The sequence below is a fragment of the Melopsittacus undulatus genome, chromosome 1 (assembly GCF_012275295.1).
Source record: "Melopsittacus undulatus isolate bMelUnd1 chromosome 1, bMelUnd1.mat.Z, whole genome shotgun sequence".
Taxonomy (NCBI): Eukaryota; Metazoa; Chordata; class Aves; order Psittaciformes; family Psittaculidae; genus Melopsittacus; species Melopsittacus undulatus.
In genome coordinates this window covers 23,419,153-23,530,439 of record NC_047527.1, presented here as the reverse complement: position 1 = coordinate 23,530,439, position 111,287 = coordinate 23,419,153, and the positions used below count along the sequence as shown (strand labels likewise).

General features: G+C 42.9%; 1 protein-coding gene across 1 annotated transcript; it reads left to right on the top strand.

Annotated features, from left to right (window-relative positions):
* Positions 1 to 44,576: 44,576 nt before the first annotated feature.
* SDC2 (syndecan 2) lies at positions 44,577 to 106,997 on the top strand. The gene is made up of 5 exons (XM_034063399.1): positions 44,577 to 44,902; positions 95,257 to 95,368; positions 102,431 to 102,564; positions 103,337 to 103,472; positions 104,739 to 106,997. Exons 1-5 carry the CDS (start codon positions 44,843 to 44,845, stop codon positions 104,900 to 104,902), a joined length of 606 nt encoding a protein of 201 aa, XP_033919290.1. The 5' UTR covers positions 44,577 to 44,842; the 3' UTR covers positions 104,903 to 106,997.
* The last annotated feature ends 4,290 nt before the right edge of the window (positions 106,998 to 111,287 follow it).

The window sequence follows — 111,287 nt, the reverse complement described above, 5'->3', positions numbered from 1 at the left end:
GCAGATGCCAGCAATTTTTCTTCATCAGAGCTATAGTTCTTAACAGGCTGGATAGACTCATTCTGAACGTTACTATTTTTCTTGTGTTGTTTTTCTTCCACAGAGGACCTGGTCTGCTCTGCTTGTCTCTGCATATAACATACAAAGCAGTAGGTTTTCAAATTTCCTTAGAGGAAGGATGACTTAGAAAGATGCAGAGGTGTGCATGCCCAGACCACGTGCTCGTCTTGAAATGCAGGAACATAGCAGGGCTACTGCCTGCACCACCAGACATAAATCAGCCTTAAATTATGGGGGTTCACTGAGTGTGCTTGGTCCCGTTTTGTTTGTGCACATGCACGGTGATGCATGTGAGGGGCTGAGGAGCAGGATTTTTAACTGGGTTTACACGCCACCTCTGCCAGCCTGAGAGCTGCCTGAAAGCCAGAGGATGCGGGTTAACAAACTGTGGCAGGACAGACAGACAGAGACTCAAGTGATGGAAGGAGAGAGGAGAGAACTGCAGATACAGGCCGCAGTTAACAGCTCCCTTGCCATGGGCTATAGGCATGGCTGTCATGGGTCAGGTCCATTCATTTCACTTGGCTTTTATAAAGTGCCTTAAAAGAACCTGACAGCACAGGGAAAACAAACCTCAGGAATGATTTGCAGTTATTTGTTGTTCAGATGTTACATGTGAGTGGGTGACTGTGCAGAAGAGCACACAAACAGCGTTTATGATCTGGGTAAGACATAAGGGAAGCTGGAAGATAATGAATGACACAGTGGGGGAAGGGAAAATGTTATTATACCAATGGTGTGTGAGCACTGTAGAGGAAGTGAAACTTTAAAGTGTGAAACCTCCAGCACTTGAAATGATAAGCTGTGCCTACAGAAATCAGCTTGTGGGATCTGTTCCTCTTGCTGAGCTGCCTTTGAAGACTGGGGAGTTGTTTTGCTTTCAGCTCCCCTGGGGAAGTTTTCCCACCTTTCTAGCCTTGCCTGCTGATTGGAGCTACACATCCAGCTCTGTAGGCATCTGTATTCCCATGGCAGGCTATGATAAAGCCCAGTGGTTTATTGCACAGTATAAATGATTGTTCTTCCCTGTAGGTCTCGAGTTCAACAACCACAGGAGACTGAGCCTGTCAGCAAATGAGCCCTTCATGGCTTCTGCTTTCTTAGTGAAGTGTTGGTTTCATGGCTCCTGACAAGTGCATCTCAATATAAAAATCATGTGTACAAGCTGATTTTTTTTTTGCCCTTTTCTTCCATGGAAAACATTTTCTTGCCTTCCTGTATTTACTCTCTTCCTTAGGGATCAAGGATTAAACAGCTGCCTGTCAGCTCCTCAGCTCAGGGCTCCTTCTTCCCTCCAGGAACTGCAAATGTTTTAAGCAACCAGCTGATGTCCAAGTGGCCTTGCCTAGACTAAAGATCACGAGAAGCTGCCACATCACAGCCTGCTTCAGCCTTTCCAGCTGTTAGCAAGATGGAATGAGATGTGAGCAAATGTTGAGGGAGCATTACCAAAGGTGAATCCATCTATCCATTCAGTGAATCTAAGGCCAAGTTACTCAGGTTACCTATTTATGCCCACAATTTACCAGGTTTGATTCAAAAACTGAAATAAAAAATTGACTATCCTGGAAGTAATCTGGGTACCTGACTCTAAAACTGCAGTTTCTCTCTCAGGTGGTGGTTGCTTAATGAGAAGCTGGCTCCTGGCCCCCATGACACTTGGCTGATATCACAGCTCAGTATTTCCATCAACATCAAACTTACTAAGCTCATCAGAGATGGCTACATCAGCTCCCCAGCCTACTGCCACATAAGTGCATTTTTCCTTGTAGAGCAGCCTCTGCCTTCCTGAGTTGGCCTGGCAGGAGCCAGCAATGCCAGGAGAGCATGGGACCTGCTCTTTGTGTGCTGCCGTGGAGCTTGTACACCACCAGCACTGTGGGATGTCACAGCCCAGCTGCCACTCCTGCTCTCAGGTGGCAGCCAGGCACATGTATGGAGCCTTGAAACAACTCAGGCAACATGCACAGGGTTGGAAAGAGGACAAATCCCAGACACATGGCATTCCCCCTCTTTTCTATCCCCTAATCTTTCTTGCAACACCATGTCAGCAGTAGGAAATCCTACCAGGGAGCCCCAAGCCAGACTTGAGTTATTCTCCAAACTTATGGGAAAGAAGCAGGGTCTTGTAACCACCAAGCACAGCACCAGCTACCCCCAGGGGTGGATAATGATGCTGCAAGAGCTGGGCAAGCACAGCTAGGAGCAGCCAAAGCTGCTCCATCAGTAAGGTCTATGTGAACAGCCAGGACAAAGCAGGAATTTGACGCCACATTGCCAGATAAGAAAATCCAGACCTTGAGAGACTGACTCGGAAATGGGATAAAACGTAGCAATTGTGTTTGTTTATCATTGCAAAGATCTGGCTCACCCTCTGACCTCACCCTTCCCGCTTCAGACAGGTCACCCTGACCTGAATTTCAGCCAATATTTTTCCATTTCATGGCCCCATGATGAAGCCTAGATAAGTAAGAGCACAGAGACCTTTGCTGGTAACTTGCAAATGCAGGTGGGCTTGGATTCAGGTCTGGAGAACAATGAGGTGTAAAAAGTCCTGAACTTTATCCCTTTCCCCTGGTCCTGGAGTCTGGTGTTTTCTTTACAGGTCTCTCAGTTACAGAGGTGGCCAGTGACAGGTTGCAGTCTTGTGACCAAAAGGGCCAGTGCAGGAGTGTGTGGGCTACAGCTGGAGAAATCTGACCTGGGGTTTCCCATTTAAGCTAAATCTCTTCCTCTCCAGCAGGGATAAAGGTTAACTCAGCTGTGCAAACTAATTTATATTCAGCCACACGTGGCTGTAAACTGTACTTTTTGTTCCTGACAAATATGAATATGGTATTTGCTCTGAAAATTCACTGTTTCTCACGCAAAACCTTTCCCCTTGCCATTTGTGTGTGAGATGTTGAATTTTGCTTGGCAGATGGACAGTGCAGGAGGGTGGCCAGGCTGTGCGGGAAAGAGTGAGTGCCTGGGACATGGGGTATCCTCTTTTCCTCAGAAAACTTATGCAAGTTTTACTCATTTAATATGGTGAAATGTAAATGTGGAAAAAATTATATATATATATTCTTCCAAACTGTTAAGGGCAAAGGGAAGACATCCTCCAATGAGAGGATGGACAAGGCAGTGGTGGGGACAGGCGTTGACATAAACCTTGTTTCAAGTCATTTTCCAGCTTGGATATTGGATTTAAATAAGGGAGCTGTCAGGACTCAGAGCTGTTACCCAAAGCTATTTTTTCAGCTGCCCTCCCTGTATCGCTGTGTCTTTGCTCTGAATGTAGCAGCCTGGCATACAGCCTTTCCTAACAAACTGGAAGGAAGCGCCCACCTTCACTCTGCTGACGTTTGACACCAAAAAGCATTCATCATGACCAGCGTGTCACAGGACTCATTACACCATTTTTGGTAGTGTTATGACAGGCATATCAGACCCATCTCTCAGTTACCCAGCCAGCTTTGCCACTGATGACAGAGCTACATGAAACGGGTCTGTCTCAGTCTGGAAGTCACTCAATGATTTTTCAAAGACTTGAACATTTAATTTTTAAAAGCTTCCCACTCCCTCAACACTGGTGGATCCGGCACCCTCATTTTCTGGAATTATCATCTCCATCCTGTAAAAACTATGAAATGGCTACATAATATCAGCCAGGCAAATGGTGCTAAGAAAATTCTGCTTGAGCTTGGAAAGCTCTCCGTATGAATACTTCATGTTGCAATGTCAGAAAATGCATATAGATATATATGTGTATGTGTGTGTGTGTGTGTATGGACATTTGCAAATCATTTCCCTTGCTCTTTGAGCTGGGAAAATGATGAAGAAAAATTATTAGATAATATTCTGCTGTTGGCCACAGAGCTGTTTTGAGGTTATTATCCAGCCTGTTGCCCTCGGCACAGAAGAGCTGACTTTACATTCTGCCTGCTCCCAGACCCGTCATGTTAAACACAAGACTAAACCACAGGCACAGAACTGAGGAGCATGGGGGAAATGGAAAAGCTATTCAAGAAGCTGGCAGTTGTCAGCGAGATCTTGAAAAATGATTTCCTTGGATTCAACAGCATTTCTTCTTCCCCCGCTCCAGACAGGGCTCTGCTAGGAGACAGCTTGGTCCTCTGTGGTTGAACCAGTTGTTAAAATCCCAGCCAGCTCCTGAACAAGAGAAAAAATAATGAGAAGCTGGTCTCAGCAAGTTCTGCTTTCCCAAGCACTGCTGTGTGCTGCCCATCACCAGATCAACAGGCAGCTTATTCCAGCCTGGGCCATGAGCACTGCCTCTGCCTTCTGGCCCCATGCTATGCCCTGATTCCAAAGCCCTCACACTTGTTTAGCAGCCCACCAGTACCTCCAAATGTTATTGTTCCTTAGCATGGGGACCTCACCACACTGGTAGAATCACACCTACTGGTTTGACAAGCTGTATTTGAGATGGAATGGTAAAGGGATGTTGAGGGGTTTGTATTAGCATTGTATCAGACTTCAGCCTGTCAACCCTTGAGCTTCCATTGCAGCAGAGCATCTTTAGGATGTGTCTCAGTGCTAAGACACCATTTTCAAAAGCACCACAGACATGAGGGACTCAGCTGGAAAGCTGGAGAAGAAGTCTGATCTGAGGGTGCCTCTCCAACAGTATACTTACTCAACCAGGGAAGCTCTCCTGATAGTGGTACAACTCTATTAGGAAAGCTTGGTGGTCTACTTAGGCTCATAATATGTATGTGAGCCAAGTCATCCACATCAGTGAAAAGTTTCCGATGTTCCTTGGCTTCCCCACTAGATTTCTGCTGGCACAATGCTATTGATCAAGGACCAGGGCTATTTGCAGACCTGAGCAACAGTACACCTTTGACCAAGGGGCCAGAAGGCAGAGCCACCTGCTCCAGGCTTTGATTTGATGATAGGCAACATATTGCCTGGGTGAGGGGAGCAGTGCTCAGGAAAGCAGAGCTTACTGAAGGCAGTTTTTGATTAGTTTTTAGCTCGTTCAACATTTTAGCTGGGATTCCTACAGTAGGTTACAAAGCTATTCAGACAACCTCAATTCTGCCATCCCTATGTCTTCACCTTTAATCAAATGGAAGACATTTCAAGGCAGCTGCACAATAATGTGTGTCCCTCTCTGTGCCATGGCTCACAAGACTGATCTGGATTAAAAGGGACCAACGTTTCCCTGGTTGGCTGTGTGGGTGTCCCTACCATGGCACAACAGGGCACCATGAAGCCACCCCAGCTCTTCCAGATGCACAGAGAGCCAAGCTCAATCTTGCCCTGCCATATGTTTTTGCTGTTAATCCCATGGAAATGGCAGAGATGCTAAGGCTGGACACATGATTTCAGCAGTTTAAACATAAGCCCAGCTATGGTTTATGCTGAAGTCCTGGCCTTGACACAACACCTGATATGAGGACTTTTGTGGCTGGCATACTTGGGGTCCTCTTGCCGCAGAGGTAGCCTCAACTGCAGCCCTCCAGCAGTCCTTCTCACTCACATGTGCTGCAAACTCTTCTCCAATGATTAGATAAGAGGAATTGCCCATTTACTTTCATTTCAGTTGTGCGTGACTGGATCAAAGGAAGTATGTTCTCTTTGCTTCAATTATGCATTTTGGTCTAATGTAGTCCAGATGGCTATTTCATCTCAGCCTTTATATTTATTCATGACCTTTCTATTTAACATTCCCAAAACAAATACTTACTTATAGGTGTATATTAATTCAGGGACAAGAAGTGCCGCAATCAATATGTTGAGGTTAAGTTTCTATACCACAGTAGGTCCTATCTCCATAATTTCTGTTTTTATTACCCCACAGCTAGCCTCAAATATATGAGCCATTTCTTTAAAGAGTTTACTTTGGCTTTTTCCTAAATTTAAACAAATTACATCTTCCCCGATTATTAGATTTACAATATGCAGATATTCTTTCATTGACCTTTCAGTTAAACCCTTCTGCAAACTTCAGCCAAATATTAGTAAATTTACAAAAATACCAAGGATCCCAAATGTTTGCCAACATGATATTGCACCACCTCTGACCACCGCTTGTGTGTCCAGCAGAGGATAAAATCTGTTGCTGAATTCAAGTGCAATGCCACAAACAATGTGTGAAAACAAAGAGTGGAAAAGTTTGAGACACCAACCAGATAAAACACACAAACTTTTCAGTTTGCACCCACATTGTCTTTTAAACTGGAGCTGGAGGTTGGGTGCTGTGAATTGACTCAGATGCTACTGGTGGAGAGCTGAAGGCAGCACCCAGCAGGATGTGTCCAAAGAGGAGCAGTGGCCAGTTTGGGGCTCAGCAGCAAGACAAGCAGGTGCAGTGGAAGGGACATGGGAAGTCACTGTTTAATCTGTCTGGCATTTGATTCGGGCTTTTGGTCCTTGTTTGGATAACGGGATTGCAATTCCTCCCGGAACACTTACAATGAGAACATCTGAAACTCGGTTGCAGCCAGGCAACAGACTTTCATTTTGGGTAATCTGATTTTAGCTTCAGTGATTAGCTGCTCCATTGTCGATGCCCAAATCTAATTGTCATTGTAGTTTCTCTTCTGGAGCCAATACATGCTAATGTCTTACAAGCTGGGTTTTGCTTCACCCCTTCTTTCACAGGTAATGCCTCCCAAGGCATTGGGAAGCAAACAGGAGGTGGGTTCGGACCTAAATTTGATGAAGCCAGTAAAAATCACTGGTCAGTTTTTCTATTGCAAAAAAAAGGACATAGTGAGCCATCTTTTGACATTCTGTTCACTAATATTGGCCTGAAAATCTCATGTGTATATAAATATATATATATTTATCACTCCTCATATAAACACACTTTTCATGACATATATCAGGTGAAGTTTTCCAGAACCAGATTCTTTGCAGCATTTTTCACCCATATTTTTATGTGTGACTGCTCTGGAAATCAGTGTGAAACGGGGACTGGATGGGTTTCCAACTTTAATTGGAGATTATTTCTTGTTTGTAAAATAGTTTCCTCCAGAGTTTTTTTGATTAAAAATGAAATAAAAATGGGGAAACAATTTATGGCAGCTTTTCCCTCCCCTGCCAACCCTGTTAAATCAAAAAGCCAGTTAGAACTGTAGAGTTAACTTAAGTACAAATCTTTAGCCTGGGAGGAAAAGGAGACAGCAATTGTATCAGGATAAGTTTCTTCTAATGCCACTTTCCTTTTGGTTGGACTTCTGCACTGAATGAAGCTTCAGGTTTAGATCCATAGCTCAGCTTCCAGGCCCACTGGCTGTACCTGGGAGAAACTATTAAAATTACTTCCTTGGCTAAAAGCAGAAATTCAATGTCATGATGACTTGGAAGGGCAGATAAAAGACATCCTGCTCTGTTGTGTGTGGTGGGATAACATTGCTAGCACGATGTGTATAAAACAGCATCTGTAGAGTGCAGCTCCACAGCCTTTGGACTCTCCACACATGGAGCTCCCTTTGGGAAACCCTTAAAAGCCAGTTGAAAATCATGCCCAGTCCATGCTTCAAAGAACCCCCCCCCTTCCAAATGCACGTGAGAAAACAAGAGCTTTCCAATGAAATGACCTTGCACTAACTGGAAAGGTGGGAACTGTACACAGTCACCCTCAATACAGCAACCTACAAGTTTGCCCACACAAATTAAAGTCCATCCATCTGTCAATATTTCTCCAGTTTCTAGGCCACCAGCATGCTTGCTTATCCCCAGCTCCAAGCCATGCCAGCCACCACAGGCAAGCACATGCAGCCTGCAGTGCTGGGATGGATGGAGGCAGAATCTCTGGGCTGGATGCCATCCCTACTGGCTAGCTGAGGTTTTCTAGGTACCTAAACTGCTCCTATCCCACTGCTAATTAACATGAAAGAGGCCTTTTGTTGGTTTATAATGGTGTGGGTAAGGCTGGGGCTGGCCTCAGATCCTTGGGCCCAAGCAATATTTTCACCATCAGCTGGGGACTGCTTGCTGCACTCCCATAGATCCCCCACCAACACTGGCAGCCATGGACAAGGGACCAGCAGTCTTAGTAGTAGCATGTGCAGAGATGGTGTGGGAACAAGAGAGAAAAGAAGATATGGGATAAGGATGATGGGGAGGGACTCTTTGTTAGGGACTGTAGTAATAGGACAAGGGCTAACGAGTTAAAACTTAAACAGGAGAAGTTTAGATCGGATATATGGAAGAAATTCTTTACTGTGAGGGTGGTGAGGCACTGGAATAGGTTGCCCAGGAAGTTGTGATTGCTCCATCCCTGACGGTGTTCAAGTCCAGGTTGGACAGAGTCTTGGGTGACATAGTTTAGTGAGAGGTGTCCCTGCCCATGGCAGGAGGGTTGGAATTAGATGATCATAAGGCCCTTTCCAACCCTAACTATTCTATGATTCTATGATTTTGAGGCTTAATGGGATAGTCTTTCCAAAGAAAGGATGGGGAGATTGTTTCACTCCAAACCCCCCATTGGCAAAGTACTCAGCAAAGAGCCTTGGCTAGAAATACAATCTCTGGCTTGGCTTCTGTCTAACTGTGCATACCCTGGGCAGTACAAATCCTTTTAGTTGCTGTGGCTACAAGAAGAACTATTAATTAGTCAATTTTCTGGGTAAACAATAAATACACATGTTACGATAAAGTCCAACCACAAATTTGCTGGTTAGAATTTCTGTCCCTTAAATAACATCTTTATGAGCATGATTTCCAGATCCCTTCCCAGACTTACCCACACCAAACCACCCAGCATTTTGGAGGGTGTAGGCTTGTACAGGGCCAGCAGCACAGGAAGAACAGCCCAACATTTTGGGTTACTCTCCCCAGTCCCTGCATTAACAGCTGAAATCTTCTGCAAGAGCTTGTATTAAAACTGTTTGACGCATCTAATGCACACACACCTGTAATCATCACATAGAAATTTAATAACATTAATGGTGTTGAAAAGAGGAGTCAGGTTTCTTACTATTTGCTGTTATGCATCTTATCCTGGATTGACTTTTCTTTATTGCTGTGATTTTCTTCCCTTTGTTTTAACTAGGCCCCAAGGGCCATCCTTAGCCAGATTGCTGACAACTGATTTAATTGATGTTATAAAGATGAACTCTGAGAGGGTCTGATGGCAAAGCGTGAGCTGTCTGGAGCTGGCAACCATCATAAAGTACCCCACTTAATTTTCCTTTTCTACTTATTTTTGTAGCTTTAAGTGACAATGTTCTTGTAAGTGGATAGGTTTTGGACAGCAACAGGATGCTACACAGTTTTGAGAGGTTGTTACTGTTTTTAATAAATGTCATTGCGATGCCAGATGAGAATTTAACTCATGGTTGGAAATTAAGAGGCCATCAGTTCTATACCCAGCGTGGCCATACAGGCTGAGTCAATTCTTCTTTTGGGTACCTCTATGTGGAATAAGACGGTGTGAGTGCAGTGCTAAGGAGCTGAAGGCAAAATGGGTCATTAGGAACCATGTGTGGGGTGCTGGGGAATGGAATCTGTGCTGGGCCAGTTTGCACGGAGGGCAGGTTTGACTTCTTCTGGCAAGGTGCTGGCTGGAGACAGCAGCATGAGCAGGTGACATTGAGTCAGTGGTGTTACCCACTCCTCTGGCAGATTGGTATCTGGGAAGTGTTAATTTAGCAACCGAAAGTGGCTCTGTGTGAAGGGGAAGTACAAAGAGAGCTTTGAGTAAAAGGCACATGACTACAAAGGAGGGTGATTACTTCCGAATTGTGAAATAAATGAAAGTGGCTCGTGTATTGTCTTGCTGTGGTGGTACTTACAGACTGCAGTTGTAGAGCAGCACTTGAGTTTCCTCTCTGGAAATACGCTGTAGACCACAGGAAATTGCTAAGTCTAAATAAACAGGCTTATTAACTAAATAGGAAAGCTACCAAGTCCGGACTCCTTATGATCACATTTTCCACTGCATTCTGGTAACTGTTTAAAACTTGGGCAAAGATCCTGAAACTCCAAATAGCTGGAGCCGTGTGGACTGTCCCTGACTTGAACACAGTTGCATGAGGACATAAAGAGGGACCGAAGCATTGACTCATGAAGCCTTACTAATAGATATCTTTTCCAACCTTCACAGCGTGTGGGATCTCAGATGGTTCTGACTACCCAAAATTTTGGATTGCTGCTCTCCTATTTCCTTGCCATTTTCTCAATTCCCTTACCTTGCTATGGAGGCTATCTTCACACTGCAGAGATAATTGCTGCTGGCAAGTTGGAATGTGATACTTGTTGTGTGCCAGAAATTGGTGCAGCTAAGCATGCCTGCTTCTGAGATGCCACCAAAGTGACTTGACTCACTCTGGAAATGCTGCAGGTAGTGGCAGAATTGTATTAACTTAATACTGCCATGAGAGAAAAACAAATACCAGGGAGGCAGGCACATTAGACTAGTAATATAAATTGCTGCCCATGAGACATATTGGAAAAATATCCTGCTGAAAAACGTTTTAAAGCCATTTCATTCATTGGTTTCTTCCTTGGAAACGTGAAAGAAGTGGAGAAAAATACCCTAGAAATAAAACAGACCTAGGCAATACGTTCAGGATTAAGAAGGAACCTTTTGCTGCCAGAGTGGGCAAAGATTGACTAAACACCATCTTTTAAAGTTAGTATCTGAAAACAGAACTGGCCAGTTTCTGTAGCTCTGCACAACACTTCAGGAGTTGTCTGCTTGATGCTGCCAGGGATCCTCTGGGAGCACAGCTAGTGCTGTACATATGGAAAAACATAGAGCCTATAGCTTCCTAGGAACCTGGGGCTCCCAGGTAACAGAGAAGTGGTCCAACAACTCGTTAATGTTCTTTATGAACTGGATCAAACTCCATCTTGAAACTCATCAGCTTTTCTTGTGTCCACTGCCCAGACTAGGAATCTGACCCAATGCCTCTATGTCCTAGATGGCTAGAAAAGGACTTAGAGATAGCAGTTGCCCAAGCCTTGCTTTGATAGGCTGAAGGAGCCCGCAGCATGTGGGGCAGCCAGAAAACCAGCAGGGTGGAAACACTCTTCAGGAGGCTCTTGATGTGTCATTTCCCTTCATTACCCAGGACAAGGAGCTGCCCAGCTGTGCCTCATCTCCCCTGACTATGCTCCTAAGTTTCACTCCTCTGAAATCTACAGTGGGGACACGAGGGGTGCACGCTGCCAGCTCCTGCCTCGCAGCAGGTGGGGATGAGCCTGACGCATGCACTAACACACTAAAGTCCTCCTGTTTTGAACAAGTTAGACATGTCCTCCTGCTCCATTCTTGCACTTCTTCCAGTCTTAGTTCATCCTTTCTGACTGCTGGTAGCCAGAATTGAACACATTCCTTTGGGTTACCTCTTACCAGCGGCTTGAAAAACAGCACCGAATATTCCCTTTTCCAATGGAAATGTCTCAGTACTTACTGCACTGTCACATTGCACTGGTGATTTTACAGCCTGGCAATAACTGTGGCACCTACATCTCGCCATTCCTCTATTTCTTTTAATTCCTCATTGATTGTAGAAATCCTCATTTATTATCACTGAAATCACAGATCCTTACTTTTCACTCCACTTCTTTTAAGTCCTGTTACTTGTGCCTTCAGAAAAGTCACCTCATTCTCCTCATCCAATATCTCATTCCAACCTGGCAATATTTGGGAGCTCTTTGTCATGACCAGACTTTTTTAAGCCATTTCTGTGTTTTTCTGTTCTCAGCCTAATCTCTTAGTTCACCATTCACCATTCATACTTTCCTATTACTTATTTCTTTTTCTTTCTCATTGAGGCTTCCTACTGAAACCCCCCTTCCTCATTTCAACACATAATTCCCCTTGTGTCCTCCCATTGGTTAGTTCACTGAAGTTCAGACAGATGAGATCTGTGATCTGTAAAATTCCCATCATCTATGTGATCAGCTCCTTACTAAACAAAAATCTCTATATCTACCATTTTAGTCTATTTTCCAGTTACCTTCATGCTTGTAAATACCTTTCCCCACAAAATGTATTTTAAATAGTACGGAGCCTTCCAGAACTGGATTTTATGGGTGTTTGGGAAATTACCTAGAATGTTTTCCTCTCTGTTTCCTTTTTAAATATAGGACTTTCATTCTTTTAATTCTTATGATGTCCAGTGCTGTTCCTGATGTGAGGATTTACTACAGCTCATCACTATCAAACCTTCACTTTTGCAAAGCAGATCTTAAAGGAAAACTTGAGCAGACTTTGCTCCCAGAGTGTTGCTTCTCCCCTGATACATCACAGTACTTGATGATAATAATGGTGTCTAAATGATGCAAAAGGTGGATTGACTGAGCATCTTGGAAGGGATGACTATATCCTACAGGGAAACGACAAGGCACAGAGTGGGTGGGAAAAGGCATGGCTCTGTCAGGAAGGGGGCCAGAGAAGAGGCTGCCCCAGCTCACCTTCAAGCATCAATCGCTTCTGCTCATCATCCTGTGCTGGAAACATGCACCTAGCTCTGTGCCATCCCATGCATACATGGCTGAGGAGGGCAGTGCTGAGCCCTGTGTTGCTTAACAAGAGCAAGTCTCTGGCTCTGCCAGGGAGGAAATGAGTTCAGGCCTTAAAGAAAACACTGGCAGGTCACTCTCCCTTCGTGGAGAGAAGCTCTGATGTGCAGCTATCCCTCTGTCCAATTAAGCAAGGCTAATGAGGGCTGTCCTGACAGAAGGCTGCTGGCCATTGCCTGAGCTGCCGCACAGCCCAGAAATGCAGCTCTGGGGATGAACCCCATGGGACTTGGCTGACATTCACCTAAACACCCTACAAACCCCTCCAGAGTCAGCCTCTCCAGCATCTCTTTAAAAAGCTAGATCTTGACATTGCTTTCAAAGGGGGCTTGAATTACTTGCAATTTTGTATTACAGCCACGTTACGCTTGAAGGCAGAAGTGTCCACGAGGGTTGTTCAAATGCTATTTTTGCTTTTGCAAACAAAGGAGCCCTTGATACCAAATGAGTGACTGTATCCCCCAAGTATGCTGGCCTGTCTAAATATGGAGATATTAGTAAGCATTTATTTTCATTGTCTGAAAAAAGGAGGAATTACTCTATTTTTTTTCCCCTAAATTTTAATGGGGAGAGAAAAACCAGCCTTTTGGACAAGGACACTTCTATTTTCCCAAGAAAAATCACTCCTCTTTGTGCAATACTGGCCTGGCTTCTGCAACAAAAATATTCTTTCAGGATATTTTGATTATGTCCCTTGGGGGCACATCATCATCAGCTGTTTTCCAGATGTTTTAGTCTTTCTTAATCATACTTTCTCACTAGCTGTGAGATCTGATTCAAACCCAAAGAATGTCATTCCATCCGGCACAGCTTTTCTGCGTCCCCAGGAAGTGTTTGGGTTTTGCAGCTTACAGTCATGAATTTAATTAAAAGATAAACTGAAATAAATCTATTTAGAGTGGACTTACACATAGACATGCTATTGGCATCTAAGGCTTACCGGCATTGCCACTAGGAGTTTCTCTCGTGTGTTATGCATCAGGTTGAACTTTATAACTCTGCCCTGGAGAATGCAAGGTGCTATCCTGAATACCTGCTATCAGCAGAAAATGTTCTCACCCTGTGGTCCACCACTTGCTCTAGGTCATTTACAAGTCTATTGAACAGCAGGTCCCAGAACAAACTGCAAAAGCCTCTCAGTGACCTTCTTTGGTTGCAAAAAGTTATGCTTTGTTTTCATGCTTGTAACCAAGCCTGCAGTTTCCCCAGGGCCCTGCTGAGGAGTTTTGTCAGAAGCCTTTGGTCTGATGGGCAAGGCGGTCTGATTCTCTGCATCTGCCAAGAGTCAGTGCACAGTGGTTCTTCCACCAGCTCCACAATGCAAGGATCTGCCTTTACCACAAACACCAGACTTTGGCTTTTAGACTGAAGTTCTCCACCAAAAAGATTGCTTTCCCCATTGCCCCATTCTCTGGGTAGTCATTTATTCCTGTGTGTAATAGAGGTAAACTGCTCCTTAATCAAAACCGTACCTTCCACATCCATTTCCTATTGTCTAATAATAACAACTACTCTTAAAACTAAATTGGCTGCGCATGTCTCAAAGAGTTTACTCGCGGCCTTGTTCAGTGGGATCCAAGCTGTGAATAAGGCCTTTGGGATCCCTCTGAAAGCCTAATGTGCAGATGACAGCCCTTCTGTGTGACTCAGATTGTGTCTGCTGCACACATTGACATCCTGACATGTACCTTACTCTGCTGAGGGATGTAGTCCCCAACTAGCAAGCAGAATTTTTGCAAAATTGAGCTCTGACTCTTGCTAGAAAAGCAGGTTGGAGATTTTGGGGGAAAGCAAGTTTTTTCCATTATTTTCTGTAAAAATCAAAGTATTTGATTTTCATTGTTCTTACACTATTCCTCCAGAACTCTTTGTTTTGATGCATGTTGAGTTCAATGAATTTCTCTTGTTTTCACTCATAAAGGCCAAAGTCCTACAAACACCTGAACATGGCAGAACTTTATGGGGAGTGGACACACAGATTTATATGCACTCTCTGTTATCTTCCTAGACACATACCAGCCAATATTATTTTTCTTTCAGAAGGGAGGGAAAAAAGAAAAGATGCTGTTTATGTGGACATAGAAAATAAATATTTTTTAAATGGATGCCAAATGTTAAGTTAATAACCTTGAGAGCTGGGGCATGCCTCCCAAAAATGCAGATGAAGGGAAAACTCTCTAAGAAGTTTCTCCATGTTTGACTCTGTATTTTACCAGTTATCAGACTCGTGGGATTTGCAGTTTTGGGAAGAAGGATGTGGTGTGGCCCCTTGGCTTCATAAAGCCTGGGAGTGCAAGAAGTGTCCATTTGCCAGACTGAAGACAAGACCTATCATCTCCTTCCCACTCCGTCACTGCAAGTCAGGCAGAAGTCATGATGCCACCAGCATCCCAGCATGAGCTGAGAAACCATGTGCCTGGGCTCTGGAACTGGCTGGGAAATGTACTTCTGCTGGGCTGGTCTCAGATGATGTGGTTGTCAGGCTTAGTTTCCTCTGCCGTATGCAGATGCACACAAATACCTTCCCAAGGCTCTGCTACCAAGAAGAGTTACCAGCCTGTTCTGAGCACACACACTGTCAGGATTTCGTCCTCCCTGGCTATCTCATTGTTTCTTTCTCTTCACATATATGTTGCCAGCCAGCTGAGATAGTGGGTTCTATGTGTATGTCCATACCTGGGCATTTTGCTACTGCAAAATGGAGGGGTTGTGACCCCATCCACCCTTGTTTTCCCCATGACAGAATCAGAAAGGAGGAAAGAGCCCCAACATCAAAATTCTCAAAAATATAAGGTAGAATAATTATTTTCCTGCCATGTATTTTTGTCTCCAGTCTGCCATTGCCATGGAGGAGAAACACACAAAAGGAGATAGCAAAGTAGGTGAATTATGTGAGCCAATGCACAATTCCCATTATCATTGACTACCTCCAGGGGCTACAGGTTTGGGAAGTGAAGGTTTCCTGGCACAGGATTGTCTGAAATTGTTCAGGCACCTGCTCACAGACTTCCATAAGTCTCAGTTAGGGGAACAAAGAAACAGAAATCACTGGAAGAAAATATACATTAGGAAGAAAGAGTTGCTGGGGCTGTTTATTTTTTGCTTTCGCAAAGGCAGCGGATGCAGGTGAGCAAAGAAAGGATGCAGTTGCTAATTTCTGGAAAAGGATGCAGTTGCTAATCTCTGGACATTTGGTTATTCAAGTGCATAAGTTCAGTAAAAAGCTAACCTGCAGCTTGGCAGTGTACATATTGTTATCCCATAGGAAGTACAGACTGTTCATTTCAGTGCTATCTCTTTCTGATTTATAACTCCCATGTAAACTCTATGCAGACTTTACAGAGCAGAACTGTGGCAGGTTCAAGGATTAAGGTCTTCACTGTACAGTAACATTAAAAGAAACCTCATATTTGCCAGGGGCAGCCTCCAGTTTGTTTTCATAAAGAGGAAGTGCACTGAACTTCTTCATGGAGACTTCACTTACCATCTTCCTCATTTTATTTCTCCTTCATCTTAAAATAGACCTTTTAGGCTGAAAGTTGATGGTTCCACTTTGTACACGGAAAGCATAACAGAACATAACAGACAATGTGAGATGAAATGTAGGAGCTAGTCCAGAATGACGCAAGGAAGAAAACAGCTTCAGCTGCAAATGCTGAACCAGTCAGGATGTGAAAATCATTTCTCTCCTTCAAGCTGAAACAAAAATGTAACTGAAATTATAATTTCTGGGCAGCATGAGCAAAAGTTCTGGGATCAGTTGTAAAGAAAAGGAAATCATTTAAATGTGTGAAGTTTGTGTTAGGAGCTGTTGGAGGCAGACAAGAAGAAATTATTTGCTAATTGTGCCATACATTTTAGAGTTCTCTGTGTTTATTCTAGTCACATATAAACACACTGATTCTTTCACTATGAGGAACTATTTAGTCCACAGAGAACCACATTTCAATGTTCATGCACTGTAAAACTGCTATAGGAAGAGTGTTTAGTGAACAGTTAATGACTTCCTTAAAAGGATAATACAGTTAACAGTTGAGAGGATATACAGCTAAATATGGCCCTTATAAAACTTAACAGATTCCATTAAAAAACAGACGTGCAGGAAGTGTCTAGTTTCTATTAGAAATGATTGTACACAGTTGCATGGGAAGAAATAAATTTAGTGTACAGAATTTTACATCACATCCTTTGAAAGCACTGAAATTCTCTGGTGTCCACAAATCTGTGCATCTGGTCCACATACACACACATACACACAATTAACTGGCGTGCAATTACTTTAAAGGAAAATGTGCATCTAAAATCAGAGTCTACATGTGCTGAAGTGAACAGCAATATTCTACTGACTGCAGCAGGCCTGGGTTGGGTTGCACCCAAATCTGTAAGCTAGGTTCTCCTCTCATTGATATCTCACTCACCTGAGGGGATTCTGTATCTATGCAAAGGAGGGGGAAATCTGTTCCTGTAATTTCTCTGTTAGAGAAGTCATTTAATTCTCTTTGATCTAATTTTCTATTTTGGAAGTTAAAACAGAGCTAGTGCTAAATTTCTTTCATTAGATTGAGCATTTATTATGAACAGCAATTACGCACTCAGTCTTAACTGATTTTATGGGATTCTGAATGTTTATTTTCAAGGTATTATCAGGAAAAAGATCTGGAGCCAGAATCATCTAGCATTGGAATATGTCTGCTCACAGGAGCCTGGAAAACCTTTCTCAACCGTCTTTGAAATGATTTTTTAATTCATTTCATGGAAATCAGGGAATCAATTTGCCTTTAGCCACAGTCCTAGTGCTTGCAGGTAAAGCCAAGGAAATAATCCAAAGAGCATCAATACAAACCCCTGATGAAATCTAATGCAAAATTTCCTACCAGAAACCTAAATAACTGGATTCAGAGGATATTTATGGACCCACGCCCAAGTTTTTTATTTCCCAAAGAAGACTGACTTGCCATCAATACTGAGTGCTGTGAGGATGTCCCAGCTGGGTTAAGGACCTTAGCAGGAAGGAGGTTTCAAGCACTTGGGCTGCCTGTGGACAGTGCAGGTTCTCACCTTTGAGCAGTTGCTTGGACTGCTCTGTGGTCCACAGTGGGGACAAGAATTATGCAGGGCTTCCTTGATTCTCATGATGCCCTGTGGTCCAGAAGCTGAGGAGTCATCAAGGAAAGAAATATATAAAACCAAATAACCTTGAAACCTCTAACTCTGCAGGATCCCGCAAATAATCCCCATCCTTTGATGCCCAGTCTATCAGGAATAGAGGTTAAAAATTCAAATTGACAGAAGAGAGCAGCAGCCCCTGTACCATGGAAAAGTCCTTCCTTGGCAGGTTGGTAACAGCACAACTCTAGTAGTGAATTTTGCTTTTCATATTCTAAGAGGAAAATTAAACCAGTGTGGCAGATCCATCTGGGCTAGCAGTACCAGTATGTAAGAGGGAAGTGATGAGTATCACTACCATGAAGAATAGTGTTTAAAAAACTAAGACAACATTTTCATCGTGAGGTCTGGGTTTTATGTCGTATTTTTATTACTGCAGATGGTTTTGTGTGGAATATGATGGCTATCCTGCTGTGTTGGAAGAATTATGTTCAATTCAAAAGCCTGAATTTCCAGTCTACAGGTTTTGTAGGAAATAAATAAACAGTTTCACACAGGAAATGAACAGAATTCTCTCTGCAGCACACAGCATTTACAAATCATCGATTCATCATCTGATGTTTATTGGGTTACCTTACATCATGAACATGGAGACAAAAAAAGAAATTAAGTGAATGACACTGTCCAATACTTTCTAAAAGGGCAGAATTAGTCTTTACTCTGACCAAAGGTGCCTGTTCCAGCCATGTCTTGGCATTTTAAAGAGCATTAGCCAGCACACAAGGTTGTTTCCCTTGGCATCTGCTGGCTTTGGTACAAGCCTGTGCTGCAAAGCCTCTATCCATAGCATTAGCAGGCATTTCTGTAAAATGATGTTACTTCAAAGTTCTGAGAGCACACTATGTTACAAGAATTCAAAGCAGTAGCAGAACATTACTGAACAGCATGCCTAACTCATTGCTATTATTTACCATGTGGTAAATGTTAACTATTATTAATAAATGTTATTATTTACTGTAGTTTTCAAGAGCCCCTAAAAACCACAGGAAAGGAACTCCAGCAAGTTTTTTGATGTCTTTCATAATAGTTTTCTTACAAAACCTAAACAATTATCCTGTTTAATGCTACCCGAGCAATAGAAACATTCAGTAAAAGGGACATGTATAATTTAGTACAGTGTTTCTTAGACAATTCCTCAATTAAATTTATCAGGCAAGGACAGGTTATTGCCATGTTGCAAGTATGACCTCCCTACATCAGCTAACCCATGTTGCTTCTTGGGACATTGGTAGATCAGACAGAAATTTCAGTTTTACCCATTAACGGCAGCATCAAGCTTATAATGAGCAAGCTTGCCTTCACAAATAGCACTGAATCAGCTTCCTAAGAGCCCTTGCAAAGTGAGTGGAGTCCCCAGCATCTCTTGCCACATCCTCTTTCCAACTCTGTTGAAGCGCTTGGGCTAACAGCTGCTCTACCTGTGACTTTTGCAGCTTGCCCTGAGCTGGAGTGTTCATTTATGTATATATATGTATATATACATATATATATATATATATGTAAAAATATATGTCAGGCTGTAGGGGTGTTGCTTAGAAACCTCTTTTAGCAACTGAATCAGCAGACATCTGCTTCTGCTGAGTCTGGGGTGTAACTCCTTAACAAGGGCTAACACGAGCTGTTGCACAAGACGGCAACTAGCCCTGGTGATACTCTAGTAGGGCTGTAGCCAACCTCTTCCTTGTTTTTCACAGCCTAACCAAAAGAAATTGCTGCTAGAACAACAGAAGTTGTAGCATGCATGATACACCTTGTGATTTGCCATATTTGCCCAAGATGTCAGTGCAAGTTCAGGAGTTTCTTGCCTCATCCACACTAATGCTGGCATTTCTGGTGTGATTCAGGCTCTTGGTCCATGGGTAGACAGCAGTAACTCCAGTCCCATGACAGCATTGCTGCCATCCACAGCCCTCTACCATGGCTTGGATCTACAAGGTTTCCCCACTACCTTCATGGAGGGAGTTCATTAGCTCAGTTCTGTAACATCACATCTCATCGTGTTCATTCTGCATTGAATCATTTCCTTTGCCTGTCACAGGTTAAACCTGGGGCTTGCAGCTTCATATTACAAATGCCTTCAACACACAGGTTCTCTCAAGAGAGATTATCAGAAAAAAAATGGAAGAGGTAGGTTTTATCTTTATAGCAATGACTGAAGAAAGAAATTATAATTGTCGTATCTGAAGTAGCTTTTTCTCACAACTATTTTCATATACGTACTCATTGATGTGTTGAGACCCATGTAGTTACATCACCACACTATTGCATTAACACCATGAAAGAGCTATCAGCCCACGGTTATCTCTGTAGCAGTGGTGGATCAGGGGAAGGTCAGTCTTTCAGGAGATTCCTGTTTCCTGCTGGCAGCAGGAGCTGAGGAAAGCAGCCTGGCAGCTCACATCATCTCATAAGAGCAAACCCTTGGCTGACTGCCTGAATGACCCTCAGGCAAGGCTTAGGATGACCCAAGTGACATAATCCTAGGAAAATCTCAAGTGTATCCTCAGGAGAAGCATATTGTCCAGCAGCTCCTGCAGACAGTGTAGGTGCCCATCCCTCTCCCAGATTAATCCCCCAAGATTTTCCTGAACCCCTCAAAGTTTACCTAGATCCTGAGGCCACCACGCTCTATCTTTAGCATGCTACCACTGTTAGCAGACCTCTTTTGCCTATGGAGATGGGCTATGCCTTTCCAGTTATTGATCTTGTAGTGCTGTGGGACCACAATACACCTTCTAGAGGGCTGTTTCCCTAAGAAAGGCTCTGCCAAAGGAAGGACCTCAGTCAAAGGAAACACATATGCCTGGCAGGGAGGTCCTAGGTAGCAAGCAGACTTGGGAGATCACACCAAGAGCTTGTAGTCTTGCCTGTGACCTCCTTGGAACCAACCATAGTGGGTGAAGATGTTGACTAAAGCAGTTACTACAAAGCCAACATAAAGCAAATAGCCCATATACACCAGTGAAATGGGATGAGGAGTAGAAACTGCTGAGCTGTAGGTGGTAGTCTGTACAGCAGAGCCTGTTGCAGCAACCCATGCTCCAGGGTTTAGCTAAGGAGAAGCTGGTACTGAACCAGGTTCTTGCTCTGTTTTCTGAGGAGATGCAGGAGGAGATTGAGAGGAGCAATGTCTAACGTCTACCCTAGAGACAGGATCTAAAAGCCAGACCTACATGTCATCCTGAGGTTTTGCTGGTGGTTTGGTTGAGAAGGAGATTGGAAACATGGTGCAGCAATAACCACTGACTAACGGCAGGTATGTTGGCTGTGCATAAAGTGCAGTCATTTCTTCTGTCTTCAGCTTACTTTTATATTCACTCTCTCTTGTTTATAATCCCTGAATACAGCCAACCTTTGCTGGACTGGGAATATAAACACATATTTTTGTGCATATAAATTCAAGGACAAAACATATGGCCATGAAATTAGAGGTAAACAGATAAACTGTTGCAAGCAAAGAGATGGGACCTCCACTCAACTCCTCAGAGGGGACTAACCAAGAAGGACATGGCATATCCCTCCAGCAACACTCTGGATGTGTCCCATGACCAGGAATACAGTCAGCTCTCATCCCAGGGTGGCCAGGCACTTTGTCTTTACACTTCAGAGACCAAGCACATAGAAAGTGTCAAAGGTCTCCCTCAGGGAACTGCTAATGGAAGCCTCCAAGTGGAAAATAGCTGCAGCAATGCAAATAGAGGTGGATAAGCCACTCAGGTGCTGCAGCTGTACCTCAGTGGCTTGTCATTCACATTGATCCCTCAGGGAGCACATCAGGTACAGTCCTGGCTAATTTCTAGTGACATCTGTGCTTAACACGGGTCAAGCCCTGGCCCTGCCTTTCTCAAAACAGGCTTAATAATTATTAACTTTGGGCTGGATGAGTGGAAAACGAACGTTAACTAATAACCTTGATTTCCTAGTATACACAAAACCTTTTCTATTTTTTAACATTGGCTCTGCTTGACTCTCTATTTGCCTGGAAAACACCAGTCTAATGCTTTGCCCCCTGCCTGCGGTTTCATACCAAGGGAAGGACAGAAAATCTGGAGTGATAAATCAGTGATGCAAGGTGAAGCTGGAGATGTGTGCGAGTCAGTGGGTACTCCATGATGCCGACAGAACCAGGACTTCTTTTCTTCCCTTTACCTTATGAATTAATTTGCCTTCATGTCAGTTCAATTGTAACTAAACCTGCTTCTTCCTTTTTTTTTTAGGATGCACTTTGCAGCAGTTTGCATAGCCTGAGGTCTCAGTTGGCATGTAAATGGATATTGCTCTGCAAGCTGCATTGAGCCATACAATCGCCATCATCTCCTAACTCTTAAAAGCTAGAGCATGATGTGAATTATAGGCTTTTCTTCTCCATGTGGGGCTTGCAGCTTATAGTCCTGAATTACATTTTGTCAGCCTGTTAAGAAAGCAAGATAGAAGCCCATTAAAAATAAGCTGCAGTTATGTAAGTGTTCATGAGTGTCTAAATATTAATGTCAGGACACTGCATAATGGAAGTGCTCTAAATAATCCTTTTTAGCCTTTGTAGTTTAATCTCTACTCATATTTTATCCATTAGTTACCTCTAAATAGTATGGTTCTTTTGATAAGTTAGAGGCTGTGAATAACATTCACTGAAATTTCAACATTCTTGTCTTTAACTGCTGCAGTTGAACATGACTGTTCCTGGGGCTGCTTGGTCTTTGGTATTTTAATTGCTAATGAACTACACAACCTGAAGCAGTTCAAACAAACAAACAAAATAAGGGCAAACATTCCAGTGTCCAGCTCCTGCCTCCATCTACAGTCTGCAGAGGTATTTGAAATCTCAGCCCACTCACATTATTAGTGCTTAACTCATACCACTTTTCTACATGGTGTTATTTGACGGCTTCCAAATCTTACCAATCAAATGCTGTCTCAATGTCAAAGTGATGAGATAAAATGACAAAAGGCAGGAATTAGAAGCTTTCACACTGTGCCTAACTAGTTGTCAGTGTCCACAACCCATCCATTGTGTCAGTGAATTACTGGGTTTGGTTGGAGGTCCCAGCGGTGGGTACCACATACACTGTAGCATACAGCTGTGGAAGAGGAGAGTTTCATTCATTTTATGTGCTTATGGTACAATCCCTATCCTACCAGGGCTTTCATCTAGGAAAAAATACATGAGCAATACCTGAAGGCAAAGGATGTAATATTTGCATATTCAAAGAAGGACCTGAACTGTTAATTCACCATATCATGGACCTTGTGCAGGGGCAGCCAAAGTACCTGCTGGAGACCAACAGATCCTTCTCCTCTCATCCTCCTTCCCTGTCAGCACATCAATTTACCATATGGCAGCTGCTCTGCTATGGTGAAGTGGCACATGCAGGCTTCATCCTGCTGCATGGGCAAAACACATGGCCTTCAAAGTGGGTTTTCCCCTGCCCACCACACCACCCTGTGCTCACTACCATGGCACCCAGAGTCGTTCCAAGCCCCCTGCTGCTACATAAGGGTTTATGGCTGTAGGCTTGGCAAAGGGGATGCACAGGAAGGTGCAGAGACAAGGCATAGATACAGCCAGGGGATGGGTCTAACAGATGAAAAGCTGAATCAGTTTCATGGCCCAATTTGCAGCTCTTGCTCACAGCCCTGCACAGCGAGGGCAGAATCTGTGGGGCAGCGCTGCAAGCAACTGGCATCAAGTACTAATGGTTTTTGAAAGGCAAAAATAAATGCCACAAATATCCTGGCCCTCCATTTCTCAACAAACACAGCGAGGATCTCATTGCTTCGATATTTTGTAAATAACTGACTATTTCAGGCAGTTTTAGAGGTTTGAACTCTGTTTCCAAAATGCTCAGTAATTTGTTTGTTAATTTAGATTGCACTTCTTTTAATAAAAATAGCCAAGAAAGAGGCCTTGAAAAACTGCAAAAGAACTCCCAGTGGAAGAATTGATGCTGTTTAACTCTCTCCATTATCATTGCTTAGGGCAATAGAATCATAGCCTTTCTCACATCCCCTCAGCACCATGGAAATGTCATGCAGCCAGCTGAGAAATCGTTGTCGTGAAGGAATTCTTCACCATTAGATTTATGGAGAAGGATAATTTCTAGGTTGAGACACAGTCTTGTGTCCGAAGATCCTCTTGTGAAAAGTTTGCCATTGCAGTTGGGTTTCTAAGGAAGTTGTGACAACAATACATGTTGATTAGAAAGCACTACATGCTGGAGCTGAATGATTCACAGTGTCATACTGGAGGATGTTGCAGAAATAGCTACTGGTAGCACAGAGCATCCCAAACTCTAGCCTACAAAGCAGATCCTACAGCATGAATCATGTGGGAGTGATTCTTTCTTCTTACTTCCAGCTGCTCAGTTGATTAAAAGGTTGCTAAAAATATGACTATTGCTTAATATTACCCTTATATGTAGTCTTTCTGCAATATCATCTTGCAAGCTGTATGGGGAAATCCTCCCACCCATGTGACAAATATATTTGATAACTCTTCAGAATCTAAATTTTCCAGTGGACGCATTCACTTTCCCTATTTTAAACACATCCTTCTATTTTGGTCAAATGACTGTGATCACTAGATCATCAATGAGGTGAAAAGGAACTCTCAAAAGAAAACACACCCAAACCCTCACTTTTTGTTAGACCTGAAATGCGCTGGTGGGGGAGGCTGCCAAGCTTTGCTTTTCCACAGCCTCAAAATCCTGTTGCCCAGCCCTTAGTGGGAAGAGTTGTGGTGCTGTGAGGAGGGCACAGTGCATTGCTGCCCTGCCCCAAAATACCTGCGATCACCACCACCCTTTTTGGGGAAATATCCATGTGGATAGCTGGTTTGATGTTATATCAGGGCTTTTGATGTTGGTAATACCTTTAAATGACAGCAGACATTTTCACTCTTATTATCCAGGCTCTCTCAAGCACCCCAATGTCCTGAATTTGAGCAGAAATAATTAGGTACCACTGCAGTGCCTAAATAATTTTTGATTTTGAACACCAGCTCAGTGACAAAAATTGAGCTCTCTCTCTCTCTGTTTCTGTGTTGAGGATTTTGGGCTGCTCACAAAGGGCTAAATCAAGGCAGCTTTCAGAAATCCTGTACGGTAACAGGTGATGCTGAACATTTCTTCAGACATTGCAGAGGGGTTGCAAAATGACTCCTTTTCACAGTAAAAGCCCAGAAACTGTTTGTGCATACAGTATTTGCACAGGGTTAATATTTTCTTTTTCTGTTTGTGTGTCCCCATGTGCCCCTACACAGATGTATGCACATGCACAGAGTGCTGATTGGCAAAAGAAATCTACGTTTCTTAACATATTCTTTAACACCCTGGATTCAGTTTGCTGCGAGTGGTGGAATTACCTTACTGACATTTTGACAGTATTTGGACTGCTGTCAATGCTACAAAAATCCCATGGAAGCTGATGATAAACTGTAGAGGAAATGTGTCTTTGCAGCAGAACGACATTGTTTTCTGTCTGCCCCTCTCGCCTCTTCTCTTTAAAATACTCCAGCTGTCTAATCTGGGATCAGAATTGACACTGTGTCACTTAAATTGTCAATTGCACAAAACGAGTCCTGAATGACTGAAACAAAAAAAGCTTGTGCACAACCTGTAATCTGCAAAGCATCTGTCCAAGCAACTCAGTGACCACTTATGAATAACAAATACATTCGGAGACATGGGTTGGGGCTCACGGACTGACCTGCTAGCCACCATCCAGGATGAAATATTCACAGCCCCAGAAGCAACTACTTTATGATCATGGAAAAATAGGAGTGTAGTACCTAAGAAAATACTTCTAGGGGAGTCTACAGTGCCTTTCTGGTCACCTAATAATTTGAATCGGACAAGGCTGTGGGAGAGAGGATGGCAGCCGCCATGTGCTTCAACACAGCTGAAAGCAGTTGAGGGATGATGCTCACCCCATGTGTTTGGATGTTTCCAGCACTGGGCAGGAAGTTTTGCTGGGAAACGTTGGCAAAAGGTACTGGAGACATTTGTAGGAGGCAGAAGGAGGGATGGAGAGGGAGGAGGGATGCAGGGAGAAGTTCAGCAGCAAGGGCATATGAGTGAGAGCTGTCACCCAAGTATGGGCTGAGGCATTCTGCTTTCTGTGTAACTCTAGTCCACACCCCAGGAGAAGAAACTGCTTCCTTTCTCATCATGACTTACATCTGACCTGCAAAAGACATACATGAAAAAGCATGGAGTAACTTTTTTCATCAACTGCTCTATGCATGCCAGAAATAGTCTTTAGCCCTTTGCTGGCTTCCAGTTCATATTAACAAAATACAGTGAAAGCAATTGCTGAGCAAAGGCAGAACTGGAGTGAGCTGCAAAGGGCTGAGAGACTGTGAAAAATGAATGGCATCCCTGCCCTGCTAACCAGCAGGAGAATGGGCTGCACGGTACTGCTGGGATCCTGCTAAATGCAATCACTGACCAGGCAGAGGGTATTTTCCACCTCCCTAACAAAAAAAAAAATGCTATTTTCTCTTTGAAATCCTTGGAAGCTCTGCTAGAATAAACTCTCCAATCCTGTTTGAACAAGTGTGATTTTATATTCTCACTGTTTGCTTTGCATTGCATTACAAACCCCCATAGCCACTCACTTGGAAAAATGCTTGTGGCTCAAATACATTGAATAGCTAAAAACAAACACTGTTTACTCTTCTGACTGAATTAAAAGCATTTTACTTGAAGTGTTTACAAAATCTTCTACATGTAATAGGAATTCACTGTGAAGCTGGAACAGCGCTTTTAGGACTTTTTAGAATCGTTGCCGAGTAATCATGGTAATTTGATTATATTAGCAAGACTTTTTAAAAATTCAGGAAATTGGGTCTTTATTCAGTCAAATGAAAATAGGTTGTAGGAAAGAGATACTCAGGCATTAAATGCTACAAGGCATTCTGCTGTAAATTGCCAGATGTTCCCATGCAGCATACTGAACGTAGTGAAACGTTTTGATTGAGGATTGCAACACGCTGTACAGAGTAATCAAACCACCCTCAGGCAATGGGATGGAACTCCTCGCACCCCACCGGAATTATCCAGTGCAGCAAGTTCCCATAATCTCCTGGCTCAGTGCATGGAAGCAACTCACACTATCAGCTCAGTGCACACGCTCAGAGTTTGTCACTTTGGGTTTCATCAACCTGTGCATGTGCTTGGCAATAGATATGGGTTCTGGACAAATGTTTCTCATTCAAAGTCGTGTTTATGTGACTGCATGCCCTGTGCCCATTGAGTTCACCTTCTGTACCTGCCCTGCCTGCATGCAGGAGCCATTTAAAATTAAAATTGCCATGAAATAAGTCCTGAGGAATTTGACTTTGTATTGCCTTTTTTCACACTTGGGGTATGTAAAACTGCAGTGGAAATTCATCAGCTGATAGCAACCATGCAACCCCATTATGTAGGTAATTCTCAGGCACTGCAGCTCTGTTGGCTCTGGATACCTATTTCAGCTTGTTTAATGGTCAGAAGGAATGTTGATGGCATTGCTGGGGTTACACATTCAATCTTCATGTTTTAAGGAATTCCACAGGATTGATCTCTGACCTGAAGGGTGATGCAGAGGCAACCTCCACCTCTGACCTCCCTTCCTCCAAAGGACTCAGCTGGGTAATGGTGAGAGCAGCACCCTGCCAGCCCCGGGCTGCTCTGCAAGTGCCATCCTCAAGCACAGGATGTCCTGTGATCTCGAAGCAAATTTTCCCACTTGCCCACGTTTCAGTTTTATTATCAGGCATGCTGAGGCCCTCAGCTCTTTGGCAAGGATGCATCGTCAGAGGAGCAACAGGAGGATTTTTATGCAATAGACACATCTGGAGAGGATATCTCTGCATTGTGCTCCCTGTAGTTTTGAGCCTGTTTCCAGCTGAGACAATAGAGCTTCTGAGATTACTCTGTACCTGTGTGGTGTCTGGAGGGGCAGCACCAAGGGTAGGGGAATGTCCAACAGGAGAGGTGCAATGGTTTCAGTTGATCTCTTGAAGACACTCAAGATCTGGTTTTGGTACTAGAGGGCACGTGGGGACTATCTGAGCTGGAGTGCCACTGAAATCGAGAAATCACTAAGGTCATTCTTCCCTGGGATAGCTGTGGCCACGGGCTGCCTGAGTGTCCTTTGAACCCGTCTTGCTGGTGTCCATTTCCGTGGGAAGTCGAACCTTTCCTCCCTGCAGGTGTACAGATTTCATGCATCACTCTAGGAAAACCTCCAGTTTCCCTTAAGTCAGTGTGGCATCACTTGTACCTTTCCCATGTCCACTATGATGTGAGCAGGCATTTCTGGCTCCAAATGATGCTCGCCCATGATTTCTAATCGCAGTTTCTATCTGTTTATCCCTTACTTTTGGGACACATACTGTGAAGCTGATATAGATGTGAACCTCCACCCACTGGGTCATAGCTCTGATGAAAATCCCTACACCATTTGTGGCCCCAAGGATTTTCTTTAAGCACTGTTTTCAGCAGCATATTTGGGATCCATTTCAGATTTTAATTTAAAAGGCATACGTTTTACTGTCACTATTTGGTAAAACTTCCTGATGCTCTTCAAAGAGCAGGTTCTGACTAGAAATAGGTGATTTTTGTAGGATGTAGAGTAACCTTTAACATTTTCACCATGGAGCTTTATCATGGTAAGGTTACTTTTCTTTATTCCTTTTTGCTATTGCTGTGACCATAAACTCCAGAAAACTCTTGGGAAAAGTACACAGGCAGGGAGGGCACTCCAGAAGAGGAGGCTAGTGGAGAAGGGCAGGAGGCCCAGTCTCCAAGGCTATTACAGTGGACCATGCAACACATCAAAAATCCAGTTACAGAGGCAGCAAAATACAGCAAGGGTTTACAAATACAAGTGTAGCTGTGTGTTGCCATCACAGAGAACGGGGGGGGGGGAGGCGGGGGAGCTGCTCTTGGAAGTTGATGTGGAGGAAAGCATCAATGTGTAGTGTTCATGGAGTTCATCCATCCTCTCTGCTGTCATTGACACCAATCATTCAGCATGTATAAAATCAGTGTTTTGGAGTCTGTCTGCACCTGTAGTAGCCTCTTCTGGAGAAGGACACCCTGCAGGGACTTGCAAGGCCATGGCATGTCAAGTCAGATGCCCAGCCAGCCCAGGTAGGGGGACAAAGTCCATACTGGAATCCCTCCTTTCCTGCAGCCTAAAACCAACACTGATCACAGCAGCAGTTAATTCTTTGCAAATCTCTTCAACTGCCACTACCTGAGGGGGTTTAAAATCAGGCTGAATGTGCTCATTCAGCCTCATCTTCTCCAGGCAGGGCTAACTGCAGGGGCTGGAGTCATGCACCATTGCTACCCAATGCCGTGACATTAAGGACTCAGCACTATACGAAGCCCTTTGAAGGCATGTATGGTGCTCCTTGGGCACAGTGGTGTACACACAGCTTCTTACTGGTGTGATATTGGAACACCAAGAGACAGCAAATTGAATTTAGCTTCTTAATAGCATTTATTTAGATTTGCTTTTGGTAACAGGCAGGAATAAGGACTCCTGAGCCCAGGAGACTAATCCTTTCAGACACTCAAGCTCCCATGCAGAGTGAGATGAATTTCCAAATGTCATATAAAAGACATGAGTGTCTCAAGACTGTGCCCCAGCCATGGGAAAATGAGGGAATCCTTTTGCCTCTGAAGTAGACAAGCAGATAATGGCTCAGAGATGTTTTCTCTCCTGGCTTTTGGGTACTACTGGGCTTATGAACATGGGTCATAAAGACAGGGACTGAACTGGCATGAAGCTATCTCTCCTTTCCAAAAAATTTTGTGAAAAGCAAGGGAGATTTTGCAAAATCCACACCTTGACTCTCTAGACTTGAGGATGCAGCACTCTAAGCTGCTGAAAAGGTATCAAATCCTTCAGCAATGGTTTTATCAAAATGCTTGACAGAATTCTTCATAATGTGAAATGGAGATAGTATCCTTGCTAATATGGTTCCTTACTGAATTAAGTAATAAAGTATAATTTTTGAAGCAAATCAACTCTTGGAGCCTGCTACTGTCACTGTGCTTTTTCATCTCAGGAAATTCTGGGACTGTAAGTGTGAAGATTTATTTCATTGTGTACTTCTGAAGAAAAACTCCTGTTAGAAAACAAGGGCTGGAGCTGTGGCAGATGGTGCTTTCCTGGAGAAGAAATTAGTGTTTAATAAAGATTGTAATAGTGTGAACCAGATGTTCATCTCACATTTTATCTTTGAAAAGATTTGGGATGATGCCAGATAGATACATGTGTGCATCACAGATCTTGAAAAAACACACAACCGTATTCCCAGGGGCTCATTAAGGGAGGAGTAACTTTCTGCAAGCCATCAAACTCAACTGTAAAAGCAAGGTCTGTTTAAGCTGTGACTAAATATCTCCTAGGAACTCCCTTTCACCTTTCACATGGACAGAGCAGCACTCCAGAATAATAAAGGTAAAGTAATACGATTTTCCAAGGAAAATGGTGACCACAGTTTAAAAGTACTTTGGAAAATAATACTTAACTAGGTAAAGAAAGCTCATAATGAAACACTACTCTTATTGGGCTTTGTCTACCTCTCCAGTGGAATGCAGAGGTGAGTCTCTAGCTATACAAGATAATATTTCCAAGTCCCCTACTTACGTGGCTTTTCAGCAAAGCACAGCTGTATTTCTTGTGTCTGAATTGCTCCTGCTATCTGACAGACTCCCAGTCTTCAGTGAGCTGCCCTGGTTTCTTCCCATGCGGTGGAGAAGTGCTCCCACCCCTGCTCTCCCCACCTGCAGGTGAGCTACCTGAAGGCTCAGCCTCATACTACATTGTGCTCCTGGCAGAGCAGAGGTGTGGGGTTAGAGCTTCCAGCCTGGTGCTGAGGTCTTGCAACAAGACTATGTAAAACTCCATGTGTGTCACTCCCCTGCATTGCCATGCATGTGCCATGCAGGGGACAGTCACTCTCCCTGGGGGATATTTCGCCTCTGCTGCCTATGAGCAGCACAACTGCCTGTACTGCTCAGGTATGAGGCCCTCCCTTCATCCATCCCTCAGGGCTCGGTGGCATAAGAATGACTTCGTTGGACATGGCTGTAGAAGATTAGTTACCTTGACATTGTTTCCCTTTTGCACTTAGAGTAAACAAGTCCTTGATACCAAGGTCTCCTGCCTTACTATCTTCACTTAGTAAAAACACACATTGCTGTAGAAAGAGCATCTCCATGCCATGACTGAGCCATTTGCAGTCTTGAGCCGCTGAAGCTGCCACTGGGGTCTCTAGGATGTGGAAGCAATTATTTTAGGAGGAGGGTCATTCCCAAAAGGGCATGAGCAGCAAGTACTGGTGATGCCAGATGTGTTACTGCAATTAGAGGAGATGCCCATCATAGGATGTAGCATTTATTATCAGCTCCTGTTGTTACTGGAAAAGCTGCAAGTTCTATATGTATCTGGGAAAGGTGAGGTTAATCAATGACCTGTAAGGTGGTTATTTAGCATTATCATCTCTGTGTGTGTACATGTGTCCATCCATCTGGGAAAAATCCAATTAAAAATGAAGGTGGCAAATACTGCGGCACAGCCTTGCAGGACAGGACTGGCAGCTCCCTGCAGCACCAGGAGCACTATTCTGGGAGCAGGCAGCACAGGGATAGGGGCACTGACATACCCTCTGAAGTGGTTACTCCTTTGGCTGGGCTGCAGGCCTAGCTCCTTGTTGGTAGGGACAATACAGGGGTTGTCCTGTGTTGGAGGCCCAGCAGCATCCATGGATTCTAACATGGGAGCAGGGAGAGCCAGGAGTGTTGTGAGAAGCTCCAGCAGTGACTGCCAACCTGCTTTGGTCTTTCCTGCCACGGCAGCAAGAGCTATTATTTGTTCCCAGGTTTTTTGGACAAAGGTTTTGTCACAGCACCAAAATAACCAAGGGACTGCATGTTTTAATTAAGCCTACTGTGATCTCTGATGCTTTCCTGTAAACCAACAGGAGAGCCAAGAGATTTGTGCAGGAGGGTCTTCATTATTTTGAGGGGGAATCTCTGAGTTCCTGCTGCCCTCCTTTAGCACATCTCTGCAAATCTGCCTCAGCATCCAAACAAACTCAGAAAGTAAGAATGCTCAAACTAGGTAAGGTTTGGAGAAGCACATGGCAAATTATTTTACCTTAACTCTATGGTGGACATAATTGCCAGGATCATTGCTCTGGGCATGGCATTCATATTCCTGCATACTGCTGGGGGATTCAATGTTACGGCAATTTTTTGCTGTTAGAGCTCACGGTGTACCATCTGAACAGCTTTGCAATATGTTTTCTATAAGCACAAAACCTACATTAATTAATAGGATTTTAATTCAGAGAATGAGCTACATTGTGCACACTTAAACAGCTTTAGAACTCATTTACATCAATTTCTTTGCTATTAGTCAGCTGTAAATCAATTAAATACATCCACATAGAGAACATGACTGGTATAAAATGCAAGACTGATTCACAGATTGCTTATACTTACATTTCAGTTCAAGGTCTCCTCGCAGTGGGGCCAGACATAGCATCCTGTAAACACCATGCTTATCTTTTCCAGCTTACAGTTTTCTTGTGATTCAAATACAAAACTGAACTACTGTCACACCATTGTGGAGGAAATGCTTTAACTTAAAACTCTCCAGTCAGAGTTCATGCTGAGTTGCCTTACCTTGCAATTAGAACAGGTGAGGAGTGCACATAAATTATTATTGACATCTCTGGGAGCTCAGCTGATGCAAGGTTAGTTGCTTAACTCAGTTGTCTGCTGGAGCCCTTGAACCAAAATAAAGGTTATTCTCACTGACAACATCTTTTGTGCATGCAAAAGCACAGGAGAACTCATTAAGGACTTTATTCTTTGAAATTCTTAGAAGTCACACCAAAACCCCATAGCTGCTAAATGCGTCCTTCCAGAGCTAGAAGGTAATGAATTTAAAATGTTGCTCATTACAGAAAAGAAGAAAGAGGGGAAAATCACAAGTGTCAGCCGTTAATATTAGTGAGGAAGTTAGAAGGGAAATAAAGATACTTATATTCAATGTGAAGATATTTGCAAGGTTTTTCATCTTTCCTGTGCTACTAGAGAAGCATTGCGGTTTGTACTGTTAAGCCAATCCCACCCCTGTGAAGAATTTAAGAAAGCAGCTGGGATCTCTGAAGTGAGGTTCACCTGAAAGAGAGAACACCAGTATTCAGAACCCTTTGGAACAGCTTGGGAACACAGGCTCAGTGCTGACCAAGGCACAGTTAGCAGTATGTCTGGAACTCAGGAGCATCCTCTACCTAAACTGTCTGGATATCTCTAAGGCTTAGAAAGGACAAAGTGATTTTCCTTCTTTGTGCCTATTGCTAACTGTTAAATGGGAAAGTCATACCAAATTTAACTGCTCAGGACTGTGTGAACACACCTCTCTGCTCATTCTTGCCATCTGTGATTGTCCGTTATCCCTGACCCTCATTCATGCCACATCTGAACAGAGAACCTTGTGGGACAGAAGCAACAACTTTCTTTGTGCCTAAAGAGCTGTTGTAGAATTTCAGGCAATGTCTAAGCAGATATTTTGAATAGCACATATTTGTTATTTTCTTGGCCACAGAAGACCTCTTCACTTTTGGCCCAGGTTCTGTCCTGAAGAACTGCTACACAATCCAGTGTCCATTACATGTGAATATACTGGCAGGGTCAGCTACTGCAAACCAGTCTACACAGGAAATCACTCACAGAGCAAACCCAATGGCACACACATGGGAATATTCAAGAGACTGCTGTTACTCATATGGGTTTCCATTGACAAAACTGGGCCTTTATGGTAATGTTTATGACTGTGCCTACTGCCCCACATGAAGCAAGAGGGGAAGGAAGAAAGCACCCACGGCCTTTGTCAAGGTGCAGGAGATAATTCCCACTCTAGTGCATGTTACTCTTTTTTCTCCCCATTGCTTGCACCCTTCTCCCTCCTTCCTATCCTCCCATTTCCTTCCGCCACTACAAAGCCCTTCAAAGATCAAAGTCATCATTGACCATGAGTTTGCACAATGTTTCTGCTTCGACACTGGCTGCGAGCCAGCTGGCATGTGTTAAAAACCATCATCAGAATCTGTTTAATTACTGTTCCCAATGCAGTATTTTAACAAAACACTGGAACAGACACAGTTCTAGCAAGCTGATGCCCAGGGATGGGACACTGCAGCAGCACAGCCATGACTTTGGTTGGCTGGTTTAATTCTTTTTTCATTTCATACTATTAATCCACTTTTGGCCCAGTTTGAAAAGATGCCTCTGCAAATGCAGTAAAAGGAGCTCTATAAGATTTTCCCCAATTTAGTATAAATTTGTAACTAAAAGAGGTCCCATGCAGATCTAAATTCAAAATATATCACTTACAAAACCTGTTGCTGGATAAGGACACACACTGTCCTGGCTAGTCTTAGAGCTGAGGGTTAGCGTGATGATCAGCTGTTCCAGGAATTACTTGCAATTAATCCACCTGTTAAATTACACTTACAGTTTCTTCTAAGCCTTTTCCTAACCTTTCATACATGTCTTGACTTCTGGTCCGACCCAAAGACACCATTGGGTGGTTTCTCTGGTTCACACCTTCTCTGGGTTCTCTGGTGCAAGAGCATGCATTCTTACTGCCTCTGAATGTTCACACACAGCACAGAACAGGTCAGACATGCCCCAGGTAGATAGTGGCTGCCTGCACTGAATGACCTTGTGTTGTACATCTCTCTAGCCAAAAAAATCTGAGTGTGTATCATTTGCACTATTGCCCAAAATTATACCTCAGGATTGAGAGTCCCCACACTACAACCAAGTGCAGCTAAACCATGGAAACTCAAGGACAATATGGAGCAGGAGAAGTCTGAACTTTCTGGTATAGCGGAAGAGCATCTAGCCCAACGTGCAAGGGAAAGGTGACAGCCTCCCCGTGCACTCAAGCTGGAAATCAGAACGGTGAGGCTGCAGCACTGTCCACTGAGACACGACATCGGAGCAGCCTCCAGCTGATGCACAAATTGTCCTGTTTTGAGGAGTGAGCCTGTGTTACCACAGCCAGTTTGACAATGACTAGGTACTTGTTATTCTTCTCGTCATCCATGAATCTGAACTGCAGGGTCCCAGGACTGGTTGGGGATGACAAGGCAAGTCCTGCAGCTGAGGACATTGCTGTCCTGGCAGACACATTCTCCTGTGTCAGGGAGCCAGGGAACCACTCCTGCTGCTCTGCAGTGGACGGCCTCTTTGGCAGCTCGGGGGACTGTGAATAATCCTTTTGAGCTCCTGCCACCAGTCCCGAAGTGCGATCAGTACACAATGACGCCAATGACATAGTCTGAACCCTCTCCTGCTTCGAGTGGCTGGGTTTGAACAACAGTGACAAGAAAGAGCCGGGAAATATGGGACATTCAAAAGGACTCTCTCCTTCACACAGATCCTGTGAGATGAATGCAGTCACCCCATCAGATCACAGGACAGTGTTGAACACAGGTCACGTGTTAGGCATATATTGTCCTGGCATCCTCACCTTGCCCCTGGCTCATGTGACAAGTGCATCTTCCTGTCCAGCTTCCTTTATTCCATCACACAGCTGGATGCCAGCCTCAGCTCCAAGGATCCTGACTCTCAACATCTTGCTGCAGAGCTTTTGCCCATGCCCAAAGCAAAAGGCAGATGGGGCAACTAATCACTCTGTTGCTGCTGAAGCCTGGGTCAAAAATGTGCCATACTGCTACACTGGGAGCCTCAGCATCCAGGGTCCCTCAGCAGAACATGGCATGTTTGGTGGCTGGGGCACACAACACTGTCCCCTATGACACAGTCATGTTTTCAGTTCTCACCGATTATACCTTTTATGTTCCTTCTTATATATTAATAGGCTTCATCTCCTCTGTGGTGGCTTTAATGGAGGGTTAACTGCTCAGGGCTGTTGTTCAAAAAGACATTAGAAGTTTCAAATACTTGGTCACCCTATCTCAGCAACCAGGTCTACAAAATTATCTGGGGATTATCCTGAGGATGAGGGTAAAATCTTGCACTTGGAGAGGTCAGATGAGAATTTTGCCACAGATTTTTATCATATCCCTGGAGCTGGGATTTGTCCCAGTGAGATTTCTATCACTTTAACTGGATGTTCAGTTAGAAAGACCCCACGTGGTACTGTCTGACTGGTGTTTAGCTTTTCTGCTTCCAAGCCTGGCTTGACCTATGATGAGAGCTGGGAGTGGAGAGGAGACAGGCTGGGCAGGAAACAGAGTCCAGTAAACTTCTACAAACCTTAAACAACTGCAGCTGGCTGGAATTCAGTGTGTGAGATGGACCAAGGTTCAGGGTGATTTATTTTATCTGGAATTGTTTCACATTGCTGGATGTAATATGTGGGATTGGCTCCCCCTCTGAAAGAAGGTAGGCCTTCTGAAGAAGGCTTTCAAAATGATCACCCATTATCTGTAGTGCAGCATTTGCCTTCTCTGCATTCACAAATTTGGAATTAATTCCCTCTATGACATAGCATTTAATGAGTTTGTCTCCTGACTTCTGCAAAGCATTTAAAATCCTTTTGATGGCATTTTCTCTTTTAGTAATTAATGTCTTATCAGTGAGTTTTGCAGAGAACAATGGCCTGATTCTCCTCTGGTGCCATTTTACATCTTCGTATCTTCACTGACTACAAATGAGTTACTCCTATTTTGCATAGTGGGAGAGGAGAATTAGGACCTTAAGCCTACCACTATTTAATCACATGCTTTGAACTCATTTTGTCTCATTCAGAATTTGTCCTTGGCTTGCAGCCCTGCATAGGTCCCATTTTGTTGTCATTAGGAAGCTGGTCATTATTGAGAGTGTGTGTATTACCCTTTGATTTCAGAAACCCCAAGTGATGGATGCTCCAGCGAGGGGAAACCCCACACTGCATCATCTCACAGTGGTAGGTGGTGGCTCTTCTCCTCACCTGGGTGTCAGGCTTCCCCCTGGGATGGCTCTATAGCACTGAGGGACACTGGTTATGATTTCATTTCACCTCTCCCACATACCTGATGAATTTGCAATTACACTCAGAAAGAAAGAGAATGTCACATGAAAATTAAGTTTTTTCTCTTGAATGAGAAGTCCAGCTGTGTTTTCTCTTAGCAACAGTCAGACCATAGACTCTCTTTGTACTGCAGACTAATTTGTTTTGATGCTCACAGGATGTATATCGTGAGATTGGAATAAATATGCTGTAACATGTACGACCTGGACACATCTTTGTTTTATACTTTTGGCTCTGGATCCATTTCCATCCTGAGAAGGTAAAAACAACTCCAACAGAGAGAGAAACAGAAATGCAAAATAACTAAACAGATGTGATAAGGCTTGACATTGACAGATGCTCACTTGCTGTTGGAATGCATGTTTATTTTAAATATATTTATATATTTATATCTGAACAATCAAGTATGAGCAGGCAAGAGGTAGCAGATATTGTTTAAAATACTTTAATCAATTATACACACAACTGGACTAACTTTAATATGTTCAATGTGCTACATGGGCAAGTCCTGAAGTATCTGTTTACTCCCGTAAGTTAGATGTTAAGTGGTGTCAAATAATTCCAGTGAGTTTTTCATGTGTGCAAGCATTACCCATATGGGTACAGATTTCCAGGGCCAGACAACAGAAATTAGTTAAGCCAAGTGTGACATGTTGTGCACTATATTGTAAGAGTAACATTAAGAAAACCTGCAATATGAAAACATTTAATTGACAAAGAAAAGTGCTTGGAGTTGAGAAACGCCAAAATTAATGTTGTCCTTTCAGCTAATGCCTTATGATACCATCTTTAATTACAGTCACCTTTGTCATTGTCTCCATAGCTTTCAATTTCTGCAACAAAATGTGGCATGGATCTTACTGACAACATTATCTCTCACTACACAGCCTATTCTTTATGCTGATCAGGCAATGCAGAGTGTTGGGGCAGAGAGATATCTTCCCATTGCTATTTGGTGACAGTCAAGGAATGCAGAGCCTTATGTCCATTGGTATAATTTTGAGGTATGGAGGAGAACAGAGCTGTCCCCTGATGGGCAGTTATCATCTTCTCTTCAGCAGGACTGTCTCTATCCTCTTCTTCTCCTGGCCTCCCCAGACATAGCACTGTCCTGCTTTCCTCTCTTGCTGCCCCTGTGGGTACCTGCTGTGGGTCTGATGCCCTGGTGCTCGCCCATCCATGCCAACACCTTCAGCCACCTTTGCTCTTGTTCTTCTCCCACTGTGCTGCTCCCTCCCCACATCCCCCACTTCCTCCTCACTCTCAAACTCTTATTGCCACTGCCCTTCTCTGTATACCTCCATGAGTAAATCAAATTCCCTTCTCTTCCCCCTTGCTGTGCAGGCACACACAGCAGACCTTGTCTCACAAGTGCTGAGAGGAAAGTATAGCCAGCTCTTTTATTTGGAGACCAACCACAGGGAGATTTCTGTGGCTCTGAGCTGGAACATGCCCTGCCTAGATGGAATTTTTAGATGTCAGAATTTAACAAGTCTCTACCAAGCATGTACAAACTGTAAAGACAGTAATGTTTAGACACGGTCCAAATTTGGAAATAATTTCCCAAATGTGTTGAAAATCAAATTTCTAGTGTTTGGTTGTCTCCTTTTGCCAAACCTTTGCTCTTTGCTTCCATGCATGGAGGTAAAACATCTCGGATAAATGAAGGAATTTGGCTTACCATAGACATAATAACATACTTTCTCCTAACCTTGCTCTTGGATACAGATGCACCATTCTTGACAGAACCTGCAAAACAAAAAGAAACCAAAACAAATAAAGTCAGCCGGAGGCTGGTATTCAGTGTAGGAAATTTCAGCTTGATGCATTAAACTTTGGCAAATGTATAAGCAACTGACAACAAGATATAATAATGAAAAAGTGTTGGGCAATCTCTGCACCTATAATTTATAACTCCTACTCATTTTAAGATAATGGAAATTACTCATGTTCATCAGGAATTGAATGGATGCCTCTGTTATTACTTGTATTATTCAGTTAGCAACAGCAGCCAAATGTATGTCTAACTGACTTTCATTAACTTCAGCAGTATACCTGGCAGAATTAAAATCTGTTTCAATTCAGCCCTTCTGTATTTTTCTCCTGATGTACTGCATACAAACCTTAACCACGATATCATCTTTTGGGATAATAAACTAAATCAACAATGCATTTCATTTGCAGTGATCACATATGAGACACTTCCAGGTATGCAAATGTCTCAGGCGAATATTGAGCCACAGTTCTAAATGAAACTTTCAGAGATAAAGAATTATCTTTCTATTTTAAAGGTACATTTTGTCCTAATAAAAAGAAAGCAAGCATAATAGCCTTGGCTAAAATGTCAGAATGGTAAATTTTACCCTGTTCAGGAGGTCAGCACAAAGTGACACTGGATTTCTTAGGGCAGTTAATATCCAGAGCCAAAGCTGGGAGTATAATGCTTGTTTGGCCAACTTTCAGGATTTTTTTGGTGGTCCTAGCTGTCAGTATTGTGTCATTTGCTTTGCTTATGGTGCTTGGAACACATCTCTCCTGGAAAAGAGAGCCTCAAATCAGCCAGGCACTGGAGGCACGTATTTTACATTTAAAAGCTTCAGTGACTTGCTGAATAGCAGGGATGAGACCTGCTGTAGGAACACTGCCAAAGTCAGACTTTAATGCCAGGTGTAAAGGCCATCTTTGAATGTGGATGAGTGACTGATGCTGGTGTCCCTCTCTATGCAGGGGTCATAACTTTCTGAACCTAACTCTTCTGGAAAGCTGGCTAACACCTTCTCAATGAGCAGGAGATGACTCCTGATCCCCCCTGCCTGCTCCACCTGCAGCACCCCCCCCCCCAGCAACCATTGCTTGAGTGAAGCCTCCAGCCTGTGTTTACCATTCTGTCTCTTTGCATTGGTTCTCTATTGTTGAACAATGACAAACACAAACCAGCTCCATTTTCAGGCTGCTCCTGAACTGCTTCACCCAATCCACCACCTCTTAGGAGGTTGCTGAATGTGCTCTGCCTGTAATTCTAGCCTTTTATTTCCTTCTTCATTAGGCCTCCCTACCACTATGCTTTTCCACAGAAAACGAACAAAAAAGTTTTCCTTGATGCAAGTTTTCTCTTGTCAGTTGTTGCCCAGCCAAGTTGCAGGCCAAACTCAAACTCTGTGTTGTATTCATATAAAGCCCAACATTATAAACCACCTTATAAACCACATACAGTCCAAAAGAGTGAACCTGGCCATGTCACAGCAGACACAAGCAGCACTGGCTGCTTTATAGTGCCCTTAGCTCCTGCCGTACTGTTTCAGCAATCAGGGAGCACTCAGTTCTGTGCAGACATAGTTTGTATTTCATATCAACCAAGATAAACAGATAGATTGATTAAAAAATAAATACCCTGTGTAAGTGTATTCTTCAGAAGCTGCACAGCAGGAGAGTTCTTTGAATCAAAGAAACAAAGATGTCCCAGGGTACTTTGGGAATGCTTAGAATAGGTACTCTTAGAACAAAAGCCTGTTGAAGAAGGATACATGTTCATATAATCACACTTCTAAAAACTGATGCAGAAAAGAACCATTCACTGATGTGTTACCAAAATTGCTGCAACCTCTTGTGTGGTTCAATAGTCCTACAAGCACCAGCCTACCACATCCCTAAATTCACATTATAATACAGAAATGAACACAACTGCACTGCAAATATTTAGTGAGACATTTTTGTAAAAAAACAATGGGTAGTTCTATTATTCTTAAATTAGAAGCATGAAATTTGGGAGTTTGTGGATGTAGCAATAAATCTCATTCTGAACTCTCCTACTGATATATTTTAGCAAGTTTATTTCAGATCATTGCCATCAACCAGATTTAATATCATCTGCTCTCTTCCTTTTCACAGATTCTGATCATCTGTAAGTTATTTGGGAAAACTTGCCACCTCTTATGACCTTTGAACATGATGCCAAGGCTACCCCATCATGGGAACAAATACATCTACCAATCATTTATACAACAAACATCAGCTCCAGCCAACGCCACCTCATCACCCACTTGGCTGCAGCGTGAGGCTCAGAGTTTTGCTGTGTTGGCTGACTCTGTGGGCCAAGCGTTCTCAATCATGCCTTGTGTTATTGGCCAAATCTTAATGGAGAAATTGCATGATCAGGAGCTCTCCTCCCCATGTGGATGTCTTTCCTTAGCCCTGCTGGGTGTGCGAGTCACCTGGAGGACTTGGCCATGCAGAAATGAATGCTTGGGAAGCACTCAGGAACTTGTTCAACTCACTTATCTTTAACAGTGCCTTGGCAGCCACTGGCTTGAAATCTTTTTTCTAAGGTTTCCAAACTTGCTTTTTGCACAGCTTTTGTCTCTTTCTAACCATAAGTCTTCCCTAAAATTCCGGTAATTCTATGGCTCATCCCACTAAAAAGGTCCTGCAAAACCCTGCCTGTGCTCTGTGGTACTCCTGGCTTTAGAAATGCTTGCATTTGTGTGAAGTCATTCAGTGCTTTGACTGCATAGTACAAATGAGCCATAGCTGGGAACACAGGCTCCAAATCCAGAAGGTTTGTTTTCCCTTAGGAGAGACTCACAGCTGAATTTTCAAATTTAGTGGCCATTTGGGTTATGGTTGGGTATTTTCGGTAGCTGAAAACCACATTGCGCGTGTTACACGTGAGGTCCTCTTACATCCTTCCAGCATATAACACAGTTTGTAAAAAAAATGTCCTTTGGTAAAGTTTGTCCCTTAATCCCACCTTAATCCCACTCCAGCCTTGTGTGATTCAGCACTGGGGTTGTGGTCAGTGGCTGTTGGAGAGCTGGGGGTCTAGGGATGGCACAAAGGCTGAGCAGTGATTGCCGCCTGAGTCTGCATCAGAAGTGCCCTGGCCTGCAGCTTTATCTTGGCAGCTCTGTCTCATTGCCTGGCTTTGATTACCCTCTCATTGCAGTTCTTATTACATAATTCCTCTGGGTTAAAAACATTTGGTTTCATGCTGGGCTTTCCACTTGTTTCTGTCACTATAAAATCAGGGTGACAAGAGGAGCAGGTACCAGAGCACTTGGCTGTGATGAGGTAGAACAGCTATCCTCCATGGGACCATGCATGGAAATGCTCCTACCTCAGTATGTTGCTCCCAGCCACAGGGCTCAGGAGTGTGGGGAGGAAACAAGTAGGTCCCAAGACAGTATTTTGTTATTTCTGTGACCTGCAAGGATTATTTCTTTTATCTTCTTTCCTCCTCATGCTCATTTCTATCCTTCAAAATAATTCATCTGGCTTCTGCTCCTCAGTTCTGCTCCTTCTAGAATTAGAGCATATGCTTAGCTTTGTGTTTGGCATCAGAAATCTCCGCCCCACCCCAGGTTTAAGAATGTGTGTAGGCATTTGGAAGTTTTCCAGGTCTTAGACCCGACCCCTCCATTGGCACTGCCCATATGGACACTTGTGGTCCATGAGAGGCCCCTTAGCTGCTGTTATCTTTGTCTGAGGAAGGCCTTCCCCTCCCTGATTGCAGATGATACTGGTCTTTGATAGATTCTACTGAGTACATAAATCATAGGATCACAGAACAGTTTGTATTGCAAGGGACCTTAAAGCTCATCCAGTTCCAAACCCCTGCCATGGGAAGGGACATCTTCCACTAGACCAAGTTGCTCCAAGCCCTATCCAACCTGGCCTTGAACACTGACAAGGATGAGGCAGCCACACCTTCTCTGGGCAACTTGTTCCAGTGTCCTCTCACATTAAAAATCCCTGATAATCATGGATTGTAACATGAAAGAAAGGGTGAGTTTGCTTTATTTGTTAAAAGACATGCCTGAAAAGTCTGAATGCCAAAAACACATGCTACTGTAGTAAATCACCTGCTCCTTGGTATCTGGCAACCCTAGGATGCTTCCGATACTCAGCTTCTCTGTCTTCACATTCGCTCTTTTATGTTGTTTGCTTCTAATGTGGCGTTCTGCTTTCCTGCTGTTAAGTATCCTGACAGCACATGGAATGCTACTTCTGGTTTCCGCTTTGACTTGGGGTGAGTTGCAACCTCTTTATCTCTCTCATCCCTGCAGATGGGGGTGCCTGTAAGACCCCTTGCCAATGTGAGGTCCTACAGATTTGGCCCAACTGGAGTCTTCCTCCCTTTTGTTCACTGCACTTCACTCACCCACATCAAACAGCACTGAAATTGTTGCTTAGCTGGATTGCAGTCCTGCTGCCTACCAAGGAAGAGGATACACAGAGTTGGGTCCTAAGTATTTGTGACATACTTTGAAGGAGAAGGATTACATTAAACAATCTGTTTAATATAAGAAATATATTAAACAATCTGTGCGTGACTCTGGCGAGGAGCAGACCACTGAAAATCTGATGAGATTTCAGTGGGGAATGCAGCCTAAAAAATCAATGACACGGCATGTCCGGAAAGTGGATCTAGAAATAGCAAGTGTGGTAACTGTTGAGAGGTATCATGTTCCTGGGACTGGGTCGTGTGCAGCAAGAGCACTCCAGGCACAGCCACCTACCCTTCTGGGACAAGGGTCCTGCTGCTTCCCAGCAGACCGCACAGGCATCTCCAAAGGTGTCTGTTTGCCTGAGAGAGGTTGGGAAAGTGGTGAGTGGGATGAGAGATTGCTTGTGCCAAATCAACTTCATTTTATTTTCTTACATGTTGTTCTAGTTTTGATAGGAGGGCAATCAGAGCGGGAACTAAAGGCGGTTGGGATCTCAACACCACTCATCAGCCAAAGCTCTTCACAAAGTGCAGGGCAAGCAAAGGAAAGGGTGTGGAAAAAAATCTGCCCAGGCAATCTCCCTGGGCTCTTTTTCTCCCCTCCAGGACAGGGGTCCCCTAAGAGGGATAGGTTTTGCTAAAACAAGAGACCATTGCAGACCTTGTGACCATTTGATGCAGCTATAAAACGGTGCCTGTAGCCTTCTGAGTTAAATCACAAGTGGTAGTTTGCAAGTGAGACTGATATATTTTGCTTTCCTGGTTGTTGCTCCTTTCCCGTGTCCAATGACTGATGTAATATATGGACACACTCAGTGGTGGAAACATGCTGGCATAGGCAAGTGGATCAGGCTGAGGCTCCTACCTCAATACCACCATTTTCCCCAGTTGAGAAATACCATGGACTAGTCATAGCAAGACTTCTTGTTTTGGCTTCTGGAGCACACATTCTTGGTGTTGTCAATTCCTGAAATATTTATTTTGAAGACACAGCTCCTGGATCCCTGTAACTGGGTACAAATTGTAGCTGCCTCTTAAACCACCCCCTCGCCCCTAAAAGTGTCTGGGCTTCTTGTCGAGGGAGAAAAGTCAAAACCAAAAAGAATCTTGGTGCAGAAAGCCAAGCGGGGATCCACACTGAGCTGGCATTTTGGGATATCCCCCCTCCCCGTGATTTTTAACCCCTCCGTCCTGTTTTTTTCCGACACCAGGGGCTACCACCGGGGCTGGCTCGGGAGGGTGGCGCGGAGCAGCGATACGAAATCCGACGCTGAAAACACGCGGCAGCCGCCAAAATGTCCCTTGAAAAGAGGGAGCTTTTCCACAGCCCCGCTTTTATACCGGGCCAGCCCTCTCTCGGTCGGCCCGCGGCGCTGCTCATGTTTTCCACTGGGGGGGAGGACGAGAGAGGGGAGACCGGAGAGGAGGAGGAGAAGGAGGGGTTGGGGGGGAAAGTTGCTTGAATTTGCGAGGGGCGAGAGCCGGCGGCAGCGGCGCGCCGCCTCCTTCCACTGGCTGGGGGAGCTGCCAATCTGTGTTGTAATCCTGCAGGAATTTCTGCGGGGTTTAACTGGGAGCCGCGCCGCCGCCGCCGCGCACTCGGGGCGGAGGGAAGGCAACAGAGCCGGCAGCGCGCAGCCTGCGAACCGGGCGCCCCAGCGCCGCGCAGCATCGGGCCCGCCGGGCAGCGCCGGAGCGGAGCGCGGAGTGGAAAGGAAGGAGCGCGGTGGGCAAGAGGGCGCCCGCGGCCCTGCCCCGCGCCCCCCGGGCGCTGCTGAGCGCCGCCGCCCCCCGGTTTCTCCTTTGTGCCCGGCCCCAGGCGGCCGCCGCTTCGGCTCTGCGGGAATAATGCGGGGCGTGTGGCTAGCGCTCACCGTCAGCTTCGTGGCCTGCGCCTCCGGGCAGCCGGTGAGTGCCGGGGAGAAGGGGAGGGGGCGGCCCCGCGGGGCGCGGAGGGACGGGACAGGGATGGGGGCAGCCGGTTCGGCTCCGTCTCCGAGCGCGGGGCGCGCAGCCCCGGCCCTGCCGGCGGCATCGCCGACCGCTGGGCAGGGGGCTGATTCAGGGGGCATCTGTTGATATCTGAGCGCTCTGGAAGCAGCAGATCCCCCTCCTCCAAAAGAGAAGAGATCCCCCGAACTGAAGCGGAGCGGAGCGCCCTGTCGCCCTCCAGCGAGCCGCAGCCCAAGTTTGCCGAGACGACCCGTCCGCCTGCCGGTCCCGGAGCCCCCCCGGTGATTCTTTAGCTGCCGCCCCGGAGCGAGGGGGATGAAGGGGGGGACTTAGTGGCCGTGGGGCACCCGAGGGGCGACGGCGGCGTTAAGGAATCGGGTCCCGAAGCCCTCGGGGCACTGCGACCCGCGGGGGCTCCGTGCCCAGCCCGGCGCTGGGAGCAGCAGCCTGAGGGCAGCGCGCCTTCCCCCGGCTCTGCGGGCGGCGAGGCGGGAGCGTCTCCTTGCAAAGTCAACCCTTCCCGCACGGCTGCTAATACGAGGGGGAAAAAAGCAGTAACGACCCTTGGTTGCGAGGCTCAAGATTCCCCAAAACCTTCGGGTACGCAGCGCTGGTGCGCCTCTTACTTGCACTGGGGCGCAGCGCTACCCACCGCCCAGCTGGCCGCCTGTCCCGGCCGTCCGCCCCGCCAGCCCTTCCCCTGCGGGCTTGCTGCGAGATGCTCGGGATAATGCCGCTGTTTACACTTTTTCCGAGCCATAAGTGTATTTGCTAAGCGAGGCCCTGCACTTAATGCAGTTAACTCGGTTGCCGGGATTTGTGCCTCTGGAAGAGCCACTCTCGGCTAAGCGCTCCCACTCTTCCGCGGCAGGCAGCCGGTTACAGCCGGGCAGAGGGGTTTTAGCCTTTTCCATCGGGGAAGCTCAGATTGTCCTGAGGGAAAGGAGGCGTGCAGATGACACTGTTGCAGTGTTTGGGCAAATATTAGGAAATAATAAATTGAGGTTTCACTATGAAATTAAAAAAACATGACAATTTAATCCAATTAAAATGAGCCGCTCCAGTGAACTAAATAATGTCACTAGCTTGGGCTAACTTTTGAAGTTGTCTAGTTGTATAAATTAGCCCAGTCACAGCCTTCATGAAATCTGGCTCATCGTTAGGGATTTCTAAGGATACAATTGCAAAACGCGTTTCTTAAGAACTAATTAAAAAAGGGCTGTGTAGAACAGCGAGTTCCTTTTCCGCGAAGTATAACAGCGCTGCAGAAACACGCTTGGCTAATGAGGGACAATATACTTTAATTTTATAGAAATGTAGTTATTACGAAGCTCTCTGATGGTGCAGTAACTATTAAACTGCCACAGTAATTAGTAAAGTATTAAGTTTGATGGGTTTTTGCCTTAGGATGAACATGCTGCGGCGGCGTGAGGCGGGTTGTCAGGAGGTTCGGGGGGCAGGGGGAGAGGGAGGCGGGGGGGGGGCAGCTTGTTGCTGGTGCAGCGCCCTCCCTGCTGCCGGAAAGTTGTGGAGAGATGGGGAAAGGGAAGGGAGGTTGTTGTTTTTACTTTTTCTTCCCTTATTCTCCCCGCTTTTTTTTTTCACCTCTCACTATGTCTGGCAGCGGCTACATGGTCCCTTAAGGCAGGATTCTGTAGCTGATCTCTGGGAAAAGATAGATACCAATTCAGTCGTCTCTGCAGAAGGTTGTCCTGGTTGTAAGACGAATTTTGCTTGGATGCTTAAAAAGCCCTTCTGGCTCTCCAGAGCACTCTCAAGTGGTTTAGCTTTATATTTCTTCCCCTTTGATTCTGCTATTTATTGTTGTTGTTATTGTCTAGACAAAGCTGTAAGGTAGAAATCTCATTTGTGATTAAGTAAATTATCCAGGAGCTTTTTAAGCAGATGAGGGTAGGGCAGCAGGAGATTTTGTTTCCTAAAGCAGTGAGTTCCCTGTGTTTACTTCATGTAACCAACAAACCTCTTTACTGGGGTGGGCCATGTAGATGTCAGAGGTGTGTCAAAAATTACTGGACATGAGAACACTCCTGAACCTAGGAGTGGTTTGTCCATGCTGGATGCATGCTCTGTGTGTCCAGAGGTGGGGGGAAGCACTACAGATGCTCTTTGCTGTGCTATGCCAGCTGCCCTGGGGGAGCCAGTGCTTGGAGACATGGCTGGGATAAAGAGGGTGAGCCCAAGCTGCTCGTGCCAACCTGCACATGATGGCAAGCATTGCCCACATCAAAGCTGGTGGTTTGGTGCCATCAGCACAGTGTGCAGTGAGACATCAGAGTAGAGTGGGGTCCAGTAACCCTGATGGGCCTGGAAGAACATGGGGGAATCACCCAGGCTTGTCTGACTGTCGAAAAATGTGCTTTTTAGCTATGTTGAAAGTTTCCTGGTTTGGTTTTAGGAGAGGGAAAGAGAGTGATATGAAACTGCTGGAAAGAAAAGGCAAACTCTGTAAGTGAGAGGCTTAATGTGCCTTTTAAAAGGTTGGGCCCAGTCCTGGAGGTGGTGGGAGTCAGCAGTTGCTGATTTTAGTAGCACCAGAGAGCAGCGCCAAGTATCCAGCTGTACTTGTCAGCTCCCATTCGGAAGAGGCTGATAAACCTGTTTCATCCTGGTTTGCAGCAGTGAAATGCATGGTTTTCCAGAGCTTGTGTGATGGTCTGATCCTCTCCGCAAGCCCAAGCGCATGTTTGGAAACTTTGCTGGCTGGCAGGTTGTGCTGCATACTGCAGTGCTGGAGTGCTGCTTTCCTAACAGAAGGTTAATAGTGGCTCTCCTCGTGAGAGTTCTGGAGTCTGGAGACTTTGCTACATGTCAGCAATACATAGTGGGGTGTTGCATTTTAGTCTTTCAGTAAAACAGAGCACTGAGGCATCAACATCAACTGGGTGGTCTTTCTGTTTCTTCTGAAAGCATCTGAGCGCTGATTTGTTGGCATAAATGTAGTTACTGAAGGATGATCCAAGGGTAATATTTGATATATTTTTCAAAAGTATGTAGTATTTTAGAAGCACGATGCTGTAATTTTCCTGTATTTGTTTTTAATGGTTATTTTGCTTCTCAAATTTGGAAAATGGATCATGTGTTTGAGAGGAGGAATGTTGGCTTTTTTGAAAAGGCAACTAGACTTTGGAAATAGTTATTAGAGGAGAACAGAGAAGAAGGTCTGGAGAGATAGGTGGCATTTCAGATTGATATGCCGTGCATGTCTCTCCTAAGTGTGTTAAAGTCTGCATTGCCAAGGAGGTTCCCAAGAAGGGTAGGAAGCCTTTTTTAGTCTTAATTTATTTCCACCCTTCCCCAGCTCATGTGAGCTTTTTCTTCTCACTGTAGAATTAATAAATATCCATCCTTCGCTTTTTGTGGCTTGGCAGCACCTGGAATCAGGAAGCAGCATCTGCCATGGCTGCTTCCTTTGCTCTGGCTGAACATCTGGATGCTCCAATTCAACAGCTGCCTGCACTGCTGTGCACTGAAAATTCAGGGGAGCTGTGGGTTTTGCCACCAGTCTTGGGAATTACAGTTCTGGTGCTGGAGTGAAGCCACCCTTTAGCTGGATGCTCTCAGGAGCCACTTTCTGGCAATAGGCTTCCCTCCCAGGTTAGCTTATCTTTTACAAATTAAACAGCAGATGATTCTTGACCTGAGATCAAACACTGAAACATTTTCTCTTTTTAATATCTTAGCCCCAAGGTCTGCCTTGGAACTGACTTAATATTCAGGCCTAAAGTGTAGAGATGTTTTCTCCTCATTTCTTTCTAGATCCTTATCAAGGAAGTAGATGAGAGCGTCATCTTCAGGAACAAGTCAGGGCAAATGTGTCAGGGTTTGAAGTAAGGTACTGGGACTGTGGTTCTTGGGCAGATGATGCCTCTGAGGCAATTGCTGCAGCTAATGGAATAAAGATGGTAGACTTTGGAGAATGAGACATAAGGCTTGGGTTTGCTTGAAGTTTTGATGGATCTAAGTCTCTGTGGTCATAATCTTAAATGTAATCTCGGGATGACCATATTGAGGCCTAATTTCTTGACTAGCAGAGGTCAAAGCCTAATGTCTTGGCGAGCAGAGGTATGAGTTCTGAAAAGTCCCGTGTCAAAGACTGAGCCATGATCTAATGCCTCCATGGAGGATGGTGGAGAGCTACCTGCTATCCTTGGTGAGGGATGTCATGTTTTGGCAGGGAGTCCTGAGTCTAGAGAAGAGCTCATTCGTCCCTGCAGCAGCTGAGCTCCCTGCAGAGCATCCGGTCGTTTTCAGAGCTTTCCATTTGCTGTGCTTTTCATGGCCAATTGTCTCTATAAAACAGAGGCATATGGATGGTGTTTATTAATTACATTATCTCACCAAATTGACTTTTGCCATTGACCAGTTTAAACATTTTCTTTATGGTGAAGAATTACAGGCTTTAGTAAAGCCCAGCAGCCAAACAAAGGGCTCTTGTCTACTTACAGAGAAGTACTCTTTTGTCTTCTGAATAGATTTGACTGACTATGATTTTTAACAGAAATGTTGTGTTTGAGACTGGCAAGCTTATTTGAGGCCCATCTAAGACCCTGCTTGAATGTAAGTCATAAAGATGCCCTCTGTGCTGCTGCATTTGTGAGAGCGTGCACAAGTCATGAGCAAGCAATTTGGTTCATGTTCAAGTTGCTTTGCTTTCCATATTGTAGCAGGCATGAGAGAATTGCTGTAGGCTGTTCTGCAAACAGCTTGTTGTTTGGTTATCGTAGAGTCACAGAATGGTTTGGATTGTAAGGGACCTCAAAGCTCATCTAGTTCCAATCCCCTGCCATGGCCAAGGACACCTTCCACTAGACCAGATTCCTCGAAGTCCTGTCCAACCTGGCCTTGAACACTGCCAGAGATGGGGCAGCCACAGCTTCAGTGTAAATCTACCCCTTTAGAGCTTAAAGTCATTACCCCATGTCCTATCCCTAAGTGCCTTGTGAAAAGTCCCTCTCCAGGTTTCTTGTAGGCCCTCTTTAGGTACTGGAAGCTGCTCCAAGGTCTCCCCAGAGCCTTCTCTTTTCCAGGCTGAACAAGTCCAACTTCTCCATAGGAGAGGTTTACCAGCCCTCTGACCATCTTCATGGCTCTTCTCTGGACTCATTCTGAAAGGTCCATATACTTAAGTTGGGGGCCCAGAGCTGGATGCAGTATGTTAGATGGGATCCCATGAGAGTGGAGCAGAGGGAGAGAATCAACTTTCTGGGCTGCACACGCACATTGCTGGCTTATATTGAGCTTCTCGTCAACCAGCACCCCCAAGTCTTTCTCCTCAGGTCTGCACTTCCATTCTCTGCTCAACCTGTAGCTGTGCTTGGAATTGCCCTGAACCAGGTGTAGGACCTTGCACTTGGCTTGGTTGAACTTCATGAGTTTTGCACTGACCCACCTCTCCAGCATGTATACATTCCTATGAAGGGCATCCCTTCCCTCCAGCATGTCAACCACACCACAAAGCTCAGTGTCATCAGCATAGTTGCTGAGGGCATACTCAATCCCAATTGTCTGTGTAGATGACAAAGATATTAAACAGTGCTGGTCCCAGTACCGACCTCTGAGAGCCACCACTCATCACTGGACTCCACTTGGACATTGAGCCATTGACCACAACTCTTTTGAATGCGACCATCCAATCAATTTCTTATCTGCCAAGTGGTCCCTCCATCAGAACCATGTCTCTCCAGTTTAGAGGTCTAAACCACCTATTTTGGTTGGTTCCTCAGTCACTTGGAGACAGAATTTATCATCAACGCATTTCAGGAATCTCCTGGATTACTTGTGCCCTGCTGTGTTGTCCTTCTAACAGCTATCAGGGTGGGTGAAGTCCCCCATGAGGATCAGGGATTGTGAATGTGAGGCTGCTCCTATCTGCCTGTAGGGGGTCTCATCTATCTGCTTTTCCTAGTTGGGTGGCCTATAACAGATCCCAGTGGTAATGTTACCTGTCCCAGGCCTCTCTTTAAACCTGACCCATAAACTCTCTGTTGGCTCCTCATCCATCCCCAGGCAGAGCTCCATGCACTCCATATGGCCACTGACGTTGAGGGCCACACCTTCTCCTCATCTCCCCTGCCTGTCTTCCTTAAAGAGTCTGTATCCTTTCTTTCTAACATTCCAGTCATAGGAGGTATTCCACCACCTCTCCATGATGCCACTCAGATTGTAGCCCTGCACGTGTGCATGTCTCTAACTCCTTCTTTATTCCCCTCTCATCATGTGTTTGCATAGAAGCATTTAAGTTGGGCCTCAAGGAAGACAACTTAGTGGTTAGAATAGCTGGAATTCCTTTGTGCTGCTCTTCAGGTGCTCTCCTGCTGACCTGTGATACCTCTCCAGGCTTTGGGCATCTTCTGCTGGCATCTCCTCCTGCACCAAACTGGTAGGAATGGAATGGATTGAAGTTCCCTTCCTCTGGCAACTTTAGTTTAAAGCCCTTTTCACTAGCTTGGTTGTCTTCAATTCATGCTTACAAGACAATAATAAACTGCTGTCTGCAATCTTTTTAGGACTAGTCCTTTATTCATAGGTTACATGGCACTACTCAGTGATTTGGGAACAAGATTTCTCTTGCTCACATTGAAGTATAATTTGCAATCTCTTGAGTAAAGACTGCATTAGTGTTTGACCCTGTAATAATGACAGTTCTCTGTATGTTGTTTTCTTGATTAGCTCAGCCCCGAGGGATGCTTTCAAAAATGTACTAGGTATTTAGGCAGAAATACAAAATATATGTAATCCTCAGAAGTCCTGGAAAAATTATTGCAGTAGGAAAAAACATAGTGTTTAACAACCATTTGCAACAGGTACTTTTGCGCTGAACAAATTATTTTTGTTGACGTCTCAAGTAGAGGGTTCATTTAAAGTGAAATAATGACTAACAGGGTGGCATGAGTCTGCAGATCTTGGCCTTGTCTGTAGATTGGCTATTAGTGTGTCATGTAAGCTGTGCTTAACTAAAGCCTGAGCTGGACGCTCCATCTAAAATCACTATTTTTAGTTTATATATAAACAACTTCTTCAGAAATCTCCCTTCTAAGCTAAATTGTTCTGTTCCAAAGGTGAATTGATTTGGGAAAGTTCAAATAAAAACCTGTTTGGCCGTGTTTGAGTTGTGAGCATGAAGATAAATACATACTTTGTACTTTTATTAACGGTAAGGAGACAGAGGGACTTTCAGAAGGTCAACTAGCCTATGGTATACACAGCAACTGAATCAAAATGTGCAGAAACCGGCACTGTGATCAACAATCAGAATGCATTGTCTGTAATTAAATATTATGTTATCAGACATACTTTGTTCCTGCTTGATTAACCATAATAAAGCATAATTTTCTCTAGAGGTGCTTCCACACTAATGGAGGTCACTTGTCACCTTTCAGATCAGTGTGGAGTGGCCAATCCTCATGTTTTGAAGTGTATTTCAGAAGTCTGACTGTAATGGTCTTGCAGAGCTGTAGGAAACAGTGCTGCTAATGTAGCTTGGGATGTGAAGTACTTCTCAGGGAGCAGTTAGGTGCATGACTGATATAGCCTGACTAAGAACGTTTTGAGAGAGAATTAAAAATCTAATCTACTTGCTGCCACATGAATGACCTTACTAGGTTTTCCATCTCCTACCTTCCCGAGGACCCTCTCTGGTATGTCTGCTCCTGTCCCTCCATTATTTGTACAAGTAGAAGCAACCTTTCCTCTTTCTCTGGGCTGAGCTGCATTAATTCCAGCTGTGATGACTCTGCACTATCTTCAGGAACAGCTGGCTGGACACAGCAGCTGGAGAGCACAGCTGTGACCAGCCAAGTCTCATGTGCTTGATCATTTTAAGAGCTGAATCTTGTTCAGTTTTCAGACTGGGGTCTTCAGGGGAAGGCTAATGATGGGTTTGAATATCTGATGTATCATGCAGGCTGCAGGAGAGATGTCCAGGAGACAGATTTTTCCCTTGCTGACTTGTTTATCTGTGTTCATACTGGATATGAAGATCCTAGAATTGATGTATCACTTAAACTGACTACCAGGTGAAAGCCTTCACAAACCCTTTCCTTCTGAATACTTTTCCACTGTTGTGCAGTTCCACATTCAAATATGCAGGCATGGAGGTGTGACACTGATGATGCTCTTATTATTTAAAATGAAAACCTGCAAGGGAAGCAAAGCAGAAAGGTGAAGCTAGTTCAAAATAATGGAACTGGGACATCTGAAGATTGACCTTCTATTGAATATAAATTTGTGACATGTCATCAAGAAAAATAGGCATGGCTTAGTCCTACAGATAATAATAATGTATAAATCCTGCAGCAAAGATGTGCATAAAATGGTGTTGCTGAGAAGCAAGATTCTGAGTTTTCCATGGAAGGGGGCTTGCAGAACTTCCAGGTGCTGTCCTGGCTATGGGACTGCATCTCCTTCCATTTGGGAGCTCAGGGGCCCTTGGTACTTGCCGCTGTTGGCAATGGAAGCCAGTGAATGGAAGTGGTTGTGCAGCAAGGAGAAGGAGCATCCATGAACAGGATGTGTGAAATTTGGTTAGGTGTTTAACTAGCTTGTGTAAGTCTCATTGTGAGAAGGTGAAAAGTTCTCAAGAGCTGCTGTGGCAGCATACAATGTTAGAAGATTAATGCTTTAGGATCATTAATGACTTAAGCATCTGTAGCATACGGAACTCACAAATCTCTCCTGGTAGAACAAGAAAGATAACTAGTCCTGAAGATAGATAGGAAAAGTTACTAACGTGACATATGTATCTTCTAAATTCTTATCTTGGGTGGAGTTGCTTATATTTTTCTAGCCATGTGCTCTCTGATTATTTTTCATACACGAAGGCTGATTTTTTAAAATGCAAGATCTAAAATGCCATTAAAATAAACTTCTTGGAGTGTGTTTGAAATTATTTGTTCACAGAGACTGTCTTCTGCAGAGGATTGAGCGCTGAGCTCTGCAACTCTTCTAGCTTGGAATGTATTTGAAACTGGTTTTAACATATATTTTAGAACATATATTTTATATTCTTTTGTGTGTGTGTCTTTTACAAAAGGCAGTGTGTCTTTCAAGTGTCAGGAAAAGAAATGCCCCACAGAACATGAAAAGGACTTCCAGTTAAATAAACAGAACAAAATTGCTCACAAAACTGTCTAAATATAATTCTCTTGGGCTAAATGAGGGTGGGAGGAGCAGCTTCTCTAACCTTACTTACCAGGAAAAAAAGCTTTAAATGAGGGTGGTCTTTACAGATGTTTTTCTTCTTGTTTCTTCACTTGTGGTTTAATATAAGTATGATTTGATTCTCTGTAGCTCCCACAGGTGCTTTTGGTTTGATTCTCCAGCACAGCCTTTCCTCTGCCCTCAAAACTCCGGCAGGGCTCAGGCATAGTTGGCACTGTAAAACGTGAATGAGTTGGAAACATTTTGCTCTAAAGAGAAAAACTGGGAATGGTGGGGAGCATACTGGCTCTCTCCAGTTACGCTGTGTTTAGCCCAAGCAGCTCTGCCCTGTTGAAGAGCAGGGCTATATTAGAGGGGGGAGGGGGGGGGAGGGGAGTTTGCCTCTGGTGAGACTCAGTCTTTCTGCTGGGGTGAGGAGGCAGACATGTGCCCATGCCAGTATTCTGGGGCTCACTGGATGGAGGGAACTTTTGAGTTCCTGATGATGCAAGAACATTGGGTCTAAAATGGTCTGAGACAGTACTCTTAATAGTGTTGCTGTGCTGAAAATGCCGCTTCTCATCTGTTTTGTAACTGTAGGGCATTAGAAAGAGGAAATGACCTTTCTTTACTTTTGTTCCTGTTCTTACTGTGATTCACAACCTGAAAAGCTTATTCTACCCTAGGCTGTTTTGGAGTTCTGTGCTTTCACTAATGCTGCTTTCTTGACTGTATCTCTCCTGCTTAACCAAGAGCTGGTGACTTAGCATCTTGATGTAGGTCTCTTCTTACGGATACCTGTAATTGGTCTTTGCCTGATGGCATAAATTGTCATATACCAAAAGCCGGATAAACTTAATTGTGATGAAGGCTTCCTGATACTTTTTTTTGAGAGCCATGAAACTTGTCTGTGGGTTAAAGAAGTCTTCTGGGCTTGTGAATTTTTAGTGATGCTACTGAGGCCACATGCCAATAATTTTTTTGTTGTTGGGTTTGGTTTTGTTGCTTTTTGTTTGTTTTTCCTTTCATAGCCTCTTTATTTGTACTGGAAAAATTGGGCAGCTTTTGGGTATGACAAAAAAATCTCAGTTTAGGAAAAAACTGTGGTGCTTCTATTGTATACCTGTAGGAGACTGATACGTGACCACGTTACTTCTTGCTGTTTCACATAACATCCAAGTATCTTACTGGTTTAAATGTGTAAAGACTGAGGAGAATATCCTGGCAAATGCTGTCAGCCTCCAAAAAAGTAGGTGGGTTCCCTTGTCATGAAGATTGTGGCTGTACAGATGATCAGGGCTGACAGGGTTCCTGTGTCGTACCATAGCTCACATGGTATTTCTGTATCTGTGATCAGAGATGAAGGGGTCCTAAGGGAGGATTAGCAAGAGTATTTTGGGGATTTCTCTGTGGCTTTCTAGAGATGCACAGAAAAAGCTAATCTCTCTTTCTCATTATTTAATTCAGCTAACCTAATTAGAAAGCCTCCTTAGAGTAGTCTCTAGCAGCTAGCTGCAAGAGCAGCAATTAGTAGTGTCACCTAATGGGAGAGCAAAACAAGGAGCGGTAGGAAACTGGAGGTGGATGTTTCTGTGTATCTTAACAGGCCTCCCAAGGGCCAGGCTTGCTCAGCTGTGAATGTTAACAGCTTAAAAAAATGAAAAGTGAGTTTTGAAAACTTAAAATTCTGAATACCTCAATTTTCTTACTGCCAGTGTTGTTATGCTGTTAAGCTCCACAAAAAGGTTTACCTGACCCCATAGTTATTGTTTTGGCTATATAACCCCCTTTACTCCTTGAAGTAGTTTTGGGGTTTGGGCATTGTTGTAGTTTATTTATGGATTAATTTATTAATGAAATTTTACACAAGCATGATTGGATGGGGACTGGTGGGCTGTAGTGCCCATTCCTCAGGGTGTGAACAGTAAATCTGAGCCGGGAAGAGGTAAGTAATTGACTGCTTTATATATCTGGGGGCAGTTCTTTGGCCTTTGTCCTGGAATGCACATATTCCTTTGCGTATACTGGAATATGCTTTATCTGGGGATAGCCCTGAAGCCAATTAAGAACAGGAGCTGGCATGGAGGGGAGCACCAGCCATGGGCTGAGTGTGGTGAAGCAGGGTGGGAGGTGACAGAGTTCTGCTCCTTGGCCGCACTGTTCAGGGCTGTACCTAGGCACCAGAGGGCAGAGACATATCTGCATTTGAATCACCAACTTGGCATTTCACAGCTTCACATCGTTAATTCCTGTGATGCTAATGTCATTTAGCTGTACATGTATATTCAGGGAGCTTCTAGTTAAGTGTATGTGTGGGACAAGTAATTTCCCAATCCATGCTGAGTTATGTGGTCGTCATGTGTGAAAAGTGTGACTTGCAGTTACAAAGGATGAGTTTTGGAAGTGCTATTAACCGAGTGGCATATGTCAGGGACTGGAAAATGTAAGCTATTTATAGTTATCCACAGGTGGAGAGCGAAGCAGCAATGCACAGCACCAGTAATAATTATCAGCAGTGTAGAAGTTCATCTCTTAAGCCACTGGGTCTAATGCACTCAAAAGTATTTGATCTGAAGTCTGGCACAGCCTTCAGTTGGAGCCGTTCAAAGGCGTCCTGACCTAATTTTGCTGCGGAAGTGTGCAAGCCTTTCTCATTCCCCTAATTTCTTGCAGAAGGTTTCAATGATAAAAGTCTTCATCCCCTACACGTGCATATATTTTACCACAGAGCATTTGAATAAAAGCAGCCATTGCAAGCCAGGTGGTAAATATAGCATACAGCTTAACAGAAAAGACGTTCAATTAAACAGAGGCGGGCCCTTCTCCTGTGCTATGCAGTTGTCAATTAGCTTTCCTTAAGCCTTTTTTTATTTGCTGGGTCTTTTCGTGACTAATTGCAAAGCCTGAAGCACAGTGCTGGCTCTGCATGTACAAGTGGAGAGAGACTTTGAGTTACTCTGAACTCCTGTTTCAGTTAACATCTTTAAAACATGTAGGAGTTTATAAATACAATTTTGCTTTCTTTTCCAAGGAAATAAATCATTAAATTTTAAAACATTGTCCATGGAGCTATATAAATTTATCAATTATTGCATAAAGTGTAAGCATTTTGACTTTCCTTTGGATAAATCAAAGCAAATGTAACAACATTTTGCCTTGATAGGCTTTTGTCTTCAAAAGAAAATTGGGGGTGGGGCAGGTCTATTTTTCAATGGTGGTATGATAGAGTGTACTGCAGGGATGGGTAGTGCTCTGTGTTATTGTCTGTGTAGGTGTAGGCTGTTTCTGTCAGAAGATAAAAACAAACAAAAGAACCTGAACTGACGTCTTCTAAATTCTATCTAACCTGTCACTAGTATGTTTTCTCATGCCATTATTACTGCAGTGATGGTGTAAGACTGATAGTTTCCTACCAGAAATGTCACTTTTTGACCTGTGCTACTGGTATTTCTGAGCAATACTGCACAGTACATGGTATTTGTAGTGCACTTTGTAATTGTAATTTGTACCTTAAGTTCTTTATTTGCTCTTTTACTTTGCAATCTCCTGTGCTTCCAACCTCATTAGACTCATTTTATTTTTTCCCTCCCTGCTGCTTTTGTGCTGTCAGGCAAGCCAGGTAACTGTTAGCATTGGCACCGCTCTTCAGTCTCATGTTGCAAGTACTCGATCCAAGAGCAGAAGAAAAGGTGGATGAAAAACTGGGTCTGCTTTGGTGCTTTGCCCACCCTCAGGAATCCTTCTGCTCACTCAGCTTACTGCAGTGAGAAAGAGGGAGTGGGGAGGAGTGACCAAAATACTGGCAGAGCTGTTGGCAGGGAGGGGCTGCTGGGCTGCTGACATGTTGTGGTTGGACCATAACTCAAGGGAGAACCTGGAGGTGACTGGTCTGGGCTGGAAAAGAGTTGCTGTATCAGGGATACTAGCTCCATCTTTGACTCATCTGCTGTGTCTGACAGCACTGGCGCATGTGAACCAAGCGTTAAAGCAGACGTGGATGACTTGAGCACTGCATCCCCCATCCCCTTTGCTTTTGGGAAAGTGAGCGTATGGAGCCAGACTTTGCACCTTGGCATTTCTCTCTGCTCATCAGGCTTCCTTGGAAGCCTTTGCATTTTCCTTGTGGACTGCGGAAGGATGGGAATGGTGGGTGCAAGGTGCCAATGAAGCTGGTGCTCCTGCTCTGGCCTACGGCATCACTTCAAAACTTATTTTTGTCCAAGTCCCCATCTGCCTGTTGAAGTGATCAGTAACTGTGTTTGCTCAAGGGGAGGGGGAGCTGGCTGAAGTTAGGACTACTTGGAGAAATATCAGGTTACTGAGGGCACTATAATCAAGGTGACAGCTGCTTTCCTTATACTGTCCTGAAACAAAATACCCCAAACTGCTTGACAGAGCCTCACCAAATACATTAACCTCAGTGCTTTTTACTCTTTCCACAAGTTGGTGGAATACTTAGTGCTGTTGGCTAATGAAATATTGCAGTGCTAATCTCTTTCCATGGATACCAGAGGGGAAAATGTTGAGTATTGCTACCCCAAAGTATAAGTTTATGTGTGCACTGTTGAACACTTTCAAGGCAGGCGATGCAGGGAGGGAAGTGTTTTCTCCCTGGGGTGCTCATGTACCCTCTGTTGGTGCCCAGCATGGTGCAGAGGGAAGAGGAAGGGTGGGCTTCATCATGCCTGGGGGGATTATCTGCAGATCAGCAGCTGCTGTCTGTATGCTTGTTTTGCCATACCCTGCATGGTGAGCAACCTATTAACACAGCCCTGTCTTCCTCCCACCCCTTCCAAGGTATTTATGCTTGCCCTTAAGTAACCATTTCTTCCTTTGGCTACCTAAGCTGACATACTTTTAGATACTCAGGAGTGAAAAATGGGAGGTGCTACTTGAAATAGCCTTGATGTGCTGCTCAGAAGTGTGTTTGAGGAGCAAGCTATGAGAGTCCTCTCTCTCTGAGCAATATTTATACCTCCCTTCTAATAATGCCAGTTGATTTTATTTTTATTTTATTTATTTTATTTTATTTTAATCAAGAGCTCCTGGGGTGTTCTTGGCCACAGAAAAACCCACAGAAATACTTTGCTAGGTTTTGGATGCAGTTTGTTTCCAGTGATGAAGGACAAGCATGTGTGGGGAAGAGGCTGATATGAAAAGAATAAGATAAATGAAGACCATGAGAAATTACTAGTCCTGGGCTTTATTGTGGGACTGACTATAATTTTTGTCATTGTCCTCTGGTACAAAGCCTTTTCTTAACAGGCTCCTCTGCAGATAAAACTAGTCTTGGTCTTGGTGTTTGATTTGCTAGAAGCTTGTTCCCAGTCAGAGGGCTGTAAGCCATGTTTTCCATCAAGGCAGAGGGACCTCTTCCCATGCCTCTGCGGAAAGGTCAGCTGCAACAGTCGGCATCAGGAAAAGGGAGTCTGGGAAGCCTGAATCTGTAAAGACAGCAGGGATGTGAGACTTAAAACTTGTGGGGAGGAAAGGCAAGGGTAGTCTTCTGATAGCTGAGCCTCACTGTGTGGGAAGTGTAGCTTTAGCTGTTACGTGATGATTGCCACATCCCCTTTCTGGTTAGGAAAGGCAAGAACAAGGAGTTAAAGGATGCTGAGAAAATAATCTGGGTTAAACTTGATTCACACGGGTCTGATGAAATGCACCAGGAGCTCTGCTGAGTGTATTTTAAGAGTTGGCTGTAAAAGCCCGAGGCCGGTGGAGCTGCTGCAGGAGGAAAGACAGGCAGTCTCCGGCTGCAGAGTTTGCTCCTTCCCTGCTGTGAACTCCCTCCGTGTAGCTCTCCTGTGCCATCAGCAGCCAGTGTGACCGGAAACCTCCCTTTCCCTGGCCACAGAGCCTTCTCCAGCTGATGGAAAAGCACATCCGTATCACTTCATCTATGGTCAGTGACGTGAAATGTTTCCAGAGTTGAGAGTACACTCTGAGCAGTGCTGATACTCCTGAAAGGGCAAAGAAACAGGGTGAGAGTTAAGATATTGGTAGAGCACGAACTGCATATTTCCTGGCTTGCAGCTGCTTGGTTATTTCAAAGCACCTAGTTTATCCTTTAATCTTTTCTCAGTCTCACCTATCTTGGGCAAAGCCTGTGCTGAGCGGGGACTGTGTTGGAAGATGTGTATTTTGAAGTGGAGAAACTGCTCAGTAGCGAGGAAGTATGAAGATCTGAGAAACAGCTTTTGTACCTCACGGTTTTTACTCTTAGAAGCTCTGGAGCATTAGGTGCACCAATAACAAATCTTACGTGAGCAGAAGACTAAGTGATGTAGGCCACAACAGGCAGGGTTGCATCCAGGCTTCCGCAGGGGAGCTAGTTAACCTGGATCCTTGCAGGGGGTGTCCGGGGTGTGATGTGTCCCCACTTGTGCAGCAGAGACTCTGCACACTTCTGTTTTCAAAATGATTGCGATATTTTTCCTTAAAATGCAAGTAGAGGCTGAAACTGTGAGGCTGACCTCTTGCACGAGGTAATGGTTTCTTCCAAGGGAGAAGGAACAAACACCAAGGAAATTAAAGGGAAAGTTGTTCCAATAAGAATTTTTGGGGGGTATTTTGTTTTCTTTTTGCATAATTATTTTTAATCCTCTCCTGCTGGCAGCATAAGAGGCATCAGAAGAAGGCAGTGTGTTCATTAGGTGTGGTGCAGGACTTGTGAAGCCTGACCACAATGAATAGGCTTCACTGGATGGTCATTGAGCACATACGCTGGAAATAACTCCTTAATTTTCTCTTGGGGTTTGGGAGATGAAAGGGCACTTTCTTTCAGCCCTCTTACTTATTTAAAATAATACACTGGCATGCCAAACAGAACAGGATTAATTTTTTTCTAATGCTGGGAGAAGCAGACCACGATTAAGAAGTTCTGGTGGTTTGTGACACTTGGGTTGTTTTCTTGTGTTTTTGATGCATGTGTTTGTATACTGAGGTGTTCATAAAAGCATAAAAAAGTGTATTTTGGGGAAAGTTGTGAAATGGATGACATATTTCTGCAAGGACAGCGTGTCTCTTCTGGCAGCATCATGGTCAAACAAGCAAATATGTATTTTGGTAAGGAGCCCAATTCTGAAAACATCTAGGGATCTGCCCTGTAGTACCCTACTTACTGTGTCTGTAATTCCAGGCAGTCTTGGAAATGCCATGGATGTCAAATCCAAGTAATACTGGTTGTTGTTGGTTGGCTGGGGTTGTTTGGTTTCTGGTGGTTTTGGTTTGGGTTGTTTTTTTTTTCCATATTTCATGAAATTAAAACGACTTTTTAATTGTATGACAACAGTCTGAATTACATTATAATTCCAGCATAGTTAGCACAAGTTAGGATGAAGTAGCCAGGAGCCTGGAACTGCAGTAGAGGTATCTCAGCACTTTCTGTAGAGAAAAAAAGTAGCTGAGTACCAGCTTCTCTTTATTTTTTACCTCTCAGCTGAAACTGTTGCTAACACAGCTTATTCTGGCATTTGTATTTCTGATGTGGAGGGATCTGCCCTCAGCTAATGAAAAATGTCAAACTTTGCTGACAATTTGGTAGAGGGGATGGAGTAATGGTGTGCTCCTGCTGATGAAGATCTCTTGTGGGTACAGAAGGCATCGAGAAAGTCAGATGTAGAGACACAGGTAAAGAAGAGGGAAGAGCCACAGTGTGGCTTTACATGCTGAAAATCATCCTGTGACTGCTCGCAATCAACAAATGCCATTCCAGAAAATTGTGCGTGCTTTGGAAGTGGCTGCAGGAATAGACATGAGAGAGGCAGCTTTCCCTGAAAAGGGGGAAAAACACTCAAGAAAACTCACTTGCTATAACTTTTGATGGTTCTACTTTTGGTTTTGTTGGATTTTAGTTTCCTTTTGTTACAGAGGATGTGACTACAGTCAGTTCCTCTTTGTCCTCTGCCCAAGAGCCAAGACTCACTGATGGAGAGTGAGCCACCCAGCACCATCACTGCTGGCAGAGCTACCAGGAGGTGAAGAAGTTGCCTCATCTCACTAGCCCCTGAGCTGCTCACCTCCTCCAAACTGGTGCTTCATCAAGGGAATTGATAGTGTTGCAAGTAATGTTGTAAGAAATGAGGGCAAAGGTAATGCTGGGTTTATTTGTGGGACTCCAGAAAGATGATCCAGGGAAGTGAAGGTGCTCTTGTGTAGCTCTTGCAAAAGCAGAGGACTGCTTTCACTAGGAGAAGTGGGACAGAATAGCAGGTTGGAGCTGACTGTTCTGGTGCAAAAAAAACCCAAATATCCCTCGTGGTATATCACGTCTGAACTGATGTGAAAATGCACAAACCAATATGGCTCTTATGTCAGTACTTCAGAGTCATGTAAGGCATTTCTAGCTCCTACTGCAATGCCAGCAAATCAGTTACTGCTTTGTAACACTCATGCTAGAAGTAAAGCACCTATATTTTATCAGTTTTATCTTTGGAAACCTGTGTGATTCAGGACTTAGAGCATATGAATTAACCAAGTTAAAGATTATGCTTCACAGTCCATATGCGTATAACATTCTTATATGATGAAAATTAGCTAGTATTTTATATGAACTATTAAACCTTATTTAGCTGTTACCTAATAAATATTTATTAGCTGCTAAATATCAGTCATTCATGCCTGATGAATGAGGTTCTCCAGGAGGCAGCTTCAGCTGGGAAGGCATCTCCCTTCTGCCTTCTCTGCATAGTTCTACATTAAGTGATGTTTTTCCCACCTGCTGCTTTTTGCCCGTGGTTGGAATGTCCCTTTTCAGTGCTTGTCAACGAGTCTGGATGGAGATGTGTGTATCTTGCACTTCCCAGCACTCAGAAAGTGGCCAGTTCTCCAGGACAAATCCTCTTAGAGATGTGAATTCGTTTGCTTGCAGGGAGGATTGAAATGGATCATCTACTCAAGTGATGCTGTGATTTTGCTTTGGGAATTTAGGTGGGTATTATGCATGTCACACAGCTGAGTTTCTGAACACGTTTTTCATTTTAAAATTTGCTTTTAAATGTCAATATAGTCATCTCTGAAGCTTGAGCATCCAGAATTGACAGGTGGTTTTTTTAGGACTAGACAGTCTTTGTGGAGAGGCAAGTAGGAAGGCAGTTTTAAAATAAAGCGCTAGGTTATTTGGGATTGTTGGTTCAGCTTTAGTATCAGGGGATGATGAGTCTGGCCGTGCTACGGATGCCATTTTCCAGGACAAAGTGAGCCATGCAAATGCATATGGAGTTCAAGGGCGGGGGGGACGGACACACAAGATTTTCTACAGGACAGGAAAAAGCAATTAATCTGTATGCATTATGGTTGTTTGATGGAAAGGGCAATCTCCATGTATATATGAAAACATTGCACGTTACAAGGGGGGCGGGAGGGGGTGGGGAAGGCAAGACCAGGAGGAGCTGAAAGGAATTGTTTAGAATGGAGTTGTTTTGTTTGTTAAGAAACAAAAGAACACATCCACCCCACAGTCAAACTGATTTTGCCATGATCAGCAACAGCCTAACTGTCTAGCCTCTAACAGCATCTTGGGATATGCTGCTGGGTCATTTAAAAAGAAATGATTGGTAAGAGGTATTTTGCTGATGCATTAAGTGGCAGTTTGCTGCAGAATTGCCTTGGGGAATCAAACAAGTTAGGGACTTCACTTTTTCAAATGTAAAGTTCCTGTTGCTTAGCAGTTCAGGGACTTCCACACCAGCATGATCTGCCCGGTTATGGAGCCAGAATTAGTTATATGTTTTTACCATTTAAAAAAGTCAACACTTCTTAGCAATTCTGTGTAGGGAGCACTAGGTACTGCGTTAATTTCATTTTCACTCAGTGTGTTCTGTGTGAGGTTTCATTTGTTTTTCTGAGGATTAAAAGTAACTTTCAAGGATGTAATTACAATGTAGTTCTCACTATGTTATACTTGTTTTGTAAACTGTCTCTGTGCAGCTGAATTTATCCTTTGAGTGGTTATGCACCACCAGAGTTAATATTTAAACCACACCACCAGCTTAAAATTGGCTGCCCATTACCCCAGTTCCATTAAATTAGAAACTCTGGCAACAAAGTGAAAAGGTTCTTGTTTTATAGCATGAGCCGCTTTCCCACCCTCAGGCAGCAAACTTATTTTAAGTCTCTTGCTCTGAAGAAAATAGAGTTCAGTCTTCCAGCTGCACATGGCCATCTCAGCACCATGAAAATAGAAACTTCTGCTATCCCAAATGCATAATTCATCCCATAGCTAGCAGGCGTTCGGGCAATAGAGTAAATGGCCATGGCTCCTTTGAGTGTGCAGTGGGTGAGCAGTGGCACTGGGGCTGTGGTGTCTGTGCTTGTGTGCCCATTCCCAGAGCAGCCTCTTCCATCCTGTGCCTGGTGGGAAAGCTGCCCCAAGGACAACACTGGCAGCTTGGCAGGTTCAATGGGCTGTGCAGGGCTCCCTCTGCTTTTGATGAAGTAAGGGCTGACTTTGCAGCCATGTAAGTTATGCAGAAACTTAACCAAAGGTTAATGGTTGAATGCAAAGGAAAGAGTTGTAGAAATTAAATGCAAGGTCCTACACCTGGGTCAGAGCAATCCCAGGCACAGCTACAGGTTGGGCAGAGAAGAGATTCAGAGCAGCCCTGTGGAAAAGGACATGGGGGTATTAGTCAATGATAAAATGAACATGAGCCCGCTTCAGTATGCGCTCACAGCCCAGAAAGCCAATCGTATCCTGGGCTGCATCAAAAGGAGCATGAACAACAGGGTGAAGGAGGTGATCCTGCCCCTCTACTCTGCTCTCGTAGAACATCTACATCTCGTAGATCCTGCCCCTCTACTCTGAGACCTCACTTGGAGTATTGTGTGCAGTTCTGGTGTCCTCAACACAAAAAGGACATGGAACTGTTGGAACAAGTCCAGAGGAGGGCCACGAGGATGATCAGGGGACTGGAGCACCTCCCATATGAAGACAGGCTGAGAAAGTTGGGGCTGTTCACCCTGTAGAAGAGAAGGCTGCATGGAGACCTCATAGCAGCCTTCCAGTATCTGAAGGGGGGCTATAGGGATGCTGGTGAGGGACTCTTCATTAGGGACTGTAGTGACAGGACAAGGGCTAATGGGTTAAAACTTAAACAGGGGAAGTTTAGATTGGATATAAGGAGGAAATTCTTTACTGTAAGGGTGGTGTGGCACTGGAATGGGTTGTCCAGGGAGGTTGTGAATGCTCCATCCCTCGTGGTGTTTAAGGCCAGGTTGGATGAAGCCTTGCATGGCATGGTTTAGTGTGAGATGTCCCTGCCCATGGCAGGGGGGTTGGAACTAGATGATCTTAAGGTCCTTTCCAACCCTAACTGTTCTATGATTCTATGAACAGACCTCAACCTGCTGGTATCCTTTGGATGAAAGCAATTTTTTTCAAGCTTGACAGGACATGATTATGTTCTGAATTTGTATAGGAAAAAGCAGTTTTGTAAACCTGTAACTGCTGTGTGATGTCTTTTTCTTCCTTCCCTCTTTCCTACAAACCAGTATTTGTTTCATTCCCTCCATCATCTCGGTGTTACTAGTTACTGCCATCAAAACTAGGGAGTTGAGATCGAGATGGTGTTCACTGTTGAATGTTCAAGAAGCAGAGCATAACGTAGCTCATATTAATAGTATCCTCTTCCTTGACTGCTTCTGAGCAAAATTTTCTACAGCATTTCTTAATTTCCATTAAGAAATTTGGGATACTCTTGCTTTTACTCTTGGTTGTACTTGAGCAAATGCCACTGACATGAGTAAAGTTTATGTTGTAGTATTTGGAGATCTTACTCCAAAAAACCCCAGGAAACTGTAGCTTTAGAGATGCTGAAGGATGGAATAATCTCAGGGAGAAAGGGGAACACAGAAGTTGATGTTGTTTTTCTCACTACTTTGATTTTTACAGGAATAAACATTGAGCAATGAAAATAAATATGGTATGTCAGAGAAAGGTAAACATTTAGGTGGCTTCTCAGAAAAGAGAGAAAATGTTTTGAATTCTGTCCTGTACAGATGCAGAGTGACAACCACACAAAACTTCTCATTCATTATGATGCCTTTCAAAAGAGATTTTTTAAAATAGGTTTCACTGAAGTGATTCTTAAAAAATAAAAAAAATAGTTCCATTCTTGCTCACAGCTCTCTTCACCCCTCTTCCTAGGGGCCACGGCTTGGCTGTGCGGCCTCAGTAGCTGAAGCCAAGCTAAACCAGGAGGCTTGAGGATTTCTGTCATCAAGGGAGAGAGGCTGAGCTGGCAGCAGCTCCTTATTGCAGGAGCCTACATCTGTTGTTGCATGTGCTTTGTTGAAGGATGGTATTTATTTTGCTGGCTTTTAGGACAGCCCCAGTCATTATGATGCTTATGACTAGATGATGCTGAAGAAAGTGTTTGGTTGTGTAACACTAAATAGTGGTTGATCCATCACCTCCCTTGGCTGTCTTCAGCTTTTGGTGATTGTCAACTGTTAAATAAAACTGTGCAACTGTGATAGGATTTGTGTTGTGACAGGTATAAGCTGGGCTCCAGCTGTGCCTCATGGGTTAGATATGTGCAGTAGATGCTATCTGGGGAGGCTGGTGATGAAGTTCAGGTTAGATGGATCCCACACATTGTTCGTGGTTACTCTAGCATCTCTCATTTTCCAGGACCTCTCAATTGTTAGTGGTGCCATATGGAAATATCGTAGCGGTTTAAAGTACAAGCACATCCCTGAATGGTGTCCTGAAGTATTTTAGAATAGTAAATAAGTAAATTAAACAAAAAAACCAAACAAAACTTGTATTTTCAGAGCAGTCCTTTACAACATGCATTAAACAAAAGAAGCAGCAAATGAGATGCAATCTGTGACTTAAGCATGTGCTCCCAGTTAAGCACACTGAGCAAGCTAAAATGGTGTCCCTGATGGTACCCCTTGTGCATAAAGTGAGGCATGCATTGGAGCATCTGATGGAGGCCCAAGCTCAGAGTTGCAGATCATGGGCAAACCCTAATTCAAAAGCAGTAGCAGGGCACTGGGCCAGAATTGTCTGTGTGTTCCTTGATGGGTTTGATGGCTCCACAAAAATGTTCCATGATGTGGTTTCATGGGTTTGGATTGATCCAAGAGAGGCCAGACCATGCTCTTGTCTGCTGGAGATGTCTTTATTATTTATGAATTTACAAAATAACGTAGTCAGTTTTAGTGCTCTGGGAGGAGAGAATGGTACAAAATTCAGTATAAGCCGTGAATGGCTTGAACACTTACACTGTACAGGTTGCTTTATTCAGTACTGTATCTCAGTGAAAAGATTGTGAGGGAAGCAAAACTCGTCATTTTGCTTTGGGAGGAACAGGCTGAGCAGGAGGAGCTGATGAACACAGAAGAGGCAGCTGGCTGCCTTGCAAGCTTGTCCTAGGAACTGTTGCTTCTTTTAAAACATAAAAATTGAATCAAACATAGACCAAAGGCAGTTCACATACTGTGTTTGGCAATTACAGTTGGGAATGCAGCTGAGAGCAGGGATGCAGATCACTGCAGACAACCATGGAATTGCCTCATTGGAAAAGATGAATAACTCCAGAATAGAGTCCTGTACAAGTAGCTCGCTTGTTTTTGTCAGACTTTCAGAGAGGAAATTGAAATGCCAGAAGTCTGTGAGACCTGACAAGTTTCCACCATGTTAATTGGAAGAAAGGATGTTTCTTCTGTGCCTCACGTGAAGGAAACCAGTGGTTGTCATTGCTGTGTAATTCTGTTACCTGTAGCTGCTGAGTGTGACTGAAGAACAACACATGTGCCCTAAGTTAAGTAATACTTTCCATCCCAAGTTCTTGTTGCAAACCTGTTTGTGAAGCAGTCTTGTTTTTCTTAGTTGATAATCGGCAGTTGCCTGATGACCTCCTCCCCAAACTCAGACTACTAAACTGTGCATGGATAAATCCATGGCATCTTGCCTGTCTGAAGCTGCAACCCAAGCCTGTTTGAAGCCAAAGCTGTTGGATGGCACCACCTTGCTCTTACTTGAGGATACTCTGCACACTACAAGCAGTGGATGTTTGTAAGGGCTGGGAACTCAAAGCAGCTCCTGGGAATCTGGAGCTGTAGGCTTTGGTCTAGTGCTGAGCTGGCCAAATGATACCAGGTATAGGTACTGGTCTAGCAGTGCATGCACTGGTTAAGCGCACGAACTCAGTGATGTTGCAGAGTTGGGTCCTCCAAAGTTGATGCCTCATGTGGCGTATGGGCTGAGGCCTTAGTTCTTCTCTCATATATTCACCATCCCTGGAAGTAATTTGTATTACTGATTCTGTTTTTTGTTTCCACCCAGAGAAGCTTTGGTGTCGTGTCCCGTACAGATGAGGTGTAGTTTATTGGGGTGGAGTACTTTGCTTGAAACTGTGCTCACTCCTGAGTTCCTCCAAAGCTGGTTGCTCTGCCCTTGGACTGCAAACCTGGCAGGATTTGTAGGCACCTACTCTGCAGTGAGTGCAGTATGGTCATACCTTTGAAGGCCATAGTCAGTTCTGCTCAGTTCTGGAGGATTTGGCACAGCTCTGCAGTTAGGCCTGGCAGATGAATGTGATTAAAAATAGATCTGGCTGCTAACTGTTTGAATTCCCAGGTGGCTAAATTTCCATGTAATAGGATTTTCATCATAATTTATCTGCTTGGGGTGTATTAGCGATGAAAAGCTGCCTTTCTGCAATCACAGTTTTATTCATCATGTTTTGTTTCTGCAGTTGCACAACTGTTCTGTCACTCATCACTACTAGGTGGCTTTTGCCACTGTAAACTTAGAGATGCTCTGTTGAAAAAAACCTATACTAGGAAATTACACCTTTATTACACCCTAGTATATCCTTTCCTTTCTTGCTCCATTGTTCTAATACCACTTTAGCCTTATTGTTCAGGTAATGAGACCTCCTCTGCTCTCCTTTAGTGAGACCTTCCTTCCATTTGAAGAGCAGTCAGCAAGCAGCAATCTGCACCCTGATACTCACACATGACATGGCAAACCCAGGCATGGAGCTTGCTATGGTACCTGCTTCTCCTGTGGGCATGCCTGGTTGTGGTGATGGAGAGCTGCTGTCCTCCGAAGGCTGCCTTACCAGCAGCAAATGGCAGGCACTGGCTTGGAAAGTAGAAGGGTGTGAGCTACTGGGCAAAGTTGCTTTTCTTTTCAGTAGCTCTGTGTTGACTGCAATTCCAGCAGCTGTACTTTGTGCATGATTCTTGGAGAAGCAGGTTTCCAAACTGCACTGGTGAATTGGTGACTTGACTGGTGCCAGCAGTCATTATGACCTGTATTTGTCCCTCAAGGTGTGTGACGTCTGCTTGTGTAATATTGATAATAGTAAAATATGCAGAGGAAATTTCTCCCTCTCCCATTTTCCAAGTGTAGCTTCATTTCTGGGTCCCTCTTCACTCAGTTATACCAAGAGAGTACACCTCAAAAAAGGAGGCTTGAAAGCACAGTATCATCTGCAGAGTGGGATTTGTGGTAGCATGCCACCTCACCCTGTTTCACTGGCCTTTCAAAGAACCTGACAAGAGAAGTATGATTTATAGTTTATGACATGTTTATATGGAAACAACAGTCTTTTACCACTGACATATTTTTCACTCTCTTCCCATAACTCACCATCAGCTGCTCAATTTTAGATGGTGTATGCATTATGTAGTTATTTTTTCCTGGTTTTATATCCTTTACTTATATTCTGTGGGAAGTTTTTATGAAATAGACTCTTTTTTATGTTGTTATCTTCCTATGTCATTTTCTTCAGTGTTGTGTGATACTGAACAAGCATTCTTCCTGTTTCATGAAGCATCTTGCCTTTGTTAGTGTGTAATGTTTCTGAAATTCATTAAGCTTTATAAGAGTTTCTTCGTAGTGAATGAAAAGAATTGCAGGTATTTCAGGAATCTATGAATAGCTATTTCATAATAAAAGGCTAATAAGAGGAGAACATTTTTCCCTGTTAATCTGAGTTTCAAGAGAGGTGAGTACTAAGAGCTCAGTGTTAACGGCCTCCTTGCTATAACTTGATACTTTGGCTGTGTAAAAGAAAGCTGTAGTCTTCAATGAGATTGCAGAGAGATAAAAATACAGATCAGCGCTGTGTCACAGTATTTCTTGCCACAGCACTGAGCAAGCACTGAGGTCTCTTTATCTAAACCAGAAGTGACAGTAGTGTTGCCTTCAGCATAGCCAAGAGCAAAGGTAGAAGGAGGGGGACTGGATAACAAGTCCTGTTAGAGTGCCTGTGAAAAGTAAATAACTAAATTACTTGCAAATTCTATAGTATGCTAAAAGTCCGTGTCTGGAAAGGAGCATTAAATAATTTTGATTTGGAAAGACATCTTGAGGTGACCATATTGCCTTTTAGAAAAGTAATTCTGCTAGATTTGCTTTGTTGCATACACTGAATTGTGGTAGCTGCTGTGAGAGCCCTTCAACCTTAATGCCTTCCTTTTAGGAAGTGGTATTGGTAATGGGAAGTTGTACAGATTAGGTTATATCAGTGCCTGGTTTCTATCAAACAGCTTGGCAGGAATTGCTGCATTCCCCGATAATAGATTCGGTCCTCTAATGGTGTATCTTTCTAAATGCAATCTCATTTGAAATGCTATTATACAACTTCTCTTTCATGGCTCTACTTGAGAATATTGCCTTTAAATTTTGGAGGCTTATTGTGCTTCAGTTTACTTATGTTTAATTTTTAAGCAGGGATTCCCTTGAGCTAGGTACTCAGTTTTACTTAAGGCACATAATAAGTAAGTATCAGATGTGAATGATTGTTTAACAGTCATGGATTTTCACAGTATAATTAAGGTTAATGTTTTCCTAAACTTATTTGGTTTTGCATCTTTTCAGTTAGTGCCTAATATAGAAGATAGGTTTGTACATTACCTCTGCTCATTTTTTTTTAATTTATCTAAAGTGATTTAGTTATTTCTGAGGGGGGAAAAACCTCTCTGGTTTGGCTTCAGTATTACAGCAGCCTACAGCCTTACAGGAATACACTAAAGCCTGAATTAGCTAAACTTTTCTCTCATCAGTAATGATCAGGAACAGGTTTCCATACGTTAAGGATGCTTCTTCCAATGGCAGTAATATTACCTGTGCTGTGGGTTCAACCCACACAAGGTGGGCTTCATTACAGATGCTGAATAGGGTACATCTGTCAGTCAGTATAAATGCTGTTGTCAGAAGCAGCCTTAGGGTTTTGCTGTTGGTCAAAGTTGCCTCCAAATAAGTAAGTCTAAATTTATGAGCAGTGCTTATGCTATATCAATTTTGAAAATAATGCTCATTCTTTCCTAAAGTAAAAGACATTTTATTTAATGCTGCTGGTTCAAATGCACAGACAAATTTTGCCTGCAGTAGAAACATTTAGATAATGTCTTGCTTCACACAGGAAAACTTTTAGGCTCAGATAATGGAGTTCCTTGGGCAAGTTTGAACTTGCTACATGTTTTCTGCCTTAAAAGGACAACGTACACAGAGCATGGAGCTTCCAGTTACCTGTGACTGTTGTAGTGCAGCAGCTACGCTTCATGTGAAAAAGAAGGAAATTCAGAAGTGTATGCAAGTTTTCTAAACCAGGTAAAGATTTAAAATCAAAATCCCTGCCCCACCCTGTCCATGCTGTGGTCCTCAAGCTGTTGTGAGGAGTTTGTGTATTGTTTTCTGTTCCTCACAAGGCGTGCTTGTATCTAAAATAAATTAAAAGCCCCTGTGGGAATGCCTGTTCTGTAGGAAGTTGTCAAGGCTTTCTAGCTGTATATGCAGTAAAGCTCAAGTGTTACTTGCACAAAAGTTAATCACTCCTATGTTTAACTTGTTCACAGACCTTTAGCATATAAAGGAATTAAAATTTGGGACTTACCTTTCCCTGGCGGTGGCTGGGTTTTGTGAGTGATTTTTTTTTGTGTGTTTGTGTGTGTGTCTTATATATAGAGCTTTGTATTTTTTCAGAGATTGTCCTTCTATATCCTTTAGAATTATTGCAATAAGGATAAATGCCTATTTTTAATAGAAGTGAGTGCAGTATGGAGTACAGTCATGTACGTATTATTTTTTTTTTGACTGCTTGTACAAATTACATCCTAAATACCATGCTGCAGTGTGTTAGTAGGCAGTCTGATTTATGGTTGTAGAAAAATACCATTGCTAGTGTTTTTGAGAGCCTGGGAAGGAAGGAAATAGGGTAGCCTTTCTGGTTAGCTTTCAGTGGAGTGCTCTGAAATGCTTGGCTTCAGTCAAGAGAACAAAAGCCCTCTTGTTGGTTTATGAGGTTTTAGGGTGTGCCTACACCCTAAAAATGTTGTAGTAGCATTTATTTTGGAAGCCTTATTTGGAGCTTTCATCAACACCTTGATGAGGAGGGCAGAGCTACTATCAACTCCCCTGCCTGGCCAATTTCTGGCCTAATCCAGCCCAGAGGGAATCATCAGTAATAATGCATCAGCCCTTGCAAATCCTGCCTGGACCTGTCTTTCCAGCCTTGAAGAAAGAATGAGATGTTCACCAAGATTTTCTGCCAGTCTTTCAGTCTTTCTGCCGGTATGGCTGGTGATTTGTACAATGAGAAACCTTGGAAGCAGATCTACAGGTGTTTTAACACAAACAGCTTGTAGTGCTTCACTTTGCTGTCTTCAAATGCCCCTCTAAGATAAGATACAGTTCAGGATTGCAGCCTGCAAGTCCTTTTTAGTGTCCTTTGAAGACTTGCTTTGGTTTTTGCAAATGGACCATGTGGCTGACAACTCCTGAAAAGCTGTGTGTAAATCCCTACACATCACTTTGTAGCTGTATGCACTGAAATGATAGTAAAGCTTGCCCCAAATCAGACTACTTTCTGCAGCTCTTAATCTTGTCGTGGTTTAAACCAAGTCCGCACAGCTCGTTCACTCACTCCCCCCCTTGCTACCCCAACTCCCTGAGAGTTAGGAAGGAGAATCCAAAGAATGTAGCCCCCACGGGTTGAGATAAGAACAGTTTAATAGCTAAGGTATAGCACAAATCACTACTGCTACTACTATTACAAACAATAATGATAAAAGAAATAACAAGTGAAGAGAATACAACACCTCACCAGCCACCGACCCATAACTCACCCCACCCTGCCTGACCGAACACTGACCGATACCTCCTCCAACCCCCAGAGTCCTCTAGCCCTTACGGGTAACTCCCCGTCACATCCTGAGCATGACGTGTTGTGGTATGGAATACCCCTTTGGCTAGCCTGGGTCAGGTGTCCTGTCTCTCCTCCCCTCCTTCCCTGGCAGAGCATGAGGCTCAGGAAGTCCTTGGACAAACCAAACACCCAAGCAGTAACTCAAAACATACTTGCTATCAGCAACCGTTCCCAGCCCAAAAGTCAAAACACAGCACTGCACCAGCTACCAAGGAGAAAAAAATGACTGCTACTGTTGAAACCAGGACAAATCTTCAGATATGACTAATACAGCATCTTCTAACCCCATGCCTGTGCCTACAGGCATTAGACTGAAAATGATTTTCTGTGTAGTTGTGGAGCCTGGGGCTGGTGAAAATGCGGATCTCGCTGCAGAACCAGGACAACATAAACTTGGTGAGAAAGATGCCCTCCTCTTTCCCACCATGTTCGCACTAGCTTTTCAGTGTGGCAAAGGGAGGAGGATTGTTCAGCCTGTGCTCCCGCAGCCAACATGTATGTATTGGAGGCAGCAGGGGATTAGGGCAATTTAGTAATCTGTAGGAGAGCTCAGCAGAATACTGCACAGTTTAGACATGTCCCTTCACTGCTGCAGGAGCATCTATTTTTGCCTCTCAGGATCTTTCCCACAGCAGCAAAGGGAACCAGTTTAAGCAGCTCTAAGTTGTGGTGAGGAAGGCAGAGATTGGGATTCTTGGTTTTCTGGTTATTAGAAAAAAATGTCTAATAGATTTGTGTTACAAAGACTTTAGTGTTCTTCCCACTTCTATAAGCAACAGGTTATTTAAATTGGCTTTGAAGGCTTGGAAACCTTCTGTTTCTGTCCTTGGCATTTTTAGCTAAAAAAGGCAATCTGAGAGAAAAAAAGATGCTTGAGTGTAGCCCTTGTACCCTTTATAACTGTCTTGCACACATGGCATACAGAAGTCTCTGTTCATGTCTGTTGTGTGGGGAGCATTGCAGGTTTGGTCTAGGCCTCGTCATCTGAGTTGTTTCTAGATGGTACAGGTGGACTCTAGAAGATCTGTTGGGCAATGCCTGGAGCATTCTCCAAAGCGTGTCCTGCTGTGCAGGAGCTGCTCTCACCGAAGTGTGATAAAACAGGCTTCACTCATGATAGATTCAATACCTGTGGATAGGGAGCATGTATTAAAGTTACAAAGCTGAGCATTCCAGAAGCGCTTCCAACACTTGTGCAAGCTTCATTCAGGATCCTTTGTCTTACATGCCACAGACCAGTCCAGATTCGGAGACAGCCTCCTCCTTCTGCCTGCAACGCCTGCACTCCCAGCTTAGACAGAGAAATTATCTTAACTTTCTGTGCCATTTGAGATACCTTCTGGCACTGAGAAGTCCACACAGTCCTGGAAGGTGTGATAGGACCTGCAGGAGGCACATGCCCATCTGGAGCAGGAGCTGGGGACAAATCAGGGTGCCTGAGGGATCCCAAGCAGTGCTATGTTCAGGAAGCTCAACAGGTCTCCCCTGGCTGCAGTGACAAGATTTCCACTGATTAAAATAGGATTCCGGACACTGAGCTCAAGGCAAATTGCTGCCTAAAAGTAGATGCCTTTGGAGCTGAATCCCTTGCTTTAAGCCTGGCCCTCTGGGGGCTCTCAAGGAATGGATTTTAAATTCTTCATGCCTGTTTGTGCTTTTTCTCTTTTCCTTTTCCCCTATCGCTGGTGAACAGCAATGGTACTTCAGTTTAGGGCCAGGAAGCATGCCGATATCCTGTAATTTCATCTTAGACATTAGCTGGGAAGTTGCTTTTGTATAATTGTCTTGTTTTGTTCTCAGTTTATTTGTTCCCACAGCCTCCTATTACATTAGGACAATATGTCCCTCTTGGAAGGTTTTCTACGCCACTGTAAGGTAATTTCATCTTGCTGGCCAGAACACCATTGTCTGTAAGTGCATTATATGCAGGTATCCTTAGGGGGTTTTCATACTGTGTGGGTATTTATCAATACCCAGTCTCAAAAGAAAAGGAGGTGACCCAGGAATAGGAACTGGAGTGCTGCTTTATGCTGGGGGAATAGGTCCTTATTGTCTGTAGGTAGAGTAGGTGTATAATTACCAGAAATTTCAAGCACTTTTTAACACAAGCACATCTCACATTTACAGGTTGGCCTTAGGTCAAGTTTTCTGCTATTCTGTAATTGATAGGTATACAGTGCTCTTTTACATGGAAAAGAACTGTGAATTTTGAACTGGTTTGTCTGGTTTGTCTCATTGCACGATAAATATGGGATGTTTAATTTTAAGCCTTAATAGATTACACTTCATTCTTATTGTGCATGAGAAAATAAGTACAGAACACAGTCTGCAGGTTTTATAAACCATTACATCCTTCCGAGATAGTGCAAGTCTGAATAGTTGTGTGTCTTGTGGACTTTGATTACTGTATCGCAATGCAGCTACTCCTTTGTTTTCCACTCCTCAAAGTGGCACTTGAAAAGTCTTATTTCTAAAGTATTATGCTCAGTTCAGCATTATGCTTTCTCCTCTACACACTGGTTGGCATTGAGAAAGGATCTGATATATGTTACCATTTGTTTAATAACTGTACAGGGTAGAATTAACAATTGCAGGAGAGTTGCAGAGCTCGAAGCATGCAGCAATGTAACCTTCATAGCAGTCATCAAGTGACAATAAGCAGCATAAGAAGAGGTAAAAAGTTTTCCTGGAAGAAATTTTTTTGGCACCATGTTAATTAGCAAGTAGAATTGATTTTCTGTACAACTAGGTCTGTACATTTAGCTGCATGACAGTGATGTCTGGGTACTTGCATACTTCAGAGCTGAAATAACTGCTGATGTACATGACCAAAGAAATACAGCTTCTTCTTATTGAAAGAACTCTACAGTTAGGAATTATGCTGTGATTACTTTATTTTCCTTCCTTATAAAGCATCCAGAGAAATGAGTACCCGCTGTCCCAGTCCAGGCACGAGTCACCTATTTGGTTGGGTTATACTGTATCATTACAAATAAACAGAGATCTCTTATTGGAATGTCAGCTGCAAAAGTATGGGTCTGCAGCCTGAAGTCATGGGGCTTGGGGTTTATTTGAGTGCGTCTCATGGCAGCACTGAGATACTGAGGTTTCTTTCCGAGTCTCATAAATGTGCTGTTGTCACAGTAATTGTTCCCTTGGAAAATGTAGAAGATCTGCTGGCTTTGCAGTGTGCCTTTCTACTGTTTTATGCCAAAACTCATTCAGACCTACTGGAACCTGACATTATAGGTGCCATTTCAGTCAGAGATTGACTCCTGTTCTTAACTTGTGTTGGGAGGACTGTTCAGCTGTTAACTGAGGAGTCTGAATTCAGACCTAAAATCAGGACTGTGAACAGCCCTCTGGGGAAGTATACCTCTCTCCATTCATCTGTAGAAGGACCTTTTGGTCCTAAATTTAGCTACTTTGGATTGAACTAAAGTTAAGTGCCTGAAATACACAGTGACTTTCTGTCTCCCCATCTCCTTAGTCTCATCTGAGAGTGCCACTGTCTTAAAGCCCTGAAAAGGATAATCCAGTATGAGGCCAGTGGGTTCAAAATTACAAGTGAAGTCTGTTTGCAGTGATTATGCTGATTGCACTTAGATAAAGGAATGTGCATATGACTCTTTGGGCACTTGCTTTGATCCTTTCCTCCCTGTGCCAGGCAGAGGGACAGGGAGAGTAGGAGTAGATGCAGATAATGTTGGGAAAATACATTAGGTTTCATCCAAGGCTGAGGTGGTGTTTTAGACTGTGGCAATTTTCATCAGGCCAGCTGAAACCTCCAGCCCATGAAGGAGGCACTGTCAAGGTTGGATGGCTGCAGCCAGCAGCAAAGCTGAGCACTAGCTCTGCAAGGAGCAATGTCGTTCTGCTGGGCTCCTTGTTCTGATCAGCTGTCGTGTTGGGCACTTGCTGCAATCTCAGAACTTACTGATACCTAAATACATGGGGCAGGAGCTGCCTTTGAACTAGTTGTCAGCTGAGAGATGTGAAATCAGCAACTGATATCCCTGTTATAGAGAACTGATTTTACTTTTGGCACGTCTGAATCGAATGATGTGACTTGTGCACTTGTGGGACAACCTGTCTGTCCGCCTCAAATAAAGTAAGGGGCTCTGCCACATGAAATTCTGGCTTTCTGGAGGTGATGAAGGGGTGAATAGGTGATGGATGTTAGTTGTGTGCTTTATAAACAATGTTGGAGAGAACTGTGCAGCAGCCTGTGCAACGACAGAGTAAAGGAACACGAAAAGGTTCAGCATTAATCCACTCTGGAACCCATCTCTTGTGTTAAGTGCCTGTTGACATCCAGCTGGGGAAGCAGGGTAATCTGGGTGTGACCCCATCACAAGGTGCACCAATCCTCTGGGAGCTACCTGTCTAGGTCTGGCATTGCTCTGTGTCCCGTGCCTTGGTCAGAGTGCCCACATCTCTTTTTTGGCCTTCTGCTTAAACAGAAGCACCTTTATTTTTCTTGAGCAGGGATGTCAACTGCTGGTGTGCATAGCTTTTGCTGGCAGGGTCTCTGTAGCTCTGAGAGCAAGGGACATTTAGATCTTAACCAAAACATGTCAACAAAGATTACATTGTTAAAAGAAGTAAGCCTTTGAATCCACAACAGGATAGTTGTAATCCCACAGTCATTATAACATCAAGCAACAAGTCTGAAAAAGATGTCCAGCTCGATGCTGTTGCTCAGCATGTCTGCAAGCTGAAGCAGCCAAGCTCCATGGGTGGCACAGGACCACAGCTGCATCCTGTGCTCCATTCTGATGTGCTAAGGTTTCAGAAAGTGGGAAGATGACAGGTCTGGTGGGATACTTTGCTTTTGCAAGCCCTCAGGGTATTTATTACATAATGCATTAAGAGGGGAAGTAACATGGCAAATAGCTGCCATAACTGGAGGCTTCGTAGTATCTTCTGTGCTTTGCTTTGAAAATACAAGCCTGAGACTTGACATGTGCCAGGATCACCATGAATGCAGACTGAATCTGTGTTTAATTCCTCTTTAGCGTTGGGGTATAAACAAGGAGTGTGTGCCCTGGAAATTTTTACAGCTGCTTGCAGAGAAACAGTGATGGAAGCCCAGCATTGAGATTGATTGATTACTCACAGATTATAGAGCAGTGATTGCAGACAGTTTTACTGTTTAAACACTGCTTGGTATTAAACCACTTTTATAGCAGACTAGAAAGGCAGATGTCCATTTAATCTGTTTGGCTCCTTCAGCGCTGCATAATGTCACGAATGACAACCTTCTCTAGCAAAATGAAAAACTTCAGCTGTGTGATCCAGTGGAATAGGCTTGGAAGTGAGAGAGAAGCTTGTTACTTTTAGTGACTCCTTCGGTGAATGTGAGCTTTAAGTTTCAGATCATGTGGCTAATTAAAACTTGATAATAGGGTATGATATATACATTATTATATCCTGATATATATATTATGTATATATGATATATACATTATATATCCTGATTATAAATCAATAATAGGATATTAACTTTATTTCCTAAGATAGTATAAAGGGGAGCAGTGGTGTGAAGTATCCTAAACTAGCCCTTTATTTGAATCTCATGTGTTAGTTTAAAAAAACCCAAACTATATGTAGTTAGACTTTGTGGTCACATCAGAAGTGTCACTTTTATACTTTGCTTCAGCAAGCATTGGAGGACTGCAGTTGGCTGTTACAAACCCAAGCTTTCCATTCTGTGTTACCTCTGCATTGTGGCTGTACTGAGCACAGAGAAGGCAACAGCACAACCCCCCTCCATGCTCAAAGAATGAGGGCTATAAAAACCAGGCCACGTTGGGTAGTCAGTGCTGGCTGGACTTGCAGTGAAGGTGGCACAAAGCAAGCTGGGACAAGTGAATGTCCAGCAGGCACGTGCCCAGGGGCAGCTTGTGGGAAAGCTTTCCTCAGCTTTCTGATGACAAACCAAGGTTTTCCACTCTGAATGCAAATGGTGCACCACTTCAGACCAGCCCTGACGGCAAAGAATGAAGGAAACGCCGCATTGCCTGTGCAGGCAGGCTGTGGTCTACCGGGAGGGCTGCCTTTGGCTCCTGGCACCGTTTGCTGCCTGCCCGAAGCCTGTGGCTGCTGAGCTGGTGACTGTAAGGAGCATCAGTGTTCCTTGGGTTCTGTGGGTCCTGGTGGGGCATGGGACAGACCCTTCCTTCTCCGTCCTGTGCCATGTCCTGCTGCAGAAGATGGTGTGACCGCCAAAGCAGATTTCAGTAGTATTAGACTTACAGAGCGTAGCCTGGTCTTTGTTTTTGAAATTGTAAACAGGCTCATGAAGGACACAGTGTTTGAGCAGGCAGTGGAGAGGAGTCCTGGCTTTCTGGCAGGCTTTGTGGTGGGTGGGCCTGTTGGCAGAGCCTCCTGCCTCTGCCCTCGCCCTGGTACTTGAAAACTGAGGTGTTATCCCACAGCTCTGTGCTGTGTTTTGGGGGGTTATGTCACTTCTTTAGGGCCCTTCATAACTATTCATTCTTCCCCCCTTCAGACTGATTTTAAAAGAATGAAATGGAGGCTTGTTAAGCCTTTCAGTTGCATACAGTGCTGTATCTGTGCCATAAACCAGTAGTAATCTGCTCTCTCAGCCCATCAGAGGCTTCCCTGGGGGACTGCAACATGGGCATGTGTGTGTGCACACGTAATTAATGGAGGAAAGACAGCCCCTGCCACAAGCTGAGCAAAGGCCCCTGGTCTTCATAAGGGGCCAGGCTCTCTCAGGCTGTTAAGCGAGCAGTTCCACCACAGCAAACTCTTGGGGTGCCAGTTCATCTTGATAAGCCAGTTTTTCTACAAGTGAAGTGCAGCTATCTATTTCACTGCATGAGTATCTTTAGTTTTTGTGGGATGTGTCCAGTATGGACTCGTATTTTTTAAAGAAATGGACTCAACTGATGACTCTGCTTTATCAAAATGCCTGTAGTTGTTGCATTCTTCTGCCTAATGGTCTTTGTTTATTGTGTTGTGAAGTCAGGTGAACTTCTGAGTGACTTTTAAGAAGAGGCATCAGCTACTGACATGAATTGAATTTTCAGCAGAAAAGATCTTCACCTTTTCAGTTCTCAATTGCTTCCTGGTCATGGTCTGCCTTCATTCAGTTATTGAAAGTGGCATTTGAATGTGTCTTTCTGATCTCTCCTATGTGTCCAAAGCAAGCAAACCAATGCTGTTTGCCATGGTATAACATGCTGCAGTTGCTTCCTTAGAGCTGTCTTCAGAATGCCATAAAAAACTGCCTCCATTTGTATTATTTACAGAATTGTATTTATTAGCAAGTTCTTGACCTAATTTGCTCATGTATATGTAAATCACAGTCATGCTTATGTAAGTCAGAAAACCTGATTTACACACTTCATGCTCTGCCCTGTCAGGAGAGGTTTATTCTTGATCAAAATGTCTAATTTGAGAAGCACTTAAGAACAACATTATTGTGTGACAGAAACTTCCTCTACACTTTCTACTAATCCTGTATTACAGGCACATTCTTCTATCTGTATAGATGCATATGTTAAAATGTTGTTTCGCATTGCACTGCTGTCACTTGAAACACAGTCCTTGATTGCTCTATTTTATTAGATATACATGAGTGTATTAGTAATGTCCCAAAACAATTCTGTGTTTTCTTGCTGTGACAATCAGAATATCTTGCCCTATGCGCTCCTTAGGCAGAGTCTTTTCACCTCCCCTCTGTGTCCTCAGATTATTTTTTCAGGTGATGAGGTCAGGTCTATTAAGGATATATATATCAGTAACAGGCTGATGAAACTCCTTTTTGCTTGTTCTTAGTGCCAAGTGACCCTTTTACTGGAGCAAACAGAAATGGGAGCTAATAAGCTTTCTAATGCCATCAGTGTAGCAACCTTTTCTATTGCGTGCAGAGGAAAACCTGTGGTTTGAATTAAACATTTGTTATTAATCTGGGGATAGCCTTGTAAAGTGCAACTGCTTTAGACATATCTGTAATGAAACCTTAAGAGAATTTTTCCATTTGATTGATGGCTATATACAGAGCAGATTATGTGCTGTATTTTTGAAGCAGAACTGTCAGAAATAAGGTGCAGATAATTGGCATATATTCCTGCTTTATCTGAGAATAACTTAGGGTTGACAGGCTACATATCCATTGTGTCTACTATTTTTGCCAATACTTAACCGCGTTAAGTAGCCTAAAGATGCCAATACTGAATTAGTTGCTTCTGTAATACACTGCTTAAAAGGTGTTTTTGTGGTACTAACTTTACTGAACTTAGAAAACATCTATTCTTTCCATTCACTCCACAAGGTTTAACAAGGAAATAGGGGAGTTGATCTAACATACAGAAATAACATACCACTAGCAGAGATTTTGTAAACTCAGTTTGTATCAGTTTAAACCTCTTTCTTTTACTCTTCTTCCTGGGCAGCTTCCTTTGTATGCCTTGGCTCTCAGGTGAGAGCCTGTTTGTCAAGTGTGATACAGAAGTTGGTATCAAATCTAAATCTCTCTGTGCTTGTGCAGGCTGTTAGTTGAGTACATTTTATAGTGTGGCCTTGGATTAAAACAGGGTAGGTCTTAATAATTCACTGGCCACACAAGCTTTCAAGATGATGAAACTTCAAAGTGAAAGGACAAGCAAGAGTTGCTTCTTCAAACAGGATCACTGTATACATATTTTTGGTAAGTAGGAGAGTAGAAGAAGCATGGATGTGGCTGCTCAACTGTGGCTATTCGTAAGTTACAATCCAAGGAAGACTGCTGTGCTAGCACTGGCCTTCTCAGTTGATACCTCCAGGCGTAAGCCTGCAGAAGATCATGAGATTGCTTTTGATGTTTGCTGATATGTGTCAGATTGAGGTTTGCTTTTCCTACCATGCCACAGAAATACGGTCCTCAAGATGGGGACTTTTATCTGATGAGGGGTATAAGAATAAAGCAGAGTGTTTGGGGTTTGAGTTTGAAGTGTGAGAAATTCGCCTTACTTTCTCTCCTTCCTTGCCTCTTAAGACAGGTGATATGTTTTCTTCTTCAGTAGATAAATGCACTTGCTAGCTTTTGTTTCTATACGATATACATAAAGATAGCACAGAGATATATGTATATATCTGTCTATGATATACATACTATAAAAATGACAACAAGCAAAAGAAAGTGTGCAAATTAAATAGCATGGTCTCAAAAATACGTGGATTTGGGCTGTTTAGTCTGCTGTGCATTCACATTTCCGCCTCTCAGGAGGTGGCTTAGGTGCTTAGCCAGATTCCGGGCAGCAGGGCAAGTGGTCTGTGGAATATTAGAAGCATATCAGAGAAGTGGAGAAAATAAGGAAATAAAAAGGGAACTTGACAAACCCCTTTCCAGTTTCTGCTTAGTACCTCCCTGCTTTGTGCTGTATTGTAAGCAGTGCTTTAGCAGTAATACTGACAAAGCCTAACAAAGAGACTTGCTTGCTGGCAGAAAGTTGCTTAAAATAACTTACTGAGGATAAAGAGGCTGCCCAGGTCAATAATGCTGTGAAATCCTCAATGTGTAGCAGCTCCAGGATGTTTTGCAGGCATATGGATTTCTAAAAGCTTTAGACCGTTGGTAAGGCTGTAAAGACTGCAGAGTGCTGCTAACCTTGTATTGATGGTGCTGGGACAGTTTTCTGAAGATTTGGAATTTGGCTATAGAAATACTGAAGTCTTTGTTCCTTCAGCAGAACTCTCATTTAAATTATGAATGATAGAAAGAAAGTGTTGTTCTTTATTAACAGATATTTAATACTATTTAGAGTCTTTGTTGTATTTCATTCTTCAATCAGATCTATCACTGTTAAAAATGCTGTCAAGCAACTTACCTGGCTTGCTTTCCTATAAATCAAGGGAGGCCAATTCATGAAATACAGTGTAATTCATCCCTACCTTTGTTAAAAATGTAATTCCTTTGGTTCTAGTTTTATGTAGCGGTATTTTTAAAACATCAGCTGAAGGTAATCAATATGAAGTTTATTTCAGCCAGTTTTCATTAATGGTAGCCACTCGTGATAAGTGAGAGATTATGTTAGCCGTTTACTAATCCTTCAGTTAAAAGAGCAACTTTCTTGACCATGACCAAACCAAAGAACTGTAACATGCCATTCGAAAGTGGTCCGTTATGTAATTTCAGTTGAAACTTTTATTTTGAGGAATTCCTATACATTCATCTTCAGAGTTGTCTGATCCATGTTCTGCCACATCCACATGAACAGTTTATAGGGAAGGAGTAGCCCAGGGGAAAGGGTCAGGAGCTGGGATTGTGATGGGAGAGGGAACCTCTGCAGGAAATCTGTTACCAGTCTTTCCACTGCCCAAGGACTATTATTTTAGTGTACTTTATACTATGCAGTTTCAGCTTGATGTTTTCTGTGTACGTTTGCGTGTTTTTTTAAGAGCAGACAGCTGGCTCTTATGAATATGAATGCATATTAATTGTTACGGTGTGCAGAAGGGTCTTACGGCAGGTATGGAGGCTCACAGCAGACTGCCTCGCTGAGGCTCTGTCTTGTTTTCTCTTGCTGTGCTGTTGATATGGGGTCAACCAGCTGCAAAGCCATCCAGGGAAAAATTCCTAACAGTATAGTCCAAATTCTCTTTTAGAGGTTCTGCTCAGTATGTCCGTTTAGGTTCCAAATATAACCCTGGACTGTATTTGTCTTCAGAAGACATTGTCCCCCTTTCTTCCCTTGCCCAGTCCAGTGCTGCACTGCAAGCCCCAGGGAGCCACCAGGAGAGTCAAAAGCAGAGACAGGACAGGAGGGAAAATCTTTCCTTTTTGCCTTGGCCCCACCTGGCTAGGAAGTTGGCTGGGCTCCCCCAGCCCAGCCTGTCTGTCATCTTTGGCTGGGGAGTCAGGCAAGCTTCTGCTGGTGATGCACCAGTTCATTCTCCCTGGTGAAGGAGGGGAGTCATGCCTGAAGGGCAGCATACCAGACAGAAGACTGCTTCTGAAGCCATGCAGCCTGTACAAGCTGCTGTATCTCTGATTTCACTCAACTGCTGTTATAGTAGAAGTTATTAGAATGATGTTTTATCCCATCTGAAATAAACTCATTTCTTATCTTTTTATGCATCAAAGAGGATATGAACACCAAGCCTTTGTAGCAAAAATTCAGTTAAGTAAGATGGGATCAGAGTGCAGAATCCAACAACTTAATCTTGTAGACCAGTGAAGTGAGTAGGAGTTGGCACCTGGAAACAGCAACAAAGTCACCTTTGTTGTCTTACCATCTGGGGATCTGGAATATGAAGAGGTATCTCAGAAGGATGTACCTGGTCTCTCAATGCTTTCTGTGTTTGCTGTCTCTGTCTGAGAAGACCATACCAGTGGAAAGAATGATACCATATATCTTTTTGGCCATGGAGATTATGGGCTCTGGCCTAATTTAACCGAGTTTTGGATTTACCAGTGCTTGTCCTGCCAGAGGAAAGCACATTTGTGTGTTTTCAGGCACTACCCAAAGTAGTTACCTGAATAAATGAAGTTGTGATCATCTTCATGGACTGAAGAAAGAAGTTGGCATGTGTAGGATGTTCTGCTGGCTAATGCAAAGTTTACATAGATCTGCAGTTCCATGCATTTTGCATCATTAGATTGTACCAGTTTTGAGCAGAAAATATTCTTTCTCAGCACCCACAGTAGTATAAAAATGATTTGTGGCTTTTTGTTTGTTTCTTGGGTTTTTTTAAACATATTTCTTCAAAGGGTGATTCTTTCCTCTCTTGTTGAGTGCACAGCCTGCATATTCTGTGTAATGAAACTAGAGTCCTGGTACAAAAATGGTTCATTTAAGCATGCTTAAATCTTATTTGAGCTCTACATTCCTTAAATAGGAATCTAGCAAACCTGGGATATGAATGTGTTACCGCCAACATTCATCTCAGTTCTAGAGGATCTAGGATTCTTCTTCATTTAGAGCAGTTTATGACCATCTTCTGAAATAGGTTGCATATGTTTGTTGGGAGGGAGGGAAGTTACTTCAGCTAATTGCTATGATGGCACACAATTTTAGAAATATCAGACAGATTTTAGATCCACCAGTGGCTGGTTTTCCACCTGTGGGGAGCTTTGGTAGGATGTCACCAAAAGCCTGCTGGCTGCAGGTGGTAAACAGAAGTGTCCATTGTGAGATTTGTAGACCTTGAATGAATCCCTACTGAATAACAGATTATGCATTCAAATATTGGAAATCTCACTCCTTAAGCTGTGAAGCTGATTCCTGCTCATTTTTGATAAACATCAGTTGCCCTACATAACCTTTGTTAGTAATATTTAATTGGTGCATAATGTAATTTTAATAATATAGTTGTTTTATTTGTAATTTCCCTGCTTTTGGAAAAGGAATGTGATTGATTGAGCGAGTTTATTGCCAATTCTTGCTACTAATGGCAAAAATATCTTAATTTAAATGATTTCATTTTAGTTGATTCTGGGTTCCTCACATGGGGTTATTTTGTTGAAATCCATGGGCTGGAAAGTAATCAATATGGGGCTTTTGAAACTGGTGGAGGTTTGCAGTGCTCCCACTACGATTGATTACAGCTGCTTTTGTAGGGCTTTAAAAAGAACAATCTGTATTAAAAACATCATTCTTTCGTATGAGCTTGAACAGCTCCAAATAGGTTTCCATGGGGGCTGCCCTGCAATTTGACCACTTCAAGGGATTGCAGTAATCACCAGTGGGCCAGGGCAGCGAGGCAGAGGAAAGGCTATTAGGTGGGGAGTTATTGGCATGCATGCCAAAGAGGTTACCCTGGCAGCTTTAATCATTCATCCACATTCTCAAGAGGAGGGAGGAAAACATAAGTGTTAGTTCTGATTGATTAGCAAAAAGGATCAGTAAAGCATGAAAGGAGAGGGGAAGAGCAAGTGCATGTTAGATTTAAAAGCACTGACTGGGGCAGGTACATGTAGTTATGACCTCTAAACTGAAAGCTACCTGCTTCCTTCATTGCTGTCACACTTGTGACTGGTGATTCAAAGACAGGCTAACCTCTTCATTGAGTATTTTCAAAGGAGTGTATTTAGCTTCTTGGTCACGCTGTGCCTTAAATTTAACCTGTCTGCACATGGGCTGATGTGTCCTTAAAAAAAATGATTAGCATTTTGAGCTGTGACAATGATTTGCATGGTGGTTTTGATCCTATTTTTGGCAAAACTGATGGGTGCTTTTTGGAAAACATGCAGAAAATTGCTATGCTAATTGAGAGAAATCAATCCGTGATGCACATTGCTGGCTTCTGGCTTCCAATGCTGTTTCGCCTGCACACTGCCCTTTGATATTTCAGTCTGGAGTAGTACTTTGGAAGCTGATTCAGCTGCAGACCTTCTAAAATAGTTTCCCTGTTGTATCGTGCCTACGTCAAAGCAGAGTTGAGGAATAAACTGTTCTTTGCACAGATTGATAGCTTGGTGTGAGGGCTGAAAGGGCTTTGAATCTTTTAATTCTGGGATTCCCAGAGAAACTCTGGTATTAAACTTCTGCTTTTATGTGGGAAACAAGAACTGCTGTGTACTGCACCTTGAGTGTTAAGCAGTCCTGAGATTTTCAAGGTAAAAGAGACAACTAAACTTCAGCTTTCAATTCTAGGTTTCATGTACAAGGAAAGACCTGTTGGTACAGTGTCAGGGAATGTGATATGATATCAAATCAAGGGGGTTCATGTTAATGGCAGGTACTGTTTGCTTGAGTTGGTGTATCAGGTTTGCCCTCCTCCTCTATCAGTCTTAAGTAACCATTTTTATGCTGTAGTATGTTTATGTGGTCATTGAGTTAGGAAAGTCCCTTAGTCCTAACCTGTAGCCTCTGTGGAGGTGATTTGACCATTTGGTCCTCTCTCAAGCATGGACTTTCAGCATGAACTGCTGTAGAACCACAGAAAACTTTCATTGCTGGAGAAACAAAATAAAATACTGCAGTTTCATATCCTGTGATCCAGGCAGCTTTCACTTGCTGAGTTGTGGGATGAGGCTGTAGAGCATCATCTGAGGAGACTCTGCCTACATGAAGAACTGCTCTTCTTTGGGATGTAGCAGTGGCAGAGATCCACAGAGTTGTAAAGGTTTGTTGTTCCAGAAAATTGTGCATACCTGAATGAAAATGTGGGCATCTTCTGCAGCTTAGATGATGAAGGCCTCTTTTGAAGGGGCAGAACCAACTATGGTCTCACTCAACTAGCAGTCTTTTAATACTGCTTCACATGGGCTTGAGCCTAATTAGGTAGCCTGGGGAGGGCTGTTGTGTAACTGATGAAGATCTCCTTTTGTTCAATTCCTAAATATCTATTGTAGCTGGAGAACATGGAGCAAGTTGATCTGTCCTTCATCACAAATCATGCTGTTGATACTCGTGTAAGGATAGAAAGCTCTGCCTGATCTTGCCAATGTGCTACCTCTCCTATCTTCTGCACCTTCATATAGCCACTTCTGTCCTACCCTGGGCAACACAGCTTCTAGATAAGGCATTATATTAACAGACTAAAGTTAGTCTCTGTGTGCATGTAGTAGATAGTTGATGCACAATGGGAAATCAGACTGTGAAAAGAAGTGGAAAGGTAAAAGCCTTTTCATAGAATCATAGAATAGTTAGGGTTGGAGAGGACCTTAAGATCATCTAGTTCCAACCCCCCTGCCATGGGCAGGGACACCTCACACTAAACTGTGTTACCCAAGGCTCTGTCCAACCTGGCCTTGAACACCGCCAGGGATGGAGCATTCACAACTTCCTTGGGCAACCCATTCCAGCGCCTCACAACCCTTATAGTAAAGAATTTCTTCCTTATATCCAATCAAAACTTCCCCTGTTTAAGTTTTAATCCATTACCCCTTGTCCTATCACTACAGTCCCTAATGAATAGTCCCTCCCCAGCATCCTTATGGGCCTCCTTCAGATACTGGAAGGCTGCTATGAGGCCTCCACACAGCCTTCTCTTCAGAGGAGATTCATTTTCTACTGGAATTTTCCTCAAACAGGTCAAAACTTAAGAGAGTGTTTATATTTCTCCTCAAGGCATGAAAAGCTTCAGCTCCAAAGCTGTGAGCAGGCCAAAGACCCACTACAGAGATCTGTGATCCTTTACAATAGGACGAAAAACATCTTCAGTTAAGCTTGAACAAGTTCTTCTGTTGCAGTTTTAAGTTCTGTTATCACATAAGGTACCATACAGCATGTAATTACACATAAGGGAGTATTTCTAAAGGCACAGATGACTGTTTGAAAACAGGCACACAAGTTTCTATGACTTTGTGAAGAGTATGGACACAAATCTATCAACTGCAACACTGATTTCTTTGATGCATGGCTGTAAGTGAACAGTAACTGATGTACTGGTGGCTTGTTGGTGTCTCCTTTCCCCAGGGACTTTTTGCCTTGGAGCATTTTCCTGTGAGCACCATATATGCAGTGTATTTTCTTTAGTGCAAGCTCTGACATAGACAGCTGAAATGCCTGACACGGGCAAGAGTTGTTTTAGTAATGCCGTTCTTGTCAAACACGCCTCTGTTTTGGTAATTAGTCTGGCATAACAGACTGTGCGCATCTTAAAAGCCAGCATATTTTGACTCTTGGCTCTGACATGAGGCAATCTCTGTAAATCAGCTCTTTTGGTAGACTCCTTTATTGTTGAACACTAGCAGTAGTAGAAGCAGTTTGCAGTACTTGTGTTTATTTTGGGCTCTCAGCCTTTCCTCAATAGCCACGAGCGGTCAAACCCTTTCTTTATCTGTCATGAGAGATTGGAGGCCTAAAGCTATAGTTTTGTGCAGAATCAGGAAGTTCTACATGAGGTACAAGGAGCGTGAATAATCTTTCTGGCATGTGCTCCAGCCGTGTTAGCGGTTCTGCGCTATACCAGACAGGGTCTCAGCAGTGCTGCCAGCACCAGTGCTGTCCCTATGGGCAAACACCCGACTTACAACACTAGTAGGTACACCTGTACAAAGTCAGTTTGCGAAGGGTAGCAAATGTCCTTTAAGATTCTAAAAATACCTTTGGAAATGAGCTCTCCAGAATGAGTCACGGCAATCAAAGCTTGTTATTTAGCTGGCCAAAGGCAGCAGTGAGGGAGACAGTTGCTTTTGCAAATCCAGTCCAGGCAGTTGCCATCACAAGGCTGGTTTTCACATTGGGTACGTGGATGAGCAGGAGAACTAGGCATGGAAAGGGAGCAGCCTTGGGGAGTGCTTGGAGGGTTTTGAGCCCTTCCAAGGTAAAACTGAGAGATGGTAACTGTGTTAGAATGATTCAGAGGAAATGAGCAATGCAGATGTTGGCTTCTGTATGAAACCTTTGCTCTCAAACTTGGAAAATTCAATCTGGGGCCTGTTGTTATGAAAAGAATATTTTTTGCTGTGATCAGTTACACAGACTGCGGTGCAGGGCAGCCAGTGCTCACTCCACTCACATCACCGTTGTGCAGGCAGTACAGTTTCTCCAAGAAGAAAATGGGGAATCCTAAGTGTGTTGTGTTTAAATTACATCACTAATTACTAGTGGCTTGTTTCCCAAAAATTGCCACAACTGCCCACCACCATGCCTCCCACAGCCATCTGCTAAAGGCTCCACCACACTTGGCACAGTGCACAGAGGTGGGGTTTGCTGGGAAGAGTGTGGCCTTAAAAAGTGGCCATCACTTCGAATAGAAAGAATAGGAACTGCCTCTCTTCTTTTCTTTGGTGCCCAGTTGCAGGGCATATCAGTGAAAGGAAAGAAAGACATCTGTATTAAGATAATTAGTGGTAACATGCCTTGTAACATAAAATCCTCCTTCAAAATTACATGTTTGTAACAGGGTACATGTGGGCAGCATAGGAGTGTGCAGGCTGAAGGAGGTTGATGAGCGCTGTCAGAGGCAGGAGAAACTCATCTCTGAGAATCAATAACACCATGAGAAATGGAAGATGAATGCTCTTCTGGTTAGCATGTTTCTTTGTGAAAACCTAGTGCTTTGAGATGAAAAACTGATTCTCAAGTTTTGTGCTGTACAGTTTCCTGGACAAGGTTAATGAACTCATAATGGGACAGTCCCAGTTGATGAAATAGCTTTTTTGGTGTGATCAGGGAAAGCAAAGAAATGGCAGACAATGATAGGAAGACACCTGCCTTGGTTGGCAATGCTGAGGCCTGTTAGGACTAACTGCTGTTGGATGGCAGATCATAGTTCCTTTAGCAGGAAGCCTGGAGGGAAATACAGCTTCTCCTTCACACAAGTGCCTTTTTTCAGTCTTCAATGGGAGTCTCTGCAATAGCCCTTGGGCTTTAAATGAATGCATTCAGGTAGTTAGCTCGGAAAAAAAGTAGTATATGAAGTAATATATGAAGAATACATCACTTCAGTGAACTCAGACTCACTAGCTGGGCATGCTTTTATACAAGCATGTATAGAACAGCACTATATTATATACTTACTATATGTTAATAGAAGAGGAAAATCTGTTTCCTTTTTCTTTCTTACGTATAAGATCTCCACCTGATCAACCGGTGAAATGCTTGCAGATTTTCAGAGCCTTCTGGCTTAGGTATCTGTGATATAACATAGTTTTTAAAATATTAGTCTCTGGTTCTGTGCATACTGAGTGGGTTGCATCTAAAGGACTTCCATCTGGGGGAAAAAGGGAAGCGATGTACCATTAATAACCCAGCTGCAAACCTCAAATTCTCTGTCCCATACATATACCTAAAAAGGCAGGGAAGAGAAATTTGCATGCATCTGTAAGTAATAAAATACTTCCTTCCATATAGCAGTTACTCATCGCTCTTCCATCTGAGTTTCCAACAACCACAACAGCCATGGTAGGCAGTACTTCTTCACTGGTCCTTGCAACATCTTTCTTGGCTTCATCTATATGGCATAAAAGTCTTTAGTGTCTTACTCCTAAATTATCCCACACACTAAAAGAAATTACTGTATCGGCAGCACTGGAAAAAGGAATGGCTACGACAGGGCACTTTATACTTTTTTTATGAGATAAAGAGTCAGAAAAGGCTTTTTTGTTTTGCTTATTCTCTCATTTAGTGTCAGAATGAGGTGTTTGGGGTTGTTTTATGATGTCCTGGATGATCTAAATTTATTAAATTAAAAATCATTTGAAATGTAAGCTTCAGTAAAAAAAAATAGTTTGAGACTTCAAATTCAACATATTACTGATACGGGAATATCTTTTATCTAGTACTTAATGGGTGCTAATCTACACTGCACCCATAACGTTTAGATTTATGTCAGTGTAGTTAATAACCAGACAGGAATCAGTGTTCATTGGCATGTAGCATGTGAAGTATTTAGGTCACAAGATTTTGCAGCATTATATTCTTGGAATAAAATGTAAGTGCGATAACAATGATGGACGAGAATGTAATCTCTGTCAAGAGGTAATGAGCAGTTCTTGTGGCTTCAGGGTCAGATTAAAAGACTGATAACAGAGACATCCTTTCCTGGTGTTCCTGCCATTTTAATAGATCTGAAAATAAGGCTGTTACAGAAAAGTGTCATAAGGGCTCTCATTTCAATTGTTAGCCATAGGAAATGGCCTCTGAAATATTTGGCCTTCATGATAAGTAAAAATAGATTTATAGAGTTGTAATTTGCAAGCGTTTTTACTTTTCCTCCTGAGCATACTGAAGTGCTGGTACAGACCTTTGTCCAAGAGTACTGACAGCAGACTTGTTTTTCCACCCTGGAAATATTCCATAGGCCACCATGGATTCCCAGCTGACAAGCAAGAAAACATTTCTAGAGCAAATGTTAAATCAAATTAATTTTTACATAGCATAAAATTGCAAAACATGGCTTCAGTGCTTGATACAGAAGGGCCATGAATCAAGCATTCTTTTATTTTCATTAATAATCTTATTTTTTAAGCTTAATCTTCACAGAATTATTTTTAGTTAACTATTGGGCTTTTGATTTTATTCTAAACCTTAAAACAACTTCCATTCCAAGTGGCCTAAGGCAGCTACATGCTTTTGAGCAACTGGGGAAAGAGATGCAGGCTGTGGGTGTAGGAGGAGGTGCCCCTACCCCATGTCAGCTAACCAGCTTGCAGGGAGTCTTTTTGGAAATAGTGCAATGCATTTATCTAGGCAATGCTTGCAGATTTTTAAGCTAGAGTATGCTTCTTTGTGCCTTTTTTTTTTTGAGAGGGTGCTCATTTCCTGCCCAAGTTTCACAAGATGAGAATCATTTGCACTAGAAATGGGCTGAAGCAAGGGGCTCTGGCCGGAGAAGCTGCAGAACCTCTCCTCAAATGGAGCGTGGTGTTTGATCTGAATGCATTTGGAGTTCACTGTACTGTATATTACTCCCTGTAGTAAATATTGTACTGATTCTGTAAGACTGTGGGGAACAGTTTTCTCATTCTGATAGAAAATGAGAAAACCACCCACAATACTATATATTAAATAATGTTTCATATTGTATCTTTTGCATCCCCCAAATAAAATACAGTGGATGCTCAAATACAAAAAAATACAATTGCTGCTGAAAACTACACAGACTTTCCTTCCGTTTCTGTTTCTCTGTTTTCAGCTGGTTTAAATCTTGAAAACATCTCCGCATAGCTAGAAATGAAAGCTTTTTGGCAGCTGAGAAGCCATAATTCATTGAAAGAAAGGGAGTGAATATGATAGTGGGGAGCCTGGCTGACCAGGCACTTGCAGCTTGGGCTGGACTGGGATAGCTGCTCAGCTGTCTTACAAAAACGGAATCTTTAGAAGAACTGTCATTTCCATCTTCTCTAAGTCCTGTGAGGCTGGAAAGAGCAAGAAAACACTGGTTTTGCAGGACAATGTTTTGGATTTTTGTTTGTTTTTTGAATTCCACTAAGTTTGCTTTTGATATAGACAGAAGTAGGGAATGGCCTAAGGAGTAAATAGATTTGTAAGTTTGTATCTGTATTCCACACTAAAAATTCTGGGCATGGATGTGTGATGCTTCTGTTCTCATGCATACTACTTTTCAGTCACTAACATTTGCAAACTCAGGCAGTTTCTCAGCTGTTGTCAAATGCTATTGGCTATTTCCTTTGTTAGGCAATTTCTCCAGGTAGGTCTTAAATTTTTTTCCCAGCTTGGTATTGGGTAACATTTACTGCCATTGAATATTGTATGCCTTTTCTGTACTCATGGTCAGCCACCTGTGTTTTCTTTTAAACGTGTTTTGTTTTTTCCTGACTGGTATTGGAGAGTGGGCTATTTTGTACCACAGTTGTAGCTGAAAGTAAAATGGGGTGAAGTGTCTTGGTCCATTGTGGCAGCCTCGTCAACAGCAGGATATTTGTCCTGTGACAGGGAGTTGTTTTCCTGCACGGAAACAGTCTCAGCTGTGTCTTAATTACAATACCACCTATACACCTACTGAGGTACTTCAGGCCTTCCTTTGGAAACATATTTTAAAGGAATTAAGTCATTTGATGGTGACCAGACAGTGTCTTGAATTTCTGCTTTGGACTGCAGCCAGTTCTAGGCAGACCGTGTGAACTAGCAGCAGCAGATGAGAGTAGACCTTTTGTAAACCTGTCTTAAAAACAGGGCTTTTCTTCTCCCACATATCCCACAGGTAAAAGCTGCCACAGCAAGAGTAGACTTTGACCAAGTGTCATGTTGTTTTTCTTTTTCCTCTGTAGAAGAAAAGCACGGTAACACTGTTTTAGTTCTGAGATTTTCAGTGAAGTGTTATAGGCACCCCCATGGAAAGGTCTTTTACTCTGAAATAGTCTAATAATCAGGATGGCCTTTCTGCTTTCCATGAAGAATCATTTTTTTTCACTATAGATCAAAGTTACAGAAGTTTTCTGCCATGAAAAAGGTTAGAACAGGAAACTGTTGCCAAACAACTTCTAAAAAATTAAGTAACAGAAGTCTTTGACATTATTTTTTAGATCTTTGGGGGAAAAAAAATTACCTTGGAAAATCTGATATGAGTCTTTGCATAGAAGAGTTACCCCTTTCACAGTTTGCTACCCCTTCAGGAAAGCTACAGTGAATGCTGGGCAGAATAAACCAGGCAATCAATGCCTTGCAGTAAAAAGTAAGATGGAAATGCGTGGTACTCAGAGCAGCAGGTTTGTCTGCTTATCTGAGATACAGAAAAGATGCACTTTGATGTAGCATTTTGGTATTTGGCTTTTTGACTTAAAACTCCATTTGCAACTGTCATACTTTTCTCAAAAGTTGTGGCAAATGGGTCTTCACAGAAATGGTCATAAAAGTAATAGTAGTAATAGCAGCAGGTACCTTCCAAGTCATCAAAGATACATGGCTCTCATAAGGAAGTTCATGTTCTATCAAGAGCATGCTGCTGTGGAAGAAAAGAATGTTTAGTCTTTCAAAGCCTCAATTATCAATCTGAAAGGACGACTGATACCTTGTTCTATTATCACCTCGTTTTAGCAGACTTTCTCTTTAGTGGGGAAATACTTGGGGACATAAACGTGGTGAAATTCACAAAATCCCAACTTTTTAGCCTCTTGAAACTACAGCTAAATTTTAGGAGAGGTGCATTGAGGTCGACATACCTGTGAAATGGGTTTTGCAATATGCTCTTGTTGCTTCCCATTTGAGATCAAGTATAGTCTGCCTGTGACAGCCTATACATGTGTCATATTTGAGACCCTGACAGAGGGGCTTACTTCTGGGATTTGCTTCTTTCTTGTTACAGAAGCTCTGCAGAATATATTGCAAACCCTATTTATTCATTCATGCATTTAATGAGATGAAGTGTGATTTGAGGGGGGCTTGCTTCCTAAAGATTGGGTGGTTTCCTAGTTTTCGTTGTGCAGCCTTGGAATTTTTTTTTATGCTGCAATTTTTATGCATTTCTTCAACACCTTAGATGAATGTGTTGCACAAACTGAAATTATAAACTGTTCAGTGTGCCATCATCAGCTTCTGAAATAGGAGTAAAGATTAAGAGACTGCTAAGCTGGAGAACTGTTATCTTTTTAACCATTCTCTCTTATCTGTTTTCCAGAGAACAGATTTGACCTCTGATAAAGACTTGTACCTTGACAACAGCTCTGTTGAAGAAGCGTCAGGCGTCTATCCAATTGATGATGATGATTACTCTTCTGGGTCAGGTTCAGGTGAGACAACGTGTCACAATTTGATTTTCAAAGGTGTAAGAGGTAATGCAATTGAAGAAAAGTTGTGTAGTTTTCCTTTATAAGCTGGAGTTGATACTTTCAGGGATTGTCATGAGTGCTTGGCTCTTTATTTACAGAGCACTGAACACTCCTGCAGACTTGATTTTAAAAACTTAACTTTCTGCTCTTTTCACTTATGCCTTAGTTGCGTCATTTCACTGTGTTGTTTTCTCTCTGCTGTCTCTGCTTTCTCTCTATTTTCTGTGTAGATCTCTCTGGAGTTTAGAAATATGGATTAGAGAAGGCTTAGTACTCCCATGACATAATGCTAATTTAGCAGTCTGTAAGAAAACACAGCAGCAGCAATCTTATTTTCTCTTATATGCATTCAGGTTCCTGTAAACATAGTGTCCATGCCTTTTTGTTCTTTTAAATTGAGAAGTCTAGATGCTGCCAAAAACATGAGTTTTCTCTGAGGTAATTACATTCATAAAGTGAATTAAGTAATTCTTAAACATAACGTACTGAGTTCTCAGACTTAAACACTCATTAGAGGCATGTAACTAGCTCATCATTCTTCAAAAAATTGTCAGTGAAACCTCATTAATCATTTCTCTCAGAAGGTCTCTTTGTGGAGTGTCTTCTAGGCTGGCTGGGAGGCTCCAGCTGTTAAAAGTGAAGTGCAGGATTTCATGGTATTTCTGGAAGAGGAACTTCCTTGTTGCTTTGAGTATTTGCTAAGCTGTTGTGGAAATCCCACTTCTTTTCCAAGCGTGTGTTACTTCTTTCTTTGTTATGATACTTTTGGTAATCTGTCTCTTGATGGTTATAGAGACTTCTGGATTTTTAAAGGATGAATCCTTCGTGAAGCACCTTTTGTCATACTTTTTATGTATGTTTTGTCTTTGTTACCTTGTAAAGCACAGCTGAGATTTTTCAGATGGATTTTTGCCATTCCTTTCTTTTGGTGATTCAAGGATATGTTAAAATGACGTCTGCAGAGGTCTGATTGTGCTGCCAGGCAAATCCAGGCCCAAGGTCACTGGCACCTGGGTGATACCCTGTCTCTTGGGAGTCCTTTGTGGTGGCAATTTGATGTTCCACTGTGATCAAAGGCTTAATTGAACCTCCTTGCTGTAGGCTTCTTTGAGAGGAAGTGTAACATTTCATTTGAAAAAGAAAAAATACATTAAATTAAAAGTTCAGTGCTTCCATCCAGTCTCCAGGACTGTCTGAGGAAAAATCTGACCCCCAGTAAAACTGCACTTTCAGTAAGCTTCCCATTCTGTTTTCAGATGCCGGTGACTTTGTAAGATTAATGAAAGGAGAAAGGTTAATAAATAGTGGTATGGAGAGTGGTCTATTTTTTGGCTTTTTTTTTCTTTTTTAATCTCTCCTGAGGTTTGGCTGTTTCTAATATGAATGATTCAAATGCAGCCCTGCTTTTTAAATGGAAAGTACTATACAAGAACTGGGTTGAGATTTTATTAACCCCTCTCAGTGGTAAAAGTGAAGCCAGAGGACAAAATCTGCCTCCAGACTTTGCCAACAGTAATGCCAACAGGGAGCATTCTTGCTGCCTCTGGCAATCTTTGTTTCTTTCCTGCAAGAAAACAGGAAAAGTCTCATTGTAGACTGAGACTAGCTGGATGCCTCTCCAAAGAGCTCATGTTACAGTACCAAAATCTAATACTTTAAAGCAAAGTAAAAACTCTTAAGTTAAAATAATCTTCTGGCTAACCTGTGGGCCCAGTTGTATTCACTTAAACAAATCTCAAGAGGGAGGCAAATTAGCATCCACTCTACCCATTCTATACTTACTGCTATCTATTTTATGAAGTAGAAAGTGTCCTGCAGATGTACCAGTGATCAGTTTTCCTTATATTATGTTGAATGTTTGTCTCTTTATTTGATACTCAGTGATGTAGTGTTCCTCTAGCAGGAAGAGCCTTCCCACTTAAGAGTGGTTTTCTTGCCATGTAATTGCACTCCAAGCAGACAGATCCAACATGACAACATGCTGACTCCTTTCTTTGGTATGAAAATTGTTAGATGCCACCAGGCCTATGTAGATAAACAGGAATTGTCAGCACTACCATTAATGCCCTTGCAGGTCTGCAGCAGCATTAACATGGACAAATGTCTCTGTAGATATGACACATTTCAAACTAGAAATTGGCTGAGGGCTTTTTGTAAAGGGGGGGGGAAAGAAAGGTGATGGTATTCTGCATTTTTTCTTTTCTTTCCTCTCCTTTCATAGCTTCTTTAGTCTTCATGTACATTCACCTACTGTTGTGCTTTTGCCAAAGCGTTCAATCCGCATCCATCCTCTTGGTTAACAGTTTCGGAAGTAGCCATGTCTGTTTCCTCATTGCTCTGTATCAAGAACAGGAAGTTGTGAATTCATTAGTTCACTGTTTCCTTCTTGCAGTCTCCACCTCTGAGAAGATGCCTCAGTCTGTCACCACTGTGTTTGGTGTTGGTGGTTTTATGCAGAATAATAATAGAAGAGTAAAAATAGTTTTCCTGCCTATATAACTTGAAATGCTTTTATAACTACTTTTTCCTCTGGCATAAAAAGGCTTAACTGAACCTTGGTCTTGCAGATACCTGGAAGTAGCTGCTAACCAGCATGACTACCCTTATGTTAAGGAAAGGTACCACTTCTGTCAGATTTATCTACAAGCTCTTTGGAAAACTATCAGTTTGGTTCTTTTATCTTCTCTGAAGTTACTTGTGATAGACAAGTCTCTGCAATATATTAATTGTATTATCATGCAGATTTTTTCCTTCCTCTTACCTTTCCCAAACTAATATTTCTCTGTTAATAGCAGCTCGAGCTGAGAAGGTTAGCTCATGGTGAACTAGGTTGAGTCTGACATTGTGACTCGGGACTGTTCTTGGAGAAAAATTATGGTGGTGGGCTTGGGGCTTCTCCAAAAAACACAAGAGCAGATCTGCTCTGGCTCTTGACCTAACAGGAAGGCAAAAGGATGCTGCAAGGCTAGAAAGCAGTTTGAGTCCAGCGATAGTTTGTGTGGTGTGAGGCTGGGTGATGGGTGGTGGGGTGGCTGGGGAAGAAGTGGGATGCTGGTTCTTGGGGGAGGCGCTGGTGCTCTCCCAGGTGCTGAACAAGGCAGCACAAGGGCCATGGGCACCGCTGGATGCTCCTGCCCCGGGGGCACTGTGCCTGGCAGACACTCCAGGTGAAGCAACACACCCTCTGGTGTGCTTCCCCTCCTGTGGTGGAGGCAACACAGCAAGTATTCATTTTCCGTTTCCTAAGGTCCCATTTGTGAGTGCCTTTCAGATTGGCTTGGTCTTCTCTCCATATGTCACACTAGCCCCAGGCATACTCCATGTCATTGACTCCCTGGTTCTCCAGGTCTTTCAACATAAAATCCAACTGTGATACTGTTTAAAAATGTGTTGTTGGGTTTTGGTTTTTTTTGTGCTGGACAGAATCTTATACTTCAGTACAGTTAGGACTCTAACTTTTGTTCTTTCTTCAAGTTTTGTTGGGTTTTGTTTTCCCTCCTTAAGTGAGAATTATCAGAGACACAGCATCCTTGCACTGTCCCCATCAATTCAGCCAAAGATCTCTGACAGGGCACTAGTATTATTTTTCCAGTGTCATCTCTGGTTGCCTAAGACTATGTTGATTAAGGGTTGTATTGGGGATTTTTCACGTGAATAGGGATGAGATAAGCCAGCTAAAAATGTGTAATTCTGCTATGTGTCACGTTGATGATAGAGATAGAAGGTGTGAAAGATGATGGATATGTGTATGCCCAGCTTATGACAAGTTTGCTTCTACTACCACCATAGTACTCTCAGAGTGTGATGTGCAACAGCAAAAGTGATGCCAAAAGATAGGGTGGAATTATTGGATTTGTTTGGTAGGAAGAGTTAATCACTGATTGCTTTGCAAGTAGGAGTGCTAAGTACAGTGGGCTTTTTGTAGGGTACAATAATTTAAGCTGGCATAGTCTTGATTTCTTGACAAGTTTCCTCAAGCACCAGGAGTGTGAAGGAGTATTTGTGTTCCTGTCATCTAGGAGGCAGCTAATAGACACATTACTGAGGGCTGTATTAGATATTTCCAATACTACAGCACAATCTAGAGCTATTTTGACCACTATAAAGACAGCAGCTGGGCATCCTGAAGAAGTCATGGTGGATAGAAGATGGTGATAATGAAGAGGTTTCAACTATTTACTACAGAGATGGCTATGGGTTTAACTACCACAGGGGTTTTGTGATGCCCTCACTATGAGGGCAGTATCTATTTGTCAAGGGACTCAAGGCAGTTTATACCCAGCACTGTCACCCAAGCTGTCCAAATACAGGAACTATCTAAAGATACAGTGATACTTTCAAGAGGAAAAAGTAACATAGCTCTTACACTCCAGCTATATCACAGTATTCCTTCTAACAACCTAGCTGGAAGTTATTCTCATGTATACACCAGACACTCTGTAGTTTTTTTTCTTTCCACTCCTTTTTGGGTTCAGGAAGCGGTTGGTTCTCTCTTTTTTGTTGTTGGGGTTTCTTTTTTGCCTTTTTAAGGATCATGATACTATGTAAAGTGCCATTGTGATGTTCTGGAGTGCTTTAGAGAGTCTTTTTTCTATCTTTTAGTTGTATTTACGATAAATTCTGAGAAAACTACTGTCAGTTTAGCAAAGGAAATGCCTTCCCTTTGTTTAGCCCTACTCTGTACCAAGCAGACACCTGTCTAGATAAAACTAATTAGAAAGCAGGAACCATTGGGATGTGTTTGAGAAGGTACCTAAGTCAGACCTAAATAATAGGTGTCCCAATATTTTGGGGATTGTCAGGATTTCCTTAGGCCATACAGAAGAGGAGTTGGGCACCTTCACTGCGAATCTAGTGACTAGTTCCGGAGTTAGATTAGTCATCCATTTGTTGAAACCAGAGATTTGCATCCTCCATAGCTAGAGAGGTTTGGAACTGTAATGCTCACTGTTTTATCTGGCAGACATGAATACCCCCTGAAGCAAAGGTGGCCTTTTAAGGATTTAGAGAAGCAGTTATGATTAAAAGGGACTTCTCATTTCAGAAAAAGAAGAAAATAAAGTTCTGTACTCTCAAAGTATGTTTTACCATCAGATCTCTAATCTGCTCATCAAGTTTCATTTCCTTGACTCTGAAAATTGTGTGTAATTTGGAGGAACTTTGGAAGGTGAAGCAGCCTGAGCTGTACATTGGGCCCTTATTTCTCAAAGAAAACTCTTGAGGCAAAGCCATAAAATTTTCCTGTTGGATGCCTTTCCTCACCTCTGTTTCGAAGTAAGATGCTGTTTTTTTTATCTTTGAGTAGCATTTCAGGAAAATATCTGATTCTTGTTGTGAGGTCCTATTCTAGAAGTTGCATTGTAATTTTGGTATCTTTGATCTGAGAGTTTTTCCAGTATTATTCTGTGCTGGTAGCTTTAATGTAGTACTTTTTAAAATTATTCTAAATTTTCTTTCCTACGGTTGTTCTAATTATTGTCTTGTAATACCCTTCCTTCCCTTCAATGCCAAATATATATAATTCTTGATCATGTGTTCAAAACATCGTTACTGTGCTTGTATTTTCAGCCTGTTTCTTTTCTCTACAAAAATAAGATAAAAATTGAGTTTGGAATGAGTGACTCATACTATTCTGGTGTAAGAGGATATATTTTTATTTGCAAGGAATTTTCTTATGCACATTTGCTGGATTTATTACCCAATTGTTACTTGGGTGACTGGTGTCTGTAATGAGCAGAACACATTGAGATTCCTAAGGAGTGGTCCAAGAATAGGCTGATTGTTTTCCTCTTTCAGGCCTTGCAATAATTTAGTTTCTCATCTGTGTCTTTTTCCTTCCAGTATCACTAAAGGATATTTATTAGACATGTCCATTATCTTATTCTGAAGGAATCTTCATACTTCAGCAGGGCTTTGAATGTGGAGGAAATTAAATTTAAGGTCATCTTTAGGGAGTTTTCTGTCCTCTCACTCTTCATTTCAAAAGAAAAAGACTTCTGAATTATAGAGTTTAAAAACGTGTGAATTCCTGATGACTGAAACATAAAATAGTCTTTCTGTAGATATGAGCTACTTGGGATTTTATGTTTGAAGGTTTAACAGATCTGCTGCAGAAAAAAAGATTTTGTTGTTGAAGTGGTATGTTACAAAGAAAAACTGTTCAGTTCATATGGTTTAAGTCAAGTCAGGATAAAGTTTATTGATTGACTGATTGATGTAATTAGCTGACAATCATTGAACTACATTTATGGGCTTAATATTAGCAATACAGCACATAACCACAATACCAAGATGGTAACGTGCAACTACAAATCTCCACCCTCCTTCTGTGCCACATGCACACAAAGATTTGTTCACACACACAACCACACCCTTGCAAGCCATGGGGTATGCAAGCTCCCCTCATCGGGGTATGCAGGGCCCTCTGCTCCTACAACCCCACTGTGGAGATGTGGGTGCCCCCAGCCTCATGTGATCCCAGGGCCCCACGACCTCTTGAGGGTGACAGGAGGTGACCCTGCACCTCCAGGGTGCAGCATCCAGGGGTGCCCCCATGATGTCTAGAGCTGGAGGTGCTGCTGGGGACATCCAGGGGCTAGGGAATGGCACTGTCAAGCCCCAGAAGAGCCCGTGGTACCAAGGGGCCATGTCAGACAGGGTCACACAGCCCTAGTAGCTGCTGCTTCCACTCCAGGGTCTCTCCCTGTTACAAGTATTTATGCTTCTTTGCATACTTCTTTTCAGGCTGGTTCCTACTGTTTGAAAAATACTGTGGTAATTTCCTGGTTACTGCTTAATCTGGCTGATGGCCCCCATCCTCTTTCATGGGATCACCTGGGAAAAATATCTCCCTGGCAGTTTGGAGCACACTGTTCTTGCATCCTTACCTTAGCAGGCATTATTGTCTAGGCCATTTGAACAGGGTGAGCTGTGCAAGCACCCCTACCTTGGTGCCATAGTTAAAACTGTGATTAGTCTGGGGGATTTCACCAGTCAACGCAGTGTCACCTTTTTTGTCTCCAGGTGCTGACGAAGATGAGGATAGCACAGTGATAACAACATCCAGAACACTTCCAAAATTACCGGCAACTAGTGATGTATCTAGGGCTGAGACCACCACAGTGAAAATGCAGACCAAGGTGCCTGCACAAACAAAGGTGCGTGGCTGGAGAGCAATGGTTAAAATGGTTCTGCCGTACACATCTGATGGCTTCATGTTAACTTTGTTTGATCTATATGGATTAAAAAGCACACACACTTTTCTTAAAGCTGTTGCAGGCTGTTAAATGAATACAGAGCTGCTCAGTTTCATTTCTACTAGAAAGTCTGTATTTCACATGAAAGAAAAGAGAGATGCAAAAAAGAATAACTTGGATACACATGACAGCTTTTCATGATACCTTTGAGTCTCAGCTGTACCTTTTTTACATCTCTGATACTGTTATTCAGAAAATTCTACATGAAATTTCCCTCCTCAAAGGAGACTGTTATGTGGTTTGGCTGTAGTTTGAACACTTGCCAGGTTCCATTTAGCATTTTAGTATTTCCTTCTACCACCTCAGGTAATATTGTCTGTTACCATCAAAGGTGTTCTGAATATGGCATCTGTTAAGTTCAGAATTCATTCAGAGGCCATTACTCTGATAAATACAGGAAATATTTACCAATTGTTTGCTAAACATACTTTTGGGGGTTTTAAACTTGTGTGAGATGTTTTTCATTTCAACATCATGACAACAAATAGATCCATTTACGATGTCTAGCACAGCTTTCTGTGGTCAGAGAGCTTCCCGTGTGTTGTGTTTATCGATATTGTGGAGAAGGCGCATGGAGCCACAGCTTTGTGGCTGCCCATGACAGGCAGTGACTATGCAGACTTGTGGTGCTCCCTGTCTGTAAGCAATGCTCTGTTTTTCTTTTGTGCTACAGTCACCTGAAGAAATCGATAAAGAGGAAAGGACTGAGGTGGATGCCAAGAAAAAGAGTGATCAGCCAGGGGATGACACCGATGTGTACACTGAGAAGCATTCAGAAAACCTCTTCCAGAGAACAGAAGTTCTGGCAGGTGAGGCCACATTTGTCCAGGTCCAGCTCACCAGAAATACCCCACAAAACAGAAGGGATACATATCACATAATGCAAACTCAACATTTGTGTTTTCTTGGTAGATCCTTAAATGCATTCATAGCAGGTAGCCAGAGGTTAATTTGATGAGAATGAGACGGGCATCTTCTGGAGTTGCTTAATGGCAAAGTGTGTTGCTGATTGATTTGATGCTCACAAGCTGAGTACTGCCAGCTGAGTGTCTGGAGCTTCCACAGCTCAGAGAGGGAGTTGGTAGTTGGATTGATGCTTGCAGTTCAAAAATGTATTTCTCACCCACACTCCCAAGAGCACATTGCTATCTGGTCCATCTGATGCAGATAGACACTGCCCAAGAGGAGCTCATGGCAAGGGGTGGGTAGATAGGTGAATGAAGAGGGACAGAGGAGTGCCCCCTGAGGATACAGAAGGTCTATTTCCATGCATAACACAGGGAGGCAGAGGCTAACCACCAGTGTTTTCACCACATGTGAAGGGGTTTTGGCATAAGAACAGTGTTTGCAGGTACACTTTTCCCCATTTGTCCTCAGAAGAGGTGTTGGGAACCATGAAAGTCACACAGGTTTGGACCACATCTTCCCATGAGCATCAAAAATGTGAAATAGCCTTAATATCCACATCAGTGGAAGCATGCGGGTTTGCTCTTGAAAGCTAGTTGGAGTTGGTACTTTCTACACACTTGCAAATGCATGATGAATGTAATGCCTCTGTTCCTACAGCTCCATGAAATGTTCTCTCCTACTGCTCATCAATAGGAAATTAATTTCAGCCTTGAGTCAGAGTGAAAACTGATGGGGAAAAAGGAAAACTCATTTCTTAGCCAGTGTAACAAAATAGCTCTTTTAAGGCTGAAAATATTAACTGTTGAAAAATGAATTTGAAAGGAACTTGAAAATTATTATTATAAATTAACAGAACTTTTGCTCTGGCAGTACTGGTGGCTCTCTTAATTGAGGTTTTAGGAAATTTTTAATAACCTTGTTAAAACTGTGGGTTGTTGCATCACTGACCTGTAGGTGGAATGTCCTTCTAAATGACTACTTCCATAAACATTAACAGGCTTTCTGAGAATATATTTCAGGACACAAATAATCAAGACAGTTGCATAATGGGAGCCCTTTTCTGCAATTTGAAAATAATAGCACTCTTATTATGTAAGATGAAAAAGAAACATGGTGCTAAACTTGTTTTCCCAGCATATTGTGAATGTCTCTTTCTTTGATTACAGCTGTTATTGCTGGCGGAGTTATCGGTTTTCTTTTTGCAATCTTCCTTATCCTGCTGCTGGTATATCGCATGAGAAAGAAGGATGAAGGCAGTTACGACCTTGGGGAACGTAAACCATCCTGTGCTGCCTATCAAAAGGCACCTACTAAGGAGTTTTATGCATAAAATTCCTCTTTAGTGTCTCTATTTATGAGATCACTGAACTTTTTTAAATAAAGCTTTTGCATAGAATAATGAAGATCCCTTTTTTTTTCTTTTTTTTTTTTTGTCATTAAAGAGCCATTCCGGCACCTTTACGACAAAATCCCATTGTATTTAAAACTTTTCATGTATTCCTTTACAAATGTAAAATTAAAACTTAACATTTGCAGTGTTCTGTGAATAACAGTGGCAGAGCATTATTTTATAAAACCATTGGTGTTCACCGAATCATTTTTAAAACTTTATGCATAATTATAAAATAATGAAAATTATTGTTTTATCCTATGGTTCAATGGAAGTTGTTTAATTTTTGTCAGCATGTGTCAGATTGACCTTACAAGTTAGTTTTTATTTCATTAATTTATCTGTTTCCAAAAAATGCCTTTTTGTAGTTGTCATGGTGCAATTTGTCTTCGAATAATTCAGATAACAGTAACTTTTAGTGTAAATGTAATTTTTCAGCTATGTAAACTTTAACCTCCACTTTGTATAAACTTAAGTGTCAGAATATCAATTTTACACTTTGCATTGTTTCTCAGCGTACCTGTAGCTTCAGTGAGATTTGTAACAGCAAATTAATGTGTAAAATTGGATTACTACAAACTGTATAGTCGTATTCTTACTAAACAAATCTCCTGTAAGGAAGATTTGGAGTAAGCTACTGACACACCTAAGCAAACCCAAAGACTCTAACAGTATTTTGAGAAGTTGCTGCAGATTTCTATGGCCACTGTATTTGTTAATTATTTGCAATTTGAAGGTACAAGTAGGGGTTTAAATTTTTGTTCTTTAAAAATGCATTTAAGTTGTAAACGTCTTTTAAAGCCTTTGAAGTGCCTATGATTATATGTGACTTGTCGCAGACTGGTGTTAATGAATATATAACAGTAAAAGAAAATGTTGGTATTTTATAAGCACAGACAATTCTAATGGTAACTTTTGTAGTCTTACATGGATAGACATAATTGTAATTTGGGAACATAAACACTACTGAATAAATCATGTGGCCTAATACTGAGAATTCCATTGTGATATACTTTTGTACGCTTTTCGTTTATGTCTACTTGCTTATGTTTTAATGTCACAGAGTACACTTAGTAGATCTTAAAAATCCAGACCAAAAGAAGAAGGCTGTTGATCCAGGCTGATCTTTGGACTAGATTTATTGCTGAAGTGACAGAGAAAAGCAGGAATGTTTAAGTCTTGCATCTGGTGTATGAGTCATTTGACCTTTGCATTATATTTAATGACAGTACTGACACAGACCTGTTTGTCCTGCAAATGTTGTTTTCCATACTCTAAAATTCAAAGGAGTACCTGGGTTCATTTATTGTGTATATTGGGTTTTGATTTGTTGTTCAGGATTGTTTTATTCCCTGGCCTTTGGAGAATTTGGGTTTATTCTGCTCAGACTCCAGCGAAGAGTTGAGACAAGTGGAATATCTTCATAAGAGAAGAAAGAAATTTTCCGAGTAGAAGAGGAAAGGTTCTGTTGCTTAGACCTCAGATAGGTGTTGGATAGAGGGACACATGGAGAAGATGATAGTCTGCCTCCTTATATTATGCTTTCTAACAGACAAATGACTTCGTCTTCTGCTCTGTTAACCTCCTCACTTCTTATTTTTGAGGTTTCCAAAATACAGGTGATCAGGATGTCAAGCTGAAGTGCTTCTCAGAAATGGCAATGTAATGTAAATAAGTTCTGGTAGCTCTTCACAAAAGAGTTGCATAACTTGTATTTGTTGCTGTCCCAAGTTCAGTGGTCATTTAGGAAGAAACAAATGCTATCCTGTGCTAAAATATTTAATATATTGCTTTTAAAATTACTTATACGTACTGGCAAGTTTTTCAAAGCCATACAAGTTCAGCAAGTAAAAACAGGGTAAGAATTTAACAGGTATATCTTATTGTGCAATATTTAGTGAAATTCAATTAGTAAAATAACTGCTTGAAATAACTGTGCCAAGAAAAGAAAATTTCTGGCAAATGCTGTGCCACTGCTGTAAAATAAAGCATTTGTTAAAGTGCCAAAATAAAGTCTACCATGCCTAAACTAATACTTTATTTGTATAGTCTGACATCCAGTTTTTTGAAACCCACTTTGCTTGAGGTAGTAGATTTGAATTTTCTTTAAGGGTGTGATGAATATTGCTGTAAGTATAGCTATGAATATTAAGCACCAGATAAATTGTCTTTTCCTTCTTCATAAGCAAATTGACATTAAGAAGCTGTTTTATTTTTATTTATGTATGTTAGATTCTGCCTCTATTCCTAATGTGTGGAACACTTTATCCAACGGACATCTGTTGTAATTATGCAGGCTACCAAATATGCTTCTCTGGTTCCTCCTGCCTCTGCTAACAAGCAGAAGCAATGATAAAGTTTCAGCTGTATTTCACCAGTTGCTTTTTTTTCCACTACACATACATTATCCACTCTGTTATGTGCAGAAGATGTTTAATGCATCAGCTATGTACACAGACTTAAAGCATCGCAGTCCTCCCACTCTCCCTAACAAAACCCTGAAACTTCAACATGCAGTAGCATTTATCTTGTGATCTCTTTCCCTGTTTTCAGTGCCAAACCGTAGTATTAGGGAAAAATTCTAACAGAGCTATCATCTCCATTATAAACATCATTTCAGTTTTCATCAGTCTGAAAACCAGGCTGATGCAGACACCCGCCTTCTAGCAGCCCTGCTAAAAGAGATCAACAGCTGAATGTTCTTCTCTCATGCTGAGGCTTCCTAGCACAAGTTGGTCTTCAGTTCTGCTTCCCTTTTGTTCTCCCCTTCCTGGATGCATTTCTAGCAATACTCTGGCTACTCATAGATGTTGCTGGGCAGCTGGGAGTCTTGGTGCCAGGCTGTGGATGCTATGCCTCCTGTCCGCAGCTAGCAGTGGCATCTGTAGCTCTGGAATGGCTTTTCATAGAGACCCTTGGCTCTTCCCTGCTGGAGCTGCTCTAGCAGCTCTGAAATTCCTCAGCAATCTGATATGGTGTCTCCTTGTGGCTCTAGTGTTTATAAGAATGCCATTTTGCTTTGGTTTACCCTGGATTATAAATGGTTACTTCCTCTTAGATTCTGTGCATATGAAGCCCAATGCAAGTAACAAAGTTTACAATAAGTCTCTTGTCTTTGCTTTATTCATGGAAAATTAACTTCAGAAGTTGAGTTACTGGTTCCTCTCATTGGCAGCTTTACACAAGTGTATTGTAGCTCATGTTTACAGGCTGCATAGCTAGCTTTCCTTCACTTTGAGCATTTCACTTCATTGAAATAGAATACATTAAACCCAAAAATGTCCTTTTGCACCACCTTACAAAGAGAATAGCATATTTGTAACTGGCTAGTTGTTGCTCTTTTTTCTCCTTGAAGGTGTGTATTGAAATGATAGTGAAGTGCAGTCTTACATGATAGATACAATTTTTAAGCAACATACAGAATACTGGAAACTTCTGCAAGGAAAGAAGTATCCAGATAAACATTGAATAAAAACTACTGGTGTGAAAGACATTATCATAGCATGCTGATTATTTGCTCAAATAAGCAAAGAAGAAGGAAAAAGGAATCTGGGGGGTGAGAGAAGATCTCTAAGGAAACTATTATTCTTACAGATGGAAATAACAGCAGTTTTTTCTAAGTTTACAATCAATTATATTTGTTATTTAGGCTTGTTTAATCACACTGGCATAATTTCCTTTAAAGAATTTGCAATAGTGTCTTCCGTTTCTAATGAGCTTTAATATTAATTTTGTTACATTTAATCTTTTGCCCTCGTATCTGAGCTCTGAACTTGGGTGTGAAAACTCTGTGCTGTGAACTTTTAGAGCATTCCCTTTCCAAAAAATTTCTTCAGGAAGCATGACCTTGCTGTACAGTTTGTCTGAGAATAGATACAGCAAGTATCCCCCTCCCTGGCATGACTCCTGGTCCTGCGATTGTTCGTGGCTGGAAGAGAAGAGCAGTTTTGCTAAGGAACTGGTTCAGGAGATGGGGATGCTGACACGTGTGTTTCATTTCCTCCTGACTCTTCAGCTGACCAGGCACTGGGTTCAGCTGTGTGTATGGGACAGGAGAGCTGTAACCTAGCCCTGACAGTGGAAAAGATGCTCTGCCGAGATATCTTCCCCTGTAAAGTAAGTTGTATATTTTTTGCTTTGAAAACAAACAAATGATAGAACTTAAGCTCAGTAGAACTAGACATGGAAATGTGGGCTCCTGCCCTGACCCCTGTGATCCAGTTTCACATGTGCATCAGATGTGCAGAGTAGCTGCTCGTGTATGTAGAATACTGAAAATTGTTCTGTGTGTTTGCAGCATCTGAGCTTAGTTTCTAGTGGGAATTGGGGGGATGGAAGGGACATGGCTCATTAGTTCTCTAGAACTAACTACAGACATTAATTTGGGGTAAAGAGAACTGTCCTGACATCCCACATTTTCCACTGTAAGTTACAAGGCATTCTGTTTTTTTTGAGTTGTTGCTGTCACCCTGAATTTATTCTCAAGAGAATCTGCAGACAGGCGAGTGGGAAGACCTTGGTGTCATACCCTGAGGGACACTCTTAGTTGCACACAGCTTCTCAGCACATTGGACATGGGTGCTACCTGTTGCAGATGTTGGCAGTGGCAGCTCTGACCTGCCATGCCTGCCGCTGCCCACAGGAGGTGCTGGGAGGGTGGCAGAAGGCAACAATCAGGATGCTGCATAGCACTTGCGAGGGTTGTGTTTGGTTCATGGGAGGTGGGAATACGGATGAGATGTGCAACCAGGGCTTTGCTGTTGAGATGTACTGTTGTGCTTTGAAGCAACCTTCCATTTCTTTTCCATGTTTGGGAGATGTCAAACTACACCTAACTCCTTTGATATCAGATATGTTTATGGAACAGCCTGCACAGCTCTTGAGTTTTTTAATTCATGTTACAGCTTAAAATACTGTGCTGTAGTTGGGCGGGGGCTGAGGGCTGCTGTCTCTCATGGCTGAAGATCAGGTCCAAAGGATTCCTCCAGCCTGGCAGTTCAGCCCTGGCCTGGAGTGACAGGAAATAGGAATGTCTGTGAAAAACTTCCAGAAAAATATTGCAAAACCTGTGATAGTTTGTTGAAAATAAACAGAGCCCAAGTTCTCTGTAGGGGGTGACTTTAATTCATTTAGATTTCTTCTGGGGCATTATTCAATTCTTTTTCCCATGGATCTTTTGTTGATTTGTTGAATGTAGAGGAAGCTTCTGATTTTTTTCTATTTTTAATTCAAGCACTGACGTGTAAGGGACAATAATTCCACCAGACAAGCTACTTGAAGCTTATCTAGTGGTGGGAAACTAAGTTCAGTGGAGGCAAAAGTTCTGTGACCTAGTTACCCACCCACCTGGTATGGCCATATGTAGTCCTAGAGTCTAAACAAAGTTTGGTGCCCGTTTTCCCAAGCCCCTGTGGTGGAACAGGAGCTTTCTCTAAACACTGCAGCTCCCCAGAGGGTACAACAAGAAATGGGAAGACTTACTTTTTGATATTTTTGTGTCATAACCCATAATACTAATACTCATCTCCTTCCTAGTCCCCTTCTAAATATAGTGACAGGAAAAGTCAACAATCACCACACTAAACAGTACTGAAAGAATGTAAAACAGTCCAAAGTTCAGTTTTCATCATTCATCCCTACAATTTTTGTTACCGCAGAGCTAACAGAAGAGTCTCTTGTGAAAGGAAGAGAAGTGGAGCATGTGTTCTGGACCAGTCCACAATGCCAGCTGAGTTAATGCTGACTTGGGGAAAAACCTCTTCTTGGGAAGGAGCAGCTTCTGGGGCCGTCTCAGATGGCTGAGATGGCAGCTTAACTCCTGCTTAGACCAAAAAGCTTGAATGAAGGACCCTGCTTTGACCTGGTGCCTCACTGCTGGGCCAGGGGCCATGCAGCATTCATGCTGATGAGGCAAGGATTCAGGAACAGTTCCAGTAAATTTGCATTATCTGATGTCCATCCCATAGGAACATCTTTCCTGAGAATCACAGTCAGCTTAACTTACTGATTACAGTCACAGCAGCAGCAGGAAACTTTTCTTTAAATCGTCAGCTTTCACCTCCTTTTGCATGTGTTCAGACATATTCCTGAAGAAAATTGGTTTTCATTGGTTGGTAAACAATATGACTTGTTAACTTGTAATTTAATTCAACATTTACAGTAAATGTTGTACTTCTTTTTGCTCTGCAGGAGCAGACACTATTTACATATTTATGCCATTACGAAGCTAAACTTTCATATTCTAGTTCTTCCATTCTGTTATGTTAAAGATGGTAAATAAATATTCATTTACCAGCTGATTCAGTTTATAGCTATTATTTGCTTC

Excerpts from the sequence above, each read along its gene's own strand:
- SDC2 (XM_034063399.1), top strand. The coding sequence starts at position 44,843 with ATGCGGGGCGTGTGGCTAGCGCTCACCGTCAGCTTCGTGGCCTGCGCC. Across the intron at positions 102,565-103,336 it reads AGGTGCCTGCACAAACAAAG|TCACCTGAAGAAATCGATAA; the intron begins GTGCGTGGCTGG and ends TTTGTGCTACAG. Across the intron at positions 103,473-104,738 it reads GAGAACAGAAGTTCTGGCAG|CTGTTATTGCTGGCGGAGTT; the intron begins GTGAGGCCACAT and ends CTTTGATTACAG.